This window comes from Schistocerca nitens, chromosome 1 (assembly GCF_023898315.1).
Source record: "Schistocerca nitens isolate TAMUIC-IGC-003100 chromosome 1, iqSchNite1.1, whole genome shotgun sequence".
NCBI lineage: Eukaryota > Metazoa > Arthropoda > Insecta > Orthoptera > Acrididae > Schistocerca > Schistocerca nitens.
This window is the reverse complement of record NC_064614.1, coordinates 1,162,155,838-1,162,300,016: the sequence shown is the minus strand read 5'-3', so window position 1 is coordinate 1,162,300,016 and position 144,179 is coordinate 1,162,155,838. Positions and strand designations below refer to the sequence as shown.

Genomic DNA, 144,179 nt, shown 5'->3' with positions numbered 1-144,179 from the left:
GTCAACACCTGCTTTCCGTGGGATTGGAGTCATTATATACTTCTTGATGTCTGAGGGTATTTCGCCTGTCTCATACACCTTGCTCACCAGATGGTAGAGTTTTGTCAGGACTGGCTCTCCCAAGGCCGTCAGTAGTTCTAATGGAATGTTGTCTACTCCCGGAGCTTTGTTGCGACTCAGGTCTTTCAGTGCTCTGTCAAACTCTTCACGTAGTATCGTATCCCCCACTTAATCTTCATCTACATCCTCTTCCATTTCCATAATATTGTCCTAAAGTACATCGCCCTTGTATAGACCCTCTATATACTCCTTCCACTTTTCTTGTTTCCCTTCTTTGCATAGAACTGGGTTTCCATCTGAACTCTTGATATTCATACAAGTGGCTCTCTTTTCTCCAAAGGTCTCTTTAATTTTCCTGTAGGCACTATCTATCTTACCCTTAGTGAGATAAGCCTCTACATCCCTACATTTGTCCCCTAGCCATCCCTGCTTAGCCATTTTGCACTTCCTGTCGATCTCATTTTTGAGACGTTTGTATTCCCTTTTGCCTGCTTCATTTACTGCGTTTTTATATTTTCTCCTTTCATCAATTAAATTCAAAATAGAGTATATGAAAATCTCTACGCTTGTCTGCACACTGCCAGGATAGCTGTGATGGTAAAACATGATCAGTGTCGAACATTGCAGCTATAAAGAACATAGGAATTCATAACAAGTGTCAGGCGCCGTGTGAACTCTCCTGAGACAGACCTTGTGGGATGACGTAATTGTAATCAGCAACTCGAAGTATAAGTGTTCGTGCAAGTTTCTTTTTCGGCTAAAAAGAGGAGCTTTTTATATTTTTTAAGGGATGGAGAAATGCTACAATGTGCACATTAGATTTTCTTATATTACTAGCTGTACGTGGTCACGTTCTGCCTTCGTCCCGTCTGCTTGAATGGAAAAGAAAGCAAAGGAAAAGCACACGTTTCTAATATCTGCTTCCCTTCCCCATCTCTTTCCATCTCCCCCTAACCCTTTCTTTGTCCATTTCCTCCTCTTTCCCGTCTCTCTGTCCATCACCTCCTCCCCCACTCACGACATCCAGTCTTACAAACTTCCTCTTTCTGACGGACACACGTCCAGATCGACCGCTCTTAAAACTCTGCCATCTCTCTCCCCACTTCCACCACCGCTGGCGGCTCACCTCCAACTGCACAACGCTACGCGCTGTTCACATCCAACTGCCCAACACTACAATATCAAATATTCCAGCAATGCCAACCAGCCACTGACTGCACACAGCACAGCCAGTGATTTTCATACAGAGCGCTACGTGGCGTAACCCACAAAAAAATTTACAAATTGTTTTGGGCAGTGGCCAATACTTATTTGCTAATTTTTTTTTATATTAACGATAGCAAATATATCAGAGGCACACACTTATTGATACACTGTAGGTCAGAGGCTAAAATTGTCATCACAGTCCATAAAGACAGTCCTGATCATTCATCACAGTAGTAATTACAATTTTATGCACAAAGTCTGCGCAGTAAAAGAAAATTCACACGGAACTACTGGATTTCCATGCAGTCTTGTAGAAGTAGTGTTGTCCTTCCAACGGAAAGACAATCCTGAATCTTGACATGCAGACACGTAATGGACCACAACAGACCAAACCCACAGCAGACTCAGTCGAAGTTTTGAAGTATATTGGTAGGTAGGTCATCACAACCCCCCATGAACCATGGACCTTGCCGTTGGTGGGGAGGCTTGCGTGCCTCAGCGATACAGTTAGCCGCACCGTAGGTACAACCACAACGGAGGGGTATCTGTTGAGAGGCCAGACAAACGTGTGGTTCCTGAAGAGGGGCAGCAGCCTTTTCAGTAGTTGCAAGGGCAACAGTCTGGATGATTGACTGATCTGGCCTTGTAACAATAACCAAAACGGCCTTGCTGTGCTGGTACTGCGAACGGCTGAAAGCAAGGGGAAACTACGGCCGTAATTTTTCCCGAGGGCATGCAGCTTTACTGTATGATTAAATGATGATGGCGTCCTCTTGGGTAAAATATTCCGGAGGTAAAATAGTCCCCCATTCGGATCTCCGGGCGGGGACTACTCAAGAGGATGTCATTATCAGGAGAAAGAAAACTGGCGTTCTACGGATCGGAGCGTGGAATGTCAGGTCCCTTAATCGGGCAGGTAGGTTAGAAAATTTGAAAAGGGAAATGGATAGGTTACAGTTAGATATAGTGGGAATTAGTGAAGTTCGGTGGCAGGAGGAACAAGACTTCTGGTCAGGTGACTACAGGGTTATAAACACAAAGTCAAATAGGGGTAATGCAGGAGTAGGTTTAATAATGAATAGGAAAATAGGAACGCGGGTAAGCTACTACAAACAGCTTAGCGAACGCATTATTGTGGCAAAGATAGATACGAAGCCCACACCTACTACAGTAGTACAAGTTTATATGCCAACTAGCTCTGCAGATGACGAAGAAATTGAAGAAATGTATGATGAAATAAAAGAAATTATTCAGATAGTGAAGGGAGACGAAAATTTAATAGTCATGGGTGACTGGAATTCGAGTGTAGGGAAAGGGAGAGAAGGAAACGTAGTAGGTGAATATGGATTGGGGCTAAGAAATGAAAGAGGAAGCCGCCTGGTAGAATTTTGCACAGAGCACAACTTAATCATAGCTAATACTTGGTTCAAGAATCATGATAGAAGGTTGTATACATGGAAGAACCCTGGAGATACTAAAAGGTATCAGATAGATTATATAATGGTAAGACAGAGATTTAGGAACCAGGTTTTAAATTGTAAGACATTTCCAGGGGCAGATGTGGACTCTGACCACAATCTATTGGTTATGACCTGTAGATTAAAACTGAAGAAACTGCAAAAAGGTGGGAATTTAATGAGATGGGACCTGGATAAACTGAAAGAACCAGAGGTTGTACAGAGTTTCAGGGAGAGCATAAGGGAACAATTGACGGGAATGGGGGAAAGAAATACAGTAGAAGAAGAATGGGTAGCTTTGAGGGATGAAGTAGTGAAGGCAGCAGAGGATCAAGTAGGTAAAAAGACGAGGTCTAGTAGAAATCCTTGGGTAACAGAAGAAATATTGAATTTAATTGATGAAAGGAGAAAATATAAAAATGCAGTAAATGAAGCAGGCAAAAAGGAATACAAACGTCTCAAAAATGAGATCGACAGAAAGTGCAAAATGGCTAAGCAGGGATGGCTAGAGGACAAATGTAAGGATGTAGAGGCTCATCTCACTAGGGGTAAGATAGATACTGCCTACAGGAAAATTAAAGAGACCTTTGGAGATAAGAGAACCACTTGTATGAACATCAAGAGCTCAGATGGCAACCCAGTTCTAAGCAAAGAAGGGAAAGCAGAAAGGTGGAAGGAGTATATAGAGGGTCTATACAAGGGCGATGTACTTGAGGACAATATTATGGAAATGGAAGAGGATGTAGATGAAGATGAAACGGGAGATACGATACTGCGTGAAGAATTTGACAGAGCACTGAAAGACCTGAGTCGAAACAAGGCCCCCGGAGTAGACAACATTCCATTGGAACTACTGACGGCTTTGGGAGAGCCAGCCCTGACGAAACTCTACCATCTGGTAAGCAAGATGTATGAAACAGGCGAAACACCCTCAGACTTCAAGAAAAATATAATAATTCCAATTCCAAAGAAAGCAGGTGTTGACAGATGTGAGAATTACCGGACAATCAGTTTAATAAGCCACAGCTGCAAAATACTAACACGAATTCTTTACAGACGAATGGAAAAACTAGTAGAAGCCGACCTCGGGGAAGATCAGTTTGGATTCCGTAGAAATATTGGAACACGTGAGGCAATACTGACCTTACGACTTATCTTAGAAGAAAGATTAAGAAAAGGCAAACCTACGTTTCTAGCATTTGTAGACTTAGAGAAAGCTTTTGACAATGTTGACTGGAATACTCTCTTTCAAATTCTAAAGGTGGCAGGGGTAAAATACAGGGAGCGAAAGGCTATTTACAATTTGTACAGAAACCAGATGGCAGTTATAAGAGTCGAGGGGCATGAAAGGGAAGCAGTGGTTGGGAAGGGAGTAAGACAGGGTTGTAGCCTCTCCCCGATGTTATTCAATCTGTATATTGAGCAAGCAGTAAAGGAAACAAAAGAAAAATTCGGAGTAGGTATTAAAATCCATGGAGAAGAAATAAAAACTTTGAGGTTCGCCGATGACATTGTAATTCTGTCAGAGACAGCAAAGGACTTGGAAGAGCAGTTGAACGGAATGGACAGTGTCTTGAAAGGAGGGTATAAGATGAACATCAACAAAAGCAAAACGAGGATAATGGAATGTAGTCGAATTAAGTCGGGTGATGTTGAAGGTATTAGATTAGGAAATGAGACACTTAAAGTAGTAAAGGAGTTTTGCTATTTGGGGAGCAAAATAACTGATGATGGTCGAAGTAGAGAGGATATAAAATGTAGACTGGCAATGGCAAGGAAAGCGTTTCTGAAGAAGAGAAATTTGTTAACATCGAGTATAGATTTAAGTGTCAGGAAGTCGTTTCTGAAAGTATTTGTATGGAGTGTAGCCATGTATGGAAGTGAAACATGGACGATAAATAGTTTGGACAAGAAGAGAATAGAAGCTTTCGAAATGTGGTGCTACAGAAGAATGCTGAAGATTAGATGGGTAGATCACATAACTAATGAGGAGGTACTGAATAGGATTGGGGAGAAGAGGAGTTTGTGGCACAACTTGACCAGAAGAAGGGATCGGTTGGTAGGACATGTTCTGAGGCATCAAGGGATCACCAATTTAGTATTGGAGGGCAGCGTGGAGGGTAAAAATCGTAGAGGGAGACCAAGAGATGCATACACTAAGCAGATTCAGAAGGATGTAGGTTGCAGTAGGTACTGGGAGATGAAGAAGCTTGCACAGGATAGAGTAGCATGGAGAGCTGCATCAAACCAGTCTCAGGACTGAAGACCACAACAACAACAACAGGTCATCACAGAGCAAAATGGTTCCAATGGCTCTGAGCACTTTGGGACTTAACTGCTGAGGTCATCAGTCCCCTAGAACTTAGAACTACTTAAACCTAACCAACCTAAGGACATCACACACATCCATGCCCGAGGCAGGATACGAACCTGCGACCATAGCGGTCGCGCGGTTCCAGACTGTAGCCCCTAGAACCGCTCGGCCACATCACAGAGCAGACCTACTGTAGTCCTGGTAGAGATTATGGTATTGGTGGACCATCAAAGGTGCAGACCGACTGTAGTCCTTGTAGAGATGGTCAGCAGCCATCTGCTACGACTGTGCAGCTGCACAAACACCGGCGAAGAGTCTTGCGGATAATATAACAAGTCTATGAACCACAACTTGTGCACTCACAAACTTCTTGAAAAGTCCTTAGAACCAGCAGTGCTATTAACCAGTCCCTTGCCGAATTATCAATACACGCGCAAACGCTAACAGTCCCCCCTTTTTTAACTTCTCACGTATTATGCATATACTATGACCAACAGAAACGTGTGCAGTGAAATGAAACTTAATTTGAAGAACTGGTGTCTGTACAATTGTAAATTTACAACATAAGAATAATATTACAAAGTTACAGAATACATCATTAAAGAACATAATAGTACAGATATCAATTCCAGTAATACGTGCTTTACAAAAGAATAGAAATAAATTTATACATCAGTGTTACAGGAATTAGACACAAGCAAATAAATAAAATAATGAGAAGAGCTTTCGAAACATTAATTTCACACATGAGCATTAAAACAGAAGAGAAATAATGTCTAAACATGTTTACAAAGAAAATAACATAGTAGTAGAAAAATTCTACAACATAACTCTTATCAGATAAACACATAAAGACAGGAAGAACACAAATACACAAGGGTACACAAACACATAGCGGAATAACACAAAAGGATAAGACAGGGTTTGTGATCAGTGTGACATTTCGTACTGTAGTATTTATCATATTTGATTTGCAAACAAATCTTTCCTTACTTCTTGGAGATCTCCCTTAGTTCATCGCTATTCCCCAAAAAGTTCTATCTATACATGTTGTCCCTAAACCCTACTGTTTTGTTCATATCTTCCCAAAATAATTATTTCTCATTGTACAATACTCATTTTGGCCCAAATATTTTTCATATAACTGCTCAATGCATTCTTTCCCTATTCTTCATAGTTAGTTTCTTATACACTCTACCCCCTCTTAAGCTAACTTAAATCTACTGAGATCAGATATATATACTAAGGGAGGAGGCACTGCAGCAGCACAAAACAATTAACACAAACAGCAATGACAAAAAATGCAAATTGGTGAAGCAAGGAGCAGTAAATATAAATTAGCAAAGCAAATGCAACATTACAACTAATATGAGTCAATGAGCAGCAACAAGAAAAATAAATCTGTAGTAAAAATAGCTTAGCAGAGTAATACAAAGTGATAAATGCAATAACTTACACCTTAACATGATAAAGCTCAAGCAGAAAGAATATTACAGTAAAGATAGGAAATATCTAACACCTATGTCAGATCTTAACCCTAGAGTGATGCATCACCTTAAGTTACTCTGCAAAAAAAGTTACCAAATCGTTGGAAAGATTATGTATGCAATTCCTCTGAAGGAAAATGTCTATTTGTGCTCCCTTTTTTAAGAAAGTGGATCATAAAATTATTATTTACTGGGTCTCTAGACAGAACAAGTTTCTAGTACTACAACTATTAAATTTTAATTTAACCAATGCTGCAGTGCAACTAGAAACTAGATACTAAACAAAATGAGCAAATACATATACACTACTGGCCATTAAAATTGCTACACCACGAAGATGTGCTACAGGCGCGACATTTAACCGACAGGAAGATGGTGCTGTGATATGCAAATGATTAGCTTTTCAGAGCATTCACACAAGGTTGGCGCCGGTGGCGACACCTATAAAGCGCTCACATGAGGAAAGTTTCCAACCAATTTCTCATACACAAACAGCAGTTGACCGGCGTTGACTGGTGAAAATTAGTTGTGATGAATCGTGTAAGGCGGAGACATGCGTACCATCACGTTTCCGACTTTGATAAAGGTCGGATTGTAGCCTATCGCGATTGCGGTTTATCGTATCGCGATATTGTTGCTCTCGTTGGTGGAGATCCAATGACTGTTAGCAGAATTTGGAATCTGTGGGTTCAGGAGGCTAATAAGGAACACCGTGCTGGATCCAAATGGCCTCGTATCACTAGCAGTCGAGATGACAGGCATCTTATCCGCATGGCTGTAACGGATCGTGCAGCCACGTCTCGATCCCTGACTCAACAGATGGGGACGTTTGCAAGACAACAACCATCTGCACGAACAGTTCGACGACGTTTGCAGCAGCATGGTCTATCAGCTCGGAGACCATGGCTGCAGTTACCCTTGACACTGCATCACAGACAGGAGCATCTGCGATGGTGTACTCAACGACGAAGATGGGTGAATGAATGGCAAAACGTCATGTTTTCGGAAGAACCCAGGTTCTGTTTACAGCATCATGATGGTCGCATCCGAGTTTGGCGACATCGCGGTTAACGCAGATTGGAATCGTGTATTCGTCATCGCCATACTGGCGTATCACCCAGCGTGAAGGTATGGTGTGCCAACGGTTACACACCTCGGTCACCTCTTGTTTGCATTGATGGCACTTTGAAAAATGGACGTTACATTTCAGATGTGTCACGACCCGTGGCTCTAGCCTTTATTTGATCCCTGCAGAACCCTACATTTCATCAGGTTAATGCACGACCGCATGTTACAGGTCCTGTATGGGCCTTTCTGGATACAGAGAATGTTCAACTGCCATGGCCAGCACATTCTCCAGATCTCTCACCAATTGAAAACGTCCGGTCAATGGTGGGCGAGCAACTGTCTCATCACAATATGCCACTGACTACTCTTGATGGACTGTGGTATTGTGTTGAAGCTGCATAGGCAGCTGTACACAGGTACAACCATCCAAGCTCTGTTTGACTCAATGCCCAGGCGTATCAAGGCTGTTATTATGGCCAGAGTTGGTTGTTCTGGGTAGTGATTTCTCAGGATCTATGCACCCAAATTTCGTGAAAATGTAATCACATGTCGGTTCTAGTATAATATTTTTGTCCAATGAATACGCGTTTATCATCTGCATTTCTTCTTGGTGTAGCAATTTTAATGGCCAGTAGTGGAGGTGACGGAGTCCCACCTCTAACTGACAAACCAGGGACTCCTTAGATACGACTTGGCAAACAAATGGTAATGAGATGGGGAGCCATTAATATCAGTGGGGGCTACTCTGGGAAGAACGTAGAGCTGGAAGAGGCGGCAAGTAAAATGGGGCTGGGCGTTTTAGCTGTTAGTGACATTGGGGTAAGGGGTGAGAAAGAAGAGGATGTGGGAGAATACAAGGTCTACCTCTCAGGAGTCAAAGCAGGAATAGCACAATGGGGTGTAGGGCTTTACATCAGGAAAGAAATGGAACCTAGCGTAGTTGCAGTAAGGTATGTAAACGAACGACTGATGTGGATAGATTTGACAGTGTCTAGCAGGAAAATTAGGATTGTGTCAGTATATTCGCATTGTGCAGGGACAGATCAAGATAAGATGGATAGTTTTTACGAGGCACTCAGTGATGTAGTTGTTAGAGTAAAGGACAAGGACAGTGTTCTGCTCATCGGTGATTTTAATGACAGGATTGGAAATTGAACAGAAGGCTATGAAAAGGTTATGGTAAATCTGGAGAGGATATGGAGGCCAACAGGAATGGGAAACAACTCTTGGATTTCTGTGCCAGTATGGGCTTAGTAATCACAAACTCCTTTTTCAAACATAAGAACATTCACCGGTGTACTTGGAAAGACAGGGGAACCAGATCTGTCATTGACTATATAATAACAGATCAGGAATTCAGGAAGGCTGTGTGGGATACACGTGTATTCAGGGGATTCTTTGATGACACTGATCATTATTTAATCTGCAGTGAAATTGGGGTTGTGAGGCCGAAAGTGCAGGAGGTCAGGTCCATATGTAGGAGGATAAGAGTGGAGAAACTTCAGGATAAGGAAATCAGGCACAAGTACATAACAGCGATCTCAGAAAGGTACCAGTTAGTTGAATGTAGTCAATTACACTCATTGAAAAAGGAATGGACAAGGTACAGGGATACAGTACTAGAAGTGGCTAAAGAATGTCTTGGAACAGTAGTGTGTAAAAGTAGGATGAAGCAAACAGCTTGGTCGAATGACACAGTCAAGGCAGCCTGTAAAAGGAAAAAGAAGGCGTATCAGAAATGGCTAAATACTAGAACTCAAGTAGACAGAGAAAGTTATGTTGAAAAAAGAAACAAAGCCAAACAGATAATTGCAGCATCCAAGAAGAAATCTTGAGAAGACTTTGGAAACAGGTTGGAGACTATGGGTCAAGCTGCTGGAAAACCATTCTGAAGTGTAATTAGCAGTCTTCGAAAGGGAGGTAAGAAGGAAATGACAAGTATTTTGGACAGGTCAGGAAAACTGCTGGTGAATTCTGTGGATGCCGTCGGCAGATGGAGGGAATATTTTGAAGAGTTGCTCAATGTAGGTGAAAATTCGATCAGCAATGTGTCAGATTTCGAGGTAGAATGGGATAGGAATCATGATGGAAATAGGATCACATTTGAGGAAGTGGAGAAAATAGTCAATAGATTGCAGTGCAATAAAGCAGCTGGGGTAGATGAAATTAAGTCGGAACTCATCAAATACAGTGGAACGTCAGGTCTTAAATGGCTACACAGGATAATTGAAATGGCCTGGGAGTCGGGATAGGTTCCGTCAGACTGGACAAAATCAGTAATCACACCAATCTTTAAACATGGAAACAGAAAAGATTTTAACAACTACTGAGGTATCTCTTTAATCAGCGTTGTGGGTAAAATCTTCTCAGGTATTGTTGAAAGGAAAGTGCGAGTATTAGTTGAGGACAAATTGGAGGAAAATCAGTGTGGGTTGAGGCCTCTTAGAGGTTGTCAGGATCAGATCTTTAGCTTACGGCAAATAATGGAAAAGTGTTATGAGTGGAACAGGGAATTGTATCTATGCTTTATAGATCTAGAAAAGGCATATGAACGGGTTCCTAGGAGGAAGGTATTGTCTGTTCCACGAGATTATGGAATATGAGGCAAACTTTTGCAAGCAATTATAGGTCTTTACATGGATAGTGAGGCAGCAATTAGAGTTGACGATAAATTGAGTTCATGGTTCAGAGTAGTTTCAGGGGCAAGACAAGGCTGCAACCTGTCTCCACTGTTATTCATATTATTTATGGATCATATGTTGAAAACAATAGACTGGCTGGGTGAGATCAAGATATGTGAACACAAAATAAGCAGTCTTGCATATGCGGATGATTTAGTTGTGATGGCAGATTCCATTGAAAGTTTGCAAAGTAATATTTCAGAGCTAGATCAGAAATGTAAGGACTATGGTATGAAGATTAGCATCTCCAAAATGAAAGTAATGTCAGTGGGAAAGAAATATAAACGGATTGAGTGCCAAATAGGAGGAACAAAGTTAGAACAGGTGGATGGTTTCAAGTACATAGAATGCATATTCTCACAGGGTGGCAACATAGTGAAAGAACTGGAAGTGAGGTGTAGAAAAGCTAATGCAGTGAGCGCTCAGCTACGATCTACTCTCTTCTGCAAGAAGGAAGTCAGAACCAAGACTAAGTTTGTGCACCGTTCAATCTTTCGACCAACTTTGTTGTATGGGAGTGAAAGCTGGGTGGATCCAGGTTACCTTATCAACAAGGTTGAGGTTACGGATATGAAAGTAGCTAGGATGATTGCAGGTACTAGTAGATGGGAACAATGGCAGGAGGGTGTCCACAATGAGGAAATCAAAGAAAAACTGGGAATGAACTCTATAGATGTAGCAGTCAGGGCGAACAGGCTTAGATGGTGGGGTCATGTTACACGCATGGGAGAAGCAAGGTTACCCAATAGGCTCATGGGTTCAGCGGTAGAGGGTAGGAGGAGTCGGGGCAGACCAAGGAGAAGGTACCTGGATTCGGTTAATAATGATTTTGAAGTAATAAGTTTAACATCAGAAGAGGCACCAATGTTAGCACTGAATAGGGGATCATGGAGGAATTTTATAAGGGGGCTATGCTCCAGACTGAACACTGAAAGGCATAATCAGTCTTAAATGATGATGATGATGATGATGATGGAGTAGTGTATAAACCAAAGCATGAAACGTCATTCACTAGCCGCATTTCTGTAAATATCAGCAATTACGAGCTCTAGAGTGTAATTATATGTTTCCAAGTATGAGCGTGTCGTATCTGCGATGCTTTCTACAAAGGAATGCCAATATCGAGGTTGATTGCCTCTTTTTTCTCCACCTAATGGCTTTTTCCCTGGGCGACTTTCGTGCAGCTGGGCGCCTACCACACATTACATCAAGGTCACTTGGCTTCCTCACCAAACTATTTGCGCCAGCAGTCTCCACTATAGTGACAGTCATATAGGTTGAGAAGTTACGTTGCAAATATGTAAAAACGAGTTCTCATGAATAGAAGTGTTGTGATACTCACATTCATGCGTATCTGACAGTACAATTCTTGGTTTCCAACATAGTTTTCACAAATCAGATTCCCTAACCACTACTCATCATGCATATACATATAAACACGTAATTACATTCCTTGGTTCAAATGGCTCTGAGCACTATGGGACTTAACTTCTGAGGTTATCAGTCCCCTAGAACTTAGAACTACTTAAACCTAACTAACCTAAGGACATCACACAGATCCATGCCCAAGGCAAAATTCGAACCTGCGACCATTGTGGTCTCGTGGTTTTAGGCTGTAGCACCTAGAACCACTCAGCCACATGGGCTGGCAATTACATTCCTCATATAGTATCATCTTATTGATCATCAACATATCTCAACAGCATAATACACATCATCATCGTAATAATAACATCATAACAATTCATTCAAATCTCAAAAATTCCATAGCTTTCTTCAGTAATCTCACAACCTTTAAAAAACGCTCTCTGCTCGTTTCAATAAAGTCATCTACCTCAAACGTACTTCAAAAATCATGATGCCATACCAAATACATCATTCAAAGCTCTTATAGTATCACAATGGTTCCGAAAAATATGAACAGTTGACAAAGTACAGACAAAATACACTCCTGGATATTGAAATAAGAACACCGTGAATTCATTGTCCCAGGAAGGGGATTCTTTATTGACACATTCCTGGGGTCATATTCATCACATGATCACACTGACAGAACCACAGGCACATAGCCACAGGCAACAGAGCATGCACAATGTCGGCACTAGTACAGTGTATATCCAGCTTTCTCAGCAATGCAGGCTGCTATTCTCCCATGGAGACGATCGTAGAGATGCTGGATGTAGTCCTGTGGAACGGCTTGCCATGCCATTTCCACCTGGCGCCTCAGTTGGACCAGCGTTCGTGCTGGACGTGCAGACCACGTGAGACGACGCTTCATCCAGTCCCAAACATGCTCAATGGGCGACAGATCCGGAGATCTTGCTGGCCAGGGTAGTTGACTTACACCTTCTAGAGCACGTTGGGTGGCACGGGATACATGCGGACGTGCATTGTCCTGTTGGAACAGCAAGTTCCCTTGCCGGTCTAGGAATGGTAGAACGATGGGTTCGATGACGGTTTGGATGTACCGTGCACTATTCAGTGTCCCCTCGACGATCACCAGTGGTGTACGGCCAGTGTAGGAGATCGCTCCCCACACCATGATGCCGGGTGTTGGCCCTGTGTGCCTCGGTCGTATGCAGTCCTGATTGTGGCGCTCACCTGCACGGCGCCAAACACGCATACGACCATCATTGGCACCAAGGCAGAAGCGACTCTCATCGCTGAAGACGACACTCCATTCGTCCCTCCATTCACGCCTGTCGCGACACCACTGGAGGCGGGCTGCACGATGTTGGGGCGTGAGCGGAAGACGGCCTAACGGTGTGCGGGACCGTAGCCCAGCTTCATGGAGACGGTTGCGAATGGTCCTCGCCGATACCCCAGGAGCAACAGTGTCCCTAATTTGCTGGGAAGTGGCGGTGCGGTCCCCTACAGCACTGCGTAGGATCCTACGGTCTTGGCGTGCATCCGTGCGTCGCTGCGGTCCAGTCCCAGGTCGACGGGCACGTGCACCTTCCGCCGACCACTGGCGACAACATCGATGTACTGTGGAGACCTCACGCCCCACGTGTTGAGCAATTCGGCGGTACGTCCACCCGGCCTCCCGCATGCCCACTATACGCCCTCGCTCAAAGTCCGTCAACTGCACATACAGTTCACGTCCACGCTGTCGCGGCATGCTACCAGTGTTAAAGACTGCGATGGAGCTCCGTATGCCACGGCAAACTGGCTGACACTGACGGCGGCGGTGCACAAATGCTGCGCAGCTAGCGCCATTCGACGGCCGACACCGCGGTTCCTGGTGTGTCCGCTGTGCCGTGCGTGTGATCATTGCTTGTACAGCCCTCTCGCAGTGTCCGGAGCAAGTATGGTGGGTCTGACACACCGGTGTCAATGTGTTTTTTTTCCATTTCCAGGAGTGTACAATTTTATAAGTGTGAAGTTATCCAAGTGTGTAATTGTGTAAACATGTGTCACTGATGTAGTAGGCCGGCCGGAGTGGCCGTGTGGTTCTATGCGCTACAGTCTGGAGCTGAGCGACCGCAACGGTCACAGGTTCGAATCTTGCCTCGGGCATGGATGTCTGTGACGTTCTTAGGTTAGTTAGGTTTAATTAGTTCTAAGTTCTAGGCAACTGATGACCTCAGAAGTCGCCTAGTCCTCAGAGCCATTTGAACACTTTAAAGTGATATAGTAAAAAATATTTGTCTCTCTCAGTTAAATGATAAGTTAGCTGTGTAATTCTGTGTTAGAGAAATATGGTACCAATGTGTAAAGTTGCATTAGCAAATACCACATTAGCTGGGACTCCTAGCGCTTGCCACACGCTTAGTATACAAAGTAAGATTGTACCCCCTGAGGATAAATGTAATTATAACCTCAGATGTTACAGATTACAGCAATCGAATGAAATGTATCACCAAAAACTTTCTTTATATCATTTTAGATCAAAGTTTTTTAAAAATAAATATTTTAAGTACAAAAATTACTCACTCAAATGTGTGTCCTGTAGCGCTGAACTGTGTGTCTTGCTGTAAGATAATCTCTGTCATAACTTACAGGTAAAAATGTGCCAAGTGTCGTAATTATCGTCGTCCATAGGCAAAGTACTGTAGAAGTCAATGTACTTACCTCGTAATAAACAAAAGTGAAATGCTTTGCGTATAGATATCCTAGTTATAACGCTTATTGCCGTGATCATGAAAGTGATGTTCTGTAACGATTGTTGTGCTTCAGAAAAGGCTGTCTCATTGCAGCTATACCACAAAAGTTACTACTAAAACATGTTTTACTTTCCAGAAGAATTCAGAAAAACTGTGTTGATATAAAACAGATACAGCGCAAAAGCAATCATATAAATTGTGTCACTCATTAGTAGCGTCGCGATATAATGGTGTAGCTGTCAAATAAACTAACCACTGTGTCATCTGGTATGTCTCAGAAAGTACTTTATATCCAGAATGTATTTTTAAGTAAACCAAAATGTTGCATTAAAATCTCATTAGCAGTACTGGTATATGTTCTAAGTATGTAAGCCTTATAGTCGTTGCATAATCCTGCAACTAACAAGGAAGAATGTACACACAATAAAACTGTGCTGTCTGTTCACTGTAACAATGCAGTCGTAATTACTGTGTAAATAAGTTCCCTAGTTTCTTGACTGGATAGTTAACTTTAAAACATTGTTTCATGTTAACAGTTTCTAAGTGTGACAAAGTGTACTAGTAACGTGAGGTAAAAAATTTTATGGCAAAGGCTAAGTTAAAAAGCAGGTTATCTCTCAATAAATGGTTTTTCATGTGAAATGTGGTGTAAACCTTTACCTTTCCTCAGTACGTAGAGTACCAACTTTAACGCAATTATCATGTGGTATATGTCGGTAAAGAATACTGGAATTTTTCTCAAGGTTAGCGTCTTTGTTATTTTTCTCTGAGCCAGCCAGCGCACGTGGCTGCCTGTGGTGTGAGTCATTGTCTGTTACCTTTGTTGTCGCGCGTTTTTACTGGGATTCGGAGATCTAACTTCTACAAATTCACCTTGTTGAGAGGGCCCTGCCCTGTTTGAATCCCGCCAGTTCTGATTAAATTCCGGTCTGTTGCTAAGGTTATATTGTCTGTCGTCATGTAGGTAGTTTCTGTAATTTCTTTCTTGTCCGTCATGTTGTGGAGAATTTCTCCGTGAGTCTTATCGGCATGGTGGACCATTGCATCTGAAGTTATTCTATCTCCCTTGATAATAATTATTTTGGTTCCCATATTGCCTGTTTCTCTGATTGTCACTGTCATAGTCATTACCACGGAGAGGTGATCTTTCCCTGTAATTATTATTACTCTGCCAATGGTTGTCGTATGGGTGGCATCTGTTTTGGTCACGATTTGCGTTGTAAGAATAGCCTTGTCGTATGCAGTTACTGTTTCTGTTGTCACGGAATTGTGACGGATGTGACCTGTAATGATTGTTTTCCTGTTTTCGCATGCTGCGACTGTCTGTGTCAATTTCTAATTCCGACTGAGGTTACTTTATTATTTCAGTTCTTTAATATTTTCTGAGTGAATGTATAAAAAGCACTCCCTACTGGAATCTAAACTGTAATATACTGCTACTAGTTTAATGTGAAAATTGTCTTGATTACATTACTTCTTCAAATATTTTGGAAATAGAAGTCAGTTAGGAAATTGGCCGATTATTATTCAAGGCTTGTTATTAAGAGGTTCAGCATTTGCATATTTTAATCTGTCTGCACAAATTCCCTGCGTCAGTGTTGGATTACATGTTTCACCAAGGACATTCATTACTTATCCAGTTGAACCATTTTCCGTTTAAAATTTTATCGACACTGTATAGAATTTTTTGTGTTCTGTTCTTTTCAGTGAAGGATGCTGGTGTTATTTCTAGTTGCTTATAGTTTCGAGGAATGACATTTTTAGTATATTCTCTTGCTTCTTCAAATGAAACGTTTGCCGCTTTTGGTGTGCGTACTGTAAGACCTTCAGTACACACACCATCAGATTATTTGACTTGTCGCTCTAACGAAATAGGCGAGTGTCAGCAATATGTTCCGTGGTCTTATCATGGCGTGTTTATCTTCTGCCATTAGGTCAGACGATAGAAATGCCACTTGCACTCTTAGAGTAGCAGATTGACGGTGACCAACTTTAAACAGAAATTCATTAAATTTCACACACATTTATTAAAATAATAAAAAGCATAGACATTAAGTAACTTGATTCTGGATGCTGTTTACAATTGACAATCTGAAGTTCCTTTGGTCTTGGTTCGTTAATCTTATTCTCACATATCTCTGATACTTGACAAACTGTCTATACATTTCTCTTCATGGCTATGTACAGGAATACGATAAACTTATTAGGCGCAGACTGAAACTTGACGATAGACTAAAGCAGACTATTGCAAACTGGTGCAGACAAATGCAGACTAGTGCAGACTAATGCAGACTGACTAATCGGAGTTTTTTTTTTCTGTATTGAATTTCAATTCCCCCCGAAGGGGGCGGGCTGGCAGCAGCTGACTACGCCGCTCTGCAGCCTACAGAATTTGTGTTAAAAAGAGGAAGATAATAAAAAATAACAGTTGGCGATAAAATCGGTGACTTAAAGGTAAAATGGCAGAAAATTCTAGAACGTAAAACATAAAACACATGGGTGATGATGCTAAGATAATACACAAGAAGCAGAAAAATAACAGACAGACGGTTAAAAAAACACGGCGACAGTCTGGTTTCTGTTCGCAAGATATAAAATGCACACCCAGCGACAGCATGATTTCTGTTCGCAACACTGTGGAAAGACGCACAACACTGAACACTCACTTAAACACGGCACTAAAAAGTTGGCACAAATATGACAGACCACAGCCGAGAGCAGGTGGGGGGGGAAACTGGACAGATGATTGAGAAAAAAAAGGGGGGGAAGGAGAGGAAAAGTGAAGGGTGGGAGGGGGGGACTAATCGGAGGTCTGTACACTCGTTATAATACCTCGAGCGTTCAGGTATCACTGCGCGAGTGTGATCCGCGAGGAGAAAAGGTTCTACGTTAGCAGCAATCTCATTGGGTGCGTTACATATTAATACGCGGATCGGCGGAAGCAGAATTTGGTCCGTCTCCAAGACAGCGCCATCTCGTAGTGCAAAGACGGACGAGCGCTGCGCCTGCGCTGTTGTGCTTAGCGGGGCGCGCTCCAGTGGAAAAGTTGTGTACGCGCTGACTACGTGGAACTATGTATACAACACCCCTATTTTTGTTGCTATATGTAGAAAGCGACTAGTAAAGATATTTGCTGCTTGCGTATTATGAGCCACAACTTTCTCATTTAGTTTAATTTTTGTGATGTATTGTACAGTGACTGGTTGTCTTGTCTCCCATTTCACAATGTCTCACATAGTTAGAATCTAATTATGTGTACTACTAATTGCTGTCGGAACGTGCATATTTCTGGACATAAGAAGAGGAAATGAGAATAGTGAGAGAGCAAAGAGGGCATGCATTGCTTGCATAAACAAGTCTACTGCTGTCAAACATTTCAAGCGTTGTCCTTAATGTGAGAAATACATTTATGAGAATGTACATTTGGAGTCCACACTTAATGGAGGTATATGATGGAAACCAAGAAAAAGAATCAAAGCATCCGAGGTGTGGTGGTATAGGAGAATGTTCAAAATTAGGTAGACTGATAAGATAAATGAAGGTTCTGCCCCAAATCGCCACGGTGAGGAAAATGTGGAGAACATTTACAACAAAAGGAAGAGACAGGTTGATGGGTCATGTGTTAATAATGAAGGAATAACTTTTATGTTACTTGAAGGAGCTACGGAGAGTGTAAACTATGGGAAGACAGAAATTCGAATATATGCAACAATTATTTGAGGACATTGGTTGCAGGTACCAGAGAGGAAACTGTGGCTCACTGCAATAAAATCATGGAGAAGACTGATGACCAAGAAACAAAAATGCCTAGATGTTGATTTAGTGAGTTGTGGCCTTCCGGTCGCCATCTTCGCTTACGTCAGTGAAAGGAAACTTATCACTACCGAAAGTATTCATATTCATATTTCTGTTTATCTTTGCAGTCCATGTCCGACGCACATTTTGTACTAAAGTATTGTTTTATTTTTGTCTTCTGCTACTGGACAACGATACAGGTTACCCCAAATTCCTGCACAAAACACACACAAGAACCGCTTCCAATGTCTACAGGATGGTCGGAAATTCCCTTTACAAACTACTAGGGCCTCTAGAGGGAAGTGAGTACATAATATTTTGAATGGGAATACTTGTCCGGAAACTTACAGTTTTCATTCTACGACGGTTTCCATTCACATATTTAACTTATCCAGTTCTGCTTAAAAAACTGAATTAGGCATAACGCAGTACAGCTATTAGGTAAAAATTCGAAAGGAAACACAAGGAAACATCAATTTCTCGCTTAATCACGTGGGTCTGTATTAACACTTAAACACTGCGTGTTCACATTACTCCAAAACAAAAAAGGTATCCAGCATACCGTATGTAGAGAAGAATATTGATGCACTATAACAACGGCTCGATTTGGCGGCCATGAATTTTGTTACACACACTGTATCTACGAAGTAAGTTGTGGTACACACTTCCCATCCCACGTGGCGTCTCTTCAGTTTCTAGTGCAGCGGCCAGAACTCGTGTCAGCAGATCTACCTCTGTCTCTACAGGAGCCTCGTAAATTAAACTTGGCAAGTCAGACGGTAGGTGACGTCTGGTAGCTGTCTCACGTAATACACGTCATCCCGTGTACCCTATCGCATGCCAGGGCAAGCAACTCTGCGACTTTCATCTTGCCCTCAGCAGACGTGGATGCGTTACACATCTAAACTGAAACCGTCTTAGAACGTTTCCTATTCAAAATATTATGTACTCACTCCCCTCTACAAGTTCTGTAAGTTTATAACGGGAATATCTGAACACCCTCTCCAGGCCCCTACTTTCTCCTTGTTGTTTTATAAGGGGTAGTCAAATTAAAACGAGATTTACGAAGGAAAATAAACCGTTTATTATTTCAAAGTAATCACCATCACTGTTAATGCATTTATCCCACTGTGAGGCAGGACACTCAGGGCCTTTGTGGAAAAATGTCCGCAGTTGCCTACGGGAACATCATTGTACCAAAGCGGGCACTTCTTCGTCTGAAGGAAATCAACAGCCACAATTCTGTTTCTGCATAGCTCCAAAAATATGGGAAACGCAGTGGGAGATATCGGGGCTTCCTGAGATGATAGAGAAGAGTAAATGTATCGATTTGAGGATAACGGACCCTGGCCTGGAAACGACCGAGTCGAAAGCTATAACCAATATCTCTAACAATGGATGTCTTTTTCTGCAAGCTCTCTGCTTCCCATATCTTGGGAGGAAGTAGTATGGACGAAACCAAAAAAAAATAAAAAATTGTCAAGTATACATGGGCTCTAAAATGCTTATCTTAACAGATATGAGGACCTGTTCGGTAGAAAAGGTGTGTTTCAGAAACATGATGATGAACAAGTGCTCATAGCTCTATCCATTTTAGAGTCCATGTTTACAGGACATTTTTTCCTCGCTTTAGGTCAGGCTACAACCGTTCAAAGTATGGTAACCAGAGACCTTGCATTAGAAGGGGTTCACCGTCAGAGATATCAGAACGATTTACACTTGTCACTTTCCGCTCAAATTGATACATTTACCCTTCGCCCATCATCCTTGGAAGTTTGTAACATCATCACGGAAATACTCTGTATAGGAGGAACACACACAGCTATCAACGGAGAACACACGTATAGAGATAACTACGTAAAAATTTTCAGTATTTTTACTTGACTGTACTCTGTAATAATTCTTGCATTGTAAGACCTTACCAGTGTTTGCTTCTGTAGTTTTCAGCTTATAGTCTTTGTCCATGACCATATTCTATTGCTGAGCTTCAAAGTCATGTAATATAACTTTTTTTCAAATAAGCCAAGTCTGTCACAAGAAAACATGTTGTATGATCGTTGTTTCATAAGCATTTTTAAAAGAATTTCCTTACAAAAACTGTTATTATTTTACTCAAAGAGGAGAATTTTATATACAAACATACCAGGAATTGTGATTAAGTTATGTGTGTTGAATAGTGGTTTGTATGACTGCCAATTGTTTGATCCCTTCACATGCATGACGATTTCTTTTTCTGCAGCTTTAGAATACCGAGAACACATAGTATTCATGATCCAAAGAATATATGCAGAAACTTATATATCCGTGATAAACAATTTTCTTCTAAGGGTAACCCAGCGAAAAATCTACACTGTGCGGCTGGTCCCAGCGGAGGTTCGAGTCCTCCCTCGGGCATGAGTGTATGTGTTTGTCCATAGGATAATTTAGGTTAAGTAGTGTGTATACTTAGGGACTGATGACCTTAGCAATTCAGTCCCATAAGATTTCACACACATTTTTGAAAAATCTACAGTGTACCTGAAACAACCTTGCAATATGAGGGCAGGACCACCCATTTCTACACAGCTCCGATCTTCCCCCACGTGATTTCCATAGTTCTGAAGCCCAGAGCAAAGACATTCGTGACAGTCGACTTGATTTGGATGAAGAGGCGCATACCTGGGTACAGTCATGGTTCCGTACGCAACCGCAGAAATTTTTCCAAGACGGTACTGATAGTCTTGTCTCACATTGGAATAAGTGTATTACAGTTATGGTGATTACTTTTGAGATAATAATTCGGTGTACCTACTTTATTCCACCTGCCTCGTTTTCATTTGACTGCCCCTTACAGATATCGAGTTAGCGAAGTTTTATGACCTCATTCTTCAGAGGAAAACGATGTCCCTAAGATAGTGTTTTAAGTATAACCTCTTTTTAATAGCTATAGGTATCACTGCATCTAGAGTAAATTGTCCTGCTAACTGCTTTGTGAACAACTTTCCTGTTTCCAGTTCATCTTCCACTCCTGCAGCAAGTACCCACCAGCTGCAGATGACTATTAAGCGACAGGGAGGGTGGAAACAAAATGCAGGTTTCAGTTTCTGTCACAAAATAAAGTATATGTGTTGTTTATTAATCGGTCTCTTGTTCCCTTCCATATTCCAAAACTTAAACTGAGAGAGCCCGTTTTACACATTTCAAATGGTCGGTGAATTAATTGGGCCTCCATTTCGACCAGAAATGTCACTGTAGATCTGCAAACGTCTCCAATCTGGGGAACAGACTGAATACGTCTGCTCCAGTTTCGTAGAGCTTTTAATTGGTCCAGCTTGACTGTGAATCTACAGTGTACAGGTCTGCTAGACCATTATACCGTAAGGTACTGAGTCTGCCATGAGGGCATATGGTTGTCAACACCAGCGTCACAGCTGGCGAGTCACCAGGCAGCTTTCATGGTCTGACAACCATACAAACGTACAAAATGTGTTCCACACCCTGTGCGCCAACGTATTATACCCATCGTCTTCCACCAATGGAGGATTATTCAATAGTCGTCCGCCAGCAACGAGACCATCTGAGACGCGTATAAAGAAATCCGTGTGGGCAATATTAAAGCTTTTCGCCACGGGTGGAGTAAATCATCGCCTGGCTTCTTTAGGGACCCCACAGCTCTTCATAATTACTCTACTTCTGTTAAACAAGAAACACTCTGCAAGTGATTTTTAGATATATGTTTAATAAAGTTCAAACGAGCAGAACAGTATTGTGACTGTGTACACAAACGAGTCATATCAAACAGAAGACTTCGGTGGCAGAAACTACCTACCAGATGTGTTCATAGTATACTATACTGAGCTGTGCGCGATTCTAATGGCATTCAAAGAGATAAGACGAGGAGAGGAGAACATGTTTTACTGTCTGCTCCAGTTCCCATAACATTCTATAGGTTCTACAAATATTGTCTTTGACTGAAAAGGCTACTCAGAGAATACAAGATACTTCCCGGTCGCAATAAGAGAGTGTAAAGGTGATGGTATACTGTTGGGTACACGGGCATGTGGGAGTAAAGGGGAACGAGATAGCTGACGTAGTGTTGAAGAAGACCTGTTGGAGTGACGGAGTTGAACAATGCGCCTTTCTCCTACAGTCTGTGAACTTGCTGCTGGGCCAGAAGGTCATGCACAAACGGGTGGAAGAGTGGCTGGAGGTGAAAAACAACAAACTGTGAGCTGTGGAGCCAACTACCGGCATGTGTCATTCCTCCTCCCAGGCACAAAGTCGGGACGAAGTCTTGCCCATTCGTCTTCATGTATGACATAGCTCAAATGCCTGACTTTTGCTCCAGCCAGAGAAACTCTCCATTTGTGAAATTCTTGTGAGTTGCCCAGGCTCCACAGTATAACCTTAGGTTGAAGTTATAATGCATAGCACAGTGGCTGGTTCACCCCTTATTAGTCTAGCGATCGGCCAACCTCAGTTTCTGCTATGTCATTTCACACTGATGACTGCTCAGCAGAAATAAAATTATACTGGGTGATTATAATTAAAGTTGAACTTTCAAACCAGTGTAGAAATAGCACCACTGGTCAGAATGACGTCAAATTACAACGGAACATTATTGGAGAAGGGGGGGGGGGTGGGGGGACGTATGGCAGAATAATAATGAATAGTTACAAAATGCAGCAATAGATGGAGTTATAGGCATCATAATTTAATAGTGGTAAGCTACATATGACGAATCATACAACAATGCCCGGGGTGTACGTTTGACGTTAAACAAACTGTTCCACTCAGTGTGCATGGGTGTACAGGTGTGATACTGTTAGTTACGTAAGTCACTCGAACAAGGCAGGGCCATATCACATCGGATGGGAAAATGTAGTTTTTTTTTGTCCTGAGGTCAAATACCGCATAAAAAGCATGAATCACATCGGTTTTTAATTGTCGTGAGGCCAAAAACCGCATAAAAACATGTCAAAATCAAATCGGATTGTTAATTGGCGCAAAACATGATCAGTATTCCGTCCACCGTTTTCTGAAACAAGCTGAAATCGAGAAACAGCATGTTCCACAACTGATCGAAGTGTTTCCGGGGTCACATTCAGAATGTGTTGCGCAATGTGTGCCTTCAATGCAGATAAGTTTGCAGTTGTAACAGGTGATCGGGATGGCCAGGCTGTAGGGAAATGGTGACTGATAATTCTAGTATTTCGGAACTGGTACTTAAATTCTAAAGCAAACGTCTCTCTTGCCGACGGGTCAACAGCAGGTTAACAGCAAGCAACTCGTACACATGGATAATTTAGAATGGATAGCAAAGAAGGATGTTCCGTAGTATTTTACGCACCGTGTGTCCAATGTTCGGACAATTGTCATTGCACTACACGTTTGCACTCCAACACTCGTCTCCTCCTACATTGCTGTGGCCACTACTTCCACTGACATTGAATCAATTCGTTTCTTCCCTCTACCGGGTTGCACACCGGAAGAACCCATCTTTTCGAATTTCCGAATCATTTTCTGCAGACCGACGGCAGTCATCGGACCAACGCCAATACGGCTCTACAAGCAGAGCGCGATCCTGCACTGAGACAGACATGGCGTGAAAGGAGGAAAAGCCGTGCACCCGGCGTAGTGTCTATACCATGGGTCGTGCGGATGACAGTTGTTTTCATTTACGTATTCTGACACATACAGCGCCATCAACTGATCAATTTTCCCAGTATTTTTTTTTTCTGCCATACGTTTCCCCTACTCAGGAGGACGTTGTTATCAGGAGAAAGAAAACTGGCGTTCTACGGATCGGAGCATGGAATATCAGATCCCTTAATCGGGCAGGTAGGTTAGAAAATTTAAAAAGGGAAATGGATAGGTTAAAGTTAGATATAGTGGAAATTAGTTAAGTTCTGTGGTAGGAGGAACAAGACATTTGGTCAAGTGAATACAGGGTTATAAATACCAAATCTAATAGGGATAATGCAGGAGTAGGTTTAATAATGAATAGAAAAATAGGAATACGGGTAAGCTACTACAGACAGCATAGCGAACCCATTACTGTGGCCAAGATAGATACGAGGCCCACGCCTACCACAGTAGTACAAGTTAATATGCCAACTAGCTCCGCAAATGACGAGGAAATTGATGAAATGTATGATGAGATAAAAGAAATTATTCAGGTAGTGAAGGGAGACGAAAATTTAATAGTCACAGGTGAATGGAATTCGATAGTAGGAAAAGGAAGAGAAGGAAACGTAGCAGGTGAATGTGGAATGGGATGAAGGAATGGAAGAGAAAGCCGCCTGGTAGAATTTTGCACAGAGCATAACTTAATCATAGCTAACACTTGGTTCTAGAATCATAAAAGAAGTTTGTATACATGGAAGAAACCTGGAGATATTTGAAGGTCTCAGGTAGATTATATAATGGTAAGACAGAGATTCAGGAACCAGGTTTTAAATTGTAATACATTTCAAGGGGCAGACGTTGACTCTGACCACAATCTATTTCTTATTAACTGTACATTAAAACTGAAGAAACTGCAATAAGGTGGGAATTTGAGGAGATGGGACCTGGATAAACTGAAAGAAGCCAAGATTGTAGAGAGCTTCAGGGAGAGCATTAGGGAACGATTGAAAAGAACGGAGGAAGCGAATGCAGTAGGAGAAGAATGGGTAGCTTTGAGAGGTGAAATAGTGAAGGTAGCAGAAGATCAAGTAGGTAACAAGACGAGGTCTAATAGAAATCCTAGGGTAACAGAAGAGTATATGAATTTAATTGATGAAAGGAGAAAATACAAAAATGTAGTAAATGAAGTAGGCAAAAAGGAGTACAAACATCTCAAAAATGAGTGCAAAATGGTTAGAGGACAGATGTAAGGATGTAGACATATATTACTAGGTGTAAGACAGATACTGCCTACAGGAAAATTAAAGAGACCTTAGGAGAAAAGAGAACCACTTGCATGGATATCAAGAGCTCAGATGGAAACCCAGTTCTAAGCAAAGAAGAGAAAGCAGGAAGGTGGAAGGAGTATATAGAGGGTCTATACAAGGGCGATGTTCTTGAGGACAATATAATAATGGGTGAGAATGTAGATGAAGATGAAATAGGAGATATGATACTGCGTGAAGAGTTTGACAGAGCACTGAAATACCTAGGTCGAAACAAGGCCTCCGGAGTAGACAATATTCCATTAGAACTACTGACAGCCTTCGGAGAGAAAGGCCTAACAATACTCTACCATCCAGTGATCAAGATGTATGAAACAAGCGAAATACCCTCAGACTTCAAGAAGAATGTAATAATTCCAATCCCAAAGAAAGAAGATGTTGACAGATGTGAAAATTACCGAACTATCAGTTTCATAAGCCACGGCTGCAAAATACTAACACGAATACTTCACAGATGAATGGAAAAACTGGTAGAAGCTGACCTCGGGGAAGATCAGTTTGGAATCCGTAGAAATGTTGGAGCACATGAGGCAATACTGACCCTACGACGTATCTTAGAAGAAAGATTAAGGAAAGGCAAACCTACGTTTCTAGCATTTGTAGACTTCAAGAAAGCTTTTGACAATGTCGACTGGAATATTCTCTTTCAAATTCTGGAAGTGGCAGGGGTAAAATACGGCGAGCGAAAGGCTATTTACAATTTGTACAGAAAACAGATAGCAGTTATAAGAGTCGAGGGGCATGAAAGGGAAACAGTAGTTGGAAAGGGAGTGAGACAGGGTTGTAGCCTATCCCCGATGTTACTCAATCTGTATATTGAGCAAGCAGTGAAGGAAACAAAAGAAAAATTCGAAGTAGGTATTAAAATCCATGGAGAAGAAATAAAAACTTTGAGGTTCGCCGATGACATTGTAATTCTGTCAGACACAGCAAAGGAGTTAGAAGAGCAGTTGAACGGAATGGAAAGTGTCTTGAAAGGAGGATATAAGATGAACTTCAACAAAAGCAAAACGAGGTTAATGTAATGTAGTCAAATTAAATCGGGTGATGGTTCGGGAATTAGTTTAGGAAATGAGACGCTTAAAGTTGTAAATGAGTTTTGCTATTTGGGGAGTAAAATAACTGATGATGGTCGAAGTAGAGAGGATATAAAATGAAGACTGGCAATGGCAAGGAAAACGATTCTGAAGAAGAGAAATTTGTTAACATCGAGTACAGATTTAAGTGAAAGGAAGTTGTTTCTGAAAGTATTTGTATGGAGTGTAGCCATGTATGGAAGTGAAAAGCGGACGATAAATAGTTTGGAGAAGAAGAGAATAGAAGCTTTCGAAATGTGGTGCTACAGAAGAATGCTGAACGTTAGATGGGTATATCACAAAACTAATGAGGAGATATTGAACAGAATTGGAGGGAAGAGAAATTTGTGTCACAACTTGACTAAAAGAAGGGATCGGTTCGTAGGACATATTCTGAGGCATCAAGGGAGCACCAATTTAGTATTGGAGGGCAGCGTGGAAGGTAAAAATCGTAGAGGGAGACCAAGAGATGAATACACTAAACAGATTCAGAAGGATGTAGGTTGCAGTAGGTACTGGGAGATGAAGAAGCTTGCACAGGATAGAGTAGCATGGAGAGTTGCATCAAACCAGTCTTTGGACTGAAGACCACAGCAACAACGTTTCCCCTCTTCTACAATATTCCGTTGCAATTTCACGTCATTGTGACCAGTGGTGATATTGTTACAGCGTTTTGAAAGTTTAATTATAATCATCCTGAACATAAAATTTTAGTGTCAGTTGATATTAATAACAGTTACAGGAAAGCCTTGTGTAAAATAATCCCCTCGACTTTATTCTCTTTATTCATATGTAGAGTAATGCCAATATCAGGCATCAATGTGGAACAACGTGGTTGTTGGAGAGGTAGTATAGTGTTCTGGAAGCCAAACAGTGGAGTTACTCAATCAGAGAATCAGCCAACTGATCCACAGGTGGGAGACATATGTCTTTTATATTCTTGTAATGGTGATAATTTTACCTTTACCAGCAACAGTCACATATAATTAGGCTTGGAACTTTATTCAACAAAACAGCAGTGTAAAGATTTATGGTGTCAATTAGTAATTGAGGAATCCTTGCATCCTTTCATAATCTGTGGTAAATTTGATCATTTTTACGAAAAACTACATATGTACACAAGTATTCCTGGAAATTGTGGATGCTGTTAGAATTTCTTTTGTATTGCTGCCTCACTATCGTTGTATAATCCCTGGATCCTAAGATGCGGAGTTTTTGCTGAGGTTTTCTTTTTCGCACTGTATGCATCCTATGAGCAAGAAGACCTGAGCACGAGGCACAAAAAACAGATCTGAAGATTCTGCAATAATATTTTAGTTGCAAGACACAATAACTCTTAACATTAATTGTTATAGGCCATACACATTATTTCTGTATTTTTGTGCTACATCTCACATAATAACTGACACTCCTCAGACTGTGTTGTACAATTTAGGACACATACTTAGTACAATTTACAAAAAAAAAATTACACTAATAATACATACTTTTAAAACAGTGCCTTCCATCCAACTCCTGAAAAAATTGAAAAGTAGTATAAATATATAAAGTCAACTATTTGTGTATTAAGTAAATATGAATATACAGACATAAATGGTAAATGGACATGAGAATGATATACACTGCAGACAAAAATGGAGAATCCAGAAGACGTGATATGATGTCCCTGTAACTATATAGAGTACACTCTAGCAGTAGCTACATAAATGTCTTGGAGTTGCAATTTTCTGTGGCAGGTAGAGTGGCCAATAAAGTGCATTAGTGTTCTTCGTGTTTGGCGTTGTTACCAGTCCTGGGGGGTATGCAAGGGGCGAGAAAAGCGCCGGGCGTTGAGTGATCATTCTGGTTGCAGTAACACCCCTTTGTCCAGGCATAAGAACCTGCGAACATGCAGGCGAGCAAGCTACCTATCAGATACTGCTGTCAGGTCTGTTGTATTACTGGCACATCAGTTCACCACAGTAGCCAGCTTAATTTGTTGATTGCATAGCCCTTTACTGCAGTGTCTTTGTAACCTATTTGACTGAAGATGGGACCCTGTTACAAAGAGCTAGGTAGAGCCAGTACAAATACTTGCTAGTCAAACCCAAATAGTACCCTGTCTTCAACAACTGCTGACATCAGCACCAGCTAGTGTGTGTAGACTTCCAAACAGTAGTTGCTACCTCAGTATAGCACATAATAGGGAGCTCAGTTTGTGGGAGTGTGGGCTTTCAGGGATGTGGCTGACGGCTGTTTCAGTTCCATGTGGGCTGCTCAGCTTCAATGTGCAGCTGCATCAACAGCAATCTACTAGTTTACAAGCCTCTGCTAGGCGTGACGGTTCCAGGGCTCCACCCAGTATCACAAACAGGGGTCCAACTTAAGGATGACTACAAGGCGTCCCAGGTAAGAGGGGTCCAACTTAAGGATGACTACAAGGAGTCCTGGGTTCAAAAAAATGGTTCAAATGGCTCTGAGCACTATGGGACTTAACTGCTACGGTCATCAGTCCCCTAGAACTTAGAACTACTTAAACCTAACTAACCTAAGGACAGCACACAACACCCAGCCATCACGAGGCAGAGAAAATCCCTGACCCCGCCGGGAATCAAACCCGGGAACCCGGGCGTGGGAAGCGAGAACGCTACCGCACGACCACGAGATGCGGGCAGTCCTGTGTTCAATACATGTGTATGCCACATGGCTAACCAAATGCTGGAGTTTGTGGCTGCCCAACAGAGATGCCTCCCAGCTGCCAGATGTCAGTCTTGCATCTGCAAAGCCATAACAGAGAAAGCCACTTCACTGAAACAGCCGTCAGCCACATCCCTGAAAACCCACACTCCCACAAACTGAGCTCCCCATTATGTGCTATACTGAGGTAGCAACTACTGTTTGGGAGTCTATATACACTAGTGGGTCGATGCCATCATCCTCTGTACAAGTATCGCACTGAATAAAGAATGTTATTAATAATTGATCTCTTCACATTTTGGGAGCTGTTAGTATACAAGCCAGCATCCTGCACGCTAGTAGGTAAAGCACATTTTGATTCTCGAAACGAGGGCAGATCACGTCTCAACCTGCTGCACTGACGCGATACCTGGCTTTAAATACCACGGTTTCAGACATCTCGTCCTAAGTGTACGGTCATTCCGTGCACATCACCAATACCGGTGGAATGACGGTCTCGGTAGTTACAGGTAAACTGTGCTGGTAAAGGGTGATGTGCTGCTTGCTGCGTGTTTGATTACATCATCCGCCTGCTGGCTGTGGGTGGACTTCATACGTCTACGCTGTCGCCACCGTCGGGTCACCGCCGTGACTGATCCCGTCCTACTGGGCCTGGTTCAAACCGACTCATAGCAAGCTGCCATCTCCCACTTGCCTGCAGGGCGCCTACAAGCTCTACGTGTACTGGCTTCCGGGCTGTACGCCGTGTGTGCTGAGGCAGCCTCGGGCTTCTGCCTTCATGACAGCTGCCATGAGGAAGACGCCGTGGTTGTAGGTCTAAGCACACGCTCACCCTCGGGACCGCCGCATCCCCAGACTCGCGCGTCCACCTGCCACCCACTGCTGTCTACTACCGCACCCCGTGCTGCCTCCCTGTCAGCCAGTGCACCTGACCTGGCACAAGCTATGGAAGCTGACAGACTGCTGTGTCTAGCATTCCTCACTGACACTTAAGCGAGCAGCTTGGTTCGTACACTGAGTGCTCCACAAGACATTATACATTGTAGCGATCACATTAATAAAATGTTATTGCGGGTGTTGCCTTGTCACTGACACTTTCAGTCATAGAATGAGACACTCACCAGCCGACGGAGCTCGGCCTGTAACACTTGTAACGCCGTCGCCGCGCCTGTCCAATGACACCCACTGATCTGACCTTACAGAACTGGTGTTAAGAAGAGGCTTTGCTCCACCTGACATGAAAGTACTTGTGTACAGCTGTGGGCCTCTCGACACCCGCCTGCACTAAAATTGGCATTCAGAAGTGGTGCGCACAACAATCGACACCGTCGCAACAGTTTGTCACATCGGCATCGCTGCAATCAGATTTGCTAGTCTTGCACCTTGCTCTTAAAAATGAAGGTTGGTGAATGAGAATCTTTATCTGGTAGTTGGTATTTTTGTTTCATAGTATAATTTTTTGCGATGGTTAATCGGAGAGACGCTTAATTTAATCTAAAGTCCACGTATTTTTGCTCGGAATTCCTGCTGAAATGTCACGTAAGGCTAGGCTGGAGAATCCTTCAGATCTGGCCACGGCTGTAACAGCGATGCACTCAGAGGAGACAGATGTAGCGACCAAGGGCCATGATGGCCGTGACGTGTTTGTAAAGTGTCACAGGTGTGAGCGTGATGGGCATCTCCACAAACGGTGTCTTCAAACAGAGTGCTACGAATGTGAGCAAGTGGACCACAAAGCACGCAACTGCTGGCTTAAGAAGTGAAAGAACCGATCACGAGAGAAGGGCTCGTTAAACACGAACGGCAAAGTATCAGCTGCCGGAAGGCGTTCCCAATAAAATGTGATAATTGCACAGATAGATGCGGAGATGGACTGCTGCTTGTTTGCCTTTGTTGGTGTCAGGGAACAGAGATTTTTAATGGGCATTGGGGCGCATGTATTAGACGTCGCACTAGATCCATGAGTAGAAAGACACTACGAGGTCCTCTTCATAGATTCTTTCAGTAGGTAACTATGACATAGATTCATGGGAAACAACACAGGTCAAGATTACCATTCGGACTAAGACTATTTGTGAACAAATGGTGGTGTTGTCACAAGTGGGGCAAGGATATTTTGTGATTCTCGGGTATGATTTTCATTTTAAACGTTATGCCAAAATCTATGTTTCTCAGCATGCAGTTGAACTTGGAGGAAGTCATCGTCAACCACTGGTAATATGGAGGGAAGAAGCAGTGATTTCGAGAAAAAGTAAAAAGGAGGCAAAAACACGGTAAGTAATTTGCACTCCTACTTTATGAACAAAACGTTGTTTTTAATCTAAAGCAACCAATAATGTACAATCATATGTATGCAATTTGGAGAATAACCACGGAAGATGCTTTACGAATCAAAGCGAAAGGTGTCTACTGTAAAATTCTCTTTAATTAAATTGCAGCAAGTTTAAGAGGAAAAACGAATAATGACTGACAGAAAAATTAGTTTGCACGTCCATGGGTACAGACTTACAAGGCTAAACCACTGGACAACAATGAGCATTTTGATACAGTGAATTGATTTGTCCACAGAAGCGTAGTGCACATAAGTAGCCTAAATGGGGAATATCCATTTTTTACCGTGTGCCTCTCTATTTAACTCCAGTTGTTCATAATAATTCTTGTTAAAACAAAGAAAAGCTATCACGTCCTTAAAATTTTTAAAAGGATTCTTATGATTAGATGTAAATTGTTTAAAACGTTCTTTTTTATTGTTACATATATTTCCATCATAAGTTCTAGTACATTCTTTACAAATATATGAGAGCTTATTCTTTGAGTATGTGTGTGAATAAAAATTATCGACGTCTCCACTTCAAGTTTCTTACACTTCTTCCACTCCTCCATTTATTAAGACTATTTTTCATTTGACTGATAAAATTTTTTAGGAATAAATGAATCTACTTTCTTGTTGCTGTGCAAGATAGCTGTGTGGATAAAATATTTACACTCTTATTTTTCCTTTGTCACTAGTATTCCTACTATGTATTTTTTATTTCACATACACATTTTGTGAAAAGCAAATTGTGATATATAATGACACACTCTTAATGTAATTACAGATGGAGTTCCTGGTGCCAAATATTTAGTACCTGAATAATTAAAAGAGTGCTATAGAACTTTAGTGGTCAGCATCATGGCAACTGAAAAAGAAATTTTAATTTACTATGGTAATTTCACTCTATATGAATGGAGGTAACCAATGCAGTTGTCACTAGCATGATCATTAGTTTAGAATTTATTCAAGATAAGTATTATGAATTTGTCTTCTTGGTTTCAAGACATTTGGGCACTACTGTTTAATAAAAAAGATGTTTTAATTACAAACGTCATTTTATGCTTTATTTATTTTCGAATTTCATGGTTTGCACTCCCAGACCCTGGAAAATTAAAACAATTCGAAATCATTTGTTGGGGTCATTAAACAATTACTGCCATGAATAAAAAGGAATCAAATAGAACGATCCTCTTGCTTTATAATATGAATATATCCAAAATGAAATCAAACAACTAACTCCAAATAATTTAGTACAAAACACTTTGATTTCATTGTGTTAGGAATTTAAAAAAAAAACTTATAATGAGCCTGAGAACTAAAGTAGCAATTGAAGTTCAAGTTTACTATATTGCTCTTTAAGAAATATTTCTTGATTATGCTGACTATGTAAAATAATATAAAGCTATAGAATTAAAAAATAAAACCAACAACTAAAGCTACAATTGGAAGAAAAGGAAACAGAATGTCTAGAATTAAAAGATTTAATATCTGGTGTAGCAGAGATGAAGAAAGAACAAATTATATACATTGCCACATCAAAGCACTATGCCAAGAAAAGTTATTTCAAAGATGGTGGTGTATTATCTGAAAATCATCTTTCATATGAAGACTGTCCAGTTATAATAGTGGAAGACCTAAACAAGATAAAATATTTTATGGCAGGAAATATAAATGTATTGGTTATAAATTAACAGAAAAAAGATTAACATTTATTTTAGTGTACACAGAGTAGATGAAACAAAAGAAATGTATAATATGCACTTCAATAGTCTACCTTACTTCATTGTGAATTTATGTGAAGGAACCAATGAAATTGTTGATGAAGTAAATGAGGAGAGAAAAAAATTTTATGACGAAATTTAGACTGTTCCTGCTGTAGAATTTTAATTTACTAATGTTTCTCATTCTATACAAATGGAGGCGCTTCTTGATTTAGAGAATAATAAGCTCCTTTATAAAAAAACAATATTTTAATAATTATTGATGAAAAGAATAATCCATGGTTTTATGCAAATCAACTTGTTGATCTGTTAGGATAATTCGACCAATGGATGCAGTTAAAGATCACGTTAATCAAAAATATTGTAAAAGGTACGAAATTTTTGGTAGTGGTCAAATGGTGCTGCCAAAATACATACACAAAATTCAAATACATTTATCAACGAACCTGCTTTATATTCTTTAGTTATGAAATCCAAGATGCCTTTTGCAGTAGATTTTCAAGACTGGATTTATGAAGAAGTTTTACCAGCTATTCGAAAACATGGAGGATATAAAATAAAAATTGATGTAAAACAGCTTTATGTAAGTCAAATAAATCATTTAAAAGAACTGAATAAAATTAAGGATTATTATATAAAGAAATCAAACGAAGCATACAGTAGAATTGCTGTAAATTTGCATGAAAGAAATGAGCAATAAAAACATTATTGCCCATGTTGTTCCACTATAGAATGTTCCAATTTAAGACCAACTTTCTCTTCTTCTTCTTCTTTCGATTTCGGCCATCTTTGGACCACATTCAACAATTCACTTGCCCGGCTTTTTGATCTTTTTTCTCTCTTCCCAATATTTCCTCATCATTTTCGAATGGTTCCTCCTCCGCTCTTCCGACCATTTCCTGTTATTATTCTTTAGTTTCGTTTCTTCTGGAAAACACTTAATTTCGTTCACTATTTGTCTAAACTTTTTCCTGTCCCTGATTGACTCACGGGTGACATTAAAATAGGCCAAGTCCTTTTTCACCATCTGTATCCATTTATTGTTGGTTTTTTCGTTCCTGTTACTGTGTTCAAACACTTTTCTTGTTAGTCTGTTTCCATCCATCCTCGACAGGTGACCATAAAACGTTAGTCTGCGTTTACGCATTGCATCACTCACTTTCTCAATAGTTTTGTATATTTCCTTATTACTCTTTAGCTTGTACTCTTCTCCAATCTTTCTCGGTCCTAATATTTTTCTCAAAATTTTCCTTTCTTTCCTTTCCATGTTTTCTATTTCCCCCTTTTTGTTAAGAGTTAGGCACTCCGATGCATACAGGCATTCTGGTCTAATGACAGTTTTATAATGACTTAATTTAGCTTGAATCGAAATGTTTTTTTTTGTTATATATGTCTTTGGTTTTTTGAAAAGCAAATTCCATTTTCCTTGCTCTCGCCTGGTTTGCACTCTTGTCTAAACCATTCACTTGAATTATTTCACCTAAATACTTAAATTTTTCTACTCTCTTAATATTGCCGTATTTAGTAATAAGATTTTTCTTGTTATTTCTATGATTAGACATATACACGGTTTTTTCAAATGAAATCTGCAGTCCAGCTCTGGCCGAAACTTCTTGTAGTTTCTCCAAGTAATTCTGAGCTATTTCTTCGTTTTCTGTAATTATTGCCAGATCGTCTGCAAAAGCTAAACAGTCCACTTCTATTTTTTCTTTTTTTGTTCCAATTCTGATGTCATTCTTGGTGCCTTTGAGTTCTTCTTTCCATATTCTCAATATCTTTTCCAGTACGCAGTTGAAGAGGATTGGGGATAAACCATCACCTTGTCTAACACCTGTTTTAATTTCGAACTTCCTTGAAATTTCACCCATAAATTTAACTTTGGCCTTACTGTTTGTTAGCGTCTGTTTGATAATTTGAATTGTTTTCTTATCGACCCCAAATTCTTCCAATACTTTCAGTAATGTTTCTCTATCTACCGAGTCGTATGCTTTTTTGAAATCTACAAATACTATTGCAAATCTCTGGCCTCTTGAGATTCTGTAACGAATTAGTGTTTTCAGGTTAAATATTTGTTCAACACAGGATCTACCTTGTCTAAAACCTGCTTGATATTCACCTATTTTTTTATCCAGAACTGGCTCCACGATTTGAAGTAATTTCCTTGACAAAATTTTGTATCCTACTGGTAGTAGCGAGATCCCTCTATAATTATTAACATTCATCTTATCCCCCTTTTTGTGTAGTGGGTGTATCAGGGCACACTGCCAGTCTTCAGGAATTCTTTCTTCGTCCCAGATCTTCTTAAACATATGTTCCAAAACTTGTGGGAGGTTGGTATCCATTATTTTTAGGATTTCTGGTACTATGGAGTCTTCACCTGGGGCTTTATTGTTTTTTAGACTGTGTATTATGTGTTTTATTTCTTCAGCGTCTGGAGGTTTTGACTCGGTATTAGTATTTCGGTGGTTTTCAAAACTCATTTTATCTTTGGGGGGTTCACAATTTAGTAGATTCTCGAAATATTTTGCTAATATTTCACAATTAGTCTTGTTTGTCAAACCTAGCTTGTTCTCTTCATCTTTAAAACATAAATTTGGGGATTGGTATTTGGTTAGCTGTTTTCTAAAAGTTTTGTAGAAATCTCTAGAATTATTTCTTTTAAAGTCTTCCTCAATCTGTTCTAGGTTATCCTGAAATTGTCTTCTTTTTTTATTACGGAAAAGCTTAGCTGTTTCTCTTCTCTGGATTTTAAAATTGTCAAGATCTTGAGGATCTTTTGTGGAGTTCCATTTCTGCCACAATTTCTGTCTCTTCTCCAGGTTCTCATCACATTCATTGTCCCACCATGGATGTCTTCTTACTCTTTTCACGAGACAATTTTCTTTTGCTATTTCAACTATTTCGTTTTTGATCTCCTCCCATCCCGCTTCCTTATTTATTGTGGATATGCCACAACTTTCGTTGTTTCGTTGTTTCGTTGTTTCAAGATTAAGTAATTTTATTTATGAATACTATATTATTTGTGCACAATTTAAAAATGTACAAAGACAAATAGATATAGTCACAAATGTGCACCAAAACAGCAAACAAATTTTAAGAATTAATTATGTGGCAAATTCAATAAATTTATATCGCCCAAGAGAAAGAAACATTAAGAATTGTTTGCTATCGAAATTATTTCAATACTTTGGATAACTATACACAAGAACAGTTGATTAATGATGTGATGAATCTTGGCGCAGCCTAAGACTGCTTTAGCTGTCGCTCATCAAATTGAATTAATATAAAAACAGAAAACGTGAGCCTTTCGATGCTCAGCTTTTCCGACCATCATTTTTTATGGAATTGCAGAGTGGAAAATTCCCCCTCTGCAGATTATAAACTAATAAACGTAAGTGTTGTAATGTTTGCTACTCTGATGCTCTGCACCGAGTTTGTTCGTCCCCTCACTAAAATTCAACTTTCTGTATGGAATTCCAGCGACAGATAAAGCAGTCTTACACTACTTTCAGGGTTTTATGACGCAGAACTCTGCAAAATTAAAAAGAGCTTCGCGCGTTATGCAGTTTTGGAATTTCAGATAATCTGAGCATATTCTCTGAAAAATTAAACCAAACTAAAGGAATTTCAGAGGTGTGAAACATCACCTCTGCCGATTTTAAAATATGCCAAGGAAATTATGTTCAGAATTCTAGAGATTAAATATTTTAACCCTGCACATATAATTTACTGCTTTATCCATTATAAAATTGCAGGGCCTACGAGCGTAGACCCTGAAAATACATTCCTGCGCTTCGCCGGGCGTGAAGACATTAAAAAGAGCTTTGTGCTTTAATCATTATGAAATCAGCGACAGTTAAAGGAGTGGCTACTGAAGCAGCCCTTCTGGCTTCGCAACGCAGTCAGAAGACTGCTTTGGAAGTCAACAGTCTTAGACTGCGTTCAGAGTCCATGGTTATGGACCTTGCAAAATTGAAAAGAATTTCATACTTTTTTCATTTTCAGAACTCCACGATTGAAATATTTCCCATCTGCAGATATAACTAAATCTTTAAATAATTTTATGGAATTTCTTTATGAAAATCAGTGTGTAAATGATTATCATACTGAAAAATTAAAGAGAAATTAATGTCTGACGTTTACAGATAAGGATAAAAAACGTCTTAATCACTAACGATATTCTAGTGTTTTCATATGAGATTACAGAGGGGAATAATTACCCCTGTGCAAATTTGAAACAATTTAAAAAAGATTATGTACAATTTCGTAGAGATAACGACAGTCCATTCATCGACATTCAGTGGACGGATTTTAGAACCGCTGGACTTTAAAACATAAAGAAAATTTGAAGAGGGAAGAATTGTTCCCCTTAAGGGGTAATGAAAAATGAGAATTTTAATAATTTTTTACAGATGTATTAAAATGATCTCTCTTAAATCAAGTCGATTGTAGACCACATCAATAACAAGCTTGCATATAACACTAAAAAAATTTTATGATAATGGATAAAGAGAATAATCCATGGTTTAAAGGAACAGACATAGCTAGAATTTTAGAATATAAAGGCCTAGAGGTGCAACTTATGATTACATAGTCAAAAAGACACAAAAATATATACTGAATTAGGCATCAGTCAGTCACCAACACCTTGTAATTGTATGCAACTAAACACCGTTTTTATGAATGAATCAGCTCTATACAAACTTATATTTTGATCTAAAACGCCCACAGCTGAAGAACATTCAGATTGGATTATTAAACAAGTTTTACCTACAATAAGGAAATATGGCGGATATAAACTACAATCAACAATTGAAAATTTACATGAACAAATTGAAGATCTACGAATTGATAAAGGAATGGCTACTTGTATTCTAAATAAAAGAAGAGAAGACGTTCAAAACTTAAGACAACAAATTAATCAGGAAGATGAATTATACGAGAAATACAACAACATGTAATTACACCAACTCAAGATGCTAATTTGAGACTTATGTTTGTCTCTCTAAAATTATTTGATGATAATTCTGACTACGATTATTATGTCTTTCGAATAGAAACAAGAAATTTACATGGATACCTACAGGGAATGTAGACAGTCATCCAAATTGTGAAGAAAGTTTGAGACTTGACTTCGATCCTAACTCAATTACTTTCTACCAAAGAATGACAGAAAATTTGAGGATTGTCTGTCATCTCAACTATTTCAATACTTTGAATAATTATGCTAAAGAACAATTAATGAATGATATAATTACGCTTCATCAGACTGAATTGATTTAATTTTTGGTAGCAGTGAAATGACGCTACCAAAATATATGCAAAATTCATCTTTTGTAGCAGTCGGATTTTTCGTCCACTAAAGCAGTCTAACACAGCTTGAGCTGTCACTGATTTGATATAATTTCTTGACACTGAATGGGTCTTATTAAAGAAGACTTACTCTGAATATTGGCAGAGCCAGAAAGGCTACTTCAGCTGCTACTGCTTTGCCATTTGCCAGAATTAGGCTGCATCATAAGAAACTAATTATTCCTTTGAAGATATTTCTAGACCTCTACCCAATACAGGTCTAACTTAAAACGAAAAAGAACGATTTTATCCGTAAAATATCGTTGACTTTAAGAGGCAACGAAAAATCGGCTCTATACAAACTTATTTCTAAAATTTTTAATATTCTTTTTGACTGTTGAAAATTATTTCTAGTAAATGGACTCGATTTTACATCCCATCAACAAAAAGCTTACATGCAACCATAAGCAACTGTTCATGATTACTGATGGGAAGAATAATCCTTTGTTTTACGCAAATCAAGTTGCTGATTTTCTAGGATATGGATGTCCTAGGAATGCAATTGAAGATCATGTTATGTTATGTTAACCTAGAAACGACGGAGAGGCTCCGTCCCTGCCGCAGCCACAGTGGTCTGCAACCCCATGACGAATACCGCAGTCCACTTCACCCCTCTACCTCCCCACACCTAACCCAGGGTTATTGTGCGCTTTGGCCCCTGGTGGACCTCCCAGGGAACGTCTCATTACGAGACGAGTGTAACCCCTGTGTTTCGTGGTAGAGTAATGGTGGTGTACGCATATGTGGAGAACTTTTTTGCACAGCAATCGCTGACATAGAGTGGCTGAGGCTGAATAAGGGAATCCAATCCGCGTTTTCCGAGGCAGAAGGAAAGCAACCTAAAAACCATCCACAGACTGACCAGCTCACCATACCTCGACACACATCCGCCAGGCGGATTGGTGTTGGGGACCAGCGCTCCTTCCCGCCCGGAAAGCCGTGTGTTACAACACATGGCCAACCAGGTGGGCCAAAGATCATGTTAAACAAAAATATTGTAAATATTTGGAAAAATTTGGTAGGACTGAATGATGCTACCTAAATATACACAAAATTCAACGAAATATATAATTGAACCTGGCTTATATTCTTTGTGTATGAAATCCAAGATACCTTTGGCGGGAGAATTTCCAGATTGGATGTATGAAGAAGTTTTACCTTCAGTTTGAAAACAAGGAGAATATATTATTAAAAAAGAAATAAAAGAGATGTATAAAGGTCAAATAAATCAATAAAATTAAGGATAACCATATAAAAATCAGATGAAATACATGATAGAAGTGAAGAAATTTGAAGTGAAAGAAATGAAGAAATAAATACTTTATCACCCATGTTTTTCTTCAAACAGTTAATGAACATTTAAGACAAACATTTACTCTTTTGAAATTATTTGACGATGAATGTGAATATTATTACTAAGCGATTAGGACACAGAGGAAAAATTACGAAAACAGCTATACAGAATCGAAAATCGACAACAAAACTGTGAAGAACTCTGAATACTGAATTATGATCCTAACTCTGTCAATTTGTACCAAAGGATGAAAGAAACTTTAAGAATAATTTGTTGGCACAACTACTTTGATATTTTGCATAATTATACTCAAGAAGATTTGATTAACGATACAATGAATCTTCATCAGTCCGACAGTCTAAGACTGGCGACTGGCACAGCAGCAGCAGCTGAATTGAGGTAATTTTTGGTAGTCCCACTTCAGGACTATCAACATATATACAAAATTTCTTTTTCAGCAGTTGGATTTTTCATCTGCTGAATTAATATAATTAATTGACCCCAAATGGGTGTTATTAAAGCAGATGCAGTCTAAAGACTTATTTTCAGCCACCAGTATTAGTCTGTGTCAGAGGAATGTAATTATTCCTGTGAAGATTTTCATAAAATTAATTTTTCTGTATTTACCCAAGTTTTGTGTGAATTATCAAATCCCAACCACTTAACATGAAATTTATCCCCTTTTTTCCCAATACTTTTTCAATGCAATACACATCTGCATATTTTGTCTTCTGTAGTTCATAATCATAAAAATTCCCTGTTACTTCTTCTGTGTCTAAGGCTTTTAATTTATAAGTGATTGGGTTGTAATGAATAACAGATTCAATTTCAAAAATTTCTGTTGACCAGTTGGCAGTATATCCTTTGTCAAAATGTTCTTTAAGTTTACTAATCCTGACTTTATCACCTATTTTAAATTTCGGTTTATCATTAGGCACAATGCAGCCCATTTTTAAATTTTGTTCATGAATTTCTATTGGTTTCATTTTTATTGTTGAATTTTTTGTGTTATAGTATTTATCAACTAGACTTTTAACTAAGTCAACTCATTTGTAATCTCCTCGAAGAGCAAATTTCCTCCACATCTTCTATATCAGTGTTCTGTTAAATCTTTCAACAATGGATATTTTTAATTCTGTAAAAAATTAATAGTGATTATGTTGTATTTTTCATCAGTTCTTTAAAGTCATTTTTGTAGTATTCTTTTTCATTATCTGTTTGCTGAATTTTTGGCTTTCTAGTGCTGAAAATCTTTTCAAAAGAATGAACTCCATTCTTACCTATTTTGTCCTTAATGGGAACAGCCAAAGCAAATTTCGAAAAGACGTCGATAATAGTTAATAAATATTTGAATGCTTAGTCTGTCGTTGACTCACACCCCATTCCAAAAATGGAAGAGATCACTTCAAATAGATAGAGACAAAGTGTTTGCGAAAGTTGACATCTATTACATCTGCCTAGCTTCCTTTAGATGCAGCCTCCAGGGAAGTGTTGGTGATAAATTTACCTTTTGGCCTTTTCCAATACAATCGCCTTCCCTTTGGCATAGCAATTTCACTGGCAATATTTCAACGATACCTTGAACATTTACTGACAGAGTGTCTAGGAACTGCTAAATATCTGTACGATATATCAGTGGCTTTTGTATGTCAATCCTTGTGACTGGAGGTCGCCTCAGTGCGCTGTCTTCAGGGCTTAGCTGTTGCCGATGGGTTAGCACCATCTGTATACATGGTGTATCAGTGGCTAACTGAACTGGTTTATGCAGACTACCTGTAAATGAAAAGCTGCTCCCCAACAGACTGGAGAAAACTAGTTACTTGACAGATGGTGTTTGGCGAGACAACATAACAATTACAGCTAGTCTACATAAACCAGTTATGGTGGAGAGACAACATCACAGCTGCAGGCAGTCTGTGTAAACCAGTTACGCTGGTCACATACTGATGAAGATGACCCCTTCAGCTTTAGATAATGCCTGAATATGGTGCATTGAAGTACCGAAACTGGTAACCCTATAATAATTTACAGCATAAGGATATCTGTAGGTGTTTCATTTTCTTACAATATTACTGGCTTCTCCATCTGTGGACGACCTGACACGTAACCTTGATATCTTTTTCTCAGTATCTGGTAGTGGAGGGCTCCACTGTAACAAAGACACGTGTGATCTTTTTGTGTGACATGTGGAATGTCTTGGACATGTGCTCTGTACTTCAGGCATTTGTCCTATTCTGCAAGACAAGGAAGTGATCAAAATATTGCCAGTCCCTCAGGACAAATGAAGTCGGTGCTTGGGCGCCTGGATTACTACCAGCGTTTGATCCCACTTTTGGCTACCATCGCTGAGCCTTTACATCACATGTATCACAAGAATATTCAATGGCAGTGGTCCCCACAATGCGACAGGGCATTCCAGATTCCGAAACAGTCTCTCCTGCAGGTCATTTGCTTAATGACATATGATTCATCCCCACTTCTTACACTGCTCATAGATGCGTCTAGCTATGGAGTAGGGTCAGTCCTTTCCCTTGTGGTCAATGATGTGGAATGTCTGGTTGCTTTTATGTCAGATACTCTCAATGCAGTACAACACAGTTATAGTCAGATCAAAAAGGGAGTTTTAGCTATCATCCTTGGCATAAAGAAATTTCATGACTAAGTCTATGACAGGCCATTCATTCTCCTTAGGGATCATAAAACTCTAACATCTCTGCTCAAGTCATCAGCACCAGTTCCCACAAAGACGGCACACTGCCTGCAGTGCTTTTCTTTCTTTCATGCCAGTTACAGGATCAAATTTCAGCCCACCACACAGCATGCTAATGCGGACCTACATTCCAGGTTATCAATAGGGCAAGATCCAATGTTCTCCAGTCATCTTGAAGTGTGCTTTCACCTGGACTCTAACACAGAATCCTCACAGCTTTCCCTCAGTGAGGACCTCATCCAATGGCATTATCCAGTAGTCCCACCATTGTCATGTATTGCGGCACATCCAGTGAGGCTGACCAAACATAAGTGCAGCCTTGGTACACACAGATCTACTGGTATTCTGAACACGTTAACAGGGCTCTCTTCATGGGATGGCTTTGTTCTCGTGCTGGGGAACAATGGTCGCACCTAGGTGGTCATTCCTGCGGACCACCACACCTGTGGCCTCCAGTTGTTGCACTAGAACTACTGGGAGTCATCCTCACAAAACAACTGGTCAGACAACATGTCTACTGGTGGGTCATGTATGCCGCCATCACTGACAAGGCTACAGCCTTCCCTAGTTGCCAATGCAAGCAAGCGAGTCGAATACGCTAATACCTTCGTAATCCAAACATTTGCCCCTGGTCCCGTCTCCCTCTCGACTTTGCTAGACTCTTCCTCAGTTTCTCACAGCTTATGCTGCCACGAGGTTTTAGTTTGTCTCCTGTATGACTTCTACTCTGATACTCAGACCTTTAAGGCTCTGACACAGAATTTTGCCCCGGAAGTACTCCCAGAAACCGGGTCTCTTGCTAAAAAACATGACGAACATGGTAACCACTGATGGGCCATGATAGGTTTATTCGAAAACATCGGGTGGAACGGCTGTTTTTCGGAAGGCTTTCAGCAAAAGTGAGAAGTGGGGGCTTGCTTCTCGACGGTCTTGGAGTACAGTCACTAGAGCTGTTTCCTTTATGCGGAGAGAGCAGTTAGTTGTAAAGACGTCCAGACACCTAGGCGAAACTTCATATTTTCGCAGACGTGAGACAATAACTGGTGGACGTGGGGTCATCTCCCACAGTACAACACTTCATCAGAGCCTGCACGCAGACGACAGCGTCTTGTCTTTCTCCGGCTCTATCGGTAATGTTGCACAGCTTCGGCAAATTCAGAACCCAATCAATTGCTTTCATGACCATCTTATTTCATACCAGCCTTTTACTCACAGTTGTCACTCCCAGTGTCCATCGCATGCTTAATTATATCTTGATGAGAGTACCAATGAGTGGAACGATACAGCACAGTGTGCTTGCTAGAATGGCATCCTTCCACTCACAGTAGCCAGTCTCATTTACACGTAAATTCGAGTTATGTTCCCCAAGTCTATTGCCAACCAACCTAAGTCCGTGTTAATGAAATGTCACACAGTTGAAGTTTATGTTTATATGTTTGTTCTCTCTCGACCTTGACATCAGTTAATAAATCTTTTTGTGATGCCGTAGATCCTTGTTATTAACTTTTCAGTGACACCCATTCTCATTCCCTACGATCTCATTTATTCTGTTGTGGGTTTGAAGTAATTAAATTAATTTTATGTCTAGTTAACCAACTCAGGATTGATGCACACAGGGGTCACTGTTTAATATCAAATTTCCTTGTGCTATTGGTAAATGTGGCACCTTTTCGATATGGTGATTACGACTTTTTAGTCGTTGTGCAGACGGAGAACTGCCGCAGCATCGCCAGATGACATATCTCCCTGCGCGTGCAGCAGTGAGCCCTTTGATATGTCACAGGTTATCATCCCAAAGCGATTGAAGTATTTGTGTCAGAGTGAGTTCGACCTTACGTGCAGGTCTTGTGCACGTGGGGCTCGATTTTCGAGTCTTGCGTTTCGTGGGTGGTACTTCTTTGCAATGCTTTAGACAATTGTATGTTTACATTGAGATAAGGTTAATTATTTTATTTATTGGTATCACGATGTGCGCTGATTCATTGCAAAATACAGTACAAAACAGACTAACGTATTGCGTTGCAAGTAAAGTACACTCCTGGAAATGGAAAAAAGAACACATTGACACCGGTGTGTCAGACCCACCATACTTGCTCCGGACACTGCGAAAGGGCTGTACAAGCAATGATCACACGCACGGCACAGCGGACACACCAGGAACCGCGGTGTTGGCCGTCGAATGGCGCTAGCTGCGCAGCATTTGTGCACCGCCGCCGTCAGTGTCAGCCAGTTTGCCGTGGCATACGGAGCTCCATCGCAGTCTTTAACACTGGTAGCATGCCGCGACAGCGTGGACGTGAACCGTATGTGCAGTTGACGGACTTTGAGCTAGGGCGTATAGTGGGCATGCGGGAGGCCGGGTGGACGTACCGCCGAATTGCTCAACACGTGGGGCGTGAGGTCTCCACAGTACATCGATGTTGTCGCCAGTGGTCGGCGGAAGGTGCACGTGCCCGTCGACCTGGGACCGGACCGCAGCGACGCACGGATGCACGCCAAGACCGTAGGATCCTACGCAGTGCCGTAGGGGACCGCACCGCCACTTCCCAGCAAATTAGGGACACTGTTGCTCCTGGGGTATCGGCGAGGACCATTCGCAACCGTCTCCATGAAGCTGGGCTACGGTCCCGCACACCGTTAGGCCGTCTTCCGCTCACGCCCCAACATCGTGCAGCCCGCCTCCAGTGGTGTGGCGACAGGCGTGAATGGAGGGACAAATGGAGACGTGTCGTCTTCAGCGATGAGAGTCGCTTCTGCCTTGGTGCCAATGATGGTCGTATGCGTGTTTGGCGCCGTGCAGGTGAGCGCCACAATCAGGACTGCATACGACCGAGGCACACAGGGCCAACACCCGGCATCATGGTGTGGGGAGCGATCTCCTACACTGGCCGTACACCACTGGTGATCGTCGAGGGGACACTGAATAGTGCACGGTACATCCAAACCGTCATCGAACCCATCGTTCTACCATTCCTAGACTGGCAAGGGAACTGGCTGTTCCAACAGGACAATGCACGTCCGCATGTATCCCGTGCCACCCAACGTGCTCTAGAAGGTGTAAGTCAACTACCCTGGCCAGCAAGATCTCCGGATCTGTCCCCCATTGAGCATGTTTGGGACTGGATGAAGCGTCGTCTCACGCGGTCTGCACGTCCAGCACGAACGCTGGTCCAACTGAGGCGCCAGGTGGAAATGGCATAGCAAGCCGTTCCACAGGACTACATCCAGCATCTCTACGATCGTCTCCATGGGAGAATAGCAGCCTGCATTGCTGCGAAAGGTGGATATACACTGTACTAGTGCCGACATAGTGCATGCTCTGTTGCCTGTGTCTATGTGCCTGTGGTTCTGTCAGTGTGATCATGTGATGTATCTGACCCCAGTAATGTGTCAATAAAGTTTCCCCTTCCTGGGACAATGAATTCACGGTGTTCTTATTTCAATTTCCAGGAGTGTAGTACAAGCTTCTAAAGTATGGTGCTACCAGTAAATAACCTACATTTTCTGTAGTGAATAAAGTCTTTAAGGAAAAAAGAAGGGATGAAAGAAAAGAAACACAAAATATAAAGAGGTTTAGCTTGGTTACAGCTAGGACAAAAATTTTACAACTTCTACGTTTACAGTAGATCACATTAACAAAGGGTGTTCGAAATTTTCATCGCTTGCTTGGATGCAAGTTTTTCCACGCACACGCTCGAATATACCCTCCGTCATCTGGTGACGCCACATGTTTTACATCTGTCGCCTACTTTTGGGTTTTGCCGACATTTACGGCCCTATGTGTCTTAGTCTGAATCACTTGTCGCAGGGTCATCTCCGACGATTCGGGGGCTCTTAAACGTTAATAAGACTCTGGAGCTTTATGGAGCTTGAAGCCTAAACTGAATGACATTTAACTCTATGTACACATGCCCAATTTTATGATCCCTACTAGAGCCTTCAGACTGCCATTGATTGTGGGTGGCAATTTCTTGTTTACATTAATGCCTGTTTGAACTATTTACTTTTCTAGCGTACCTCATTCACTCATGGAAGCACTACTAACTCCTATGACCAGATTTTATCAACTAATTTAAAATCCAATCGCAAATTCAGACAAAAGGGGAAATTTCAAACCCAGTGACCGCAGTCACGGTCGATTGAGTCGAAAAAGGTAAAATGCGAATTTTCCCTGTTAAATTAACTTTTCTAGACATTGTAGACCCAAGGAGAAGTTGCAAAAGTATAGGACCATGGGAAGGTGAGGTCAGAATAAATTTGTGATTCCCATAAAGCATATAATTAAGATACTTTCAAGATGACATAGACTGTTAAAAGATGACAAAAGCTTTTCTTCTCAAATTTTCTCCATGGTCACGCTGACACAGAAGGACACAGTTTTTCTCTCTGCCCTCGAGTTGGCGTCACAATCCAATACCCAATCTCAGAGCTGAGATGGCGCTCCGTCCTCCACCCACCACAAGGAGGCAGCGGCAGAGGTCAGCGCAGTCCAGTCTCCCCGTGAGGTTTGCTACACGGACTGAGTTTTAGATGTGTAGGCCGTCCAGCCAGGTATCAAAGCTAACGGAGATACGATCACCAGCCCACCGTCAGACAGTCTCTCGTCACGTCCGCTTCTTGTTGACGATCGCGAAGTCTGGCGCTGAGGTCTGCCGCCGTCATAACCTCCAGGATATTATGAACTCCATCACCTTGCAGTCAGCCATGCTCACCTTAACTGCGGTTTCCATTTGGTCTCACCGTGAGAAGATGTACCTGATAACCGCAGGTACCGTGACAACTTGCCCCATTTGAAGTCTGCACTTCGACCCGGAAACAAACAACACTCAGTGGCGATTTAGGCAATCTTTCCAAGAGTGTCGTTCTTTGCAGAGAGTTTCGGTTACTGTCACAGAAGACCAATTTTACACCGACGCATTCACAGGGAGACAGCAGGAAACGATCCCTATCTTTACTGGACGTGAACTATCTGTCCTACACAAAAGTCTACATTATATTTTTCAGTGAGCTAATTATTCGAATGTTATTTTCCTAAGCCACTTAATTTCAACTCTAGAATGATTTTTTCAAAAATAGCCTGTCCCACTTATTTTCCTGTTTTGCCTAGTCAGAGCCGATTACTCACTTTCATTAGTATTGATGTTGATGGGAGCCTACACCGTAACCTGCATGGGTTTTAATTCTCTGTAATTCAGCGAGAGGCTTGCCTTGAATTTCATATTTAACTATTTTCGATGTGATTTAAAGTGGGAAGGTAGAATTGAGCTTCCGACATACCGTTACAGATCTCACAATGGTTCGCATCGATTCGAAACCTTCTGTGCTCACTTTTTTCTTGAGTCATTAGTCTTCTGACTGGTTTGATGCGGCCACCACGAATTCCTCTCCTTTGTCAACCTCTTCGTCTCAGAGTAGCACTTGCAACTTACTTCCTTTATTACACTCCTGGAAATGGAAAAAAGAACACATTGACACCGGTGTGTCAGACCCACCATACTTGCTCCGGACACTGCGAGAGGGCTGTACAAGCTATGATCACACGCACGGCACAGCGGACACACCAGGAACCGCGGTGCTGGCCGCCGAATGGCGCTAGCTGCGCAGCATTTGTGCACCGCCGCCGTCAGTGTCAGCCAGTTTGCCGTGGCATACGGAGCTCCATCGCAGTCTTTAACACTGGTAGCATGCCGCGACAGCGTGGACGTGAACCGTATGTGCAGTTGACGGACTTTGAGCGAGGGCGTATAGTGGGCATGCGGGAGGCCGGGTGGACGTCCCGCCGAATTGCTCAACACGTGGGGCGTGAGGTCTCCACAGTACATCGATGTTGTCGCCAGTGGTCGGCGGAAGGTGCACGTGCCCGTCGACCTGGGACCGGACCACAGCGACGCACGGATGCACGCCAAGACCGTAGGATCCTACGCAGTGCCGTAGGGGACCGCACCGCCACTTCCCAGCAAATTAGGGACACTGTTGCCCCTGGGGTATCGGCGAGGACCATTCGCAACCGTCTCCATGAAGCTGGGCTACGGTCCCGCACACCGTTAGGCCGTCTTCCGCTCACGCCCCAACATCGTGCAGCCCGCCTCCAGTGGTGTCGCGACAGGCGTGAATGGAGGGACGAATGGAGACGTGTCGTCTTCAGCGATGAGAGTCGCTTCTGCCTTGGTGCCAATGATGGTCGTATGCGTGTTTGGCGCCGTGCAGGTGAGCGCCACAATCAGGACTGCATACGACCGAGGCACACAGGGCCAACACCCGGCATCATGGTGTGGGGAGCGATCTCCTACACTGGCCGTACACCACTGGTGATCGTCGAGGGGACACTGAATAGTGCACGGTACATCCAAACCGTCATCGAACCCATCGTTCTACCATTCCTAGACCGGCAAGGGAACTCGTGCCACCCAACGTGCTCTAGAAGGTGTAAGGCAACTACCCTGGCTAGCAAGATCTCCGGATCTGTCCCCCATTGAGCATGTTTGGGACTGGATGAAGCGTCGTCTCACGCGGTCTGCACGTCCAGCACGAACGCTAGTCCAACTGAGGCGCCAGGTGGAAATGGCATGGCAAGCCGTTCCACAGGACAACATCCAGCATCTCTACGATCGTCTCCATGGGAGGATAGCAGCCTGCATTGTTGCGAAAGGTGGATATACACTGTACTAGTGCCGACATTGTGCATGCTCTGTTGCCTGTGTCTATGTGCCTGTGGTCCTGTCAGTGTGATCATGTGATGTATCTGACCCCAGGAATGTGTCAATAAAGTTTCCCCTTCCTGGGACAATGAATTCACGGTGTTCTTATTTCAATTTCCAGGAGTGTATTTGTTGGATGTATTAAAATCTCTGTCTTCCTTTACCGTTTTTGCCCACCACAGCTGTTTCCAGTACCGTGGAAGTCATTCCCTCATGTCTTAACAGATGTCCTATCATCCTGCCCCTTCTTCTTGTCAGTCTTTTCCACATATTCCTTTCCTTTCCGATTTCGCCCAATGGGTCTTCATTCCTTAACTTATCAGTCCCCCTAATTTTCTATATTCGTCTTTAGCACCACATCTCAAATGCTTCGAATCTCTTCTGTTACGGTTTTCCCACAGTCCATGTTTCACTACCATACAATGCTGCGCTCCAAACATATATTCTCAGAAATTTCTTGATCCAATTAACGCCTATGTCTGATACTAGCAGCCTTCTATTGGAGAGGAATGCTTTTTTTCCAGAGCAAGTCGCCTTTGGTGTCCTTGCTCTGTCCGAGACTGATCATTTTGCTGCCTATGTAGCAGAATTCCTTAACTTCACCTACTTCGTGTCCATCAATCTTAATGCTAAGTTTCTCACTGTTCTAATTACTTGCGTCTTTCTTAGATTTTTTTCAAACCATATTCTGTATTCATTACATTGTTCATTCCATTCAGCAGATCATTTAATTCTTCTTCACTTTCACTCAGAATAGCAATGTCATCAGGAATCGTATCATTGACATACTTTCACTTTAATTTTAATTTCACTCCTGAAACTTTTCTTTATTTCCATCATTGCTTCTTCGATGTACAGATTGAACAGTAGGGGCGAGAGGCTGCATCCCTGTCTTACTGCCTTTTTAATCGGAGCACTTCGTTCTTGGCCACCCACTTTTATTATTCCCTCTTGGCTCTTGTACATATTGTATATTATTTGTTTCCCCCTCACCCGTATCTTTATCAGAATTTCGAACATCTTGCACAATTTTACATTGTCGAACGCCTTTTCCAGGTCGACAATCCTATGAACGTGTCTTGAATTTCCTTTATTCTGGCCTCCATTGTCGACAGCATCGCCAGCATTGCCTCTCTTGTGCATTTACCTTTCCTGAATCCAACTGATGGTCTAACACATCCTCGATTTCTTTTCCATTTCTCTCTATATTATTCTAGTCACCTACTTGGCTGCATGAGCTGTTAAGCTGATTGTGCGATAATTCTCGTATCTGACAGCTCTTGCAGTCTAAGGCATTGTGTGGATGACATTTTTCTGAAAGTCAATTTGTATGTTGCTAGACTCATATATTCTATACACCAACGTGAATAGTCGTTACGTTGCCATGTTACACAGTGGTTTTGCAAATTCAGATAGAATGTTACCTATCCTTTCTTCCTTATTAAGTCCTTCAAAGCTCTTGTAAATTCTGATTCTAATACTGGATCCACTATCTCTTCGCTATCGACTCATGTTTCTTCTTCTATTACGTCAAACAAATCTTCCCCCTCATAGTGGCCTTCAATAGACTCTTTCTACCTACCTGCTCTCTCCTCTGCATTAAACAGTGGAACTCCAGTTGCACTCTTAATGTTACGACCCTTGCTTTTAATTTCACCTATGGTGTTTTTGGCTTTCCTATATGTTGAGTTAATCTTATCCACAATTATTTCTTTTTCGATTTCTTCACATTTGTCTAGCAGGCATTTCATTTTAGCTTCCCTGCTGTTCCTGTTCATTTCATTCCTAAGTGACTTGTATTTCCATCTACATCTACATCTACATCCATACTCCGCAAGCCACTTGACGGTGCTTGGCGGAGGGTACCTTGAGTAACTCTATCGGTTCTCCCTTCTATTCCAGTCTCTTTTTGTTCGTGGAAAGAAGGATTGTAGGCATGCCTGTGTGTGGCTCTAATCTCTCTGATTTTATCCTCATGGTCTCTTCGCGAGATATACGTAGGAGGGAGCAATTTACTGCTTGACTCTTCGGTGAAGGTATGTTCTCGAAACTTCAACAAAAGCCCATACCGAGCTACTCAGCGTCTCTCCTGCAGTCTTCCACTGGAGTTTATCTATCATCTCCGTAACGCTTTCGCGATTACTAAATGATCCTGTAACGAAGCGCGCTGCTCTTCGTTGGATCTTCTCTATCTCTTCTATCAACCGTATCTGGTACGGATCTTGCACTGCTGAGCAGTATTCAAGCAGGGGGCGAACAAGCGTACTGTAACCTACTTCCTTTGTTTTCGGATTGCATTTCCTTAGGATTCTTCCAATGAATTTCAGTCTGGCATCTGTTTTACCGACGATAAACTTTATATGATCCATTTCAAATCACTCCTAATGCGTACTCCCAGATAATTTATGGAATTAACTACTTCCAGTTGCTGACCTGCTATATTGTAGCTAAATGATATGGGCTCTTTCTTTCTATGTATTCGCAGCACATTACACTTGTCTACATTGAGATTCAATTGCCATTCCCTGCACCATGCTTCAATTCGCTATAGATCCTCCTGCATTTCAGTACAATTTTCCATTGTTACAATCTCTCGATATGGCACAGAGCCGGCCGCGGTGGTCTGGCGGTTCTAGGCGCTCAGTCAGGAACCGCCTGACTGCTACGGTCGCAGGTTCGAATCCTGCCTCGGGCATGGATGTGTGTGATGTCCTTAGGTTAGTTAGGTTTAAGTAGTTCTAAGTTCTAGGGGACTTATGGCCACAGATGTTGAGTCCCATAGTGCTCAGAGCCATTTGACCCATTTTTGATATGGCACAGCATCATCCGCAAAAAGCCACAGTGAACTTCCGATGTCATCCACAAGGTCATTTATGTATATTGTGGGTAGCAACGGTCCTACGACACTCCCCTGCGGCACACTTGAAATCACTCTTACTTCGGAAGACTTGAGAATGACTTGCCCCGTTGTGTTATCTAGGAGCTCTTCAATCCAATCACACAATTGGTCTGATAGTACATATGCTCTTACTTTGTTCATTAAACGACTATGGGGAACTGTATCGAAGGCCTTGTGGAAGTCAAGAAACACGGCATCTACCTGGGAACCCGTGTCTATGGCCCTCTGAGTCTCGTGGACGGGCTGCGTTTCACATGATCGCCTTTTTCGAAACCCATGCTGATTCCTACAGAGTAGATTTTTAGTTTCCAGAAAAGTCATTATTCTCGAACATAATACGTGTTCCAAAATTCTACAACTGATCGACGTTAGAGATATAGGTCTATAGTTCTGCACATCTGTTCGACATCCCTTCTTGAAAACGGGCATGACCTGTGCCCTTTCCCAATCCTTTGGAACGCTACGCTCTTCTAGAGACCTACGGTACACCGGTGCAGGAAGGGGGGCAAGTTCCTTCGCGTACTCTGTGTAAAATCGAACTGGTATCCCATCAGGTCCAGCGGCCTTTCCTCTTTTGAACGATTTTAACTGTTTCTCTATCCCTCTGTCGTCTATTTCGATATCTACTATTCTGTCATCTGGGCGACAATCTAGAGAAGGGACTACTGTGCAGTCTTCCTCTGTGAAACACCTTTGGAAAAAGACATTCAGTATTTCGGCCTTTAGTCTGTCATCCTCTGTATCAGTACCATTTTGGTCACAGAGTGTGTGGACATTTTGTTTTGATCCACTTACCGCTTTGACGTAAGACCAAAATTTCTTAGGATTTTCTTCGAAGTCAGTACATAGAACTTTACTTTCGAATTCATTGAACGCCTCTCGCATGGCCCTCCTCGCATTACATTTCGCTTCGCGTAATTTTTGTTTGTCTGCAAGGCGTTGGCTATGTTTATGTTTGCTGTGAAGTCCCCTCGGTTGTTGTACCACGGTGGCTCTTTTCCATCTCTTACGATCTTGCTTGGCACATACTCATCTAACGCATATTGTACGATGGTTTTGAACTTTGTCCACTGATCCTCAACACTATCTGTACTTCAAACAAAACTTTTGCGTTGAGCCGTCAGGTACTCAGAAATCTGCTTTTTGTCACTTTTGCTAAACAGAAAAATCTTCCTACCTTTTTTAATATTTATATTTACGGCTGAAATCATCGATGCAGTAACCGCTTTATGATCGCTGATTCCCTGTTCTGCGTTGACTGTTTCAAATAGTTCGGGTCTGTTTGCCACCAGAAGGTCTAATATGTTATCGCCACGAGTCGGTTCTCTGTTTAACTGTTCATGGTAATTTTAGGATAAAGCACTCAAAAAAATTTTACTGGATTCTTTGTCTCTGCCACCCGTTATGAACGTTTGAGTCTCCCAGTCTATATCCGGCAAATTAAAGTCTCCACCCAGAACTATAACATAGTGGGGAAATCTACTCGAAACATTTTCCAAATTATCCTTCAGGTGTTCAGCCAGAACAGCTGCTGAGCCAGGGGGCTTATAGAGACATCCAATTACCATGTCTGAGCCTGCTTTAACCGTGACCTTCACCCAAATTATTTCACATTTCGGATCTCCGTCAATTTCCTTCGATACTATTGCACTTCTTATCGCTATAAACTTGCCTTCCCCTTCACTGTCCAGCCTGTCTTTGCGGCATACATTCCGATCTGCGTTTAGTATTTCATTACTATTTACATCTGGTTTCAGCCAACTTTCTGTCCCTAGTACTATGTGAGCATTATGACCGTTTATTAATGGCAGCAGTTCTGGGACCTTTCTATAGACGCTCCTACAGTTTACAATTAGCACATTAATATTGTTATTCCCTGTTGCATTTCGCCTACTCCTACCTTGCCGCATCTCAGGAGGCGTCTTATCGGGCCTAGGGAGGGAATTCTCTAACCTAAAAAACCCACAGGTGCACTCCACACGTACTCCGCTACCCTTGTAGCCGCTTCCTGCGTGTAGTGCATGCCTGACCTATTCAGGGGGACCCTACAATTTTCCACCTGATAACGGAGGTTTAGAAATTTGCACCCCAGACCTCCGCAGAATCGTCTGAGCCTCTGGTTTAAGCCTTCTACTCGGCTCCAAACCAGAGGGCCGCGATCGGTTCTGGGAACGATACTACAAATAGTTAGCTCAGATTCCACTCTGCGAGCGAGGCTTTCCGCCTTCACCAACTCCGCCAACCGCCTATACGAACTGAGGATGACCTCTGAACCCAGACGGCAGGAGTCATCGGTGCCGACATGAGCAACAAGTTGCAGTCGGGTGCACCCAGCGCTCTCTATCGCCGCCGGCAGGGCCTCCTCCACATCTCGGATGAGACCCACGGCAAGCAGACAAAGTGATCACTGGCCTTCTACCCCAACCTTATCGCTATTTCCGTAAGGAGCTCCATCACCCGTCCAACGTTGGAGCTCCCAATAACTAATAAACCTCTCCCCCCGTGTGCCTGCTCGGACCTTGCCGGCCAGCCTCCAACATTGACGTTCTGCCTCGTGCGCCGCGAACGCCGCTGAACCCACCACTCCCCTTGGGGAGAGGGTGGCCCAACCGCGCCCGGTACCCGCGAAGATTTCTGGACAGCAGGGACAGTGGGTGAAGCATGTAACACCTGGGGTGTACCATGCGACGCACCAGACTCCCCACTGCCGCTACCCTCCAAGGCAGCAGCCTGAAGACGGCTGACCGCGGCCATCAACACGTTCAGCTGTTCGTGAACAGTGGACAGCTCCTCCTGCGTCCGTACACAGCAGTCACACATCCTATCCATCATAAGAAATCAATTTACTGTAGAGAGTTAATCAACTTTTAAGGGGAGCCGGAGGTGGTCAAATCCAAAAAATAACGATTTTTTTTTTTTTGCTACCGAAAATTAATTGGAACATTCCTTTTTAATGTAAACTTTGAATTGTCGTAAACTTTTGTTCTGGTTACGATGCCACGTTTTAGTAACCGTGTATATAAGAAGAGGAAGAGCGTAGGGAAAAGAAAATTAACACTAATACCAAGTTGCGATACTACAATGAATCACAGCGCGGAACATCGTCTCTTTGCAGTTTACCGTTTCGAATTAGTTCAGTATTGCGCCTGTTGCTGGTAGTATTATACTTCTTGTGTAAAGCGGGTAATATGCAGTATGTACAAGAATCAGGAGGGAACAATAAAACCAATTTTTCATGACTTAGCACAGCCAGAATTGTTACACAAATGTCTACACGGAAAGACGCAGAATCCTAATGAGAGCGTAAACAATTTGATTTGGAAAGTGATTCCGAAAAGGGTGTTTGTAAGCATAAAAACACAGCACTTTGGCATTTATGATGCAATAGCAACCTACAACCAAGGGATAAGTGTGAAGTTCTGAAGGCATTAGGATTTACAGCTGGGGTGAACACTGTACGAGCACTAAGAAATATTGACAGAAAAAGGATAAGAGGAGCAGAAAGAAGAGAAAGGCATATGAAGTATGATGGAACAACAGGCCAGAAAAGAAGACAGAAGAGGAAGCTTTTGGAGTAGTAGTAGTAGTAGAGGGGTTTTGTGGGCGCACGACAGCAAGGTCTTCAGCGCCCGTTCAGTATCGTAGTGAGACGGGTGTCAAGAGAAAAAAAAAGCTCAGAACATTTACATAAAACGGAACATAAAACACGGGGAACAATCATTGGAAAATATGTGCTCACCCACACCGAAGCGTGGGATGAAGCAGGGCGTCAGCAGTAAAACATGGACAACACAGGAGGAAAAAGGTAGAGGGAGCTAAAACAATGTAGCAGATGGAAGTGGCTGGCTGACCGCAAGGAAAAAAAGGGAGGAGTCAGCCACTCTGCAATACACTAAAACCTCCAGCCTAAAAGTTTAGGCCAGAGTCCAGACACATCACAAAACTTAAAAACCCTAGACACACACGTCTCATCGTTTGCTAAAACACAAGGCAGATCCCCGTCAACTTGTGCTTCTGCCCGTGCAACACGGTATAAAATGCAGTCTGTTAAAATGTGCCGGACAGAGATGTGCACACCACAAGCATCACAAAACGGAGGATCCTCCCGCAGTAATAAATAGCTATGCGTCAGAGGACAGTGCCCGATCCGAAGACGTGTGAGGGCCACCTCTTCCCGCCTGAGCAACCGGCAGGAGGAACGCCACGGCCGAGTGGTTGACTTTACCGACCGCAGTTTATTGGCCGTCACCGCCAGCCATTCGTCCTCCCACAACTCCATGCACTTCCTGTGGAGTGCAGCGATGACTGACTGGACCACATCCTGCTCTCTGCAGGCCTCCTTGGCAGCCCGATCAGCCTGTTCATTGCCCCATATGCCGACATGACCAGGCACCCAGCAGAAGGATACCTCCTTACCCCGCTGTTGGAGCAAGTACAGTTGGCCATGTATCAGCTGGACCATCTCCTCAGTCGGGTATAGGTTCTGCAGTGATTGTAAGGCACTAAGAGAATCGGAGCAGAGAAGAAATCGATCGCCCCGAACACGATTCATCTGCTCCAGTGCCTTCAGGATCGCGTGGAGCTCCGCTGCGAAAACGGTATATTCAGCAGGGAGGCGAATCCGGGTAACATGGTCAGGGAACACCACAGAACAGCCAAGGAAATTCTCCTGTTTGGAGCCATCAGTGTAAACGACAGTGAAACCGTGATGCACATCTAAAATGTTTAAAAAAAGTGACTGGAATGTAAAATCTGGCGTGCCATCCTTCTTAAAACGAGTCAAATCTAAAATAAGTTTGGGTCTCCGGAGGAGCCAAGGTGGAGATCTGCTCCAACCGCGACGTAAAACACGAAGACCAGCCATAGACAGTGCAGCGAGGCAATCCTGTGCGCGAATCCCATAGGGCTGCGTCGCACGGTGCCGGTTATGAAATAACCGTGCCAGAGGAGGCTGAGCAACGGTATGGTATGCAGGTGTGTATGGTGTGGACAAAGTTTTATACGCCTGGCGTACCGTAAGTAGCCGTCGCCGCATATGAATTGGCGGTTCACCAGCCTCTGCACAGAGGCTTGGTATGGGGCTAGTTCGGAATGCCCCAGTGGCCAAACGAAGCCCTTCATGGTGGACAACGTCCAAAATCTTTAAGTACGAAGGCCTCGCAGACCCATACACCGTGCACCCATAATCGAGCCGAGATCGCACAAACGCCCTGTAAAACTGGAGCAGACAAGTCCTGTCAGCTCCCCATGTACTGTGGCTAAGACATTTTAAAATACTTAAAGCCTGAAGCGACCGCCGTTTCAGGTCTTTAAGATGAGGTAACCACGTGAGCCTCGAGTCAAAAATGAGCCCCAGAAATCTCACCGTGTCTTTAAAAGAAAGAATAGTGTCCCTCAAGCGCAACTCAGGAAAGGTGAAAATCGAACGAGAACGGTTAAAAAGAACACATACAGACTTCTCGGTGGAAAACTTAAATCCACTCTTCAGCGCCCAGTCATCCAAACGCCTAATCGTAAGTTGCAACTGACGACTTGTCGTTGCAAGGCTTGAAGAAGAGCAGAACAAAGAGAAATCATCCACAAACAAAGAACACTGGACAGGACTTTTCACTATGGACGTAACGCTATTAATAGCGATGGCAAAGAGAGTCACACTTAAAACGCTACCCTGAGGGACACCATTCTCCTGCTCAAAGCGATCAGACAGGACGTCACCAATTCGGTATCTAAAATATCGTGGCGAGAGGAAAGACTGAATAAAAAGAGGAAGACAACCACGAAAACCCCATTCGTGAAGCTGCTCCAGGATGAGACGCCGCCAAGTGGTATCGTAGGCCTTCTCGATGTCGAAAAATACACCTAGAAGGTGATGACGGCGTAGGAAAGCTTGTTGGATAGCCGCTTCCAGGAGGGCAAGGTTATCGAAGGTGGAACGAAACCTCCTGAACCCACACTGAAAGCGACTAAGGAGTTGCCGGGATTCCAACATCCAGACAAGGCGGCGGTTGACCATCCGCTCCAAGGTCTTCCCTATGCAACTAGTGAGGGCAATACTACGGTAGCTACTTGGAATCGTGCGGTCTTTCCCAGGTTTTAAAAAAGGGATTAAAACTGCCTCACGCCACGCGTCAGGAAAGTGACCCGACGCCCAAATGTCATTAAAAAGTGCGAGGAGTAGTTCTCTGTTGCGCATTGTGAGGTGCCATAGCATACTGTAATGGATCCTGTCGTGACCAGGGGATGTGTCACGAGCTCCAGACAATGCAGAATCCAGCTCCCACACAGAAAATGGGCAGTTGTAAACTTCATGAGAGGTGGACTGGAAGTTCATACTACATCTCTCAGCAACCGCTCTATGGCGCTGGAAACCTGGATCCTGACTGGTTGTGGCAGTAACTGTCGCAAAATATGCTGCCATAGTCTGGGCAATGTCTCGCGGATCTGTGTGGAGAGTGCCGTTATTCATTACAGCAGCTATGGGGCACCTCCCTCCTCTGCCAGAAATTCTCCTGATGGTCTCCCACACAATGGAACTTTTGGTGGAACGATTAATGGTGTTCAGGAACTTTTGCCACGACCTCTTCTTGCTCTCACGAATAATGCGGCGACATCTTGCCCTCGCCACCCGAAAGGCTGCAAGATTCTCAGCAGTCGGCCGACACTTGAACCGCCGCAGAGCCGCACGCCTGGTCCTGATTGCAGAGCGGCATTCGTCACTCCACCAAGGCACAGGTGGCCTTTTTCGGTGGCCTGTGGACTGTGGAATGGATGCTGCAGCGGCGTGGTGGACCGTTTTGGTAATATGATCCACCCACACCTCAACATTCGCACAGTGTTCGAATTGGGCCAACTGGCTATAAAGTGTCCAGTCAGCTCCACTGAGCACCCATTGTGGTGGTCTCCTTTCGGGGCCCACGCCATCTGGCAGGTGAATCCAGATGGGAAAATGATCACTGCCGTGCAAGTCAGCGACCACTTCCCAGTGAGCACTGGCGGCAAGAGCTGGAGAGCAAAGCGAGAGATCAATGGCAGAGAACGACCCGGTCGCCGTGCAGAAATGAGTACTCTGTCCTCCATTGAGTAAGTAGGCACAGGATGACAGAAGAAGCCTCTCAATTGCTCTACCCCTGGGGCAGGTAATGGCAGAGCCCCAAAGCACATTGTGGGCATTAAAATCACCACAAAGAATGAATGGCTGGGGGAGCTGTGTAAGAAGGTCGGTAAGGGCCGCTTCATCAAGAGCATCATGTGGGGGCAAGTAAAGTGAACATACAGTCAACGGATGACGCACGTGCACGGACACAGCGACGGCCTGTAGAGTCGTCGTAAGTGAGAGAGGCGAGGAATGGTAGTCCGTCCTGACGAAAATACCTACGCCTCCTCTAGCTCTCTCTCCACGCAGGTCGTCCTTTTTGTGGAGTGTATAGCCTCATATCTCAGGAGAATATAATGGATGGAAATACGTTTCCTGGAGACAGACACACAGTGGTCTACCCTGAGAAAGTAGACGAAGTTCCTCCACATGCGTCCTGAACCCTTGCAAGTTCCACTGGAGTATGGGAGCCATCTATGTTGGGGGTAGCACCTTCATCCTGTCTCTCCGACGGGGCGGGGAGACCGCAGCAGGTGGAGGGGCAGGCGTGGGACGAGATGATTGCCCCACACATACATCGTACTCCATCAACTCTGGGGAAGAGTCAGATGAAGCCTCGCGTAAAACAACATCCGCATGGTCAGATGGTTTACCACGGGATTCGACCCGCTGTTGCTGCTGCACAGTAGCTTTTAGTGGCTTGGTGGACTTTGGGGGAGCGGATGTGGGAGTGGTAATTGGCGCACTGGGCTTGGGGACAACCTCAGCTGTCGGAGGCGCGAGGGGCTCGACCAAGTCCGCCACTGTACCTTTGTCTGCCGTTCGAGTAGGGGCTACTGACTCTGGAACACTGGCTGCGTTGCAAGTGCACTGACAGCTACAGGTGTTAGTGCCAACACTCACCACCTCAGTCTGCGTCGAGGCATCGACTTTCGGAGTAGGCTTCTGAACCAGGGAGGCAAAAGATGTAGCAAATGTGAGAGGTTGCATCGACTTATAAATCTTCTTGGCCTCACCATAGGGGATACGCTTGGTTGTTTTTATTTCCTGGACCTTGCGTTCTTCTAAATGATCCGGCAGTCCCTACTCCAAACAGGGTGGTTCCCAGAGCAATTAATACATTTAGCCGGAGACGAGCAACCAACTCCTTCATGAGCAGCCTGACCACAGTTGCCACAAGTCGCGTCGCCTTTGCATCCTAAGGTGGTATGCCCAAAACGCTGGCATTTGAAACAGCGCATTGGGGTCGGGAAATAAGGCCTCACACTAAGGCGAAGAAAGCCAGCTTTCATATGTTCAGGAAGTTTCGTGCTATTGAAGGTTAGAATAAAGGAGTCGGATTTGACAAGATTGCCATCAACCCTCCTCATGATATGTTGAACATCAACGATACCTGCCGGAGCCCACTCAGGTTGCAGTTCTTCCTTGGGAATGTCAACTAGATCCCGGCACGTCACAACACCTTTGCTGTAGTTCAAGGTGCTGTGCAGTTCAGTGGCTATGGCATACTCTCCAAGGCATTGAGCTGACTGACGTTTAGTCGCTTGCTGGGAAGTGGAAGTTTCCACTAGCAAGGTCCCATTACGTAAGCGCTTCACCGATTTTAAGGAGCCACAGATTCCCTCCAACCCCTTTTGTATATAGAAGGGCGAAACCTTCTCGAAACTACCCTCCTTCCGTTTCACAATGAGAAACACATTCGGATCACCAGAATGCATTCTGTTACCTAAGACTGGACTTTGTAAAGAAGCGCCGGAGTCAGGGGGACTGACTGCACGGGCCCTCTTAAGAGACTGGGTGTTAGAACCTTCCAGCGGCCCACCCTTTCCGCTGGGAGGAAGAAAAGGAGATTTCGAAGGATCCATCGCGGTCCCACGAGCACCTAGGGAACTACAAGTCCACCTAGACAGAGCCCCGCGTGCCTAGGTAAGCCTTATACAACTGAGGTGCGGCAGGTTCCCCAGAGGTTGCCCGCTATCGACTGTTCCACCTCAACAGCCATGCATCTTATCGGCGCGCAGCACACCTTGAGATTGAGGTTTTTTTTATAGAGGTTTATTCCATCCTCGCGATCCGGGCGGTCAAGCCAAGATCCCCATTCCCTGAGACACACAACGTTCCACCGCCGCGCCGCACGGTGGTCGCTGAAGGATGCTCAGAGGTTACGGTGACAGGGAACTGGCGGCGCTTACCAGTCCCCAGCTCAGGAACCCCGGGGTCGCCAAGCCCGTACCCAGCAAATGAATGCTGAGCCCCTGGGGGGGGAAGCTTTTGGAGGATGAAGAAGAAGACCCTGATAATCCATCGTATTGTGCAGGAATGTATTGAGAAACTTTGGTAGCCATTTCCCGTAAATTAGAATTTTTCGAATGTAAGGATCATTTTCTCAAAATCCACAAGCTAGAGAGATGAAATTTTTATACAGCACTCCTAGTGGTCAAACTTACGAGGGCAGTTCAATAAGTAATGCAACACATTTTTTTCTGAAACAGGGGTTGTTTTATTCAGCATTGAAATACACCAGGTTATTCCCCAACCTTTTAGCTACACAACACTATTTTTCAACGTAATCTCCATTCAATGCTACGGCCTTACGCCACCTTGAAATGAGGGCCTGTATGCCTGCACGGTACCATTCCACTGGTCGATGTCGGAGCCAACGTCGTACTGCATCAATAACTTCTTCATCATCCGCGTAGTGCCTCCCTCGGATTGCGTCCTTCATTGGGCCAAACATATGGAAATCCGACGGTGCGAGATCGGGGCTGTAGGGTGCATGAGGAAGAACAGTCCACTGAAGTTTTGTGAGCTCCTCTCGGGTGCGAAGACTTGTGTGAGGTCTTGCGTTGTCATGAAGAAGGAGAAGTTCGTTCAGATTTTTGTGCCTACGAACACGCTGAAGTCGTTTCTTCAATTTCTGAAGAGTAGCACAATACACTTCAGAGTTGATCGTTTGACCATGGGGAGGGACATCGAACAGAATAACCCCTTCAGCGTCCCAGAAGACTGTAACCATGACTTTACCGGCTGAGGCTTTAAACTTTTTCTTGGTAGGGGAGTGGGTGTGGCGCCACTCCATTGATTGCCGTTTTGTTTCGGGTTCGAAGTGATGAACCCATGTTTCATCGCCTGTAACAATCTTTGACAAGAAATTGTCACCCTCAGCCACATGACGAGCAAGCAATTCCGCACAGATGGTTCTCCTTTGCTCTTTATGGTGTTCGGTTAGACAACGAGGGACCCAGTGGGAACAAACCTTTGAATATCCCAACTGGTGAACAATTGTGACAGCACTACCAACAGAGATGTCAAGTTGAGCACTGAGTTGTTTGATGGGAGATCAGACAGTCTTGCTTGACCTTGCGGCGATGATGACACACGCTTTGCCCAACGACTCACCGTGCTTTTGTCCACTGCCAGATCACCGTAGACATTCTGCAAGCGCCTATGAATATCTGAGATGCCCTGGTTTTCCGCCAAAAGAAACTCGATCACTACCCGTTGTTTGCAACGCACATCCGTTACAGACACCATTTTAACAGCTCCGTAGAGCGCTGCCACCTGTTGGAAGTCAATGAAACTATACGAGACGAAGCGGGAATGTTTGAAAATATTCCACAAGAAATTTCCGGTTTTTTTCAACCAAAATTGGCCGAGAAAAAACATGTGTTGCCTTACTTATTGAACTGCCCTCGTACATTGTAACACAGCCATTTGGCAATATGTTCAGTAGTTTCATTTCGGTTTACTTATAAAGCAATTATTTGTAAAAAAATTTGGGTCATTAATAAAAAAATAATTGGAAGGAAACTAGAAAAGATACTCCGAAATCCCTCTGTCATAACTGCAATACTAAACCACTCTACATGTAAAAAAAATTCAAATTTTTCTATTTGGTAGTTTATTCATAAATGTTCCTCAGACTTAGTGATTTTAACATGGGCAGCATAGGCACCTCCGGCTCCCATTAACTAGACTGCTAATTCACTAAAGGCGGCTGACAGTTGACTAAACTGTGGTTACTAGACACTCTTTGTAGAAAACAATGAAAATAGCACTACCTGTCTCTGGACTGTGTTGATAACAAACTCTAGCACTACTGGTATTATGGCTGTCTAAAGGGACTCTCTCTGACTGTATTCAAAACAAACACGAAATCTATGGAACACTATTACTACCACTCGACAATTAATGCTTCCTAAAATCAAAAACACAGGGAAGACGAAGTGACAAGTAAGAAAAATACAGTTAATACTTAAATTAACGTAGCTCGCTGCACAGAAGACGTGACGCAGACGGCATTTACGACGACACTATATTCCTGAATTTCCCCGAACATTTTTGTACTTCCTTCTATCATAGATCAGCTGGAGTACTTCTTATGTTACCCACGGTTTCCTCGCAGTTACCTTCTTTGTATCTATGTTTACTTTCCAACTTCTGTACTACCCTGTTTATGGACGTGCACTCCTCTGCAACTGTACTGCCTATTGAGCTATTTCTCCTTTCTGTATCTACAGCCTTAGAGAACTTCAAGCGTATATCTCGTCAGTCCATAGTAGTTCTGTATCTCACTTCCTTGTGTATTGATTCTTCCTGACTGACTTCATGAACTTCAGCCTACTCTTCATCATTACTACATTGTGATATGAGTCTATATCAGCCCGTGGGCAAGCCTTACTATCCAATATCTAATTTAGGAATCTCTGTCTGACCATGACGAAATCTAAGTGAAACTTCCCATATCAAGCGGCCTTTTCTAAGTATATCTCCTCCTCTTGTGATTCTTGAACATTCATATACATATAATAAATGGGGTCACGAAGTGGATAGCTTATAGGATAGGGGTGGTGCTAACAATATGTGACATGGGAGTTGGAGCTCACAAAACATAATGAACAGGGTTGTGATGTACCTATGAAATGAAACTATTGCCCAGATTAATTCCTGTCTATTATGAATTTCCCTGCTGATAAGTGTATGACTAAGACACTATTAAACGATGTATTCGATCTCAGTAAATGCAGAGAAGCGAGAAGTGACTATTATTGGCGTGGGATAGAACTAACTTTAGTAAACTGACGTCCCAGGAAAGGCTGGATAATTTAGGTGAATGTGATATTCGATGAATACGTAATTTACAAACTATTTATCGTCAGAGAAATTAAAGGTGGGCACTCAGTGACTGCTTGAATTTACCAGAAGAATGGGAAAGTAAACAAGCAAATAACGCCACTGATCGAGTGAAAAGTGAGACTTGAGTCACTCGAGAAATGCATGAAAGCCTCCCACCGGTCGATAATTGTCATACCATCCTTTCCCTGGCTGCCACTTCTCACCTTACTCTGCTCTCAGCTGAGTGGAATGTAGAGAGTACGACAATTCGCCGCAGGCTGCACCACATGAGCTGCCAACTGCTGCCGTATGTCTCCTCCACAACTGCAGGTACGGTCCTCTCCCCTGTGTCTTTCCGTGTCTCCAGCCGAAGCGAACTCTATCAGCGCAGAGTTCTGTCTCATCTCTCTACATAACGGCTTTAGAATCCGCTGGTCAGTGGTATTTTTGTACCCTCTGAGCCAAAGTTTTGCAAAGCTAACCAACCGTTACACTCCCACGTACATACACTACTGGCCATTAAAATTGCTACACCAAGAAGAAATGCAGATGATAAACGGGTATTCATTGGACAAATATATTATACTAGAACTGACATGTGATTACATTTTCACGCAATTTGGGTGCATAGATTCTGAGAAATCAGTACCTAGAACAACCACCTCTGGCCGTAATAACGGTCTTGATACGCCTGGGCTTTGAGTCAAACAGAGCTTGGATGGCGTGTACAGGTACAGCTGCCCATGCAGCTGCAACAAGATACCACAGTTCATCAAGAGTAGTGACTGGCGTATTGTGACGAGCCACTTGCTCGGCCACCATTGACCAGTCGTTTTCAATTGGTGAGAGAACTGGAGAATGTTTTGGATTGGCAAGACAGCCAATCCACTAGGAGGAAGCCGAAAGGCACGCGTTTAAGCTCACGCAGGCTGGCATGAGGTCTGGAACAGGACACGGAAATGAGACTAGTAAAAAACGTACGTAGCTTCTGGAATACTTAACTTTAATCCATAATTGGTGAACATCGCTCTTGACGGTACATGTTTTACAGCATCAATAGTAACTGGTAATGGCGCCTTGCTAGGTCGTAGCAAATGACGTAGCTGAAGGCTATGCTAACTATCGTTTCGGCAAATGAGAGCGTAATTTGTCAGTGAACCATCGCTAGCAAAGTCGGCTGTACAACTGGGGCGAGTGCTAGGAAGTCTCTCTAGACCTGCCGTGTGGCGGCGCTCGGTCTGCAATCACTGATAGTGGCGACACGCGGGTCCGACGTATACTAACGGACCGCGGCCGATTTAAAGGCTACCACCTAGCAAGTGTGGTGTCTGGCGGTGACACCACAGAGAATGTGCTGGACAGGGCAGCAGTCGAACATTTTCTGTATCCAGAAAGGCCCGTACAGGACCTGCAACATGCGGTCGAGCATTATCTGCTGAAATGTAGGGTTTCGCAGGGATCGAATGAAGAATAGAGCCACGGGTCGTAACACATCTGAAATGTAACGTCCGCTGTTCAAAGTGCCGTCAATGCGAACAAGAGGTGACCGAGATGTGTAACCAATGGCACCCCATACCATCACGTCGGGTGATACGCCAGTATGGTGATGACGAACACACGCTTCCAATGTGCGTTCACCGCGATGTTGCCAAACACGGATGCGACCATCATGATGCTGTAAATAGAACCTGGATTCATCCGAAAAAATGACGTTTTGCCATTCGTGCACCCAGGTTCGTTGTTGAGTACACCATTGCAGGCGCTCCTGTCTGTGATGCAGCGTCAAGGGTAACCGCAGCCATGGTCTCCGAGCTGATAGTCGATGCTGCTGCAAACGTTGTCGAACTGTTCGTGCAGATGGTTGTTGTCTTGCAAACTTCCCCATCTGTTGACTCAGTGATCGAGGCGTGGCTGCACGAACCGTTACAGCAATGCGGATAAGATGTCTGTCATCATGACTGCTAGCGACCCGTGGTCTATGGGTAGCGTCTTTGATTCATAATCAAAACGTCTTCGGTCCCGGGTTAGATCCCCGCCACTGCCTAAATTTTGATAAATAATCAACATTGGCGGCCGAAGACTTCCGGCATAAGAAGTCAGCCTCATTCTGCCAACGGCCTTGTCAAAGAGGGCGGAGGAGCGGATAGAGGTTCAGGGTACTCTCTTGTCCTAGGGGTGGGAAATTGCCTCTAAAGGCGGAAGAATCAGCAATGATCAACGACATGAGGATGCAGAAGGCAATGGAAACCACTGCATTAAACACACGTAACGTGTATCCACAGAACATGTGGCCTGTAATTGAAGAAGTGTCATGATGATCTTTCCATTGGCAAAAGATTCCGGGATAGTCCCCCATTCGGATCTCCGGGAGGTTACCATGAGAAAAAGATTGAATAATCTACGAAAGGATAACGTTTTACGAGTCGGGGCGTGGAATGTCAGAAGCTTGAACGTGGTAGGGAAACTAGAAAATCTGAAAAGGGAAATGCAAAGGCTCAATCTAGATATAGTAGGTGTCAGTGAAGTGAAGTGGAAGGAAAACAAGGATTTCTGGTCAGATGAGTATCGGGTAATATCAACAGCCGCAGAAAATGGTATAACAGGTGTAGGATTCGTTATGAATAGGAAGGTAGGGCAGAGGGTGTGATACTGTCAACAGTTCAGTGTCCGGGTTGTTCTAATCAGAATCGACAGCAGACCAACACCGACAACAATAGTTCAGGTATACATGTCGACGTCGCAAGCTGAAGATGAACAGATAGAGAAAGAGTATGAGGATATTGAAAGGGTAATGCAGTATGTAAAGGGGGACAAAAATCTAATAGTCATGGGCGACTGGAATGCAGTTGTAGGGGAAGGAGTAGAAGAAAAGGTTACAGGAGAATAGGGGCTTGGGACAAGGAATGAAAGAGGAGAAAGACTAATTGAGTTCTGTAACAAGTTTCAGCTAGTAATAGCGAATACCCTGTTCAAGAATCACAACAGGAGGAGGTATACTTGGAAAAGGCCGGGAGATACGGGAAGATTTCAATTAGATTACATCATTGTCAGACAGAGATACCGAAATCAGATACTGGATTTTAAGGCGTACCCAGGAGCAATATAGACTCCGATCACAATATAGTAGTGATGAAGAGTAGGCTGAAGTTCAAGACATTAGTCAGGAAGAATCAATACGCAAGGAAGTGAGATACAGAAGTACTAAGGAATGACGAGATACGTTTGAAGTTCTCTAACGCTATAGATACAGCAATAGGGAATAGCGCAGTAGGCAGTACAGTTGAAGAGGAATGGACATCTCTAAAAAGGGCCATCACAGAAGTTGGGAAGGAAAACATAGGTACAAAGAAGGTAGCTGCGAAGAAACCATGGGTAACAGAAGGAATACTTCTGTTGATTGATGAAAGGAGGAAGTACAAACATGTTCCGGGAAAATCAGGAATACAGAAATACAAGTCGCTGAGGAATGAAATAAATAGGAAGTGCAGGGAAGGTAAGACGAAATGCCTGCAGGAAAAATGTAAAGACATCGAAAAAGATATGATTGTCGGAAGGACAGACTCACCATACAGGAAAGTCAAAACAACCTTTGGTGACATTAAAAGCAACGGTGGTAACATTAAGAGTGCAACGAGAATTCCACTGTTAAATGCAGAGGAGAGGTGAAAAGAATACAGTGAAAGCCTCTATGAGGGTGAAGATTTGTCTGATGTGATAGAAGAAGAAACAGGAGTCGATTTAGAAGAGATAGGGGGTCCAGTATTAGAATCGGAATTTAAAAGAGCTTTGGAGGACTTACGGTCAAATAAGGCAGAAGGGATGGATAACATTCCATCAGAATTTCTAAAATCATTGGGGGAAGTGGCAACAAAACGACTATTCACGTTGGTGTGTAGAATATATGAGTCTGGCGATATACCATCTGACTTTCGGAAAAGCATCATCCACACAATTCCGAAGACGGCAAGAGCTGACAAGTGCGAGAATTATCGCACAATCAGCTTAACAGCTCATGCATCGAAGCTGCTTACAAGAATAATATACAGAAGAATGGAAAAGAAAATTGAGAATGAGCTAGGTGACGATCAGTTTGGCTTTAGGAAAAGTAAAGGGACGGGAGAGGCAATTCTGACGTTACGGCTAATAATGGAAGCAAGGCTAAAGAAAAATCAAGACACTTTCATAGGATTTGTCGACCTGGAAAAAGCGTTCAACAATATAAAATGGTGCAAGCTGTTCGAGATTCTGAAAAAAGTAGGGGTAAGCTATAGGTAGAGACGGGTCATATACAATATGTACAACAACCAAGAGGGAATAATAAGAGTGGACGATCAAGATCGAAGTGCTCCTATTAAGAAGGGTGTAAGACAAGGCTGTAGCCTTTCGCCCCTACTCTTCAATCTGTACATCGAGGAAGCAATGATGGAAATAAAAGATATGTTCAGGAGTGGAATTAAAATACAAGGTGAAAGGATATCAATGATACGATTCGCTGATGACATTGCTATCCTGAGTGAAAGAAGAATTATATGATCTGCTGAACGGAATGAATAGTCTAATGAGTACACAGTATGGTTTGAGAGTAAATCGGAGAAAGACGAAGGTAATGAGAAGTAGTAGAAATGAGAACAGCGAGAAATTTTACATCAGGAGTGATGGTCACGAAGTCAATGAAGTTAAGGAATTCTGCTACCTAGGCAGTAAAATAACCAATGACGGACGGAGCAAGGAGGACATCAAAAGCAGACCCGCTATGGCAAAAAAGGCATTTCTGGCCAAGAGAAGTCTACTAATATCAAATACCGGCCTTAATTTGAAGAAGAAATTTCTGAGGATGTACGTCTGGAGTACAGCATTGTATGGTAGTGAAACATGGACTGTGGGAAAACCGGAACAGAAGAGAATCGAAGCATTTGATATGTGGTGCTATAGACGAATGTTGAAAATTAGGTGGACTGATAAGGTAAGGAATGAGGAGGTTCTACGCAGAATCGGAGAGGAAAGGAATATGTGGAAAACACTGATAAGGAGAAGGGACAGGATGATAGGACATCCGCTAAGACATGAGGGAATGACTTCCATGGTACTAGAGGGAGCTGTAGAGGGCAAAAACTGTAGAGAAAGACAGAGATTGGAATACGTCAAGCAAATAATTGAGGACGTAGGTTGCAAGTGTTACTCTGAGATGAAGAGGTTACCGATTCCATATTCTGCTAACAGTCATTGAATCTCGACCAACGCGAGCAGCAATGTCGCGATACGATAAACCGCAATCGCGATAGGCTACAATTCGACCTTTATCAGAGTTGGAAACGTGATGGTACGCCTTTCTCCTCCTTACACCAGGCATCACAACAACGTTTCACCAGGCAACGCCGGTCAACTGCTATTTGTGTATGGGAAATCGGTTGGAAACTTTCCTCATATCAGCACGTTGTAGGTGTCGCCGCCGGCGCCAGCCGTGTGTGAATGCTCTGAGAAGCTTATCATTTTCATATCACAGCATCTTCTTCGTGTCGGTTAAATTTCCCGTCTGTAACACATCTTTGTGGTCTACCAATTTTAATGGCCAGTAGTGTATTTCGAAAACAGTTACGAAAATCAGTCCCACTCTTCATGTAAGTTATCCATATTGGGCATTGCTCGGAGATTGCTGATGATTATCCGTCTCACAACTTTGTACACAAGAGGGTGTTCACCCCACCTAAAGCGATGCCGAAAGTTGGCCCAGTGCTTTACAAAAGAATAGATTTTTTTAACGCAATGCAGCTCTATTGATTCTGATATTATACAGACTTCTCCCTGCACAGCATTCTCAAAAGGCGATCTTTTGGCGCAAAACAAAGTTCCTTTGAAAAGTGTTTGTTTGGATGGCGCTGTTTGAAAAAACTACTATTCTGCTCGAGTACATTAGACGATTTCGGTGGAGCAGGCATGGAACCCATATGGTACAGGGTGCATTAGGCCAAAAGCTGACAATGCAGCGCCCAGACGCCCACCTCGAACATAACTTAGGTTGGGGTGTGTGCCTGCCACCAGTGGACGCGTCCACACCTTGTGGTTTGGCGGGTAGCATTGCTGCCTCTGGATCACGGGATCCCACGTTCCATTCTCGGCCGGATTGGGGATTTTCTCTGCCCTGGCACTGGGTACTTGTGTTGTCCTCATCGTTTCATCATCATCATTCGTGGCTGGCCGGTGTGACCGAGCGGTTGTAGGCGCTTCATTCTGGAACCGCGCGACAGCTACGGTCGCAGGTTCGAATCCTGCCTCGGGCATGGATGTGTGTGTGTGATGTCCTTAGTTTCGTTAGGTTTAAGTAGTTCTAAGTTCTAGGGGACTGATGACCTCAGCTGTTATGCTCCATAGCGCTCAGAACCATTTGAACCATCATTCGTGACAGTGGTTAAACTTACTATGAAGTACACTGGGCTGTGTAAAAATTGGAAGTTTGCACTGGCGATGATGACTGCGCTGTAGAGCGCCCTACAAACCGAACATCATCATAATTACAAGCAGACAGTTCGCCCCACCCCACTCTCTTCGTCTTCTCCAAGAGGAGCATGACTGGACACCAAGTCACTGCTGTGCCCCTTTCTGCGGAACATGGCTCATCTCTGACCCAACTAAACTATAGGAAATATCAGTTGTAATACAGTCACAAGGGAAGAGAAGGAATTAATGTAAAAGCCGATGGATCATTTTGGCAACCACTGACTTTACTTATTACAAGCGTTAAGTATTTTGACAACTGGCACGAATATAACGCAAATAGTAACGTTAAATAAATTATGAACTCAACTTCTTGAGACGTTCCAGTCCAGCAAAGGACTGATACTTATCAAATATTGGAAAGCATCATTTAAAACCCCCTGAGCCTTAAAAAACATACTACCCAGCATATGTTAAATTAATTTTCAGATTACAGTGAGGTGACAAGCCAGTCCATTCCATGTAAACACAGCCCACACCATCATGGGCCGACCATCGGCCTGCACAGTGCCTAATTGAAAACTTGTGTCCATGGCTTCATTAGGTTTGCGCCACATTCGAACCCTAACATCAGCTCATAACACCAGAAGTCGGGACTCAACAGGCCAGGCTACAGTTTTCCAGTCTTGGAGGGTCAGACCGATATGATCAAGAGGTCAGGAGAGATGAAGCAGGCGATGTTGTGCTGTTAGCAAAGGCACTCGCGTCTGTCGTCTGCTGCAATAGCCCCTTAACGCCACATTTCTCCACCCGTCTTAACGCATACGTTCATCGTACATCCCACATTGATCCATCTCTGTGGTTATTTCACGCAGTGTTGCTAGTCTGTTAGCACTGACAACGCTACGCAAACGCCACTGGTGTCGGTCGTTAAGTGAGGGCAGCTGGAGGCTGCGTTGTCCGTAGTGAGAGGTAACGCCTGAAATTTCAGGCTGTGGATCTCAGAATATTCAATTCCCTAGGGGTTTCCGAAATAGATTGTCCAATGCGTCTAGCTCCAACTTCCATTCTAGCGCCATCATGTGCATATCCATATCCCATGACTTCCGTCACCTCAGTGAAGAGTACAGCTATGTATTCAAATTTATTTTTCGTCTATTGTTGATTTTAACTATGCTCACATCTATAACTTTACAGATTTAGTTAAGTTAGCTACCTGTACTTCACATGAAAATGTAATCATCTCCTTTCTAAACTGACTATGTATCATTATTTTCTTTGCATTTTCGATGTAATCAATACTTGTTGTTATATGTGTTAGCGTGGTTCATTTTTCACGTGATGGCTTAAGATGCTGAAAGCCGTTTCATGAGCAACTAAATAACGTATAAGAGAACTTTAACGACGTGCTTCCTGTTTAGTAGTTTGCAAAATTAAGCTATTCAATGCAGAATCAGTAAAGATTTTCATAATTTAGTAATAAGTAAGTTATTCTTTAGTAATAAGTAAGTTATAATTTAGTAATAAGTAAGTAATAAGTAACTGTGAACGAAGTGTGCTCTTGGAATCACAAGTACGTCAGAAATCAGTTCCTCACCTTCTGTATGCTCAGCTTCGTTGACAGTGCAGATCGACATTATACAGGTCACTGTTTTGCCGTCCTTCAGACCTTTTAGATATAGTTTGTACTTCCCGTAAGGAAGCACGTCGAATCTTTTTAATCTGAGTCCTCGTGGCATTAATCGATGAATGTAGTAGGTCCCCTGGGAACAGAAAAATTTCTGTAATTACACGACACAGATTTTCTGATTCATTCAAAGTTTTAGGGCGTATTAAAACTCCATGCTGGAGTATTTAATAACTAGCATAGAAATGATACTGTCGAAGCAGAAAAAGGCGAATATGTTCCTCTTCTAAAGACTCAGACAGGAAAGCGGGGAACCAGGTGCCTCCCTCATCAAAAATGTTGGCATGAGAACATATTTGAGCTCTTTTAACACAGAATATTATAATTCCTTTTACCCGGTTCCTCTTTATAGTTAAGTTTTCATATTCAGCATCTCCCTCCCTCTGACTGCTACTGTCTTTTTTATGTCTCTCTCCTACAACCTTGTTTTCTCTTTTTAATTTACAGTATATACCACTGCCACTGTCCCTCTCTCTCTTACACTTACACTGTGTCTTTCCCACTTCCACTGTCTCCACCACACCTCATTAGCTAAAAAATTATGTGGCTCCAACTTATTTCTCCCGTAAACCCACGTCTTTAAAATTTCGCTCTAAAATGCTCCCTCAAATATACCAACGTGTTGCAGACCCCAAAGGCTCTGCACGGTCTCCACTCATCCGTGTTTTTCAAAAATGGTTCAAATGGCTCTGAGCACTATGGGACTCAACTGCTGAGGTCATTAGTCCCCTAGACCTGAGAACTAGTTAAACCTAACTAACCTAAGGACATCACAAACATCCATGCCCGAGGCAGGATTCGAACCTGCGACCGTAGCGGTCTTGCGGTTCCAGACTGCAGCGCCTTTAACCGCACGGCCACTTCGGCCGGCCATCCGTGTTTTTCAGTAACTCTAATTCCAATCTGTTTTGCTCTCATTGCTTCTAACTATCTCTCTTTTTCTGCCACTGTCTCTCACTGGCCATCAATATCTCCACTCTCCCTTTGACTTGCACTCTTACTATGCGATTGTCTTCATCACTCTTTCTATTTCACTGTCTCTTTCTCCCATCTACTATCACTGTCTCCTCTCTCTTTCTCTCCAAGTTGCACTATATCCTCCCTCTTACGCCGTTATATAAACATAGTTGGCAGCCCTGCAATGACTCTAGAATCCTTGTCATGTGTTCACTACATTAGTTAAAATTACATCGATGCCTCAGATCGGATATTACGTGCTTGTCTTAAGTGCATAAATCTACATCTACATCTACATCCATACTCCGCAAGCCACCTGACGGTGTGTGGCAGAGGGTACCTTGAGTACCTCTATCGGTTCTCCCTTCTATTACAGTTCGTATTGTTCGTGGAAAGAAGGATTGACGGTATGCCTCTGTGTGGGCTCTAATCTCTCTGATTTTTTCCTCATGGTCTCTTCGCGAGATATACGTAGGAGGGAGCAATATACTTCTTGACTCCTCGGTGAAGGTATGTTCTCGAAACTTCAACAAAAGCCCATACCGAGCTACTCAGCGTCTCTCCTGCAGAGTCTTCTACTGGAGTTTATCTATCATCTCCGTAACGCTTTCGCGATTGCTAAATGATTCTGTAACGAAGCGCGCTGCTCTCCGTTGGATCTTCTCTCTCTCTCTTCTATCAACCCTACCTGGTACGGATCCCACACTGCTGAGCAGTATTCAAGCAGTGGGCGAACAAGCGTACTGTAACTTACTTCATTTGTTTTCGGATTGCATTTCCTTAGGATTCTTCCAATGAATCTCAGTCTGGCATCTGCTTTACCGACGATCAACTTTATATAATCAATCCATTTTAAATCACTCCCAGTGCGCACTCCCAGATAATTTAAGGAAGTAACTGCTTCCAGTTGCTGACCTGCTATATTGTAGCTAAATGATATGGGATCTTTCTTTCTATGTATTCGTAGCACATTACACTTGTCTACATTCAGATTCAATTGCCATTCCGTGCACCATGCGTGAATTCGCTGCAGATCCTCCTGCATTTCAGTACAATTTTCCATTGTTACAACCTCTCGATATACCACAGTATCATCCGCAAAAAGGCTCAGTGAACTTCCGATGTCATCCACAAGGTCATTGATGTATATTGTGAATAGCAACGGTCCTACGACACTCCCCTGCGGCACACCTGAAATCGCTCTTACTTCGGAAGACTTCTCTCCATTGAGAATGACATGCTGCGTTCTGTTATCTAGGAACTCTTCAATCCAATCACACAATTGGTCTGATAGTTCATATGCTCTTACTTTGTTCATTAAACGACTGTGGGGAAGTAACTTTGAACCTCTAGATGTTGGTAATGGATAATTATACCAAAAACAATATCGAAGGTCTCCGAGAACATCATCTTAACATCATATCTGAAATGATTTTTAGACAAGTAGCCATTCATACTACTGGTACCTTTCTTACCCAAAAATGATGGTTTTTTGGGGTTTTCTAAGGAACCAAAATTAACAAATGGTGCTTTTAGAAGCTGCCTGAAGTCAACTCTAGAGTATACTTACAGCGAAAAAAACATCCCATTTGCTATTCCTAGGGTGGACAAAATGCATAATTTTTAGATTTTAAACCTGTATTGTATGATGGGTGCAGTATGCCCATTCTTCCAGTAGGTATAGAGACTGTCCCATAGGCCAAGAGCTATCTAAAACACCTGGACCATTGTCTATGAGCTCAACAGAACCAGAGGTAGGACTCATGAAGTAGTGAGACAGTGGCGGTATCGCCTCACACCACATTACTGCAAAATTTATTCCAGATGGCTGATCCATGATGGTGGCCATAGATGTGTCAATGTCACACTGACTTATGGCGGGAAGTTCGAGATTTGGTGTGAAAATAGGTCAATTGGGCTACCTCTACTAACCTAACTCCACTTTCCCCCCTCTCCTCTCTCCTCCCAACCCCTCCCCCAACTACCACATCCCACTGTTCCCCACACCTAATCCAAATGGAAATTGTCAGGAAAATTATGCAGTCTGTGCGGGGCTGCTGGATAGGATAGACTTAAGTCTTTAGTTTCTATGCATTGTATGCTAAGTACGGTAACTTTGAACCTCTAGGTGTCAGTAATTGTTAATTATACCGAAAAGATTATGGAATGTCTCCAGGAATCCCGTATGAAGAACGCACAGCGAAAATTTCACCGATCTGCCATGATTTTGTTTAGAAGTGGCCATCTTTAATCTGCTACTTTTCGTACCCAAAAATCATGGTTTTTTGGGGTTTTCTCAGGAACCACCAATGAACCAATGGTGCTTTTAGAAGATGCCTTAAGTCAACTCTGTACCACACCTAAAGCGAAAGAACCATCCGATTTGGTCTTTTACCTGCGCTGGACAAAATGTATAATGTTCACATTATGTATTGCTCTGTTTATTTAAACAATTTGAGTTGTCACAGATAGTAGCCCCACCCAGTGCTTTCACCTTGAGGTCTGGAGTCTGACTTCGTTCACAACAACACCAGAGTGAGCTATCGGCCCTACCCCCTCCCATCCTGTAATGTAATCCGAAATAGCGTTCAGGGGAAAAATGGCGGAAAATTTGTTCAGTCTTTGCACAGGATGTAGTCGTTTACTGAGTACTACATATTCAATGGATGAAATGTCTGTGGTGGAGAAGGAGGAGTTAAACAGGTATACCAGTTGCAATCATGCATCTGAGGACTGTGTCCATAGCCACCTGCACGATATTTGGAAAGCAATGATATTCGGTGAATGTATTCGGGAGATGAATCCGCTTCACCAAATAATGAACATGCAGAAGAATGGGGCTATGTTACACTTTGCTGATAAATGCATATGCAGTAACTACAGATCATTCGATAAAAGTCCAGCTCGTCTTCCGAAGCGCAAGAGGCAAGACATTCGCACAATCCAATGTACACAGTCTCTGCCCCAGAGTCTCGGCGCCCCACTGGAAGAGGCCATGTGCTGGGCTGCCAGAGCCTGCATGGGGTAACCGCAGGGGAGCCACGTGCTAAGCAGGAAGTACCTCAGCCTTCTTGGTGGCGCGTGGATCACCCTTGACGATGAACACAAATTACCTCAGGATTTATCACACCAGTGTTCAAGCAATGTGCGGAATATTGTCACATACATATCTTGAACAAGTCACGGGAACTAAATACAACACTGCACAAAGAGCGATAGTTTATTTGCGATGCAATTACACGTTTTAGTCTGTGTAGTACCACCACCACCACCACCACACTTAAACACAGACTATGAAAAAAGACTCCGGCACACTTTTGAAACCATCCATGAGACACCTCACGAGATTCTGTAGGATATACCACTACCTTCCGTTGTCTTTGAGCACAAGCTGCTTCAGGAATTATTAAATCCAACTGAATATGTTTCTAAATACACATTCAAAAAGATCGCTCCACAGTACACTGCCTCAGTTTTGTGGTGTATACCGCCGCAGTTAAACACAGACTCTAAAAAGATAGGAGAAAACTTGTGAAACCTCCCAGAGACACATCACATGCTTTTGTGGGAGTAGATCTCGAAACCGATATCAGCTGCCGTATCCGATTTTACAAGCCAAAACGACAATATCTGAAGTTCGACGGCGGAGGTTCAAGTCCTCCCTCGGGCATGGGTGTGTTGTTTGTCCTTAGGATAATTTATGTTAAGTAGTGTGTAAGCTTACAGACTGATGGCCTTAGCAGCTAAGTCCCATAAGATTTCACACACATATTCTGCTAACAATCACTGAATATCGACCAACGCGAGCAGGAATGTCGCGATATGATAAACCGCAATCGCGAAAGGCTACAATCTGATCTTTATCAAAGCCGGAAACGTTATGGTACGCATTTCTCCTCCTCACACGAGGCATCACAACAACGTTTCACCAGGCAACTCCGGTCAACTGCTGTTTGTGTATGAGAAATCGGTTGGAAACTTTCCTCATGTCAGCACGTTGTTGGTGTCGCCACGGGCGCCAACCTTGTGTGAATGCTCTGAAAAGGTAATGATTTGCATATCACAGCATCTTCTTCCTGTCGGTTAAATTTCGCGTCTGTAGCACGTCATTTTCGTAGTGTAGCAATTTTAATGGCCAGCAGTGTATATTGGAGCCCTACGCCATAGCAGCGAATACTTAACCCTCTTGCTGGTCAGGGCGGCACAGCAAGATGCGTTCGGCGACTGAAGTAATGGACGGCCGCAAGCTGTTATTAATGGCGTGCGCCCGAAAAATGCAAGTATGTGGTCTCGTATTCGGTTAATTGGAAACACAGGTACTTTCCTATGAGCCTCTGAAACCCCAGTGGATTCCAGTGTGCAGGTCGACCCATTTGCTGGTCTGCCAAACCAATTTGACTCCATGCCACAATTACGCATGTCGGAATATGTCAAGTGTTTAGACGGCCGACTCAAGTACACCCTTGCATCACTCGTGTGCATGATGCTAGAACGAGTACCTCTGACGGTTCAGAAGGTGACTGGCACAGGCTGTAAGTGGCATACTATGAAAGGACACAAGTCTCCGTTTAGGTAGAGACCTGCAGTTCTTTGCTAGCGAAGCGCCAGTACAAGAGTGATCTCTTCTCTTTCTGCCCGCTTTCCTCCTCAGCCAGCAAAAGCCTATTTACGTCCTAGACTCCCCCCACTTTAGCACAAGCCAGTCACGAGCTGGAACACTGCATTCGAAGCTTGGAGAGTGCCCTTTGCTCTGCATACACCGATTTGACCAATCAGGGTAAAGTTAATTGGTAGAAAAGGACACATGACAAGCAGATGTATACATACAGGGATTCCAGTACATCACAAACACCTGTTACTAACTTAGAAATACCGTAGTTATTAAACAGAAGACTTGATTTTATGTCCAATACGCGGCATGGGAACGGAAAATGTCGCACAAATCTTCGTTCATTTAGAGGAGGACACCAAAACAGGATGGGCATGTTTCATCATCACAAATGAGATGGAAGTCCACTGATGACTGACAGGTTTGGCATTAACGATCGCAAGTAGATAGTGCTCTAAGTCACATACACAGAACTAGCAATTGTATACAAGATGGACCCAGGTTACGCCAAACAACCGATACACCCGACAGAACAACAGGAAAAAAAAGGTTGAATGCGAGATAAATAGCGTCCATCAACATCTCTCTCTCTCTCAAAAGCATGCATCATCAGTCTACAATCAAATCATACTTCATTACAAGCCGATTTCAACCGATCACTCCACCTACTTACTGTCGTTCTTTAACGCAGATGCACTCAATTCAGAGGCAGATGGCTCTTTCCTCCAGAAAAGCATCAAAGACAAGAGTCAAGTTGCATTACCTCAGCAGACATACAGTGGAATGTTGTTAAAAAAAAAAAAAAAAAAAAAACATGTACCACCTGTTTGTTACCTGACACCACAAGATTGTGATTGGTGGAGAGAACAGAGAAACACATTGTAAAGACTGTTTTTAGGGTTTAAAATACCTAATCAGTCTCACACAGTGTCAAACACGTGATCCATTCTATAGTATATTGCAGTCCATCTGTTCTTATAGTCCCAGAGTCTGGAATGGGTGCAGAAAGCTTAGCATCAACCAGGCAAGTACGTTATTCAGGCCAGAAACAGTAATGCCCTTGTGTCGGGGGAACCTGTTCAGCCTTTGTACAGTTCAGAGATTGACCTCAGTCCCTGGAGGAGCTGTGACTCCGCACCAGGGAGGTGAGTGCAGGGCCAGTTGACTGACGACCGTTGGCCGTGGTGGACGACTGACCGACCTCGAGAGAAGTAACTGGGGCTGTGACGATACACAGTGCATATGCTTGTGTTTCTTTGGAACTGTCTGTCTTCTCGGTATATGTATGAGTGTGTGGTGGTCGATAGCTACAAGCAGGATGCGGAGATGATGACATTGTGTGGTGTAGGATATGAACTGTGTTTACTAGATCGGTATGCTAATCGTTTGTGGTGATATAGCCCCGTTATAGATGTGATTCACGCTGAAAACTTCAAGCTTTCCTTGCCAGTCGCAGAGCAGTGTAACTGAGGAACTGTCTTTGGCGATATTTTCCATATTATATGATCTGTAAACCACTTTTGCAAGGTCAAACTCTCATTGCAATATGAGTGCTGTGTTTTCTTTTTCGATATGTACAAAATGGTTTCGCCGCTGAAAGTCTCCTAATTCGTCCATCTGCAGAAAATTGCGGACAGTGTTCTCACACCGGTAACTGCAGCAGATTGGTGGGTAAATTCAGTAAGGACCAATCAGAAAGTTCCGTTCACAGGAAGTTCCACGATGTGGGAGATTCGCAAGATTTTCTTTTAGCTGGGCATAGAAGCCTCAACAGACTGGTTTGAACAAGACAGGGCAAGGTATTTAAAGAAAGTTCTTTGACATATTAGAGTCACGTGATGTCCTCTTTGTTGGAGTCCAAGCAGAACATCCTCATCTGGTTCTGACAGGTGAGATGCTGTTCCTCAGCCTCCATAGTAGCTTTAGACCATTTCCAAGCCGACAGTTGTAGGACTTCGAAAATTCTGATCTGTAGGACAGTGCTTCGAATTCTCTTGGTGCATATGTGTTCCTTTTTTTTCACGATCTGTTGTGGGATTCGAAATACATCACGATGTTTTAGTTGAGTAAATGTTATGATTTTTTCGTCTGTGCTTGGACACCAGAGTGTTCTTCGAGAAGTGAGGAAATTAACTTCTGTGACTCCAGCGACAAATATGAACAAAGTGCCCTCACATTTTCAGAAAAGTGATGAAAACCAAAGCAGCTGTAGGACTTAGATATTCTATTCTATGACAGTGCCTTCAAACAAGCAGATAAAACTCGAGTAGTGGTAAGCGTCCTGTTTATAGTTATAGAGATCTTTATTTCATCTTCCAAACATTGTCGTTTTGGCTTGTAAAATCAGACACTGCAGTTTTTGCAGTCATGTTCGAGTGTGGCGGTATTCATCGCAAAATTTAGGCAGCGTACTGTGCTGGGATCTTTTTTAAAGTGTATTTAAAGACAGGTTCAATTGAATTTAGTAACTCGAAAAGCAGCTGGTGCTCAAAGATGAGGGAAGGCTGTGATATTTACCACAAAAACGCGCGAAGTGTCACTTTGTTTAGAGTCTGTGTTCAAGTTTGGTGGTGGTGGCAATATTCCTCAGAATAAAACGTGAATTACGTCGCAAATTGTTTAGATATTCTTGCTGGTACATTTAGTTCCTGGGACATCTTCAACATACATATGTGACAATAATTCGTACGTTGCTTGGACACCAGATTAGTAAATCCTTATGCAGTTCATGTTCTACAGTAACGATCATCATTGCGCCGCAAAGAAGGCAGTGGTGTTTCCTGTTTAGCGCATGACCACCCTGAGACTATCGCGTGCTGGCGCTGTGAACCGAGTGTGTTGCCTCTTCCAATAGGGGACAGACCTCAAGGTGAACACCCTGGGTGGAGCTAATGTCCATGACAACTCAAAGTGTTTAAATAAACAATACATTGCAATGCATACAAAATAAAGGCTTCAGTCCATCCTATCCAGCAGCCCTGCACAGAGTCCATTCCCCAAATATTTCCATTTGGGGAAGGTGAGGAGAGGGGAGGGTGCAGAGAGCTAGGGTGGGGAGGGGAGGAAGAGGAAGAGTTCGGATAGTGGAGGTAACCCAATTGATACATTTTCCACCAAAATTTGAACTTCTCGCCATGACGTCAGTGCGATGTTGCCACTCAAACTGGTGGCATTAATGTGCATATCGTGCAACTGTATCAGCGTCGTGATCGGCTTCATCTTAATGCGACTGTTAGGTGCGTTAACATGGGGCTGGAGAGGGCGCTGATGGCAAAGGTCACATTTCAGTGGTGCCAATTGGGTCCATCACTAGATCGGGTTTCACCTCAGTAGGTATGGGAAGGAAGGCTGGCAAACCTTATAGGTGACAGTGTAGTGGGTGGTGGTGAGAGCACTCATGGAAAAATTCCTGTAGTAGTTCGTGTTAGAGCTGCATCATTTTTAGATTGAAGTCAGCTGGTAGGTATACCTGCTTAAAGGAAGTCCCTCTAACTATGGGCTCACCTTCAGAGGACCTAATGTTTCCAAGAGGAGAATGAATTAGCATATTTCATCTAAATATAAGAGGTATTAGAGGTAAAGTTATTGAACTGCTTATTGATGTTGACTCTCATATTATTGGTATATCGGAGTACCACTTATATAACTTGAAAATTAGGAGGCTTCCCTTACCAGGATAAAGATTAGCTGCCCGTTTTTCAAGGAATTCCTTGCCTGGTGGGGGAGTGGCAATGTACGTAAAAAACATTATCCATTTGAGTCCATAGACTATCACGGCACAGCACTACACTGAACAGATATTTGAACGTTGTGCAGGGGTAGCTGAGTTTAGTGAAACTAAACTTCTCATTGCTGTTGTTTATAGGTCCCCTAACTCTGATTTCAGAGCATTTCTGCTCAAGCTACAGAAGGTTCTTTTTCACTTTGTAGGAAGTACCAAAAATTAGTTATATGTGGTGACTTCAATATAAATTTTGTATACGATCGTGGAAGAAAAAGGATGTTGGTAGATCTTCTAAATTCATATGATCAGATGCAGACGGTGTTTTTCCCAACTAGGGTGAAGGGGAAAAGTGGCACAGCCATTGAAAATATTTTTATTCATTCTTCATTACTAGATGTTCATTCTGTTAGTAAAGGGGTGAGTGGCTATTGCACAAATTTTTACACTAAACGGCTTTTGTACTCAAACGAATGACACATATACACTCCTGGAAATGGAAAAAAGAACACATTGACACCGGTGTGTCAGACCCACCATACTTGCTCCGGACACTGCGAGAGGGCTGTACAAGCAATGATCACACGCACGGCACAGCGGACACACCAGGAACCGCGGTGTTGGCCGTCGAATGGCGCTAGCTGCGCAGCATTTGTGCACCGCCGCCGTCAGTGTCAGCCAGTTTGCCGTAGCATACGGAGCTCCATCGCAGTCTTTAACACTGGTAGCATGCCGCGACAGCGTGGACGTGAACCGTATGTGCAGTTGACGGACTTTGAGCGAGGGCGTATAGTGGGCATGCGGGAGGCCGGGTGGACGTACCGCCGAATTGCTCAACACGTGGGGCGTGAGGTCTCCACAGTAGATCGATGTTGTCGCCAGTGGTCGGCGGAAGGTGCACGTGCCCGTCGACCTGGGACCGGACCGCAGCGACGCACGGATGCACGCCAAGACCGTAGGATCCTACGCAGTGCCGTAGGGGACCGCACCGCCACTTCCCAGCAAATTAGGGACACTGTTGCTCCTGGGGTATCGGCGAGGACCATCCGCAACCGTCTCCATGAAGCTGGGCTACGGTCCCGCACACCGTTAGGCCGTCTTCCGCTCACGCCCCAACATCGTGCAGCCCGCCTCCAGTGGTGTCGCGACAGGCGTGAATGGAGGGACAAATGGAGACGTGTCGTCTTCAGCGATGAGAGTCGCTTCTGCCTTGGTGCCAATGATGGTCGTATGCGTGTTTGGCGCCGTGCAGGTGAGCGCCACAATCAGGACTGCATATGACCGAGGCACACAGGGCCAACACCCGGCATCATGGTGTGGGGAGCGATCTCCTACACTGGCCGTACACCACTGGTGATCGTCGAGGGGACACTGAATAGTGCACGGTACATCCAAACCGTCATCGAACCCATCGTTCTACCATTCCTAGACCGGCAAGGGAACTTGCTGTTCCAACAGGACAATGCACGTCCGCATGTATCCCGTACCACCCAACGTGCTCTAGAAGGTGTAAGTCAACTACCCTGGCCAGCAAGATCTCCGGATCTGTCCCCCATTGAGCATGTTTGGGACTGGATGAAGCGTCGTCTCACGCGGTCTGCACGTCCAGCACGAACGCTGGTCCAACTGCGGCGCCAGGTGGAAATGGCATGGCAAGCCGTTCCACAGGACTACATCCAGCATCTCTACGATCGTCTCCATGGGAGAATAGCAGCCTGCATTGCTGCGAAAGGTGGATATACACTGTACTAGTGCCGACATTGTGCATGCTCTGTTGCCTGTGTCTATGTGCCTGTGGTTCTGTCAGTGTGATCATGTATCTGACCCCAGGAATGTGTCAATAAAGTTTCCCCTTCCTGGGACAATGAATTCACGGTGTTCTTATTTCAATTTCCAGGAGTGTAAATACAAATTATGTAGGAAAGTTAATAGAACAGCAATAGAGAGTTTTTTTAAACCTTGTCAAGTTACAAGAGTGGTAGGATGTTTATAGTGCTGATAACATAGATGTTTTCCTTAAAACATTTCTCATGCTCTTTGAGAGTTGCTTCCCATTAGAACGTTCTAAACGGGGTACTGGCAGTAATAGGCAGCCCGTGTGGATGACTAGTGGGATAAGGATTTCATGTAGAACAAATCTGGAATTATATCAAAATGTTAGAAGTAGTCACAATCAAGGTACAGTAGCCCATTACAAATAGTATTATCAGGTGCTTAAAATGTTATTAGGAAGGCAAAGAGTATGTGGTAGGCAAACAGAATTGCTAACTCACAGGATAAAATGAAAACCATATGATCAGTTGGAAGGAGGTGTTTGGTCAGCAGCACTAGTTTGACGATGTAAAGTCAGTTCGTAATCACGTGTAAGCACAGCATGGAATTCAACCTTTTACACAACGACACAAACTCGGCGTGTTTTTTTTGTTTTTTTGTTTTGTTTTTTGTTTTTTAGTCTGGCCTTTGGCCTACGGTTTTAGACTGAGATTTAATGTGTTTCTCGGTGGTTGGCTTTTCCTTTTTTGTCTCTATGGCCGGCCAACCACTGTCACACTCTGTGTGATTTTAATTCGTTTTGTCTGATCTCTGTCTTTCTTGTCCTGTGTCGTCTGTTGTCGTCTCCATTCTTCGTTTTTATTCTGTGTGGGTGTTTGCAGTTCTGGAAAACGGGACCGATGACCATCGCATTCTGGTCCCTTCAATCTCACAAACCAACCACAAGCTCAGCACAATAGGCTGTGGGGTGGTAGGACTGGACCAAGAGACACATCAGGCAATCGCCATTGACAGTTGCACTGAACATTTATTTGGTTCATTTAAACATGATAAATGACAAATAAAACCATCAACTCATTTTTTAAAATTACCACACATCTTTAAAATTACCAGTTACGTGAGAGCAAGTTACTTCAGAATTTAACCATTCATAAACCACGGCACTTATGGCCTATTACACATTTAGTGAAATGAGGTAAAAATAATTTATTCAAAAACTATGGTAAAAAAGTGGTTCAAATGGCTCAGAGCACTATGGGATTTAACGTCTGAGGTCATCAGTCCCCTAGAACTTAGGACTACTTAAACCTAACTAACCTAAAGACATCACACACATCCATGCCCGAGGCAGGATTCGAACCTGCGACCGTAGGGGTCGCGCAGTTCCAGACTGTAGCGCCTAGAAACGCTCGGCCACTCCGACCGGCTACTATGATCAACCTGAAGAAAATTTCCAATAATTTAACTAGAAAATGTAGTCTTTGGTTATTCAAGTGATTGGTATTACCAAAGTAGTTCAGAGTACAGGCAACAACAAATCAGATATCATGGCACACATCTTACAATGTAGGATATAAAATATAAAATTTCATGTGACCAAGCAACAAACTACGCCCACAAGCGGACGTCCGCCCACTCAGCTGTTTCCAGTACACGCTCGGCATGGACACCTAGACGGAAGCAGCAACATTCTCGAATAGGCACGAAAAAAACCAGAACTAGTGGGTATCTACGACAGACTGACATCTGCCTTAAGTAATTAAAACACAATAATTCATTACAGCACATCATCTGTAGAATTAGTCAACCTATTAACGAACATCAGCTAAGCAGTACAAATCTATAATCTTATGTGGGTGAGGCCAATTATACATTAATTCCCGAGCGAACTAGATACACCGCCAGCCGGCACGCGCGGTCAAAAGACGGCGGAAAATACACAGCAGCACAAGCAGGACGCAACCCAGGACCCCCACCAGCTGCCAAGCCAAACAGCACAAGTCCCGATAAAACGAAATCAAATTCAAGTAACTAGCGTGCAGGCTAACGGTATATCGAGACCGCCCCCTGACGCAAAACACAAAGCGAGTTACTGCAAATAGCCAATCTTAAATTTGTGATTAAATCAGAATTAATTACCATATTCAGATATTGTCATTGAAGGAATTCTTGTACCCTCATTAATAGAATCAGTTTCAAACTCTTTAAACACACAATAACAACTGGCCTCTCAGTAACTGGTAAGAATTTATGAAACTAATTTAGAATGAGACACGTGTCTCTCAGACACACTGTGATTTCAGATAGAAACGTAACAGTAATGTTACTGCAATTCACAGCAACATATATCCAGGGAAAAATGTATCCTTGTATATCTATAGCAATTGGCCAGCTTAACTCCGTCGTGTGATACAAATGAAATAACCAGGCGGCACTTACACAAGGACCAACCAAACTGTTTTCAATGGCGGTTAAACACTAAAGTATCAAACTTCCTGGCAGATTAAAACTGTGTGCCCGACCGAGACTCGAACTCGGGACCTTTGCCTTTCGCGGGCAAGTGCTCTACCATCTGAGCACCGAAGCACGACTCACGGCCGGTTCTCACAGCTTTACTTCCGCCAGTACCTCGTCTCCTACCTTCCAAACCATACAGAAGCTCTCGTGCGAACCTTGCAGAACCAGCACTCCTGAAAAAAGGATATTGCGGAGACATGGCTTAGCCACAGCCTGGGGGATGTAACCTAATTATCTCTTAGTTAATTTTCACAAATGCTATGTCTTCACTGCCAGCATCTAATCTGATGACCTAAGTTTTACTTACACTACTGGCCATTAAAATTGATACACCAAGCAGAAATGTAGATGATAAACGGGTATTCATTGGACAAATATATTATACTAGAATTGACATGTGATTATATTTTCATGCAATTTGGGTGCATAGATCCTGAGAAATCAGTACCCAGAACAACCACCTCTAGCCGTAATAACGGCCTTGATACGCCTGGGCATTGAGTCAAACAGAGCTTGGATGGCGTGCACAGGTACAGCTGCCCATGCAGTTTCAACACGATACCACAGCTCATCAAGAGTAGTGACTGGCGTATTGTGACCAGCCTCTTTCTCGGCCACCATTGATTAGACGTTTTCAATTGGTGAGAGATCTGGAGAATGCGCTTTCCACGGCAGCAGTCGAACATTTTCTGTTTCCAGAAAGGCTCGTACAGGAACTTCAACATTTGGTCGTGCATTATCCTGCTGAAATGTAGGGTTTCGCAGGGATCGAATGAATGGTAGAGCCACGGGTCGTAACACATATGAAATGTAATGCCCACTGTTAAAAATGCCGTCAATGCGAACAAGAGGTGACCGAGACGTGTAACCAATGGCACCCTAAATCATCACGCCGGCTGATACGCCAGTATGGCGATGACGAATACATGCTTCCAAACTGCGTTCACCATGATGTCGCCACACACGGATGCGACCATCATGATGCTGTATACAGAACCTGAATTCATCCGAAATAATGACGTTTTGCCATTCGTGCACCCGGGTTCGTTGTTGAGTACACCATTGCAGGCGCTCCTGTCTGTGATGCAGCGTCAAGGGTAACCGCACCCATGGTCTCTGAACTGGACTAAAGCATCAATCTACAACCAGAATGTATCAACAGTCCAGGCCCTAGTAAAAGTTAATCATCACATCACAGCCGGCCGAAGTGGCTGTGCCGTTAAAGGTGCTGCAATCTGGAACCGCAAGACCGCTACGGTCGCAGGTTCGAATCCTGCCTCGGGCATGGATGTTTGTGATGTCCTTAGGTTAGTTAGGTTTAACTAGTTCTAAGTTCTAGGGGACTAATGACCTCAGCGGTTAAGTCCCATAGTGCTCAGAGCCATTTTTCTGAACCATCACATCACATACGGCTCTCACTAGAACCTTGTGTACTAAGCAAGTTCAAATTAACAAAAAAAAAATGGTTCAAATGGCTCTGAGCACTATGGGACTTAACAGCTGAGGTCATCAGTCCCCTAGAACTTAGAACTACTTAAACCTAACTAAGCTAAGGACATCACACACATCCATGCCCGAGGCAGGATTCGAACCTGCGACCGTAGCGGTCACGCGGTTCCAGACTGTAGCGCCTAGAACCGCTCGGCCACTCCGGCCGGCCTGTACTGTTCGCCAGACTTCCCAAACGACGGTACTGCTAGGTGTCCCAAAGCAAAATCCTCGCTGTTTCGTAGAGCTTAGCCCTCACTCTCCAATCGACCACCGGAAAGATGACCCATACCGGCGGCGGCAATATCGCTGATCGAGCCACACGGCTCACGTAGTACAAAATACTTCTGTTCCTGATAAATCAGATATAAATAAATATATAAATCTGAGCATTGTTGATGAATTAAGTAAAAATTTTGTTTCTACATGGAATCATATAACATCCTTGGCAAATGCCTTTCCGAGATTGGTGTCTGAAATACTCCTCTGTGATACAGACTGGGGGGAAATTGAGTCAATAATTGAATCAGTGAAGACTAGGAACTCTCAAGGATATGATGGAGTGCCCAGCAGAATATTAAAGTACTGTGCTGCACATGTTAGTCCTGTATTAGGCATATTTGTAATTTTTCCTATAGCAATGGTCAGTTTCCTGAACAATTAACGTACTCAGTAATGAAGGAGCTTTATAAAAAGGGAGAAAGGGATAATGTAGACAATTTTAGATCTATTTCTCTGCCGTTAGTGTTTGCTAAAGTTATCGAAAAGGCTATGTACATAAGGATAATTGATCATTTTATATCACACGATTTGCTATCAAATGTATAGTTCGGCTTTAGAAGAACAAATTAAAATTCTATATTCTCTTTTCTCTGTGAGGTACTGAGCGGGAAAGGTTTCGAACGCTATGCTTATTTTTTGATTTAACTAAGGCGTTTGATTGTATTGATCACAAAATATTGCTCAAGAAGTTGGACCATTACGGAATACTGGGAGCAGCTCATAAATGGTTCACCTCTTACTTTAGCAACAGACAGCAAAAGGTCATTATTCATAATGTCGAGAATGGCTGTTATATGGAGTGTGAGTGGGGTATGGTCGAGGAGGGGTGCCCCAGCGATCAGTGTTGGGGGCACTCCTGTTCCTTATTTATATAAATGTATGCCCTCTAGTGTTATGGGTAACTCTAAAATATTTCTGTTTGCTGATGACAATAGTTTGGTAGTAAAGACTGTTGCGCGCAACATTGGCTCGGTTTCGGCAGTTCATGACCTAAGTTCATGGCTCATAGAAAATAAACTAACGCTAAATCACATTAAGAATCAGTTTTTACATTTTCTAACACACAATTCAACAAAACTTGACTTTTAATTTCACAGAATGGGCATATGATTAGTGAAACTGAACAATTCAAATTTATAAGTGTTCAGATAGATAGTAAACCGTCGTGGAAAGCCCACATTCAGAATCTTGTTCAAAGACTTAAGGCTGCCATTATCACTATTCGAAAGACATCTGAAGTGAGTGATCGTTCGACAGGAAAATTAGTCTACTTTGCTTATTTTCATTCGCTTATGTCGTATGGTATTATATTTTGGGGTAACTCTTCCCATTATAAGAGGATATTTTGGCTCAGAAACGGGCGGTTCGGGAAATAAGTGGTGTAAGTTCACGAACCTCTTGTCGACCCCTGTTTACGATTCTAGGAATTTTGACACTGGCCTCTTAATATATATATTCCTTGCTGTCATTTCTTGTCAACAGTATTAGCTTCTTCCCAAGAATAAGCAGCTTTCACTCAGTTAATAATCGGCGGAAATCAAACCTGCATCTGCATCGGACTTCCTTATCTCTTGTGCAGAGAGGTGTGCAATATACTGCTGCAACCATTTTCAATAAGCTACCACTAGAATTCAAAAATCTTAGCAATAATCATCCCTCTTTCAATTCTATTCTGCCGAGGAGTTACTTAGAAAAATTAAGCTGATTCTTGTTGTATTGTTCATTGCGTTTACTTACACTAATGGATGGACTTTTTTCGGGTTCATACATATTTTACTTTTATCTGTTATTACTTTTATGTTGTAATTTCATGTACTGACACGTTCCATGACCTTGGAGATTTGCTCCTCAATTTGGTCCTACGGTACTTGACGTGTTAATAAAAAAAAAAGGCTGCCATGTTGGATCCGCCACCATGAATAAATTTGGCAATAATGCAGTGCGGGACAATGCCGCCGTTGTCCTTGTACACCCTGAAACAACCATCTTTCCACACAGATTTGTGGAACACGCTGGTACCCCTCACGTAGTGTAAGGAGGGATTCTCGGATGTAGAGGTTTCAGCCCCGGAGGTTAGAAGCAATCGTCTCTACACGATTGTCACTCTCAATCATTGTCTTTGTTTCCTTCTCCTTTTTTATCCCTTCAAGCTTCTCTCACATTGCACATGCACTTATTGATGTTGAGTTTTTATATATTGGCACACTTTAATTAAGGAAATAGCAAAAAAAATTTAAATTTTCACTCATATAGTTTTCTTAGCGATGTGTAATCATTCTGGTACTATGTAAACGATGGCAATAACGAAAACAAACATTTTAAAGAAAAATGAGAACTTCAAGGCATTAGCCTAATATGAGGCTAAATAATAAAATAAAGTAACATATGCACACTGAAAAAAAATATCTACTGTCTCTGAATAGATATCACGCCAGTACTGTGTCATACGGCTTATAGCTTTGATAATGGTTACGATTCTGCAAGGAAGAGAGTTCAGATTTTCTGTGGGATTAAGATTAGGTGATTTAGGGGACACTCGATGAACGGCATGCTAGACCTGTGATCGTCGAACTGGTAACGTATGCGTGCAACACTGTAAACACGGCTCTGTCTTCTGGAATGCAGCAGTGTCGACAGTATACTCATCCTGAACACTACATACTGAGACTGTCTGTATAAATTCCTGGTTTATGATCACGTCAACCTCATCGAGGTGGGATTCCAAATAAATTTGAGATTGTAATGCGTACATGAGAAGTTCGCCTGTGAAATTAGAAACTTTTATTACTTAACAGGTGATTATTTACACGTGCTGTGGTGATATTCATCGTAAAACAACGGGCTGTTGTTGTTATTATAGTTGTTGTGATCTTCAGTCCTAAGACTAGTTTGATGCAGCTCTCCATTCTACACCCTCCTGCGCAAGCCTCTCCATTTCCGTGTAACTACTGCGACCTACATCCTTCTGAATCTGATTACCATATTCATATCTTGGTCTCCCATAATAAATTTTGGCCCTCCACACCCCCATCAAGTCCCACGGTAGGGAACCCTTGATGCCTCAGAATGTGTCCTACCAACCAACCCCTTCTTCTAGTCAACTTGTGCCACGAATTTCTTTGGCCCATAATTCTATTCAGTAGCTCCTCATTAGTTATTTGATCTACCCATCTAATCTTTAGCATTCTTCTGTAGCGCCACATTTCAAAAACTTCTATTCTCTTTTTATCTAAACTCTTTATCGTCCATACTTCTCTTCCATGCATGGCTACACTCCAGACAAATACACACGTCAAAAAAAGTTTCCCATCTCCTCGGTTCCGAGAGTTCCGGAACCTATACAGATAACTGGAATAGAGATCAACATAAACATCGTTTCCGCCCTCTTTATTGCTCATGAAAATCACACATTGCATGTTGTACCACCATAGAGCGAGACCTTCATAGGTGGTGGTCTAGACTGCGAAACACACCGGTACCTCTAATACCCGCTAGCACGTCCTCTTGCACTGATGCATGGCTGTATTCGTCGTGGCATACTATCCACAAGTACATCAAGACACTGTAGGTCCAGATTATCCCAATTCTCAGCGGCGATTCGGCGTAGATCCCTCAGATTGGTTGACGGGTCACGTCGTCCATAAACAGCTCTATTCAATCTATCCCAGGCATGATCGATAGGGTTTATGTCCGGAGAACATGCTGGCCACCCGAGTCGAGCGATGTCGTTATCCTGAAGGAAGTCATTCCGTTACGGCGCCTTCCATGACTACCAGCGACGTACGTCGGCCCCACATAATGCCACCCCAAAACAGCAGGGAACCTCCACTATCCTGCACTCGCTGGGCAGTGTGTCTAAGGCGTTCAGCCTGACCGGGTAGCCTTCAAACACGTCTCCGACAGTTGTCTCGTTGAAGGCATACGCGACACTCATCGATGAAGAGAACATGATGCCAATCCTGGGCAGTCCATTCGGCATGATGTTGGGCCCATCTGTACCGCGCTGCATGGTGTCGTGGTTGCAAAGATGGACCGCACCGTGGAAGTCGGGAGTGGGGCAGCGCATCATGCAACCCGTTGAGCACAGTTTGAATCGTAACACGACTTCCTGTGGCTGCACGATAATCATTATTCAACACTTTGGCGTTGCTGTCATGGTTCCTCCGAGCCATAATCCGTAGGTAGCGGTCATCCACTGCAGTAGTAGCCCTTGGGCGGCCTGGGCGAGGCATGTCATCGACAGCTCCTGTCTCTCTGTGCCTACTCCATGTCCGAAAAACATCGGTTTGGTTCACTCCGAGACGCCTGGACTCTTCCCTTGTTGAGAGCCCTTCGTGGCACAAAGTAACAATGCGGACGCGATCGAACCGCGGTATTGACCGTCTAGGCATGGTTGAACTACAGACAACACGAGCCGTCAATCTCCTTCCTCGTGGAATGACCGGAACTGATCAGCTGTCGGACCCTCTACGTTTAATAGGCGCTGCTTATGTATGATTGTTTACATCTTTGGGCGGGTTTAGTGACATCTCTCAACAGTCAAAGGAACTGTGTCTGTGATATAATATCCACTGTCGGTGTCTATCTTCAGGAGTTCTGAGAACTGGGGTAATACAAAACTCTTTTTGATGTGTGTACTTTCAGAAAAGACATCCTAACACTTAAGCATAAATTTCTTTTTAATTAATTTCTTTCCTTCAGAAACGTTTTTTAATCTACACATTATATCCTCTCTACTCCGATCATTATCAGTTGCGTTGCTGCCAATCTAATTTCCTCAGCATCACCTGATTTAATTCCACTACATTCCATTCCCCTTGTTTTTCTCTTGTTGACAATAATATTGTATCATTCTTACAAGACAATGTCCATTCTGTTCAATTGCCCTCCCAATTCCTTTACTGTCTCTCACAGAATTACAATTTCATCGGAAATCCATAAAGTTTTTATTATTTTCCCTGCAGTTTAATTCCTACTCCAAATTTTACTGCTTGTTCTACATAGAGATGCAATAGCATCGGGAATAGGCTAGAGCCATGTCTCACTCTCTCCTCAACCACTGCTTCCTTTCATACCAACCATCTGCTTTCTGTGTAAGTTGTAAATAGCCTTTCACTTCCTGTATTGTACCCCTGCTGCCTTCATAATTTCAAAGAGTATTCCAGTCAACATTGTCAAAAGCTTTCTCTAAGTCAACAAATGCTATAAATGTGGGTTTGTCTTTCCTCAAGTCGTAGGGTCAGTATTGCATCACGTGATTACACATATCTCTGGAATACAAACTGGTTTCCGCTGGGTCGAATTGTATCAGTTTATCCATTCGTGTTAGTATTTTGCAACCACGACTCATTAAACTGATACTACGATAATTTTCTCATCTGTCAGTACCTGTTTTCTTTGGAATTGGAATTACTACAATCTTTTGAAATTCGAGGGCATTTAATCTGTGTCATACATCTTGTACACCATATTTAAGAGTTTTTTCCTTGCTGGCTATCCCAAGGCTGGCTGTAGTTCTGACAGGATATCATCTACTACCGGGGCCTTGTTTCGATTTAGATCTTTTGGAGCTCTGTCACATTCTTCTCGTAGTAACACACCTCCAATCTCATCTTCATCTAAGTCCACTTCTCTTACTATAATACTACCTTCAAATTTATCTCCTTGTATGGACACTCTACAGACTCCTTCAACCTTTTAGTTCTCCCTTCTTTGCTTAAGTCTGGTTTTCCATTTGAGCACTCGATATTCATACAACTGCTTCCCTTTTCTCCGCTGGCCTTTGTAATTTTCTTCAAAGATCTCTCTCATTTTTCCGTAGGCAGTATCTATCTTTCCCTTAGTGAAATATGCTTCTAAATCCTTACATCTGTCCTCCATTCCTGGTTAGCTATTTTGCAATTCGTGTCGATATCATTCTTTAAACACTTGTGTACCCTTTCGCCTGCTTCATTTGCTACATTTCTATATTTTCTTCTTTTAGCAATTACATTCAGTATCTCTCTTATTCCCCAAGGATTTCTGCAGGGCATTGTCTTTTCACCTATTTCATCCTCTGATGCCTTCAGTATTTCATCACTTAGATCTTCCCAGTGGTATTCTACTGAATTCATTTTCCCCACTCTGGCTAACAGTTGCATAATGCTCCCTCTGAAACTCTCAGCAACTCACCCCAGTCTCCGTTATTTCCTACATTTTTACATTTCCTTCAGTTTCAGTCTACAGTTCATAAACGATAAATTGCGGTCACAGTCTACATCTGGCCCTGGAAATGTCTTTACAGTTTAAAATCTGGTTTCTAAATCTCTGTTTTACCATTACCAATCTGAAACCTTCCAGTGTCTCTAGTTCCCTTGGGGAATAAGAGAGATACTGAATGTAATTGCTAAAAGAAGAAAATATAGAAATGTAGCAAATGAAGCAGGCGAAATGGTACACAAGTGTTTAAAGAATGATATCGACACGAATTGCAAAATAGCTAACCGGGAATGGAGGACAGATGTAGCCTTCTTTTATGATTCTTAAACCAAGAGGATATGATATGATTAAATTATGCTCTATGCAAAACTCTACCAGGCGGCTTCCTCTTTCATTGTTTCCAAATGTTCAAATGTGTGTGAATTCCTAAGGGACCAAGCTGCTGAGGAAATTGATGCGTAGACTTACACACTACTTAAACTAACTTATGCTAAGAACTACACCCACACCCATGCCCAAGGGAGGACTCGAGCCTCTGGCGGGAGGGGACGCGTAATCCGTGACATGGCGCCTCTAACCGAGTGGCCTCTCCGCGCGGCACCACAGTTTGCCCCAAGTGCATATTCACCTAATATTTTTCGTTCTCTTCCTTTTCCTACTATCGAATTTCAGTTCCCCATCGGAATTATATTTTCATCTCCTTTAACTATCTGAATAATTTCTTTTAATATCCTCTTCAATCTCTTCATCATCTGCTGAGCTAATTGGCACATAGACTTGTGCTACTGTGGAAGGCGCGGGCTTTGTGTCTATTTTGGTAACGATAATGTGGTCAATACGCTGTTCATAGTAGTTTACTCGCATTCCTCTTTCCATATTTATTATTGAGCCCATTCCTGCATTATCACTATTTGATTTTAATTTATAACACTGCTTTCACCTGACCTGATGACCTATTTGTCCTGCCACCGAACTTCATCAATATTTCGCACTATTTCAACCTATCCATTTCCCTTTTTAAATTTCCAAGTCTACCTTTCCCGTTCAGGGATATGACAGTCAACTCTCCGATCCGTGGAACACCACTTTTATTTCTCCTGATGACGACATCCTCCGGAGTAGTCCCCTCCAGGAGCTCCGAATAGGGGACTATTTTGCCTTCGGAATATTTTACCCAAGAGGACGCAATCATCATGTAACCGTACAGAGGAGGTGCATGGCCTCAGCCGTTCGCAGTACCGGCAGAGCAAAGCCACTTTGGTTGATGTTAAAGTCAGTCAGTCATCCAGACTGTTGCCCTACAACTACTCAAAAGGCTGTATCCAAAAGAATAATAATAATAAAATAAAATAAAAGTGTGGTGTCACCGCCAGACACCACACTTGCTAGGTGGTAGCCTTTAAATCGGCCGCCCTCCGGTAGCATACGTCGGACCCGCGTGTCGCCACTATCAGTGATTGCAGACCGAGCACCGATACACGGCAGGTCTAGAGAGACTTCCTAGCACTCGTCCCAGTTGTACAGCCGACTTTGCTAGCGATGGTTCACTGACAAATTACGCTCTCAATTGCCGAGACGATAGTTAGCATAGCCTTCAGCTACGTCATTTGCTACGACCTAGCAAGGCGCCATTATCATTTGCTATTTATCTTGTGATGCCTGTACCGTCAGACAGATGTTCACCAATTATGGATTAAAGTTAAGCATTCCAGAAGCTACGTACTTTATTTGCTAGTCTCCATTACTTGTCCTGTTCCAGACCTCACGCCATCCTGCGTGAGCTTAAACGCGTGCCTTTCGGCTTCCTTTCATTGTGGATTGGCGCTCTGGCCAATCCACAACAAAAAGCAATGAGTAACAGTGACTTTCTCGTTAACTTGCACATGCTATAAATGGTGTTTTTTCACAATTTCATGTTTGTTTTGATGTTTCTATAGCAAAACATAATTTGTACACATTCATAAACGGTTCTCTTTCGTAGCACAGTTGAGAAATGAATCATATGTAGAACGTCATTTAGCCAAATACCGGCGAGGATAGCTGATGGAAGACATTAGTTCTCGGGATGTGATTTTTTCTTATTTCGCGATGGGTTTATAGCAGCTTTTTCATCAAATTCATTACCTGACGATGAAAACAGACATCGTAGAATTGCAACAGCTGTTGAGGTCTGCTCGAAGACCCACATCTATTACATCTGCTGGGACACTTCGTAAATCACACCAAGTGCCTGGCAGAGGATTCATTAAACCACCACAATAACTCTCTGTTATTCCATTCTGGAAAAACGCGCAGAAAAAATTAACACCTCCGTCGTTCCGTGCGAGCTCTGATATCCCTTATTGTTTATGACGATCGTTTCTTGGTATTCAGCTCGGCGACAAGAAAATATTTTCGCAATCGGAGACGGATGTTGTTGATTGAAATTTCGTGAGCAGATCCCGCCGCGACGAGAAACGCCTTTGTTTTAAGGATGTCCACCCCAAACTCTGTACCATGAATGTGACACTCTCTTCTCTTTTTCTCGATAATACAAAACTTTTTGTCCTTCTTTGAACTATCTCGATGTACTCGATTCATCCTGTTTGTAAAAGATCCCAAACTACGCTGAAGTATTCCAAAATAGGATGGAAAAACATCTACATCTACATGTACATCCATACTCCGAAAGCCACCTGACGGTGTGTGACGGAGGGTACCTTGAGTACCTCTATGGGTTCTCCCTTCTATTCCAGCCTCGTATTGTTCGTGAAAAGAAGGATTGTCGGTATGCTTCTGTGTGGGCTCTAATCTCTCTGATTTTTTCCTCATGGTCTCTTCGCGAGATATACGTAGGAGGGAGCAATATACTGCTTGACTCCTCGGTGTAGGTATGTTCTCGGAACTTCAACAAAAGCCCGTACCGAGCTACTGAGCGTCTCTCCTGCAGAGTCTTCCATTGGAGTTTATCTATCATCTCCGTAACGCTTTCGCGATTACTAAATGATCCTGTAACGAAGCGCGCTGCTCTCCGTTGGATCTTCTCTATCTCTTCTATCAACCCTACCTGGTACGGATCCCACACTGCTGAGCAGTATTCAAGCAGTGGGCGAACAAGCGTACTGTAACTTACTTCATTTGTTTTCGGATTGCATTTCCTTAGGATTCTTCCAATGAATCTCAGTATGGCATCTGCTTTACCGACGATCAACTTTATATTATCATTCCATTTTAAATCACTCCTAATGCGTACTCCCAGATAATGGAATTATCTACTTTCAGTTGCTGACCTGCTACATTGTAGCTAAATGATAAGGGATCTTTCTTTCTATGTATTCGTAGCACATTACACTTGTCTACATTCAGATTCAATTGCCATTCCCTGCACCATACGTCAATTCGCTGCAGATCCACCTGCATTTCAGTACAGTTTTTCATTGTTACAACCTCTCGATATACCACAGCATCATCCGCAAAAAGCCTCAGTGAACTTCCGATGTCATCCACAAGGTCATTTATGGACATTGTGAATAGCAACGGTCCTACGACACTCCGTTGGGGCACACCTGAAATCACTCTTACTTCGGAAGACTTCTCTCCATTGAGAATGACATGCTGCGTTCTATTATCTAGGTACTCTTCAATCCACTCACGCAATTGGTCTGATAATCCATATGCTCTTAGTTTCTTCATTAAACGACTGTGGGGAACTGTATCGAACGCCTTGCGGAAATCAAGAAGCACAGCATCTATCTGGGAACCCGTGTCTATGGCCCTCTAAGTCTCGTGGACGAATAGCGCGAGCTGGATTTCACACGATCGTTTTTTTCGAAACCTATGCTGATTCCTACAGAGTAGATTTCTAGTCTCCAGAAAAGTCATTACTCTCGAACACAATATGTGTTCCAAAATTCTACTATTGATCGACGTTAGAGATATAGGTCTATGGTGCTGCACATCTGTCAGACGTCCATCCTTGAAAACGGGGATGACCTGTGCCCTTTTCCAAACCTTAGGTACGCTACGCTCTTCTAGAGACCTACAGTACACCGCTGCAAGAAGGGGGGAAGTTCCTTCGCCTACTCCGTGTAAAATCGAACTGGAATCTCATCAGGTCCAGCCTTTCCTCTTTTGAGCGATTTTAATTGTTTCTCTATCCCTCTGTCGTCTATTTCGATATCTACCATTTTGTCATCTGTGCGACAATCTAGAGAAGGAACTACAGAGCAATCTTCCTCTGTGAAACAGCTTTGGAAAAAGACGTGTAGTATTTCGGCCTTTAATCTGTCATCCTCTGTTTCAGTACCATTTTGGTCACAGAGTGTCTGGACATTTTGTTTTGATCCACCTACCGCTTTGACATAAGACCAAAATTTCTTAGGATTTTCTGCCAAGTCAGTACATGGAACTTTACTTTCGAATTCATTGAACGCCTCTCGCATAGCCCTCCTCACACTACATTTCACTTCGCGTAATATTTGTTTGTCTGCAAAGCTTTGGCTATGTTTATGTTTGCTGTGAAGTTCCCTTTGCTTCTACAGCAATTTTCTAACTCGGTTGGTCTATCACGGTGGCTCTTTTCCATGTCTTATGATCTTGAAACTTCCTGGCAGATTAAAACTGTGTGCCCGACCGAGACTCGAACTCGGGACCTTTGCCTTTCGCGGGCAAGTGCTCTACCAACTGAGCTACCGAAGCACGACTCACGCCCGGTACCCACAGCTTTACTTCTGCCAGTATCTCGTCTCCTACCTTCCAAACTTTACAGAAGTTTGGAAGGTAGGAGACGAGATACTGGCAGAAGTAAAGCTGTGGGTACCGGGCGTGAGTCGTGCTTCGGTAGCTCAGTTGGTAAAGCACTTGCCCGCGAAAGGCAAAGGTCCCGAGTTCGAGTCTCGGTCGGGCACACAGTTTTAATCTGCCAGGAAGTTTCATATCAGCACACACTCCGCTGCAGAGTGAAAATCTCATTCTGGAAACATCCCCCAGGCTGTGGCTAAGCCATGTCTCCGCTATATCCTTTCTTTCAGGAGTGCTAGTTCTGCAAGGTTCGCAGGAGAACTTCTGTAAAGTTTGGAAGGTAGGAGACGAGATACTGGCAGAAGTAAAGCTGTGGGTACCGGGCGTGAGTCGTGCTTCGGTAGCTCAGTTGGTAGAGCACTTGCCCGCGAAAGGCAAAGGTCCCGAGTTCGAGTCTCGGTCGGGCACACAGTTTTAATCTGCCAGGAAGTTTCATATCAGCGCACACTCCGCTGCAGAGTGAAAATCTCATTCTGGAAACATCCCCCAGGCTGTGGCTAAGCCATGTCTCCGCTATATCCTTTCTTTCAGGAGTGCTAGTTCTGCAAGGTTCGCAGGAGAACTTCTGTAAAGTTTGGAAGGTAGGAGACGAGATACTGGCAGAAGTAAAGCTGTGGGTACCGGGCGTGAGTCGTGCTTCGGTAGCTCAGTTGGTAGAGCACTTGCCCGCGAAAGGCAAAGGTCCCGAGTTCGAGTCTCGGTCGGGCACACAGTTTTAATCTGCCAGGAAGTTTCATATCAGCGCACACTCCGCTGCAGAGTGAAAATCTCATTCTTATGATCTTGCTTGGCACATACTCATCTAACACATATTGTACGATGGTTTTGAAGTTTGTCCACTGATCCTCAACACTATCTGTACTTGAGACAAAACCTTTGTGTTGAGCTGTCAGGTACTCAGAAATCTGCTTTTTGTCACTTTTGCTAAACAGAAAATCTTCCTACCTATTTTAATATTTCTATTTACGGCTGAAATCATCGATGCAGTAACCGCTTTATGATCGCTGATTCCCTGTTCTGCGTTAACTATTTCAAATTGTTCGGGTCTGTTTGTCACCAGAAGGTCTAATATGTTACCGCCACGAGTCGGTTCTCTGTTTAACTGCTCAAGGTAGTTTTCAGATAAAGCACTTAAGAAAATTTCACTGAATTCTTTGTCCCTGCCACCCGTTATGAATGTTTGAGTCTCCCAGTCTATATCCGGCAAATTAAAATCTCCACCCAGAACTATGACATGGTGGGGAAATCTACTCGAAATATTTTCCAAATTATCCTTCAGGTGCTCAGCCACAATAGCTGCTGAGCCAGGGGGTCTATAGAGACATCCTATTAGCATGTCTGAACCTGATTTAACCGTGATCTTCAAAATGGTTCAAATGGCTCTGAGCACTATGGGACTTAAGATCTGTGGCCATCAGTCCCCTAGAACTTAGAACTACTTAAACCTAACTAACCTAAGGACATCACACACATCCATGCCCGAGGCAGGATTCGAACCTGCGACCGTAGCAGTCGCGCGGTTCCGGACTGAGCGCCTAGATAACCGTGATCTTCACCCAAATTATTTCACATTTCGGATCTCCGTAAATTTCCTTCGATACTATTGCACTTCTTATTACTATAGACACGCCTCCCCCTTCACTGTACAGCCTGTCTCTGCGGTATACATTCCAATCTGAGTTTAGAATTTCATTAATATTTACATTTGGTTTCAGCCAACATTCTGTCCCTAGTACTATGTGAGCATTGTCACCGTTTATTAATGAGAGCAGTTCTGGCACCTTTCTACAGGCACTCCTGCAGTTTACTATTAGCAATTAATATTGTTATTCCCTGTTGCATTTCGCCTACTCCTACCTTGCCGCGTCTCAGGAGGCGTCTTGTCGGGCCTAGGGAGGGAATTCTCTAACCTAAAATACACACTGTGCCCTCCACACGTACTCCGCTACCCTTGTAGCCGCTTCCTGCGTGTATTGCACGCCGGACCTATTCAGGGGAAGCCTACAATTCTCCACCTGATAGCGGTGTTCGAGAAATTTGCACCCCAGATCTCCGCAGAATCGTCTGAGCCTCTGGTTTAAGCCTTCCACTCTGGTCCTAAACAGAGGACTGCGATCGATTCTGGGAACGGTACTACAAATAGTTAGCTCAGATTCCACCCCGCGAGCGAGGCTTTCCGCCTTCACCAACTACGCCAACTGCCTGTATGAACTGAGGATGACCTCTGAACCCAGACGGCAGGAGTCATTGGTGCCGACATGAGCAACAGTCTGCAGTCGGGTGCACCCAGTGCTCTCTATCGCCGCCGGCAGGGCTTCCTCCACATCTCGGATGAGACCCCCCGGCAAGCACACAGAGTGAACACTGGCCTTCTTCCCCGACCTTTCCGCTATTTCTCTAACGGGCTTCATCACCTGCCTAACGTTGGAGCTCCGAATCACTAATAAACCCCTCCCCCCGTCTGCTTGCTCGGGCCTTGCTCAAGAGGCGGCCACATGTCCACTCACAGGCAGAGCGGGCGATGCCGCACGGCCAGCCTCCACATTGACCCTCCGCCTCGAGCGCCGCGAACGCCGCTGAACCCGCCACTCCCCTTGGGGAGAGGGTGACCCAACCGCGCGCAGTACTCGCGAAGATGTCTCGACAGCAGGGACAGTGTGTGACGCATGTAACACCTGGGTTGTACCATGCGGCGCACCAGACTCCCCACTGCCGCTACACTCCGAGGCAGCAGCCTGAAGACGACTGACCGCGGCCATCAAGACGTTCAGCTGTTCGCGAACAGTGGCCAGCTTCTCCTGCGCCCGTACACAGCAGTCACACATCCTATACATCCTAAGAAATCAATTTACTGTAGAGAGTTAGTCAACTTTTAACTATACTGCTAATTCACTAAAGGCGGCTGATTGTTGACTAAACTGTGATTGCTAGACATTTCTTGTAGAAAACAATAAAAATAGCACTACCTGTCTCTGGACTGTATTCAAAACAAGCACTAGCACTACTGGCACTATGGTTGACTAAAGGGACTCTCTCTGACTGTATTCAATACAAACACGAAATCTATGGAACACTATTACTAGCACTCGACATTTAAAGCTTCCTAAAAGCAAAAACACACGGAAGAAGAAGTGACAAGTAAGAAAAATACAGTCAATACTTAAATTAACGTAGCTCGCTGCACAGCAGACGTGACGCAGATGGCAGTTACGACGTAGTGTAGGCAGACTCTTTAGTAGATATGTCGCATCTTCTAAGTGTTCTGCCAATAAAACTCTTTGGTTCGCCTTCTCATTAACATTTTCTATGTGTTTATTTTTCGATGTAAGCTGCTCGTACTTTTAATTCCTAGTTATTTAGCTGAATTTACGCCCTTTAGATTTGATTGAACTATCTTGTAACGGATTTTTAAAGGCTGCCTTGTAACACTCATGTTGATGACTTCGCACATTTCATTATTTAGCGACAATTGCCAATTTTCGCAACATACAGATACCTTTTTAAAAACGTTTTGCAATTTATTTTCATCTTCCGAAGACTTTACTAGACGATAAACGGCAGCATCATCTGCAAACAACCTAAAAGCACTGCTCAGATTGTCTTCTAAATAAGGAACAGCAGAGGACGTGTATGACTACCTCGGGGAACACCAGAAATCTCTTCTGTTTTACTCGACGACATTCTGCCGGTTATTACGAATTGTGACCTCTCTGCCACGAAATCACGAATCCAGGCGCATAACTGGGACGACATTGCACAAGTACACAATTTGATTACAAGCCGCTTGTGAGGTACAGTGCCAAAACCCTTATGGAAATCTCGAAATACCGTTATATTAGAGGTAATGTATAATGTCCGAACAAAATATACGTTCCAAAATCCTGCTGTATGTCGACGTTAATGACAAGGGCCTATAATTTAGTGGATTACTGGAATTATCTATCTTGATCAAAATGGAACTAACGGAACACAATGTCCTGTTCCAAACACTTTTAGGACAGAGGGTGTGGTTTTACCAAAACTCTGGTAGACATCGAAGACGTGTGCTCGGGTAATCTTCCAGCAGCTCTGCACTGTCTGGACACGAGCTACGGGACAGGCTGCCTACCATGGAGGGCCCGGGATGTCGACGGCTATTACAGATACTAGTCAGTGGCAGAAGCTGTTAGTGCGTCTCCTGAAGACTGAGACATGTGGACAGTGTGCAAGACACCATCAGTTCAGCAGGCCACAGGTAGAAATCTCCAACTGTAGTTGTGAGGTCGGCAGCTCACAGCGATCGAGTACAGCACACCAGGCAGGTAGCTGTCTCGAAGCTGGAAGTAATCTTGCCCAACGGTAGCTGTACATCACAGGTTCTGCCTCATAGTTGGTGTATTGCAATGTAGAGAGGGCGACCGAGGCTCCGAAGCCTGAGTATTTATTACTGCTTATTGAGGTAATGACGTTATATTCGGCTGGTGATGACCGTATGTGGCCTAATTTTAAGGGCTCTTAACAACCCTTATACCTCGCAAGAATCGCTTTCAGGACTTCAGCTTGCTGCCTTTCCGCCATATCAGCAGGCTGATAGCTGTTCTTATGAAAGTCTTACTATTAGAATGACGAGATGTCTTCTCCTCACGGAGGTCAACTTTCTGACAGACGATTCAAGCATCTCGCTCATGCGAGGTGAGGCAGTCTCTTCTGATCTCTGTGTTCTGCGTGTCTGTCGATTTGATTGCGGTACGGGGCGTTTGCCGGGCTTCACTCGGCTTGACGCTGGCTGGAAAGGACATTGGGAAAATTTTACGTTTTCTAATTTAACCGCTTGTCTGCTTCTCTCTATCTCAGTGAATCTTCCTAAAACTATCAACCAAAGCTTCTAAAAAATTACAAAACAAACTAATTTCCAACCTAAATTCGTGCGCTGAGCAAAAATTTGACCATACTGAATTATAAAAAGGCTTAATATCATTTTCTCACCACTGTTTCTATATAAATGCAGTGCTACCCTTAACGTAAACTGACATCTGAAATAAATGCGTAACTGGCCTTACAAAGAAATTCCTGCCCCGAAAATGTATTTTCATTTACTTCATATCTTGACAAACGTCTCTGCAAATTTCTCGAAAGCCGCGCACAGCATACTGCAGCAAAGCAACGTAAAAAAAGCTATGAGTGAAAATTCCGTAACACAAAGTGAAATGTGGCTATGTATATAATAAATTGAATCAAGGGTGGGAATTCTAACTGGTAAGAAATGACAACTAGCAAAATTCAAATGAAATTCTATGTCCAAAAGTAATGCTTTAAATATCAACTTAATACTCACCGTAATATTTACATAACATGTCTTTAAGAAATAACTTTAAGCAAGGACAACCTCATCTTCCTATAAAAGTAATCCATACAGCAAATCTACTACCTAAATATCTATACTACAATTTCAATAATGCAAAACAGTAATACGCTCTTGCAGCATTCCTGAAAAACTCAAAAATAAACTCCTTAGCTTCTATCTCGATTATTGAATCGAAAATATTCATACTCAAATTCCGTTAGTCACTTATCACACTTATGAAGAAAATTTCCGTTCTTCAACATACGTTTGATACTTAACACTTCTCAAATGCCAGGGAGCCCCTTGAGAGCGAGGTCACAAAATGCCAATGGTGTTTACGGCATTTAGCGCCCCACCATGCTACAATACTGGCTGCTAGTGACGACGCGGCAGGACTGGAGGTACAGGATGGTGAGCACAGCGTGAGGCTGCGGAGCGTACTTGAACTGCTTAGTCAATGAATAACTCAGAACAGTGCTACAGTGTTAGTGGTGTTAACACGAGACAGAGCAAGGGCAACGATAAATAAATCAAACAATGTATTTTGTCAAAAATAACAGTTGCCGATGTTGACATTTCGACAGACAGGAATCCAAGTTATTTCGCAGAGCGAGAAACAAGCGGCAGGTGAAATATTTGGGTTCTGCAAGTTGAGCCAGTGGAATATGTGACGTCGTATACGCTCGACTCTGCGGACAACCTAACATGAGGAGTACAATGATGGCAATAAGTAATTAACAAGTGAAAGTGATACTGAAAGAGGTGTCGAGCCATGTACTTTATCATCCTAGTACCACAAGTGGCGACAAATTCGTAGTAAAGAACAATCGGTGTCACAAGGAGCGGGCACTAAACATAATTAGTCCCTACATACCTGAAAGTTCATCCGCAGCAAAGTGAAAAAACAGTTATGAACAGATTTCCAATACGTTCGCAGGTGTATGACCGAGTAGTGTATAAGAAAATCTACATACAACAATAACGATAAAAAATTCAACAAACTTCTATGTTGTTGTTGTTGTTGTGGTCTTCAGTCCAGAGACTGGTTTGATGCAGCTCTCCATGCTACTCTATCCTGTGCAAGCTTCTTCATCTCCCAGTACCTACTGCAACCTACATCCGTCTCAATCTGTTTAGTGTATTCTTCTCTTGGTCTCCCTCTACGATTTTTACCCTCCGTGCTGCCCTCCAATACTACATTGGTGATTCCTTCATACCTCAGAATATTTCCAACCAACCGATCCCTTCTTCTAGTCAAGTTGTGCCACAAACTCCTCTTCCCCCCAACGCTATTCAATACCTCCTCATTGGTTATGTGATCTACCCATCTGATCTTCAGCGTCCTTCTGTAGCACCACATTTCGGAAGCTTCTATTCTCTTTTTGTCTAAACTAGTTATCGTCCACGTTTCGCTTCCATACATGACTACACTCCATACAAATACCTTCAGAAAAGACTTCCTGACACCTACATCTATACTCGATGTTAACAAATTTCTCTTCTTCAGAAACGCCTTCCTTGCCATTGCCAGTCTGCATTTTATACCGTCACTGCTTCGACCACCGTCAGTTATTTTACTCTCCAAATAGCAAAACTCATTTACTACTTTAAGTGTCTCATTTCCTAATCTAATACCCTCAGCATCACCCGATTTAATTCGACTACATTCAATTATCCTCGTTTTGCTTTTGTTGATGTTCATCTTATATGCTCCTTTCAAGACACTGTCCATTCCGTTCAACTGCTCTTCCAAGTCCTTTGCTGTCTCTGACAGAATTACAGTGTTATCGGCGAACCTCAAAGTTTTTGTTTCCTCTCCATGAATTTTAATTCCTACTACAAATTTTTCTTTTTTTGCTTGCTCAATATACAGATTGAATAACATCGAGGATAGGCTACAACCCTGTCTCACTCCCTTTCCAACCACTGCTTCCCTTTCATGCCCCCCGACTCTTACAACTGCCATCTGGTTTCTGTACAAATTGTAAATAGCCTTTCGCTCCCTGTATTTTACCCCTACCACCTTCAGCTTTGAAAGAGAGTATTCCAGTCAACATTGTCAAAAGCTTTCTCTAAGTCTGCAAATGCTAGAAACGTAGGTTTGCCATTTCTTAATCTAGCTTCTAAAATAAGTCGTAGGGTCAGTATTGCCTCATGTGTTCCCATATTTCTATGGAATCCAAACTGATCTTCCCCGAGGTCGGCTTCTACCAGTTTTTCCATTCGTCTGTAAAGAATTCGCGTTAGTATTTTGCAGCTGTGACTTATTAAACTAATAATTCTGTAGTTTTCACATCTGTCAACACCTGCTTCCTTTGGAATTTGAATTATTATATTCTTCTTGAAGTCTGAGGGTATTTCGCCTGTGTCATACATTTTGCTCACCAGATGGTAGAGTTTTGTCAGGGCTGGCTCTCCCAAGGCTATCAGTAATTCTAATGGAATGTTGTCTACTCCTGGGACCTTGTTTCGACTTAGGTCTTTCAGTGCTCTGTCAAACTCTTCACGCAGTATCATATCTCCCATTTCATCTTCATCCACTCCCATTTCCCTAATATTGTCCTTAAGAACATCGCCCTTGTATAGACCCTCTATTTGCTTAGAACTGGGTTTCCATGAGAGCTTTTGATATTTATGCAAAAAAATGGCTCTGAGCACTATGGGATTTAACATCTATGGTCATCAGTCCCCTAGAACTTAGAACTACTTAAACCTAACTAACCTAAGGACATCACACAACACCCTGTCATTACGAGGCAGAGAAAATCCCTGACCCCGCCTGGAATCGAACCCGGGAACCCGGGTGCGGGAAGCGAGAACGCTACCGCACGACCACGAGCTGCGTACAATATTTATGCAAGTGGTTCTCTTTTCTCCAAAGGTCTCCCTAATTTTCCTGCAGGTAGTATACGCCTCTACATCCTTACATTTGTCCTCTAGCCATCCCTGCTTAGCCATTTTGCACTTCCTGACGATCTCATTTTTGAGAAGTTTGTATTCGTTTTTGCCTGCCTCATTTACTGCATTTTGGTATTTTCTCCTTTCATTAATTAAATTCAGTATCTCTTCTGTTACCCAAGGATTTCTATTAGCCCTCGTCTTTTTACCTACTTGAGCTTCTGCTACCTTCACTATTTCATCTCTCAAAGCTACCCATTCTTCTTCTACTGTATTTCTTTCCCCAATTCTTGTCATTCCTTCCCTTATACTCTCCCTGAAACTCTCTAAAACCTCTGGTTCTGTCAATTTGTCCAGGTCCCATCTCCTTAAATTCCCAACATTTTGCAGTTTCTTTAGTTTTAATCTACAGTTCATAACTAATAGATTGTGGTCAGAGTCCACATCTGCCCCTGGAAATGTCTTACAATTTAAAACCTGGTTCCTAAATCTCTGTCTTACCATTATATACTCTATCAGAAGGATGTACGCTGCAGTACGTACTGGGAGATGAAGAAGCTTGCACAGGGTAGAGTAGCATGGAGAGCTGCATCAAACCAGTGTCAGGACTGAAGACCACAACAACAACCACAACTGAAACCTGTCAGTATCACCAGGCTTTTTCCATGTATACAACCTTCTTTTATGATTCTTGAACCAAGTGGTAGCTATGATTAAGTTATGCTCTGTGCAAAATTCCACCAGGCGGCTTCCTCTTTCATTCCTTACCCCCATTCCATATTCACCTACTAAGTTTCCTTCTCTTCCTTTTCCTACTATCGAATTCCAGTCGCCCATTACTATTACATTTTCGTCTCCCTTCACTATCTGAATAATTTCTTTTATCTCATCATACATTTCATCAATCTCTTCGTTATCTGCGGAGTTAGTCGGCTTCGTATCTATCTTGGCCACAATAATGCGTTCACTATGCTGTTTGTAGTAGCTTACTAGCATTCCATTTTTTTATTCCTTATTAAACCTACTCCTGCATTACCCCTATTTGATTTTGTATTTATAACCCTGTATTCACCTGACCAAAAGACTTGCTCCTCCTGCCACCGAATTTCACAAATTCCCACTATATCTAACTTTAACCTATCCATTTCCGTTTTTAAATTTTCTAACCTACCTGCCCGGTTAAGGGATCTGACATTCCACGCTCCGACCCGTAGAACACCAGTTTTCTTTCTCCTGATAACATCGTCCTCCTGAGTAGTACCCGCCCGGAGATGCGAATGACGGACTATTTTACCTCCGAAATATTTTACCCAAGAGGACGCCATCGTCATTTAACCATACAGTAAAGATGCTTGCCCTCGGGAAAAACTACGGCTGTAGTTTCCCCTTGCTTTCAGCCGTTCGCAGTACCAGCAGAGCAAGTCCGTTTAGGTTAGTGTTACAAGACTTGCCCCTGCAACTACTGAATAGGCTACTGCTCCTCTTCAGGAACCATACGCTTCTCTGGCCTCCGTTGTGGTTGCAACTACGGTACGGCTATCTGTATCGTTGAGGCACGCTAGCCTCCCCACCAACGGCAAGGTCCATTGTTCATGGGGGACGGGGGGAACTTCTATATAATGACTAAATTCAGAATTCAAATAATTAAATTAAATCTAGATGGGAGGGTCAAAAGAAAAAATAGAAAAGTAATTAAGTAATGCAAAGACTTTGTTAATGAAGACAACAGCCAAATAACAGAAGGAGTCATGCAACCAATGCTTTTAACAATCAGAGTTCAAGGATAAAGCAACAGAGTAAATGGAAGAAGTGATGCTACATATACAAAGGCTGTACCGAAGGAAATGAAAATGTAATTGACGCATTCAATGAAAACACGTCAGGAAGCTGCTAATGTCTCAAGTAAAGTACTAAGTCCTGTCCTTTACATATATCACTATCGGAAGCTGTATTCCCAAATGTTATTTTCAGACCATTTTAGAAGCGCCTCGAAAGGACTAGAAAGGATTATGTACTCAAAAACCATAACGCATCTATTTCAAACTAGGAAAGTAACTCTTAATTTATGTTTAGATGTGCTCTCTCAGGGAACGAGCTGTTTTTCAGTACAGGAATCAGGTTACGTAAAATAAAAATGGGAAAAGAAAACAAATTTGGAACTGATTTCTACCACGCCTTATCAAAAGCATTTGACTGTGCAGGCCATAGCATTCCCCTAGAGAAGCACAAATATTATGGCTCTCAGAGATCTTTCTGGTAAATGTCTTCCATCATCTCTACTTAAAAGTATGTGGACTGATGCATTAAGAGACCCAGGATATGTTCTGAACGATACAGCACCTGGAGAATGGTTAGTATTCAGTTCAGGTGAACCACAGAAACGTATATTGAGTACACTCTTATTCTTGTTGCACTGAATGATCCGTCATTATACATGCAAGAAACAGAAACGGTTATCTCCGACAATACAAGTATTATAATAGAGTCTAGAGAAAAAACTCAATATCCGTAAAGTTAATAAAAATTCTCCTTTAAACCTAATGCCCGATTGTCAGCAAACAGAATATCACAGAAGTTACATAAATACAGCACATGCAATTTTTTGATGTAGAAGATCTGACCGTGCCCTAGGAAATAACACGTGCGGGTAAATCAATAACTGGAAGAGAATGTACTTAATTCGTAAGTGTTTAAATTGATAATGAGTTGTACTGGAAGTTATATGCTACAGACCTGCTTAATCTTCCAAGATATGGATGATTAGATTTCGTTACATTGAATTCAAGACAGGTTACACGAACTTCAGATGGTACAAACAGAATCTCAGTGAAAATGTTTTTTTCTGTTGGTATTCCTCCTCTACTCACCAACAGATTGATAATTTGTATTATCTTTGACTCAAGTGGCATACTGGAGTTACTTACAGTCATCGTACAATTCCACAAGGTACACCATTAAATAAAATTATGTGCAGCTTTTCTGTATGTGATAGTACCACTACTAGCCTTGTGAGCAACATTTTATCAAATATTATGTTCCTTCCCTCATATTTCTCATGCTTGTGTAAAGTCTCTCAGTTCAGTCTACTGTTGTAATACTTGCCGGAGGTATTGGCTTCTCTTTGAAGCCTATATCCTTGAAAATAGTTTCGTAGACCGTGGGGAAGTTAGACTTCATATACTCGTATGGTTTGTCGAATTGCAGGCGGAAGTCTAAATACCATCCACCAGTACTGCCCCACCTGTATATCGTGAGCTCCACCTGCAACAATACCACAGCACATCATCAGAGAAACTTAAACGGAAAACTTTCTGAGAGTAGGCCACTACGAGACAGTTTTCGGGAAAATTTAGTGGAATCATGTAGAACAATTTGTGTACTTCCAAACGTACAACAGATTGTGTGAAATCAAGAAGAAAGTAGTGGATTTCAAGATGTTGTTGTGTCTGTCACTTAGCGATAAGAAATGATTTCTATTTGGATCAAATTCTTTTAACCAATGCTAAGAAGGTTGTACACTATTGTGAAACTTATATTATTTCTAGACATTCATCAGACTGATAAAGTTGGAATGATAATTACCAGATTTCCAGCTCTAAGTTGCAAATAAGACCTATTTTACTCTGTAAAAGTGTACATCACAATAATTTAAATCCCTTCGCCAACTGAGAGCAGCAATTGATAATACCTCAAGAAAAAAGATCTATTGACTTCGTACTGCAGGAGACGATGAGGGGTAGCGTTATTTCAGCAGTGTATAGAATTTTGGGAAATGGAAAACGGTTGTCTTTCCGCGTTGTATTATAAACCATTGAATAATATCCAACAGGTCCACTATTACAAGTAAGCACTATTACGAGTAAGCTGGTATATAGAAAGAAGTTTAAGCGAAGTAAAACAGATGACTAAACTTAAGCGATATTGTTCGACAATAATATCAGTTTAACAAATATTATTGTGTAACAATGCCAGAAATTTTGTAGTACACACAAATATATTAATCCTTGCGAAAATGCAAGTACCTCGAATTGCAGAAGAAACGGTTAAGCAACAAAAATGTTCTTTAAGTTAAAGTACAGGTCACTCACATCACATTTATAGCATTTGCCATGTACTTTTAAGGAAATTTCGTTACTTCTTTGATTCTTTCTTTTTTACTACATACAAAACTTCATACCTTATTATTTGAGGGCTTCAATATCGTCCTAAAATTACAGAGATTTCAATGTTTACCGTTCTACAGTCCAATACGTATTTTTTTCAGGATTAGGGACAATTTCATATACTGATGAGGTTAACGTTTCAGGGAAACAGTTGCCTAAGCAGCCTGCCACTGTGTCAGCGTAATGTATTTTGCAGGATATATTTTACAAATTCCTTTTGAGTCCTTCAATACATGTTTCGCTAAGTCTTCTCACACAGTTCTACTTATAATTATATAATTATTTATTTATGTCAGCCTTCACCATTTCACATGGAGGCACCTCAGCATCACTATATGAGAGATGTTTAAGTTCCCAATATAGAACGTGATTTTTCATTACGAATGTTCTTATAAAAATACTAGCTGAACATCTGGAATCGCTCAGCTACGTATTTATTACATTCTATTAGTCCATCTCCTTCTCCCTGTCACTGTCGATCTCTCCCTTCAACCTCACTGTGCCCGTATCCCATTGCCCCTCCCTTTATCCAACTGCTACTCCCGTCTCTCTCTCTCTCTCTCTCTCTCTCTCTCTCTCTCTCTCTGCCTCTCTACCCCCCTCCCCCTAATCCTCTTTTCAGCTGCTGCTGCCCCATCTGTCTGACCATTTGCTTCTCCCTCTCTATCGATACGCTGCTATCCCCTCTGTCTCTCTTCTCTCTTCCTCTGTTCTCTATCTCCTCCTACCCCTCTGTCTTCTCCTCAACCAATCTAAGTCAACATCCTCCTGTCCCTCTCTCTGTCCATTATCTCCTCCATTTCTTTTCCCATCTCTTCCTATTTCCTTTTGCTGTCCATCTCGCTCTCTATCAGGCCTGCTCCTTCTCCCACAGTCTCCATCCAACTCCTGCTTCTTCCTTTCTCTGTCCAACACCCCATTACCCTCTCTCTGTCCATCTTCTCATCTTCCCTTCCTCTGTCCATTTTTCCTCACCTTCTCACTGACCATCTCGTCCTCCCCCATATCTGTGATCATCCTCCAGCTTCCCCCTCTCTTGCTAGCCACCTCTTCCACTCCCTTTTCTTTGAGCGTTATCATCACCACTCCAATCAAGTATTTCTGAATTTCATCCCCAGATTATTCCTGTACAAATACTAAGTTTGGCTGATTCAATTCAGGGGCTTAGCAGCAACTTTTTACCCGCAGCTTTGCCTCCATACCTACATGACACATATTTAACAGATTTAATACATACAGGTGACCAAAAAAAATCCATTAACACTTGAAAATTCAATATTTCGTGGAATAACACATGTAGGTATGTAGTATTTGAAACATATGCTTGAAAGGACATGAGGTTTTATTGAAACCAAAAAAGCGCGCAGCATGACCAACAGATGGCGCTTCATATGATGCAAAAGAAGTTCAGTAAGTCGGCTGTCACTCATAAACAATACCTGTAGTCGAGCAACAATGTTGTGAGCAGTACTGTACAATATATCATCAAGTACGGTGAGAAACTTCCGTCGGATGTTGTCTTCTAGCATCCCTAACAAGGCTGGACGATCGCTGTAGACTTGCGGCTTCAGGCAACCCCACAATCCATAATCACACGGATTGAGGTTTGGGGAACAGGGAGATCCAGCACGACAGAAGTTGCGGCTCAGCACGCGATCTCCATCAAACGGCGTGAGCAAGAGGTCTGTCATATGTGTATCAATAAGGGATGCCCCAGCCTGCATAAAATTCGTACGTGACTGTGTTTGGTCGCCCGTTACGGGGACGATCGTCTTCACATTTTGATCATTTTCTTCGCAGTGACGTTTCTCATGGGAAGTTTACAGTTCGAAAGCCTTCTTATTGTGGTAGAATCGTAAAGCTGTAGTTGCGTATACTCCATTCTGATAGTGATAGTGATCATTGAGGTCGGTTTGCAGTAGGGTTTTGGAGAATATACTGTATTCAAACGTTATGAATCACCTCGAAGGGAACGATTGATACGTAATCAGCATGGTTTCAGAAAACATCGTTCTTCTGCAACGCAGCTAGCTCTTTATTCGCACGAAGTAATGGCCGCTATCGACAGAGGATCTCAAGTTGATTCCGTATTTCTAGATTTCCGGAAAGCTTTTGACACCGTTCCTCACAAGCTACTTCTAATCAAGCTGTGGGCCTATGGGGTATCGTCTCAGCTGTGCGACTGGATTCGTGATTTCCTGTCAGGAAGGTCGCAGCTCGTAGTAATAGACGCAAATCATCGAGTAAAACTGAAGTTTTATCGGGTGTTCCCCAGGGAAGCGTCCTGGGACCTCTGCTGTTCCTGATCTATATAAATGACCTGGGTGACAATCTGAGCAGTTCTCTTAGGTTGTTCGCAGATGATGCTGTAATTCACCGTCTAGTAAAGTGATCCGAAGACCAGTATCAGTTGCAAAGCGATTTAGAAAAGATTGCTGTATGGTGTGGCAGGTGGCAGTTGACGCTAAATAACGAAAAGTGTGAGGTGATCCACATGATTTCCAAAAGAAATCCGTTGGAATTCGATTACTCGATAAATAGTACAATTCTCAAGGCTGTCAATTCAACTAAGTACCTGGGTGTAAAAATTACGCACAACTTCAGTTGGAAAGACCACATAGATAATATTTTGGGGAAGGCGAGCCAAAGGTTGCGTTTCATTGGCAGGGCACTTAGAAGATGCAATAAGTCCACTAAAGAGACAGCTTACACTACACTCGTTCGTCCTCTGTTAGAATATTGCTGCGCGGCGTGGGATCCTTACCAGGTGGGATTGACGGAGGACATCGAAAGGGTGCAAAAAAGGGCAGCTCGTTTTGTATTATCACGTAATAGGGGAGAGAGTGTGGCAAATATGATAAAGCAAAGACGTTTTTCGTCGCGGCGAGATCTATTTATGAAATTTCAGTCACCAACTTTCTCTTCCGTATGCGAAAATATTTTGTTGAGCCCAACCTACATAGGTAAGAATGATCATCAAAATAAAATAAGAGAAATCAGAGCTCGAACAGAAAGGTTTAGGTGTTCGTTTTTCCCGCGCGCTCTTCGGGAGTGGAATGGTAGGGAGATAGTATGATTGTGGTTCGATGAACCCTCTGCCAAGCACTTACATATTTAAGCATATATTTCACTCATATCGCTAGCGAACTTAACCCTGCAATTTCATTTGAATGCAACTCAATGTTTATGGCGTGACATCTTCAGAACAGTGTGTCGAACAACGACATCATTTTCCAGATACGTCCTGTGGTACTTGTAGACGCTGTATGTGGAACGTGTTGCGAATCGAGTCAATACTAAAGCAGTAACAAATCAATTTGTCAGCATGATGCGGCAATTTTTTACTCTTCACAGTGTTTATGACTTCATATCTCCTGAACTATGTGTTGTACATATTTTGCAGTTATATTTAGTGGTACATGTTAATACTGTCTGCAAAATCCGTTGCCAATAGAGTTGTTGATCAAGAAACAATAAATTAAAAGCTCATGCCAGGTGAAGTAGTTTTACTGCATAAATAACAAAAAAGTAGTACACGATAAACTTCTTTCCTTTCATCAGTTTTTGGTGGACGAATGAGCGAGAAAACGTCTCGAAAAGTTTTAAAAGTATGTACAATGTTTGTTTAAAGTCACTGTCTCTCCCCCCCCCCTCCTTCTCAAATACTGGATGAATATAATCTGGCTATTCATAAGTTGTTAATTACGCTTCTCTTACACCCCCAACCGAATCCCACAGCTTTGAGAGACAGGAGGTTCTTAAGCACACAGTGGTTCTTTATAGACTGAAATGGATACTTGTAAGAAGTTTGAATGGACTCACTAGGTAGCATGAAGGAATTATTCGAAAGGGAGGGAAACCGGTAGATGTGATGCACATGTATAGAAAAACATATGATTTCTATTTCACATGTCCTCCTGAGGGATATAGTGCCAAATTCTGTTCTACTAACGCATTAAATTGTCAAAATCGTGACGCGGTTGGAGGGCCTTGAACGTAATGCTCCAGACGTTCTCATTTGAGGAGAGATCCGACTATCTTGCTGGGCAAGGTAGGGTCTGGCACGCACTAAGACAAGAAGTAGATACCCTCACTTTGTGCAAGTGGGCGTTATCTTGTTAATATGTAGGCGCTGGATAACTTGCCATGAAGAGCGACAAAACAGGACGTAAAAAGTCGTCGACGTACTGCTGCGCTGTAATAGTACCACGCATGACAACCGAAGAGGTCCTGCTATGAAAACAAATGACATCCTAGACCATCACTCCTGGTTGTCGGGTCATATGGAGCGCGACAGTAAGGCTGGTATCCCTCTACTGTGTGGAGTTTCTCCAGGGACCTCTTCGGCCTGGTATCTCAGTGACTGGAGCAAAATTGTCTTCAGTAATGGATTTCCTCTGTGAAACCTTTTATGGCACAGTAGGTGAACTTGAAGAACGGATCACATGAGCTGTGCAGAACCCGTTAACTAGCGACGACTTGTCTGGAGACTCCCTGGACAGGGTTAGGATGCCAACCTGATTGTCGCCTATGATATGGTCCGACAATATGGCATGATGGTCTGAGGTGCCACTCCTTTCATAGTAAGACCCGTTTGGTTGTCATTCGCGACATGCTTATAGTAAAACGGTACGTCTACGATAATTTACGCCCTGTTTTGTTGCCGATCTGGCAAGCTACACAGGGCTTATATTTCAGTAAGATAATCCCCGCCCCCTCATGGCGAGAGCTTCTATTGCTACTATTCATGCTTGGTAAACCCTATTTTAGCCGTCAAGGTTGCTAGATCTTTCCCCAACAAAGAACGTTTACAACATTATGAGCATGGCCCTGAAACCACCTTGGGATTTTGACGATCTACCGCGTCATTTGGACAATTTAAAGCGATATCCCTCAGCAGGACATCCAACAAACGTATCAGTGAATGGGAAGCTAAATAACTGCCTGCAGAAGGGCCACAGGCGGACCAATGCATCATTGACTTGCTTCATTTGTGAAGCTCTTTGTGTTGTATAAATCAACAAATTTTTCTAAAATTGGAATCATTTGGTTATTTGTATATGTATGTGACATCGATTGACGTCCTATTCAGATAATCCCTTCTTGTTTTTTTTTTTTTTGTCTGACTTCTCTTTTTCCGGTTTTTCAAGAGATATGCTGCTGCTGCCTACGAACCTGGTTTGGTATTTCTGGGGTCAGTTAGGTGGTCTGTTATAGCAACGGACTGTTGTATAACTCTGGACTGAGTGAATTCTAGAATGTTTAACCTATGTTTAGTGTTACCTCAATCTGTCTGCGACAGTAACTGAATATCCAACTACCGCAGCCCAACAATCAGTGGTAGCCTAACACTTTCTCCCAGATTGACATGGAATGAATAAAGTGAAAAACTTCGAAGAAGTTTAGTGGATTGGGCTTTAGATAATTTACCAATGCCAGAGATGAATCTACAAGGATATAAATGCTGCTGATGTTTCATTAAACTTTAAGAAAGACTTACACATGGGGATTCAGAAATTATTCCATTACATGAAGCTTGTAAAAAACGAGATATTGCCTACAGAGATAATAAGGTCATAGAAAAAAGACACAAAGCAGATAAAGAGCTACAAATATATGTGAAGAAAGAATACATGTAAGTGATGCTTCATGAGGAGAAAAAAATCTGCAATTGCAGTTACAGGAATAATGTATGGTAAACGAAAATTAGTTAAGGGATTATGTGTGGATGATGATAGATAGGGATTCAAAATTTATTAATCCTTATAATTTTTAATGTGCATAAATGAATAACTTTTCAGTTGATTATACTTTGCTTGCAAGTGACAAAACTAAACCAAAATCAATTAAAATAAAATAAAATAAAATAATGGACAGTTACCTAGAATTGAACCATTTCTACTGCTGCAAAAAAAAAAAGACAAAGCAACAGCTAATGCATTCAAAGACTAGTAGAAATTTACTTTATACATTATGAATTCCTGTTGTGAAAAAGATTATCAAATATCTAACAAAAAAGGAAAAAGGTAAAGGACTAACAAACATGAAGATGGATTTTTTCCATTACTATCAGCTGGAGTTCCATATCCAGAAACCATTACTTCACTTGCTGGTGGTTTTACAACTATCGAAATTGCAGTAATAAACAAGAAAAAGCTGATACAGTATTGGGAGAATGGAAAAGGCATAATGAAAAAATGGGGAAAAAAGGAAAAGGAGTACCAAATTCCAAAAAATTATTAAAAAGTATAATAAACCATTATCAAATTATGACATAGAAAAATTTGCTAAACAATTGAAAATTAAACATTTTCATGGCGTTTGTATGATTGATGAACTACACAATGAACCAAAAAATTTAGGATTTAGCATAGTTAATGTAGGTACATCTGATCACTTTGATACCCACTGGATTTATTATTATAAGAATAAAGGTATAAAATTTATTTTTGATTCATTTACTGGTAATATCCCATAGCAACTAAACAATTATTTGGGAAAACGACCTCTACTACAATACTGAGAGAATAGGAGACTTCAATGAAGTAATTTGTGGTCGTTTGTGTTTATTTGTTTTGAAACTGTTATGCATGAATTATAAGTTTAATGATATTTTGAATTTAATAAATGGGCATATTTGGAAATAAAACACAGCCTAAAGGTCACACAATTAATAGTCAGATAAATGCAGAAAACATAAGAAATCCATTAGAAGTAAAAATTGATCCAAAAACAGAACCTCTAATTAAACAATTTCATAAAGAATTACATAACATTTTTAAAGCAACTAAATGGTATGTTGAGTTTAGAGGCAGAAGAATAGTAGATATAAAAGATCTGATGCTCTTACTAAACAATACATAGAAAAATAATACCTAACAAAACATGAATATGCAAATATTCTAACACAATCTGATAAATATATGTAACAAACCTGAATATGGAAGTATTCTAACACAATTTGATAATTAAATCACTAAACCACATATTAATGTAAGATCACACAGATCCATCACAATAATTAATGAAAAAAGATCAAATGTGATTTCTGTGGTCTAAAGAATCTGCTTATATCCTCTAGATAAAAATTCAGAAAGAGTAACAAAATATAAAAATGTTGGTATTGATCTCGACTGCAAAATTGAAAATATTGATTGATAATATTCCAAAAATTTGAAACAAAATGAATGTATTTATTGATGTCTATTCGTTTGATGAAAAATATCAAGTGTTCCCATTAAAAATTATGAAAGTTAAGAAAGAGAAACATTTAAATCTCCTTTACTTCAAGGAAGAAGTTTATTCACACTATCGTTGTATAAAAAATTTATCTCATCTTGTTTCAGGTCAAATTAATAAACATGAAGAAGTAAAATTTATTTGTGATTTCTATTTCTTCCGTTTCACTAGTAAAGAAGAATTAAATAACCACATATCAAGCTTATTAGTTAACAAACCATTAAAAGTAGAAAAGCCAGAGAAAGATTCCCATAAAAGTTACAAAAATTATTGATATATACAGAAAGTTTAATTTATTATTTATACTGATTGTGAATGTTAACTATTGAAAATGGACAAGTGTTAACCGAATCCTGAAAATTAATATACAATGAAATGTCAAAAATGGGATCAAGCGGATTATTTTATTATATTAAATATATAAATAGAGATTGTAAAGATCCTGTTGCTTAAAGAAGGCCAAATTGTAATAAGAAATACATGAAATATTGCAGAAATTGTAAGAATTATTATGAAGTTAAAGAAATGAAATCATTAAGTCCTGAAGAACAATCAAGAAATGCAACATTGAAAAGATGTACATTGTGCCACTGACATTATATACCAAAAAATAAAAAGGTTCATCATCATGATCATATGACTGGAAAATGTATAATCCATTATGTAATAAATGTAATTTACATTTAAAATATCTAAGATTTGTACCAATTAATACACACAATTAAACAGGATGTGATTTGAATCTGCTTGTGAAAGAACTTAGTTATGATCAAAAAGGAATAGATTGAATATCGAACAACAAATACAGATAAATTAATTTTGCTAACATGAGAGAAAATTTGAAAATGACATTTATTGACACATTTAAATTTATGGCTTCTTCTCTTGACAGACTTTCATCAAATATGAAGAGAGCTGAAATGTTAACCATTAAAACATTTCTCCTGAAGAGTTATTCGAATTAGTTATCAGAAAAAGTGTATATCCATAGGAGTACATGGATTCTTGGAAAAAGTTGAATGGGCACACTTACCAGCAATGGTAGATTATTTACAGTAAACTGAATGACTTTGAAATAACTGATCAAAATTAAAAACATGTAATACTAGTTTGAGAAAAATCTAATATTAAAAAATCTCGACTCAATCATTAAAATTATCTCCAGCTTTTGGTCTCATGGTAGCATTCTTGCTTTCTGATCACGGGGTCCTGGTTTCGATTCCTGGCGGGATCACAAATTTTCACCTGCTCTGAGGTGACTAGGTGTTAGGAGCTTGCCTAGTACAGCAGTGTTGGTCTCCCGCATTGTTGCCCTATGCTCTGTCAAGAAGTATGCGACTTCATTTCCAATCCATATCTTAAGACTGATGTATTCTTAATATCTGATGTACTTGAAAATTTTTCAAGAACTTGTTAAAAGTATATGATTTGGATCCATCTTGTTATTTTACTAACCTAGGATTATCTTGGGATGCAATGTTGAAATTGACTAGAGAGCCAATTGATTTATTACATTATTATAATATGATTTTAATGGTTCAAAAAGGAATAAGAGGTAGATTATCACAGCAGTGTAGAAAATACATCAAAACAAACAATAAATACACGAAAGATTTTCATAGTAAAAAGATAACATATTATCTACACATTTAGATGGAAATAATTTACATTACTATGCAATAAGGCAATATTTACTATACAATGGATTTGAATGGGAAGAAGCAAATAATTTTGACCATACAAAAGTGAGTGAAATATCTGATACTCCAAAATTTGGATATATTTATAAAGTAGACTTAGTATATCCAAAAAAAATTAGATCAGGTACATAAAGATTTACCATTGCCTCCTAAAAACAAAATTGTGCTGGGATACAGTCCTACAACTGTTCCAGCTCTCACTGGAACTAAAGAAAGCAAGTTGTTGACTTCTCTCAGTGATAAAAATACACTCCTGGAAATGGAAAAAAGAACATATTGACACCGGTGTGTCAGACCCACCATACTTGCTCCGGACACTGCGAGAGGGCTGTACAAGCAATGATCACACGCACGGCACAGCGGACACACCAGGAACCGCGGTGTTGGCCGTCGAATGGCGCTAGCTGCGCAGCATTTGTGCACCGCCGCCGTCAGTGTCAGCCAGTTTGCCGTGACATACGGAGCTCCATCGCAGTCTTTAACACTGGTAGCATGCCGCGACAGCGTGGACGTGAACCATATGTGCAGTTGACGGACTTTGAGCGAGGGCGTATAGTGGGCATGCGGGAGGCCGGGTGGACGTACCGCCGAATTGCTCAACACGTGGAGCGTGAGGTCTCCACAGTACATCGATGTTGTCGCCAGTGGTCGGCGGAAGGTGCACGTGCCCGTCGACCTGGGACCGGACCGCAGCGACGCACGGATGCACGCCAAGACCGTAGGATCCTACGCAGTGCCGTAGGGGACCGCACCGCCACTTCCCAGCAAATTAGGGACACTGTTGCTCCTGGGGTATCGGTGAGGACCATTCGTAACCGTCTCCATGAAGCTGGGCTACGGTCCCGCACACCGTTAGGCCGTCTTCCGCTCACGCCCCAACATCGTGCAGCCCGCCTCCAGTGGTGTCGCGACAGGCGTGAATGGAGAGACGAATGGAGACGTGTCGTCTTCAGCGATGAGAGTCGCTTCTGCCTTGGTGCCAATGATGGTCGTATGCGTGTTTGGCGCCGTGCAGGTGAGCGCCACAATCAGGACTGCATACGACCGAGGCACACAGGGCCAACACCCGGCATCATGGTGTGGGGAGCGATCTCCTACACTGGCCGTACACCACTGGTGATCGTCGAGGGGACACTGAATAGTGCACGGTACATCCAAACCGTCATCGAACCCATCGTTCTACCATTCCTAGACCGGCAAGGGAACTTGCTGTTCCAACAGGACAATGCACGTCCGCATGTATCCCGTGCCACCCAACGTGCTCTAGAAGGTGTAAGTCAACTACCCTGGCCAGCAAGATCTCCGGATCTGTCCCCCATTGAGCATGTTTGGGACTGGATGAAGCGTCGTCTCACGCGGTCTGCACGTCCAGCACGAACGCTGGTCCAACTGAGGCGCCAGGTGGAAAAGGCATGGCAAGCCGTTCCACAGGACTACATCCAGCATCTCTACGATCGTCTCCATGGGAGAATAGCAGCCTGCATTGCTGCGAAAGGTGGATATACACTGTACTAGTGCCGACATTGTGCATGCTCTGTTGCCTGTATCTATGTGCCTGTGGTTCTGTCAGTGTGATCATGTGATGTATCTGACCCCAGGAATGTGTCAATAAAGTTTCCCCTTCCTGGGACAATGAATTCACGGTGTTCTTATTTCAATTTCCAGGAGTGTATATGTAGTTTATTATAGAAATCTTAAACAGCATCTGCCTCTAGGAATGAAATTAAAAAAATACATACAGTTTTAAAATTTTAACAATTGGATGGGTTGAACAACTATATAGATTTAAATTGAGAAATATGAACTAAAGCCAAAAATGATTTTGAAAAATATTTCTATAAGCATGTGAATAATTCAGTCTTTATCAAGACAATGGAAAATATAAGTAATAGAGTGAATATGAAATTGGTGTCAGATGGAGAAAAATGTGATTAATAATAGCAAAGCCAATCATCAAAGCAAGTACTATATTTATTGAAAATCTTTCTGCTAGCCATATGAATTAATACAAAAACCATCAATGTTAGGATGAGTTTATTTGATTTATCAAAAGAACTGATGTATGATTTTTCCCTATAGAATAATGAATCTAAAGTATGTAGAAAGCATTGAGTTGTGTTGTAGAGATATGGACAGTGATATCTATAATATACAAACTCAAGATTTTTATGAAGATATGAAATCGATGAGTGATAAATTTATTACCAGTGATTAACATGAAAATAATATTTATGGTATTCCAATAGTTAGGAATAAAGTTGAAGGAGAAATGAAAGATGAATGCATTGGAAAAATAATGGAAGAATTTTGTGGTTTGAGAGCAAAAATGTATCCTTATATAGTCAGTGACAAAACAGAAAAAATCTAAAGTTGTTTGGAAACGTGCTGTTAAAAATAGAATAAGGTTAGAAGATTACAACAATGGTTTGTTTTACGATAGAGAACAACAAAGGAAAATTAATAGGATTGAAAGGAAAAACAGGAAATATACACAGTTGAATAAACAAGACAGTGTTGTGCCTTCATTATGGTAAAAGATATGTGTTGGAAAATAGACACATAGCATATCGATATTAGAGCTTATAAAAGAATGTAATAAAACTTTTTCTTTATAAATGGAGACTCTAGTCATGAAGCTCAACCAAGTAAGTTTCTTGAAAGAGATGAAAACAACTAATGGAGTTAGAGATCATGGAGGAAAAACTTCTATGGAGCTTAATAATGAGTTTAAGATTATTTTGCCACATACATATTCTAAATTAATTTCTGATTGGTATTTTCAGTTAATTGAAAATAAACAGTTGAAAATGAAATATAAAGGAATGAAGGAACTTAAAAACAGAAATAATGAATTTCGTGACCTGGAGTTCACTCTGGGCAAATTATTTAAATTTTTTTTTCGTATTAAATTTTATAATCTTTAACTAGACAATCCCAAACAGCTAAATAGTATGGTGACATTCTAGAGGAAAATAATATTAACTAATTTAATAAAGATAAATATCTAAAAGATGGGTATTGTTTGATTAGTAAATAATTTAAAAAATATTACCATAAAATCAAAGTGACTGTGGTAGAACTCTAATTTAGCATTCTCTCAAAAAAATTTACAATCGCCAGTTGATAAAAATCTTATGGGTGCTCGAGAAGGAAGAAATTAGGGAAATCTTAGGTACAGAATAGACTTCTTACACTGACCATAATTCATTTTTTAAACATTCATCTTTTATAAAAACATATTAAACTTGCTTTCTTACATTCACCTGTTGTATGAAAAAAACTAATTATTTAAAAATTGGTGAACTTCATTCAAAAATATTCATATTTAATAATTTTTTCAGTAATATAATACATAATAGAGTTTTTTATGAAATGATGTGAGTTAGACCTGAAAATTGGATTATGGTAGCTGGAAAGTGTAGGTTCTAGGTAAGTTCTAGTGAGCTAGTTCAGGAGTTACGAGTAAACTAGTGAGCTACATCTGAGCTAGAGCCTACGCTTTGTAACTACTAGCGCTCAGCTGGGCTGTACATTTGCCACACCACCACTCTTAGCGTGAGGAGGGGGAAACCGCGAACACACTGCATTTAAATGGCGATTAAATCATACAGCAAACGACTTCATTTTATATCTCACATTTCTCAGCATCGTACGTCACAAACAAAAAAGATTTTCAATGTTATTTAATTATCTTTGGCGGAAGACTTTTAGCATATCGAGAAATGCAGATAATTTCTCTGAGTTTCACACTGTGGTTTCTACGTAATCGTGAGTTATTTAGTTTGATAATTGGAAAGAGATCTTTCACACATATGTTGGTCAAAGTACTGTAGTTGTAACACATTTGCACGTTCAATATGGGAATGCGGACACCCTACCTGAGGAAAAATTTGTACACATCCTGTATAGTTTTCACATTAAAGGAATTGCCTTTAAAACAGGAATTACATTGCGTATCAATTAGTTACTTCTGGATATGACCAGGTTCCATTTCAACTGAAATGGCTCGAAATCAGATGTGGGATGGCAAATTCCTCAAAACGTTTAGAAAACTTTCCTTCCAATTCTTTTAAGGCCACAAAGAATTTTTCAAACCTCACACATTTTATAATGTCGCTTAACTTAGAGAGCTGTACGATGTCGTTTTTGTCAGGATTCTTTCCCTCCACAATGCACTGCAATGCGATTTTCTTTTTAAATACATCCCCATGAAAACAAGTACAGGTTATTTTTCACGTTGCAGTGTCTTACTGTGGACATTGTGCAGTCACGTCCACTTAAAATGCAAGGTCAGCAATCCTTCCCGGATGTTATAGTTTTCGTTCGTAACACTCATTTTTCCTTCATATATTCCATAAAAACGGTTTCAAATCGAAAAATGTTCCAGCCATGCCCTGTGACTTGAGCAACGTACTTTTTAGTACGGTATAAAGTGTCCATACTGTGTTCAGTTCCGTCGAAAACTCTTGCAACCAACAGTGCAATAACGAGTGCGATTTAAAAAAATTTACTATTCATACCACCTGCCTACAAATTTATCACAGAGTGCTTCTTGATGTGCACAAACATGAAACCTGTCTGTCGATCCTTGTAATTCCTTGTTCTTTCATTGTCAACTAACTCTTTCGATACTTTCTACGTGTTGTTGTAATGTTTCGCAGAAAATTTTGCAGTAACCGCCGATTATGGAACTACATAATAGATACTAAGAATTCTCATCCCTCTCGTCTGTAATTTCCATTCAGTTTTTAATGCTTATGACAATAGATCGTTTGACTGTCTCTTTTAGTACAAGCGATCCCACGACCTGTGAATGTCCCTCATGCAACGAACAAACAGCATTGAGTAAACGGTGCTGACTCCATGAATTTGCCGAACTGAAGAGAGTTATGCTGATCGAAAAGTGCCACATCTTGATGGTAAAAGAAATGTCGTTTAGTAGTGGGTACTTCCGAGAAGGACCGAACAAAGCCGAGGCACGCCGAGTTTTGGCTCACAAGAAGCACGCACTTCTAGGCCACGTGCAGTTTGGCACGCTGTGGCTATCCATGGTGAAACGTCCCCTTTTAAACAAATTTACAAGACTGTGCTTAACCTGACACACAATATTTATAGCGCAACGCAATCTGGCTTTCAAAATTCCCTACAAAAGAATGGCCCTGACTAACATTAAACTATACCTTTCACAAATCACTTACCTCACAAAAATCTTCGCTGCTCAAGCTACTGCAATACAGCGAGCGCCACTACTGCCAGCTAAATACAAGATTAAAACTATGGAAGGCACTAACTACTGATATGGATAGTTAGCAAATGAAAGATATTAATAGAGAACAAAGAATGTATTTACCTTGATATCATCATGTATATAGCAGTTCATGACAAATTACAAAACTCCGCCATCTCTCTCCCCACATCCACCACTGCTGGCGGCTCACCTCCAACTGCTCAACGCTACGCGCTGTTCACAGCCAGCTGCCTAACACTACAATGGCGAGTATTACAACAATGCAAAGCAGCCACAGGCTGCACACAGCACAGCCAGTGATTTTCATACAGAGGTGGCGTTACCAATAAAAAAACCTAAACAGCCTACTTACAATGGTGTACATAGTATTACCTGTATCAGCCACTGCTCATTGTGAAAATGGCTCTGAGCACTATGGGACTTAACATCTATGGTCATCAGTCCCCTAGAACTTAGAACTACTTAAACCTAACTAACCAAAGGACATCACACAACACCCAGTCATCACGAGGCGGAGAAAATCCCTGACCCCGCCGGGAATCGAAGCCGGGAACCCGGGCGCGGGAAGCGAGAAGGTTACCGCACGACCACGAGCTGCGGACTGCTCATTGTGAACTGGACTGGACTTGTTTCAGAGGCGTTGGAACGAAAATTATATATAAATTTAAAACATAATTGTAAAATGTAATATGAAATGCTTAAGTCATTCACAGATGGCAGCAGCTGTATGATCAGTGGACCGAGAGTTCTAAAGTGATGAGGTGTGTTATGGCCATCAGCTTTCACAGCTTGCAGCCAGTTGCCTTTTAAATCCCACTAGTGGAGCCATAAAGGTGCTCAGTTAGCAGGGCAGGAGTTTACACTCTGGCACTGTGGCCTCCTCATTGGTTACAAGATGTACCCATCCAGTATTCAGCTTCCTTCTGTAGCACCACATTCCAAAAGATCCTACTCTTTTCTTATCTGAACTGCTAATTGTTCATGTTTCACATTCACACAAGGCAACATTCCAGACAAACACCTACATAAAAAGACTTTATAACTCTTAAATTGATATAGACGTTAACAAATTTCTCATCTGCAGAAACGTTTTTCTTGTCATCACCAGTTTACATTTTATGTCATACCTACTTAGTTCGTCACCCCAAATAGCAAAACTTAACTACTATTTTCAGTGTCTTATTTCCTAATCTAATTCCTCCACTGTTATTTGATTTAATTTATCTACATTCCATTATCTTTTTCTTCCTTTTGTTGATATTCATCATATATCCTCCTTTCAAATGGTTCAAATGGCTCTGAGCACTATGGGACTTAACATCTAAGCTCATCAGTCCCCTAGAACTTAGAACTATTTAAACCTAACTAACCTAAAGACATCACACACATGCATGCCCAAGGTAGGATACGAACCTGCGACCGTAGCAGTCGCGCGGTTCCGGACTGAAGTGCCTGGAACCGCTTGACCACAACGGCCGGCTCCTCCTTTCAATACACTGTCCATTCCGTTCAACTGCTCTTAAAAGTCCTTTGCTGTCTGTCACATAATTACAACGTCATTGGTAAGACACTGGACTCGCATTCGGGAGGACGACGGTTCAATCCCGCGTCCGGCCATCCTGATTTAGGTTTTCCGTGATTTCCCTAAATCACTCCAGGCAAATGCCGGGATGGTTCCTCTGCAAGGGCACGGCCGACTTCCTTCCCCATCCTTCCCTAATCCGATGAGACCGATGACCACGCTGTCTGGTCTCCTTCCCTAGAACCAACCAACCAACAACGTCATTGGCAAATCTCAAAGTTTTTGTTTGTTCTCCCTGCACTTTAATTATTTCTCTACATTTTTCTTTGGTTTCTTTTACTGTTTGCTCAATGTAGAGATTGAATAACAGTGAGGATAGGCTACAACACTATCTCACTCACTTCTCCTTCCCTTTCACCCCCCTCGACTCTTACAACTGCCATCTGATTTCTGTACAAGTTGTATATATCCTTCCGCTTCCTGTCTTTCACCCGTGCAACGTTCAAAGTTTCAAAGAGGGTAACCCAATCACTTAATCTCCAATAAACCTTTCTCAGTACAGGTCAGTTGCTCTCTTCAAGTGGCTTCTACAATCTCTGTGAAGAATTTAGGTATCTGGTTTTTCTTGTATTGTGAAAGAAATGTATTTTTTCGATATAGCCAGTACTCGACACACATACACGATATGGACAGAATGAAAGCTACATTTCATCTGTGCTCCTGGATGCTATACTGAAATAGGTTGATTTCTCACTATACGACAAGAAGCATTTCCGTAATCCGGTGTACAATCGATATATTCCGCATATGACAGTAACCCATCTCAGGAGCAAAAGAGGCAATTCCTATGTTTGAAAAATTGGTACTGAAATAAGTCTACGGTTTATGAAACGTGAAACGCCAATGAGCTGTCTCTTTTAGATCTGCAATGCTGTCAGCAGAAAATACCACAGGTCCATTTTAAAAAGAGGAGGTAATGCCCATGCCTTTTTAATTAATGTAGCTATGAAAAAGAAATGTGTCGTATATTGTATACTGTCTCGCAGTTAATACAGGTGTAAACAGTATTACCGTACATTACACGGTTCGGAAAATATTCCAGGTGAACTGATTAGCTGACTCACCCTTTGTACCAAAAAAGACGTGTACTCCAGAGCTAGGTTCCCCAGTATGTAGAAGCCCGGATCGTCTCACAAGCCAGGCATCGCTGGCAAGCAACGCGGGCGTCACCTCTCACATACCTGGTTTGTTCCAGAGCTGACGAATACAACGCGGAGAACGCATGAACGAGGCGAGCTGCCGCTGAACCCTCACCTCGAAGTCGTCCGCAGTAATGTCATAGTGCAAAGTGATGGCTCCTGTGTATGTGGGTCCATTGGTTTCTTCGTCCACGGTCTGTGAAATGTTGACCAATATACCTGAGTATTCCCCATCGTCGCAGGCGCTAAGCTCTAACATTTCCACAGTATACGGACCCTGCCAAGCAGAAAGAAACACACACATTACAAGAGCGCTTCACTGGAGCACCAAGGAAACATCTCAAAACAATAGCAGTGCTCCTGAGACTGACTAGGAAAATTGAAAAGTTTCCTCAAACTGGCTATACGAAAATTCAGCAATTAAAATTCATAAATGAAATTCTTACATAGCGTAAAAATCGGTTATTTTTAGAACATACATCCCAACTTGAATAACCATAGGATTATTTAAGAGTTTATCAGTTCGTGCATGCCTGCACTCCATAACTGCAGAAAGACTGCTTCGATTCATGAGCAAAAGAAATATGCATAGCTGAATGTACGGATAAGGTCAGTAATGTTCATAACAGACCAATGCTAATCCTTGTAATCTCAGCAGTCATTTCATCAGTCAAATATTCAACGAACTACGGTACCGAACGACGTATTCAAATTGTGCTCGGCATAAATTGTTGTTATTAAAATTCCGAGAGCCCAGAATGAATCTATCATTATAAGGTATGAGGTATTGCCCATGAAATTCTGGGTACTGAGTTTGAGTTCCTGGTCCGGCACATAATTTTCATCTCTCAGGATGTTTCAAAGCAGCACTTACTAGGTCCACAGAGAAACATTCATTGTTCAAACAACCGCAGAGCTGTGAGACACCCCGTTCAAAAAAAAATGGCTCTGAGCACTATGGGACTCAACTGCTGTGGTCATAAGTCCCCTAGAACTTAGAACTACTTAAACCTAACTAACCTAAGGACATCACACACATCCATGCCCGAGGCAGGATTCGAACCTGCGACCGTAGCAGTTGCACGGTTCCGGACTGCGCGCCTAGAACCGCGAGACCACCGCGGCCGGCGCACCCCGTTCCCCACGATACCGTTTCCTTCAGGAGTGCCACACGATGTCCGTGTGTAGTTTGTAAACTAAGTGAGAAGTAGGCCTACTAGGAGAAGTGAAGCCATGAGGGAAAATTATGGGTCCCGAAAGCATATGTTTTGGGAAAAGATTCCAAATGCATCACACAGTTTTGATATGTCAAGAAGTTCTCTCACGATAATGATCATGACGGTAAAACTATATAAATTTGGTTTCATGTACAGAGTTACCGATAATAGTTAGTATCGATCCGCTCTATTAGTTTCTGGAACATGTGAATTCATTCCAGTCAAATACGAGTATTAAGCTGATCCTGGCACTGGGAAAGTACGGCCAGTTGCCTTTGCTGGATGTACCGGGTGATCAAAAAGTCAGTACAAATTTGAAAACTGAATAAATCACAGAATAATGTAGATAGAGAGGTACAAATTGACATATATGCATGGAATGACATGGGCTTTTATTAGAACCAAAACAATACAAAAGTTCAAAAAATGTCCAACAGATGGTGCTTCATCTGATCAGAATAGCAATAATTAGCATAACAAAGTAAGACAAAGCAAAGATGACGTTCTTTACAGAAAATGCTCAATATGCCCACCATCATTCCTCAAAAATAGCTGTAGTCGACAAATAATGTTGTGAACAGAACTGTAAAGCATGTCCAGAGTTATGGCGAGGCATTGGCGTCGGATGTTGTCTTTCAGCATCCCTAGAGATGTTGGTCGATCACGATACACTTGCGACTTCAGGTAACCCCAAAGCCAATAATCGCACGGACTGAGGTCTGGGGACCTGGCAGGCCAAGCATGACGAAAGTGGCGGCTGAGCACACGATCACCACCAAGCGACGTGCGCAAGAGATCTTTCACGCGTCTAGCAATATGGGGTGGCGCGTCATCCTGCATAAACATCGTGCGTTCCAGCAGGTGTTTATCAGCCAGGCTTGAGATGATGCGACTCTGTAACATATCGGCGTACCTCTCACCCGTCATGGTAGCAGTTACAAAACCAGAATCACTCATTTTCTCGAAGAAAAAAGGCCCGATAATGGTAGATGTGGTAAATCCAACCCATACCGTGACTTTCTCGTCGTGCCATGGAGTTTCCACGACAGTTCTAGGATTTTCGGTAGCCCAAATTCTGCAGTTGTGGGCGTTAACAGACCCTCGGAGCGTGAAATGAGCTTCGTCGGTCCACAACACGTTACTCAACCAATCGTTATCTTCCGCCATCTTTTGAAACGCTCACACCGCAAATGCCCTCCGCTTCACCAAATCGCCAGGCAACAGTTCATGATGCCGATGGATTTTGTACGGATAGCAAAACAAAAAAAAGGATACCCGTGGTCTAGGGGTAGCGTCTTTGATTCATAATCAAAAACGTCTTCGGTCCCGGGTTAGATCCCCGCCACTGCATAATTTTGATAAATAATCAGCATTGTCGGCCGAAGACTTCCGGCATAAGAAGTCAGCCTCATTCTGCCAACGGCCTTGTCAAAGAGGGCGGAGGAGCGGATAGAGGTTCAGGGCACTCTCTTGTCCTAGGGGTGGGAAATTGTCCCTAATGGCGGAAGAATCAGCAATGATCAACGACATGAGGATGCAGAAGGCAATGGAAACCACTGCATTAAACACACGTAACGTGTATCCACAGAACATGTGGCCTGTAATTGAAGAAGTGTCATGATGATCTCTCCATTGGCAAAAGATTCCGGAATAGTCCTCCATTCGGATCCCCGGGAGGGGACTGCCAAGGGGGAGGTTACCATGAGAAAAAGATTAAATAATCTACGAAAGGATAACGTTCTACGTGTCGGGGCGTGGAATGTCAGAAGCTTGAACGTGGTAGGGAAACTAGAATATCTGAAAAGGGAAATGCAAAGGCTCAATCTAGATATAGTAGGTGTCAGTGAAGTGAAGTGGAAGGAAGACAAGGATTTCTGGTCAGATGAGTATCGGGTAATATCAACAGCAGCAGAAAATGGTATAACAGGTGTAGGATTCGTTATGAATAGGAAGGTAGGGCAGAGGGTGTGTTACTGTCAACAGTTCAGTGATCAGGTTGTTCTAATCAGAATCGACAGCAGACCAACAAAATGGCTCTGAGCACTATGGGACTCAACATCTTAGGTCATAAGTCCCCTAGAACTTAGAACTACTTAAACCTAACTAACCTAAGGACATCACACACACCCATGCCCGAGGCAGGACTCGAACCTGCGACCGTAGCAGTCCCGCGGTTAGCAGACCAACACCGACAACGATAGTTCAGGTATACATGCCGACGTCGCAAGCTGAAGAGGAACAGATAGAGAAAGTGTATGAGGATATTGAAAGGGTAATGCAGTATGTAAAGGGGGACGAAAATCTAATAGTCATGGGCGACTGGAATGCAGTTGTTGGGGAAGGAGTAGAAGAAAAGGTTACAGGAGAATATGGGCTTGGGACAAGGAATGAAAGAGGAGAAAGACTAATTAAGTTCTGTAACAAGTTTCAGCTAGTAATAGCGAATACCCTGTTCAAGAATCACAAGAGGAGAAGGTATACTTGGAAAAGGCCGGGAGATACGGGAATATGTCAATTAGATTACATCATAGTCAGACAGAGATTCCGAAATCAGATACTGGATTGTAAAGCGTATCCAGGAGCAGATATAGACTCCGATCACAATATAGTAGTGATGAAGAGTAGTCTGAAGTTCAAGACATTAGTCACGAAGAATCAATACGCAAAGACGTGGGATACGGAAGTACTAAGGAATGACGAGAAACGTTTGAAGTTCTCTAACGCTATAGATACAGCAATAAGGAATGGCGCAGTGGGCAGTACAGTTGAAGAGGAATGGACATCTCTAAAAAGGGCCATCACAAAAGTTGGGAAGGAAAACATAGGTACAAAGAAGGTAGCTGCGAAGAAACCATGGGTAACAGAAGAAATACTTCAGTTGATTGATGAAAGGAGGAAGTACAAACATGTTCCGGGAAAATCAGGAATACAGAAATACAAGTCGCTGAGGAATGAAATAAGTAGGAAGTGCAGGGAAGGTAAGACGAAATGCCTGCAGGAAAAATGTAAAGACATCGAAAAAGATATGATTGTCGGAAGGACAGACTCAGCACACAGGAAAGTCAAAACAACCTTTGGTGACATTAAAAGCAACGGTGGTAACATTAAGAGTGCAACGAGAATTCCACTGTTAAATGCAGAGGAGAGGTGAAAAGAATACATTGAAAGCCTCTATGAGGGTGAAGATTTGTCTGGTGTGATAGAAGAAGAAACAGGAGTCGATTTAGAAGAGATAGGGGATCCAGTATTAGAATCGGAATTTAAAAGAGCTTTGGAGGACTTACGGTCAAATAAGGCAGAAGGGATAGATAACATTCCATAAGAATTTCTAAAATCATTGGGGGAAGTGGCAACAAAACGACTATTCACGTTGGTGTGTAGAATATATGAGTCTGGCGATATACCATCTAAATTTCGGAAAAGCATCATCCACACAATTCCGAAGGCGGCAAGAGCTGACAAGTGCGAGAATTATCGCACAATCAGCTTAACAGCTCAAGCATCGAAGCTGCTTACAAGAAGAATATACTTAAGAATGGAAAAGAAAATTGAGAATGCGCTAGGTGACGATCAGTTTGGCTTTAGGAAAAGTAAAGGGACGAGAGAGGCAATTCTGACGTAACGGCTAATAATGGAAGCAAGGCTAAAGAAAAATCAAGACACTTTCATAGTATTTGTTGACCTGGAAAAAGCGTTCGACAATATAAAATGGTGCAAGCTGTTCGAGATTCTGAAAAAAGTAGGGGTAAGCTATAGGGAGAGACGGGTCATATACAATATGTACAACAACCAAGAGGGAATAATAAGAGTGGACGATCAAGAACGCTCGTATTAAGAAGGGTGTAAGACAAGGCTGTAGCCTTTCGCCCCTACTCTTCAATCTGCACATCGAGGAAGCAATGATGGAAATAAAAGGAAGGTTCTGGAGAGGAATTAAAATACAAGGTGAAAGGATATCAATGATACGATTCGCTGATGACATTGCTATCCTGAGTGAAAGTGAAGAAGAATTAAATGATCTGCTGAACGGAATGAACAGTCTAATGAGTACACAGTATGGTTTGAGAGTAAATCGGAGAAAGACGAAGGTAATGAGTAGTAGTAGAAATGAGAACAGCGAGAAACTTAACATCAGGAGAGATGGTCACGATGTCAATGAAGTTGAGGAATTCTGCTACCTAGGCAGTAAAATAACCAATGACGGACGGAGCAAGGAGGACATCAAAAGCAGACCCGCTATGGCAAAAAAGGCATTTCTGGCCAATAGAAGTCTACTAATATCAAATACCGGCCTTAATTTCAGGAAGAAATTTCTGAGGATGTACGTCTGGAGTACAGCATTGTATAGTAGTGAAACATGGACTGTGGGAAAACCGGAACAGAAGAGAATCGAAGCATTTGAGATGTGGTGCTATAGACGAATGTTGAAAATTAGGTGGACTGATAAGGTAAGGAATGAGGAGGTTCTACGCAGAATCGGAGAGGAAAGGAATATGTGGAAAACACTGATAAGGAGAAGGGACAGGATGATAGGACATCTGCTAAGACATGAGGGAATGACTTCCATGGTACTAGAGGGAGCTGTAGAGGGCAAAAACTGTAGAGGAAGACATAGATTGGAATACGTCAAGCAAATAATTGAGGACGTAGGTTGCAAGTGCTACTCTGAGATGAAGAGGTTAGCACAGGAAAGGAACTCGTGGCGGGCCACATCAAACCAGTCAGTAGACTGATGACCGAAGAAAAAAAGCATCGGAGGGTACGGCTCAGTGCCAATCAAACAGTAGTGTATGGAATGTCGGTGCGACGTGCGACTGCACGAGCGCTGACTTCCCCGTGCATAGACGATCCCGCTACATTCTCCATTTCTTCCTGAACTGTCTCAGCAGCATTACGACTTAGGCTCGGTCGGCCACTACGGGGTCTATCGTCCAAACAACCCGTGGCTTCGAACTTCTAAATCTTTCTCGCCACAGCTGCATTTGTCAACGGAATTTTGCCCGTTAGAATCCCCTTCCTATGGTGATAGGATCGTAACGCTGAACCAGCACATTCCCCATTCTGATAATTCAGCTTCACTAAAAGCGCCTTTTCAGGTAACGTCAACATGCTACGACTGCTGGCGCATCTGATTCTCTATCTCATTACAGCTCGTTTTATACACGATTGTCATGCACATTCACTGACGTTTTGCTGTCCAGCGCCATCTGTCGGACATTTTGTGAACTTTGCTTTTTTTGTTCTAATAAAACCCCATGTCCTTCCAAGCATGTGTGTCAATTTTTATATCTCTATCTACATTATTGCGTGGTTTATTAAGTTTTCAAATTTATACTGACTTTTTGATCACCCGGTAGTTACCAAACGAATGGCCAGGTGCCGTTGCTGAATGTAGTTATCAAAAGGAAAGCAGACGGCTTCTTTGACCCCAGTGCGTTCCTCAAACCTACAAACATGGATTTATACCCGCCAGTCAGCAATTGTCACCACCCGGTGCAGAATAACAGAGTCATTGGTCCACATAGGACACACCTTGTCAGATCCAGATAGCCTGGCGACAAAAACTGAGCATCTATGATCACTGTTCTGCAAGAATGGATGCACTGCCAAACAGATTCGGAAGAACGTTCAACCAGTCACCCTGCCACACTATCCAGAAGAAGAGTGAGTTGAAGAAAAGATTGTGGAGTATCTACCCTGCCACAATCAGCAACATCTTGTGGAAGGACGATATTAAGTATGTGTTAAGTCCACCTACCAAAACAAGAGGGGTACTGGGAAATGTGAAGCAACCTCGGACTACGAAAACCGGGAATTTATTATGTATCTTGCCAATGTGGCATGCTGTACATTGGCCAACAGTGGACATCAGAGGCACACCCGACTAAGACAAGCAACTAAGTCAGCCATTACATTGTGAGCTCGGTCTGGAACTTAGTCTACGAATTCTGATGAAACGAGGGATCTGGCACAAGCCTTCGATAATGGGACAGTATTATAAGAGCGTCTGCAGAGATACAGGGGACGAGTAACTTGATGAATCGTGACACAGTGTACCCACTCAGCAACACATGGGATCTGCAACTGCAAATGCTGAAAACGCAATGGGACAGCAGTAGAACTCTATAAAAGATGAACAGAATGTATGGACGTCTGAAACGATCCCCAGATGCAGCATCAGGTGCACCGCACCGAACATGGAACGTAGCAGGGCGCTTCTAGCGGGAGCGAACTGCAGAGAGAACAGCTGGAACCCCAGTGGAACCTGGAACTGCAACGGACTGAAGGCGGGACTCAGTCGCATAGACGGGTGCATTGGACCGAAGACGAAACAACAGAGCTCAGCCTGGCACAGCGGCCTCAAGAAGGACGGCCCGAGAATGTTTCTAACAGGACAGAACCGCAGAGAGAACAGGTGGCACCGCAGCCGTTTCCCAGTCCCCTGACCATCGGGTTAGCCGAGGTCCGCGCTGACGCGTAAAATGTAGTGGCGAAATCGCGGATGCGTCACTTCAGCGTCGGGAGTCTCGTGACTTCGTAAAGCTGCCTCGTGCTGAAATGTCGTGGCCGGTGGAGAGCCAGAGAGCTTTGTTATGCACTGTTTGCAGCCTCTTCATGTGCTTTACTTCCACAGCGGACCGAAAACGCATCGCCAGCCCACACAGAGGTGTTCCGGACCGAAGAGGGAACGCGCAACGACGCTGGTGGCGGGAGTGGACCGCAGACGGGACGACTGGACGCGAGCTACGAAGGGGGAAGAGCGTAGGTATAAATACTGGACCCGTAACCGAGGAGATCGTTAATTTTACGCCTTAATAAACCCGTAATGAGCTTCATACTTAAAAGCATACCCCAAGGCACATCGGACGACTCAGTGCTCAATCAACTGCTTCCATGGGGCCTTAAAGTAAACAAAGCATAGCGCATAGACGACAGAGAAATAAACGACTCAGCCACGTAGCAAAACAACCAAGGGACCCCCCTTGCCACTAAACCAGCGCAATGTGGTAGGTGCCTTTCATTTGCAAACACAACAAATACGTGCAGGAAACTAAGTGTCGAAGATGCTGTGGACAGTATGATCTCTTCTGCTGCAACCAAAAAGAAGAAAATAGATGCGCCAATTGCAATGATCCCCACTCCGCCCTCTTCTACAAATATCTCTAAAGACCCAAGGAGGCCACAGCGGTCGAGGCACTCCCCCATCGAGATGATATACGAGCTACTGTGTATTCCAGATACAGGAGGTCGCCACAGTACTGTTCCACCTACTTCAAGATCTAGGAGAGGCTGTCAAAGCTCTCTGGGACACTCTACAAGGCAAATACTTTGAAATGACTCCGTATGTGCACAAACACGAAATAAAACACACATACGATAAGGTATCAACTGCACCCTGAAACGCGAATGCTCACAAACACAGACATGCACACACACACACACACACACACACACACACACACACACACACACACACAGCCACACACACCAAAATGACACAATCCACAACATACAGAAAGTAAACAACCCCGTGACCCCTGTAACCCCCCTTTCCCGTAAGCACGATCGCGATGGCTGATGCACAAAGTCTAAACTTCGCCTTTGTCAATACGCACGGAGTGAGGACTAAAGGTACAATGCTGATACATACACTACATCAGGGTGATGTTCATTTTGCAGCAATCGTCGAAACGTGGATAACGGCCAGGAACAAATTCAACTTCCTAAAATACAACACTTCTCAGAAATATAGAAAAGACGGCAGCTGTGGAGTGGCCACATGATTCAATAGCCACAAAGAAATCCCTCTACTGGCAGTACTTGAGAACATGGAAGGCGTCGTACTACAAATAAGAGACAGGAGCAGGTGCGTCCTTAACATAGTTCGTATTCAAAATCCCCAGGGAGGCCCCTATCAACACAGTGCTTATGTTACCTAACTATATTCAATAGAAACCTAATACTAGATGACTTAAACGCAAGAAGACAAGTGCTAGCTGACAGAAACCGGCAACGGACACCGACTCTTCGAACTGATGACAACAGAACCAATCAGTAGATTCCCAGTAAATCACCGGACCTTCATCTGCCTTCATGGATGTTAGGCACTAGACCACATATAGCAGAGCCCAAATATTAGCGACGAAATGACTGAACCTGGCATCGGCCATTCCATCTCAAGTGACCACCTTCCCATCCTTTTCGCGACTATTGCCACACAACTCCCAGACAAGCTGCCTACAAGACGGACTGTACAAACATACACTGACAGAGACTAGAACAGATACAAAGATATCATCTGAAGCCAACGCTCCCTATAGTCACAACAGACGACGATGACCTTCAACAGGCTAGAGAAGACTCGAGGCGGCCATACATCATTGTCTTATAAACCTGGAGACAAGCCATTCCCCAGGACACTCACAACCTAATACGACAGAGAAAAACTATACAAACAAATCATATTAACCGATAATGCAGACTTTAAAAGCCGGAGGAGCAGCCTAAACGCAGGTATAAAACAATCGTTTCCGTCTACCGACAAAGACATGTAGACAGTTAAAATACAGAACAGGGTCGCAGGTTCTGAAAGCGCTTCAAAACGCTGACAGGCCAAAGACAATAGGTGAAAACTACATTACTGATAAATGGCAAACCAGCAACAGACGAAACGGAACAGGTGGAAGCCTTCAAACAGGTATTACACCAGGCCTACCTGTTTCCACGAAATAACAAAGTGGACGAAAACTTCAAACTGCAAGTGGAAAACGAAATAGCGCAGAGAGTGACCACACCCTCTGGACGGAACTAAGCCCCTGGAAAAAATGACACAAAACGAATACATTTACAGAAAGCCCCCAACACATCTCAAAACACTCATCCTCTCCCTTATCTTCTATTACTGCCTGACAAATGAGACCATACCGACCAGCCAGAGGACAAGAAAGACAATCATGATAACAAACTTCGACAAACCAAGGACTGACCAGATGTCTCTGCTCAAAGTATAGCAAAGACATATTAACGAATAGTAGCCGAGTGCCTAAAGACGCACATAGAAGTCAAAGACCTCCTCCCGCTGACACAATCGTGCTTTCCGCACAATCACTCTACCAATGACCCGCTGATTAATGTAACCGACGGAATCATAAACGACTTCAATAAGGTCTTTTAGACACAGAACGTGCCTTTGACAAGCTCCGTCAGAACGAACAAGACCAATGGAACTCCTGAATAGAATTGTTCGTCATATATGAGCATACATCTCAAACAGGATATGCAAGCTAAATGTCTCCAGCGCAACATCCCGAGAATGCACACTATAGGCAGGAGTGCCCGTCATGTCCCCGCTACTGAACGCGATGTATACTGCCGACATGTCCACTGTAATAACTCGCGCACAGACAGTAGAACCTTAAGCTGACAAAACCTCGTACAGAGCTTAGGACAACCACTACACAACGGAAAACCCGACCTACTTACAACGACCTGAAGATCGAGTGGTAAGATGGAGGATTCGGCCGTATCCATCCAAGACCCAAACAATCCTGTTCAGACACCGACACCTGACCAAAAAAAGGCAGCGGAACAATGATGACATACAGATGACACTCTGGGACAGGTCACTTAGACTTAACGACAGTTAGGTTCCTTGGCGTGTTCGTGGGCATACAACTGAATTGAAAAAATGCACCTAACTTACATGCTCGACAAACCTCGTAAGACTGGTTCAAGGACGACTATGGTATGTCATGACCAAATAACCACACACACATAAAGGACATACGGAAGAACATTAAAAGAATATGCCTCAGATCCCTTAGCAGGCATACAAAGATCAGTAGCATAGACTGAAAGCCTCACAAAACTCCCGAGCAATTACACCCTGTAATGACATAAACTGCATTACTGGACTGGAACCACTGCAAACACGACAAACCAGAGTAAGAGCCAACTTCAGAAGACACATCCTGACTAACCCATCGGACGTGGAAAAATTCTGACAACAAGACCATGATTAACCAGGCGACCCAAATACGAATACTTACAGCCAACACGTACTGTAGCCCACAACACCAGCGAAGGGTATCCTGAGTTCTCCCCCACAACGGAACCTCTAACGAAAGAGATACCAGCACCCGCTCATCTAAGTCAAACACAGAAGAACAAAAAACACACTGGCACAAACAGATCACAAAGAGGTAAAACACACAATAGAACCGAATCTCTCTCTCTCTCTCACTCTCTCTCTCTCTCATACAACACTGGTACGCTAGATATAAGCACTACAGCGCTACGACAACTATAGAATCAAGAGTAGGCTTATAAGTGCCCCAATACAAATTGCTAAGGTGAATGGAATCCAATCTTCCCTGTGTGACATCAGCAGCTACCCACTGTAATACACTCCTGGAAATGGAAAAAAGAACACATTGACACCGGTGTGTCAGACCCACCATACTTGCTCCGGACACTGCGAGAGGGCTGTAAAAGCAATGATCACACGCACGGCACAGCGGACACACCAGGAACCGTGGTGTTGGCCGTCGAATGGCGCTAGCTGCGCAGCATTTGTGCACCGCCACCGTCAGTGTCAGCCAGTTTGCCGTGGCATACGGAGCTCCATCGCAGTCTTTAACACTGGTAGCATGCCGCGACAGCGTGGACGTGAACCGTATGTGCAGTTGACGGACTTTGAGCGAGGGCGTATAGTGGGCATGCGGGAGGCCGGGTGGACGTACCGCCGAATTGCTCAACACGTGGGGCGTGAGGTCTCCACAGTACATCGATGTTGTCGCCAGTGGTCGGCGGAAGGTGCACGTGCCCGTCGACCTGGGACCGGACCGCAGCGACGCACGGATGCACGCCAAGACCGTAGGATCCTACGCAGTGCCGTAGGGGACCGCACCGCCACTTCCCAGCAAATTAGGGACACTGTTGCTCCTGGGGTATCGGCGAGGACCATTCGCAACCGTCTCCATGAAGCTGGGCTACGGTCCCGCACACCGTTAGGCCGTCTTCCGCTCACGCCCCAACATCGTGCACCCCGCCTCCAGTGGTGTCGCGACAGGCGTGAATGGAGGGACGAATGGAGACGTGTCGTCTTCAGCGATGAGAGCCGCTTCTGCCTTGGTGCCAATGATGGTCGTATGCGTGTTTGGCGCCGTGCAGGTGAGCGCCACAATCAGGACTGCATACGACCAAGGCACACAGGGCCAACACCCGGCATCATGGTGTGGGGAGCGATCTCCTACACTGGCCGTACACCACTGGTGATTGTCGAGGGGACACTGAATAGTGCACGGTACATCCAAACCGTCATCGAACCCATCGTTCTACCATTCCTAGACCGGCAAGGGAACTTGCTGTTCCAACAGGACAATGCACGTCCGCATGTATCCCGTGCCACCCAACGTGCTCTAGAAGGTGTAAGTCAACTACCCTCGCCAGCAAGATCTCCGGATCTGTCCCCCATTGAGCATGTTTGGGACTGCATGAAGCGTCGTCTCACGCGGTCTGCACGTCCAGCACGAACGCTGGTCCAACTGAGGCGCCAGGTGGAAATGGCATGGCAAGCCGTTCCACAGGACTACATCCAGCATCTCTACGATCGTCTCCATGGGAGAATAGCAGCCTGCATTGCTGCGAAAGGTGGATATACACTGTACTAGTGCCGACATTGTGCATGCTCTGTTGCCTGTGTCTATGTGCCTGTGGTTCTGTCAGTGTGATCATGTGATGTATCTGACCCCAGGAATGTGTCAATAAAGTTTCCCCTTCCTGGGACAATGAATTCACGGTGTTCTTATTTCAATTTCCAGGAGTGTACATCGCTGTGTAAGGCTCAAATGGCTCTGAGTACTATGGGACTTAACTTCTAAGGTCATCAGTCCCCTAGAACTTAGAACTACTTAAACCTAACTAAGGACATCACACACATCCATGCCCGAGTCAGGGGTCGAACCTGCGACCGTAGCGGTCGCGCGGCTCCAGACTGTCGCGCCTAGAACTGCTCAGCCACCCCGGCCGGCACTGTGTAAGGAACCAAGATTATACCACCTAACATGGGACAAATATCCAAAGACGGCTACACTCATTTAGTTTCATGGTGTGACCGATATACCACTGGCAGATATGTTTCAGTTAATAGGTAACCTAAGTTAGCCGATTATCAGGAATTTGTTCCAACCGTGTCTCACAAATCTAGTGGCATAAGACTGCAACAAGATGCCACAACACATTTCCTTCCACTACTGTTAAATACATGAGCATATGCCACTAAAGCTGCGTTTAGCCCTGCGCGCCTTGCGTTCAGTCGCCGTGCGACTGTGCTTGCCTCACACGCAAGCAGAGGCCCGTAGTTTGATGCCTCTTCGCAAACAATGTGCATGCGAGTGATTCCATTCACATCAGTGTTCACACTGGGCGCCTCTACTTAGGTGTGGGGCGAGTTACAGCCGCACGCCGACTAGGCGCAAGGAGCACGGGTGTAAACACACCTTAACAGTATTTGTATGTGGCAGAGTGACAGCGACAAAATCTAATTTTATTTCCTACGCATTATTTTTGAAACAAAGCATCACGTCCAATAACGGGTCAGTTGCAGCCACTTAGTTTCTTAAACACAGAATTTCTCTGGTTTGTCGAGCTTCTACTCCTACGTCACCATAGTTTTTGGTTTATCTCGATCAGGATTATCCACCAAATGGTAAGTGCATTACAGTTTATTGATCAGTTTTTTTCTCAAGTAGGAACTTGTGCCGGAAAATATAAAACGCCAAATAAGTAGGTATTACCCCAAAGGAACAAGAATCACGCTTATAGTAATCACAATTTACGTGACTTTAGATGATGGCAATGTTGCTTAGAACTGGACTGAAGAACCTTAGGAGGGAGGACTGACGTAAATTGCGAATGTAGGTACGACGTAGGCGCATCGCATGGTGGAATAAAGCAGGATGGTGGAGACTCACAACGAGGGCGAGGTTTGCACAGGCCAGGTTGGCGGCGGCGCTGGCCACAGCGACCAATGCGAGCAGCGCCCGGGCCTCCATGCTGGACGCGACTGGAGCTCGTATTCCCTGCTCTGCTGTGGCCGCAGCCTCGCGTGATCGCGTGGCCGCCTGCTCTGCTAAATGCGGTTAACTAACGTCCAGTCCTTGAAGCTCATATCTGTACGACGTGGTCTCCCTCCTCTTCCTGTTCTCCAGCAATTGTCAGCTGTGCGAAAATTAATGGCAACTGTGGTCTGTGATGTTTTCTAGTACGAAATGTGTCGTAATAACTGTATGGAATCCTTAGATTACGTATGTTCACAGATTTTTACTTGATTATAATACAACAAAATATTATTTCATAACAGAGAGCTGAAGAGGACGTACATAAATTGAACATGTGAGACATGATACTGTGAAAAGAGTTTGACGTAACAATGAAAAACTAGTCTAAACAAGGCGTCGAGAGTAGAAGTTCCTTCTCAATTACTCCCAGCCTTGTCAGAGCCAGCGATGACAGCGCTCTTACACTTGCTGTGCAACATGTATGAGACGGGTGAAATACCCTCAGACTTCAAGAAGAATATAACAATTCCAATTTCAAAGAACGAAGGCGCTAGGCGCTCAGTCCGGAGCCGCGCGACTGCTACGGTCGCAGGTTCGAATCCTGCCTCGGGCATGGATGTGTGTGATGTCCTTAGGTTAGTTAGGTTTAAGTAGTTCTAAGTTCTAGGGGACTGATGACCATAGATGTTAAGTCCCATAGTGCTCAGAGCCATTTGAAGGAAGGCGCTAACAGGTGTGAATATAACCGACCTATTAGTTTAATAAGTCATGGTTGCAAAATACTAAAACGAATCCCTTACACTGGAATGGAAGACCTGTAAAAGCCGACCAAGGGGAAGATCAGTTTGGAATGTGGGAACACGTGAGGAAATGCTGACCCTATGACTTGTCACAGCAGATAGGTTAAGAAAAGGTGAACCTAACTTTATACTATTTGTAGAGTTAAAGAAAGCTTTTGACCATGTTCACTGGACAGTCTCTTTGAAATTCTGAAGATAGCTGGGGTAAAACACATGGGGCGAAAGGTTTTTTACAACTCTTACAGAAACCAGTCGGCCGTTATAACAGTCGAGGTGCATGAAAGGGAAGCAGTGGTTGAGAAGGGACTGAGGCAGGGTTGTAGCCCATCTCAGACATCGTTCAGTTTGTACCTTGAGCAAATGGTAAAGGAAATCAAAGAAAATTTTGGAATAGGAATTAAAGTCCAGGGAGAAGGAATAAAAACTTTGAGGCCTCCCGATGACATTGTAATTCTGTCAAAGGCAGTGAAGGACTTGCTAGAGTAGTTGTACGAAATGTAGGGTGTCCTAAAAGGAAATATGAGATGAACATCAGCAAAGCCAGAACGAAGATAATGGAATGTGGTCGAATAAAATCAGGTGATGCTGAGGAACTTAGATGGGGAAACGATACACTTAAATCAGTAGATGAGAACTGTTATCTGGGCAGCGAAATAACTGATGATGGCTGAAATAAAGAGGATATAAAATGCTTGCTGCCAATGACAAGGAAAGTGTTTCTGCAGAAGAAAATATAGATTTAAGTTTTAGGAAGCCTTTTCTGAAAGTATTTATATGGAGTGTAGCCGTGCATGGAAATGAAACAAGGACTATGAACAGCTTAAACAAGAAGTATAGACACCTTTGAAATGTAGTAGTACAGGAGGAAGTTGAGGATTAGATGGGTAGATCATGTAACTAATCAGGAGCTACTGAAGAGAACTGGAGTCCAAAAAATTGTGCACAACCTGTCTAGAAGAAGCGATCAGTTGGTAGGATACATTCTGAGATATCTAGGGATCACCAGTTTAGTGCTGGAGGGGAGCTATGTGGGTAAAAATCGTGGAGGCATACCAAGAGATGAATAGAGTAAGCAGATGTAGGTTGCAGTAATTATTCGGCGATGAAGAGGCTTGGACAGGCAAGAGCAGCATGGAGAACTGCATCAGACCATTCTTCGGACTGAAGACCAAAACAACAGATAGCTGGTAGTTGGCTCCTGGATGCCATCTGATCGTCTAATTCAACTAGACGTAAGTGAAACCGTTGTTTATGAAAGTAACATTATTGGCCATAAGTTAGAAGTAAATAAGTGTCACTGCTCACGATACCC

The 144,179-nt window shown here is 42.8% G+C and overlaps 1 protein-coding gene across 1 annotated transcript; it reads right to left on the bottom strand.

Moving 5' to 3' along the window:
* Positions 1-27,593: 27,593 nt before the first annotated feature.
* LOC126238820 (uncharacterized) lies at positions 27,594-142,099 on the bottom strand. Its single transcript, XM_049947814.1, has 5 exons — positions 141,981-142,099; positions 127,905-128,066; positions 109,821-109,979; positions 72,084-72,249; positions 27,594-27,697 (listed from the first exon to the last, which is right to left on the bottom strand). The coding sequence occupies exons 1-5, from the start codon at positions 142,059-142,061 to the stop codon at positions 27,672-27,674; spliced, it is 594 nt and encodes a 197-aa protein (XP_049803771.1). The 5' UTR covers positions 142,062-142,099; the 3' UTR covers positions 27,594-27,671.
* Between the last annotated feature and the right edge of the window lie 2,080 nt (positions 142,100-144,179).

Coding starts and splice junctions, on each gene's coding strand:
- LOC126238820 (XM_049947814.1), bottom strand. CDS start 142,061: ATGGAGGCCCGGGCGCTGCTCGCATTGGTCGCTGTGGCCAGCGCCGCC. Junction 109,980..127,904: donor TTACTGCGGACGACTTCGAG/GTGAGGGTTCAG, acceptor GTATTGTTGCAG/GTGGAGCTCACGATATACAG. Junction 72,250..109,820: donor AAGAGAAGCCAATACCTCCG/GCAAGTATTACA, acceptor TTCTGTTCCCAG/GGGACCTACTACATTCATCG.